At 37.5% G+C, this 144,179-nt stretch overlaps 2 protein-coding genes across 13 annotated transcripts; both read left to right on the top strand.

The window, feature by feature from the left end:
• Positions 1–36,699: 36,699 nt before the first annotated feature.
• HTR2A (5-hydroxytryptamine receptor 2A) lies at positions 36,700–104,119 on the top strand. 2 transcript variants are annotated; one of them, XM_019748071.3, is made up of 4 exons: positions 36,783–37,240; positions 37,681–38,422; positions 41,426–41,626; positions 100,380–104,119. In XM_019748071.3, the coding sequence occupies exons 2-4, from the start codon at positions 38,011–38,013 to the stop codon at positions 101,177–101,179; spliced, it is 1,413 nt and encodes a 470-aa protein (XP_019603630.2). In that variant the 5' UTR covers positions 36,783–37,240; positions 37,681–38,010; the 3' UTR covers positions 101,180–104,119. The 2 variants fall into 2 exon arrangements, with proteins under 2 accessions (XP_074186059.1, XP_019603630.2); XM_074329958.2 differs by lacking the exon at positions 37,681–38,422 and having other exon boundaries at positions 36,700–37,240.
• A 14,961-nt stretch (positions 104,120–119,080) lies between these two features.
• ESD (esterase D) lies at positions 119,081–141,938 on the top strand. 11 transcript variants are annotated; one of them, XR_016019155.1, is made up of 12 exons: positions 119,239–119,256; positions 122,591–122,635; positions 124,194–124,256; positions 124,689–124,807; positions 125,368–125,456; positions 128,052–128,150; positions 129,626–129,750; positions 130,814–130,933; positions 132,419–132,517; positions 134,482–134,649; positions 137,733–137,901; positions 141,698–141,938. XR_016019155.1 is itself a non-coding variant. In XM_019753561.3 (11 exons), the coding sequence occupies exons 3-11, from the start codon at positions 124,209–124,211 to the stop codon at positions 141,776–141,778; spliced, it is 948 nt and encodes a 315-aa protein (XP_019609120.2). In that variant the 5' UTR covers positions 119,238–119,256; positions 122,591–122,635; positions 124,194–124,208; the 3' UTR covers positions 141,779–141,938. The 11 variants fall into 11 exon arrangements, 10 of the variants coding, with proteins under 10 accessions (XP_074186062.1, XP_074186063.1, XP_074186061.1 ...); XM_019753561.3 differs by lacking the exon at positions 137,733–137,901 and having other exon boundaries at positions 119,238–119,256; XM_088792776.1 differs by having other exon boundaries at positions 137,733–141,938.
• The last annotated feature ends 2,241 nt before the right edge of the window (positions 141,939–144,179 follow it).

The raw sequence follows: 144,179 nt of genomic DNA, 5'->3' as shown, positions 1-144,179 counted from the left end.
AATACCATTGACTATATTACCTATGCTGTAATTTACATCCCATGACTATATATTTTTTTAATTATAGTTGACATTTAATATTATTTTACATTAGTTTCAGGTATATAGCATAGTGGTTAGGTATTTTTCTGAAGTGATGCCACCAATAAGTCTAGTACCCATCTGACACTACACATAGTTTTACAACATTATTAACTATATCCCCATACTGTATTTCACATCCTCGTGACTATTTTGTAACTACCAATTTGTACTTTCTAATCCCTTCACCATTCTCACTCATTCCTCCATCCCCTTCCTATCTAGCAACTATCAGTTTGTTCTCTGTATCTATAAGTGTTTCTGTTTCATTTGTTCATTTATTCTGTTCTTTAGATTACACATATAAGTGAGATCATGTGGCATTTGTCTTTCTCAGTCTGACTTATTTCACTTAGCATAACACCCTCTAGGTCCATCCATGTTGTCACAAATGGTAAGATTTCATTCTTTTATATGACCGAGTAATAGTCCACTGTATATATGTACCACATCTTCTTTACCTAATTGTCCATTACTGGGCATTTAGGTTGCTTCCATATCTTGGCTACTGTAAATAGTGCTGCAGTGAACATAGGGGTGTACATATTTTTTTTTTAATTAGTGTTTTGGATTTATTCAGGTAAATACCCAGAAGTGCAATTGCTAGGTCATAAGGTAGTTCTATTTTTAATTTTTTGAGGAACCTCCAAACTGTTTTCCATAGTGGCTGCACCAATTTGCAATCACAACAATGCATGAGGGATCCCTTTTCTCCAGCCTCGCCAAAATGTGTTTTTTTGATTTGTTGATGACAGCCATTCTGATAGGTGTGAAGTGATATCTCATTGTGGTTTCAATTTGCACGTATCTGATGATTAGTGACATCAAGCATCTTTCCATATGTCTATTGGCCATCTTTATGTCTGCTTTGGAGAAATGTCTATTCAGGTCCTCTCTCCGTTTTTTTAATTGGATTGTTTATTTTTTTGGTGTTGAGTTGTATGATTTCTTTATAAGCTTTGGATATTAACCCTTTATCAGATGTATCATTGGTGAATATCTTCTCCCATTCAGTTGGTTGTCTTTTGGTTTTGTTGATGGTTTCCTTTGCTGTGAAAAATCTTTTCAGTTTGATGTAGTCACATTTGTTTTGTTTTGTTTTTTCTTTTGCTTCCCTTGCCCAAGGAGACATTTCCCAAAAAACATTACTAAGAGCAATGTCAGAGAGTTTATTGCCTATGTTTTCTTCTAAGAGTTTTATGATTTCAGGTCTTACATTTAAGCCTTTAATCCATTTTGAGTTTATTCTTATATGTGGTATAAGAAAGTGCTCTAGTTTCATTCTTTTGCATGTGTCTGTTCAGTTTCTCAACACCATTTATTGAATAGACTATCTTTATCCCATAGTATATTCTTGCCTCTTTTGTCATAGATGAAATGACCATATAGGTGTGTGTTTATTCCTGGGCTCTCTATTCTGGAGAAACTTTAATTTTTGCTCTGTGGTATATGACACAGTTCTCTCCTTCAATTACACTTCCCCCTCAAAAAATATCTTTAGAAAAACTACCCAAGTATGAGGTATAAGGGGGGAAGAGAGTGGTGTGAGAAAGTGCTGATTCTGGCTGTAAGGTGGGAAGCACTGAAGGGGGAACACATAGAGCCAGCCCTCCCTGGCTGTGTGAGGCCCTCCAGTGGACCAACAGTAAAATATCAGGCAGGTCTCAGACCTAGGGAGAGTACATGCTATATGCCACCAGAAGTTATGGTACGTGTACAGAGATGGCAGGGAGCGCTGGCGGAGGGACTTACTGAAAATCTGATTGTATTCAAAACCAAAGGGTTGCAGGAGAAAGAATGTATCCTGAGAGAAGTCAGAAGCCATTGCAGTTATCTTCCTATTGCTGCATAAAAAACTATGCTCAAAACTCAGTGGCTTAAAACACCCATCTTACAGCTTTGTGGGTCAAGAATTTGGACAAGTTTTGCCTGGGCGATTGCTTTGTGCCACAATGGTATCACCTCAGTGGTGATCAGCTGGTGCCTGGTCTGGATAAAGGTACAAAATGTCTGAATTCACATGCCTAGAGCCTTCACGTGAGGGCAACTGGAAGGCTCGACTCCGCTGGGTGCCTTGACTTCTCCATGTAGTCTCAGAGCTTCTCAATAGTCCCTCTGGTAGAACAGTTTGACTGTGTACCTGTAGCCCAGGACCTCAAAAGTGAGTATTCCAAGAGGCAATAAGCAGGCACTGCTATCCCGTTAGTGATCAGGCCCGGAACCCTCATAATGTCACTTCTCTACACTATTGATAAAACCATTGCAGGACAGAACAGATTCAACAAAAGTAGACCCACCTCCCAACTGGTTCGTCTTTAATCTGCCACCAAAGCAAACAAGTGTATATCAAAGACAATTAGGTCTTTTCAAAAGAAGGATGACTCTGAGTACATATACCCTGTTTCCCCGAAAATGAGACCTAGCCAGACAATCAGCTCTAATATATCTTTTGGAGTAAAAATTAATACAAGACCTGGTCTTATTTTACTGTAATATAAGACTGGGTCTTTAATATAATATTATGATATGATATGATATGATATGATATGATATGATATGATATGATATGATTCCAGGTCTTATATTAATTTTTGCTCCAAAAGATGCATTAGAGTTGATTGCCCAGCTAGGTCTTATTTTCAGGGAAACAGGGTAGTGCATGCTACTCAGACTTCCTTACCACCTAGCCATACACGCTGATTTTTATGGAGGGGAACTGAGTGCAGATGGGGCCTAAAAGAAGATCATCAGAGTGGAGAAAACTGAGAAGAGTGATAGCTCTGCTTCAAGGTAAAACATAGCACAAGCTGGGGTAGACCATCTTGTCCATGTGAAATGTGTACAACACCATGAGCCACCTGGGCCCTGAACCTCCCTTAGCATCACAGCCTCAGAGAAGCTCCCCACAGCAGCCTGGGGAAAGGCAGGGTATGCTCACCTCACATGGCCACCATACTCCCTCATGCACAAAGAGGTCACCACCCCAGAGCCTCAGACAGAAGGGGCTGGAGCCCCATGATTTTGTAGGTAGGGAACGAGTTAGAGAACACACTTCCATTCCTACTCTTGTGATCGATCCCCTTTTCCTCCTGGGGAAATACCGGGACCCTGCTTAGATCCTAGTTACCTTGGTGATCTCTTGCTGAGAAGGCAGAGGAGAGTTGACCTTTATGTTGACTTTCACCCATTGTATGAACAGAAATAAGCATTCCTAGTTAATAATGACTTTTGCATATTTTGGCATTGTTGCCAAATCCATTTAGATTCTGAAGTAAATCGTTAGAAATGCTCTAGGGTGTTTTGCTCCAGTCAGCAGGAGATTTTCCTTTATTTTCATGAGAATGTGCCATGGTGGGCTCCTGAGAGGAATGCGGGCACATTTGCTAAGCAGACACAGCCTGCTTCAGTCGTTCCACAGACTCAATTACTCGATATACATCTCAGCAATGTGAACAAAATCTGGGCACATGCTGGCAGCCAGCATGACAATATAGTTTCCTTGTTAGGGGTGGGCAGAAATAACCATCTGAGGGAAGAAGTTCGAGAATAAAATGTAGCCAACATATTTCTCCTCTAATTTCCTTTCTGAGTACATCCATCCACCCCTAATTCCATGCAGAAATGGAATTCCTATTCAACAACCAAAACATTTTTTCTCTTGATTAATATTCTTATCATCCAATAACCTTGGTATGCCTTTAAGTATGTAATTTTGTTAATCGTGTGATGTAATATGAGTATTGCTACGAGTCTTTCAGGTTCAACATGTAAAAACAAATCATATTACCTTTAGCAAAAAGAGGAAATTATTTCCAGACGAATGGGAATTTTAAGGGAGGATGCACTTCAAGCACAGAGAGATTAAGAGTCTTGTCATTCACACCTTCTTTCTGTCTCTCCACCTCTGGGCTCTGCTTCCCTTTGTGTATTTACCTTATTCTTTCCTACTTGAAGCTTACAGGTTATTCTCCAAAAGCAAGAGATATTCTGTCTCCTAGAATCTATATTTAAAAATCTCACAAGACTCTAATTCGGTCTTCTTAGATCCCATATCCACTCCTACACCAACCACAGTGATGAGATGGGGTCCCATGCTCACCCTAGAGGTCAGCAGGTCGTAAAAGGAGGTCCGTCAGAACTCATGGGCTTAAGAGAGAGCAGTTTCCCCGTTAAAAGAGGGATGCTAGGCAGACAAAAGCAACACATGTCCATCTCACACGATTAATCCTGTGTTTGGTTAAACTGGAAAGCACATGCTGAAAGTGATGGTGAAAAAAAAACCAAAAAACACTTTAATATAATCTAACAGTTTAAATGCAAATATTCTATTCTATGCCACCCTAATCTATTTTTATTTTGTTATATTTTATTTTTATTCTACACTATGCTATTTTAATCCCCATCTTATTCTACTTTATATTTAATGCAGCTAGTTATCTCTTTTAGCACTTCCAGCTCCCTTGCTATGGAATCTTTCCCATCAGCATACAAACATAATGCAATATTTTCCATCAAAAACAGGCGTCCCTAAACCCCACATTTTCCCCCAGCTACCACAGAATTTCTCTGCTCCTCTTTACAGCAAAACTCAAGAACTGCCTCTATTTCTCTTTTCTTTCTTTTTATTTCTCATTCTGTTCTCAGTCTATTCCAATCAGACTTTCATCCCACTCACATCCCCCAAACCCCTCATCAGCAAGGTCGTAAAATGATGTCTATTTTGTAATTATTAAATTATAAATCTTGTCTTTGTTCCTTGTTCAGCAACATTTGACACACTATGGTCATCTTGTCAGACTGTCTTCTCTTGGGTTTCACAACGCTTTTCTTTTCCTGAGTTTTCTCCTGCCTCAGTGGCTGTTCACCCTGGGTTTCCTTTGCCGACTGGCCCTCCTCCTCTTCCTGTTACTCTGGAGCAATTCAGAGGTCAGTCCTCAGTCATCTCTTCTTCATCTTCATCACCTTCATTTGCTCCTTAGGCAATTTTTTTCAATCCCATAACTTCAAAGACCATGTAAACACTGAGGACTCTCAAATCTATACTCCAGTCTTAATCTCAATTCCAGGCTCACATATTCAACTGCTTGTTTAATATTTCCATTTGAACATCTAAGGAACACTTGACATTTAAAAAACAACAACAACAACAACAGCAAAAACATTTGCCATGAACCCCCAAATATGTTTCTTTTGTAATCTTTCACAGCTCAGTAAATTGGCAACTCCATTCTAATTGCTCAGGTCAAAAACTTCGGATTTGTCTTTAACTCCTTTTTTCCTCTCACACCCCACGTTCAAGTCATAGCAAGTCCTATTGGGTCTACCTTCATGATATATCCCCAGTTCAATGACATCACTTTCACTAATATTAGATAGTCCAATCCTAGATTATTGCAACAACTTCCATCTGGACTTCCTTCTGTGATTCCTGCGTCCTACAGTTAATTTTCTACCCAACTGCAGAGCATTCTTGTGTCCTAAAGCCCCTTGCTTCTTACTGCACACAGCCCTACATAATGTGATAGTTGCCTATTTCTCCAACCTCATTACCCAACCAGTCTGCCCCTCACTGCCTGCACTGTATCTACACTGGTTTTTTTGTTGTTCCTCAAAATTTCCTTCTGCCTGGAAAGCTGTTGTCCCAGCCCTCCTCAGAGCTGACTTCTTCTTGTTATTCAGTACTTAGCTCTGTCAAAAAAATGACAATAAATACAACCACTTTAAAACAGAGCTGGAGCTGCCATGCTAGAGGAGCTAGCTACCTTACACATCTTATGCCTCAAATCTTTGGAATGATAAAACGGCAAAATAACCTCTGGACTGGGCCTAAAGCAACCTTGTGCCCCAAAGAAGTATTTGCAAAGGTAACAAGAAAGCAGATATTATGACTACTGGACTGAAAATTAAAAATATTATTTAAAATTAACATCACTATGTTATCTGCACCAATAGAAATGCCACCCTTCTATTGATGTCATTGTTCCCCTTCTCTTTTGCATAAATACCCTTTGCCTTTGTCTCCTAATCAGAACACTATTTGGGCTTCTGCCTGAATTAGTGCATCTGAAATAGCCATTCTTTCATCTGAAATAAATGTTTGTTGCCTCTCATTTTGAAAGGCCTTTTATTTTTAGGTTATCCACTTTATATAATCTTCCCAGAAAGATCTTTCCTAACAGCCCTATCTAATATACTCCCCCACCCCAGCTCTCTATCCTTTCCACTGAGCCACTGTCCTTCTAGACACTTACCATCACCTGGGCAAATCCTATATATTACTTTATATATTGTGATCTATCTTCCCAAATAGAATGGATGCTCTATAAGGAAGAAACATGATTCCACTCTATTTACATCTGTATACCCAGTATCTAGAACACTGCCAGAAAAATGGCTTGTGTGTAATTAGTTAATGAATGAAGAAAATGACAGAGGCTGTTTAAGAGAAACTGTGGGGGATGGGGGAATGAGAAACTGTCAGGGGAACTGGAAAGAGGTTACAGAAAACATCTCTCTGTTCAATTAGAGAGTTTTTATTAGAGACAGAACATCTCTAACCTAATTACATTTGCAGGAATCTAACTGATTTTTAAATACTGTTTAAAAGGCACAGCAAACACTGTAGAGGATGTCAAACTTCTGTCAGGGAAATGACATTTGAAATTTGTCAAGAATATGTAATGAACATCTTCTGACTGAGAAGGTTACAATTAATAGACTGTACACCTGAAATCTATGTAACTTTACTAACAATTGTCACCCCGATAAACTTTAATTAAAACAAAATAGAGTGCATCTTAGAACTAATATGTTTAAGCAATGCATATGGAATCTAATAGCTTCCAGTTAGTTATCTTTGTAAATTCATGTTATATGGTATTTCTTCCTCATTTATTATTAAAGAATATTAATATCGTGATTTATTTATAATTTAAATTTTATCTCTCATATTCTAAACTATTCAGTCTATTTTCTCATATCCCTTTATATTGAATTTCATTTATACACAGTTTTCAGACTACCTAAGTATTACTAAACTAAATAACTGGCATCTTTTCTCCCAAATGAAACATAATTAAAAAACAAAGTAAGAGCTCTTAAAAATCTTTAACCATCTCCCAGAATATCAGTCTATTCAAGCTCCTTTTTCAAAGGCTCTGCTTCTAGCATCCCACCTGAGTAGGTAATAAGCCATGGTGCTGCTACTCCCCTTATAGATAAATAGAAGAAAAGTAGACAACTGACCCCAAATGGTCCATTCAGTTGGTCTTTGCTATAATTTTGAGATGGTTTTCAAAAATTCCAACTAGAGAACTTCTGCTTCCAGGAATAAAGAGACATACTTTTCCTTATTCCTTACACTAAGTACAACTAAAAATCCTAGATGTTATCATATATATATGAAATGAACATAAGAAAATTCTAGAAGTTGGAAAGAAGGAAGCAGATGAGATAATGTCGTTGGGGCTCAAGGAACACCACAATGATGAGTTCACTGGATTTTCTTTGGGTCTCATATATCCCACACTAGGTGCTGGAGAAGACAGCATCCTGGAAACATAAACAGAATTAGATAAGAAAAGCCTCTCTCTAGCCAAAAGATCAGGAAAGGGGCAGCCTAGGAAGACAGATGATTGTTAAATAATAACTACTCTATTTCATCCAAATACCACAAAATAAACTGTGGTTCCCATCCAGCAAAGGCTGCATGTAAAGCCTAGACTTCCACCCTTGCCAGGCTGTACTAAGGCAACCAAAGGCCCCCCCACCCAGGTGAGTTACAGAAACTGATATTACAGATAAGCCAGGACACTTATCTCTGCTGGGTGATAATAAGCCACCCTACCTCAGTGTCAGTGAAAATCACATAGGAAGTCTGGACTGCTACTCACACCTGGCAGAAACAAGGTGCCCTTTTTCTCTCCAAATGGGCGGTATCATAAGAGACTTAGTGGAGGTTCAGGATGCTTACTACTGCCACGAAGAGGCCCTCTCTCTCCATGTTGTCAGTGGAGGCCATGTGAGAAGCAGTAATGAGGTACTGCTGTTTCTTCCAGTCAAGGAGAAATCAGTGAAGGCCTAGAGGAGAGCCAGAAATCCCACCCCTACCCAGCAGTAACAAGAAGTTATCCCCCTCAGATGTCAATGACGGCTGAGTGTGGAACATGGACTTCTATGCCTGCATGGCCATAACAAAGAGGCACACCCCCTTCCCGGCAAAAGCAGTGTCAGAGGAAGCCAACTAAAACAGAAGTTTTAAGTAAGACCCAAAATCTCATAACAAAATATCCAATGTCAGATTCAATTAAAAATCTTATGAAGAAACTAGAAGATCTCAAACTGAATGAAAAGAGACAATCAATAGATACCAATACTTAGATAACAGATATATTAGAACTTTCTATCAATTATATTATAGCAGCCATCATAAAAAGGCTCAAGAAACAAATAAAAACACAGTTGAAACAAATGAAAAGTAGAAAGTGTCAGCAAAGTAGGAGATATGAAAAAAACACAAAATGAGAATTTTAGAACTGAAAACTACAATAATCAAAATTTAAAACTCAGTGAATGGGCACAACAACAGAAAGGCAAGGAGAGGGGGAAAATCAGTGAACTGGAAGATAGAACAACAGAAATTGTTCAATCTGAAAAGAGAGAATATATACTGAGAAAATATTAATGGGACCTTAGGGATGTAGAATTATAATAAAAGATCTAATATCCATGTTATTGATATATGGGAGAGGAGAAGAGAAAGAGAGTACAGTTGAAAAAGTAGTCAAAAAAATTAATAATGGCTGAAAACTTCCAAAATTTGACCAAAAACATAAACCTACAGGTTCAAGAAGCTTAGTGAACCATAAACAGGAAAAATCCGAAGATATCTATACCAAGACAGACTATAGTCAAAGCTCTAAAACAAAGCAGGCAGAGAGAAAGAGCAATTTATCTACAGGAAAAAGGCAATTCAAATGATGATTTCCCATCAGATATCAGGGATTCCAGAAGGAAACGGCACATTTTTTGAGTGTTAAAAGAAAAGAACCATCAATCCAGAATTTTATATATAGTAAAAACATCCTTCAGATATAAAAAGGAAATAAGACAGTGTCAGATAAATTAAAACTAAGAGAATTTGTTGCCAGAAGACCGCCACTAAAAGAATAGCTAAAGGAAACTCTCTTTTAAAAATGGAAATAATAATGGAAGGATCCCTGGAACATCAAGAAGGAATAAAGAGCACAGGAAGTAAAAATATGGATAAATACAATAGACTTTTCTCTTGAGTTTTGTCAATTATGTTTGACTATAGCAGCAATAATCACTACAGTGTATGATGTGGTTCTAAACATATATAGAAAACATATTTTAAAAATTTGTTTTATAAATTGGGAGACTAGAGACACAAAGGGAAGTAATGTTTCCATGCTTCACTCGAACTGATACAGTGACGGCAACAGTAGACTACAGTAAGATATATATATATATATATATATATATATATATATATATATATATATGTATATAAATATAATATAATTCCTACAAAAACTACTAAAAGAGTTATTCAAAGAGGTACACTAAAAAACACAACAAACAAATCAAAATGGAATTATAAAAAAATATTCAAATAACCCACAGGAATGCAGAAGAAAATTGTCTAAATAATCAATTAAGATAAAGATAGTGACAGAGTGAATTTGAAAACCTGACCCAACTATATGCTATCTATAAGAAATTCACTTCAAATATAAAGATATAAGCAGGTTAAAAGTAAAAGGATGCAAAAATATATGTTACACAAGAATAAATCAAAGGAAAGCATCAGTGGCTATATTATTACCACATTAAATAGACTTCAGAGGAAAGAAATTTTCTAGGTAGAGGGAGGGAAAGACATTATATAATGATAGAAAGGTCAACCAAGAAGATATAGCAATCCTACATGCATTTGCACCAAACAACAGAAATGCAAAATATGTAAATTAAAACTGATAGAACTTAAAGAAGAAAAATCCAAACCCACAATTGTAAGTGGAGACTTCAACACCCTTTTCTCAACAATTGATAGAAAAATTAGAGAGGAAATCAACAAGGATATGGAAGAATTTAACACCATTGACCAAGATGATCTAATACACACAACCAAACAACAGAACACACATTATTCTCAAGCACCCATAGAATAAATACCAAGATAGGGCATATTCTGGCTCATAAAACAAAATTCAACAAATTTAAAAGAATTGAAATCATACAAAATATGTTCTCTGGAATCAAACTATAAGTAAATAACAGAAAGATAACATGGCTATCTCCAAATACTTAGAAATTAAACTACATACTTCTAAATAATCCCTGAGTCAAAGAGGAAGTTTCATGGGATATGAAAAGATACATTGAACTGAATTAAAATGAAAATACATTAAAAACTGTTGCAGTGAAAGCAGTACTGAGAGGGAAATTTATATCATTAAAGAAGAGAAAATGAGAAAAAATCTCAAGTCAATAATCAAAGCTCCCATACCAAGGACCTAGAAAATGAACAAAATAAATCCCAAGAAAGAAATAAAGAAGGAAAGAAATAATAAAGGGCATAAATCAAGGAAAACGAGCAGAAAAAATTATAGAATAAAATAAATGAAACGAGGAGCTGGCTCTTTGAAAAGATCAAATATTGGCAAACTCCTAGTAAGTTAAAAAAAAAAAAAAGAGAGAGAGAGAAAAAAGACACATATTACCAACATCAGAAATAAAACCCAGGATATCGCTAAAACCTTGTAGACATCAAAAGAATTATGTGATCACTGTGAACAATTCTGCACACATAAATTTGATAATTTAAATAAAATGGATGAATTCTTTGAAAAACACCAACTATTAAAACTCACCCAATATAAAAATAAATAATGTTATAGCCTTGTAACTATTAAGTTGACTTCTTAATTTTAAAACTTCAAAAAAAGAAATCTTAGCCCCAAATGGTATCAAAGTAGAACTCTACCAAACATTTAAAAAATTAAAATTAACATGATACAATCTCTTCCAGAATACAGAAAAGGAGGAAAACACTTCCCAATATTTTATAATATTACCCCTATATCAAAACTAGACAAAAATAGTACAAAAATGAAAACTACATCCCTCTTGAATACTGACACACAAGTTCTTAACCAAACATTAGCAAATAGAATTCAGCAATAGATAATACATCATGACCAAGTGGGGATTATTCAGGGATGCAAAGCTCGTTTAAAATTGGAAAGAAAAAAAAAAAAAATCAAAGCAATCCGCCTTATTAAGAGGCTAAAGAAGGAAAATCACAAGATCATATCAATTGATGTAGAAAAGGCTTTTGACACACTTCAGCATCCATTCACGATAAAACCCCTCAATAAACAGGAATGGAGAACTTCCTCAGCTTGATAAAGGGCAACTATAAGACACTTACAGTTAACATTATTTCTCATGGGGAAAGACATGAATAAGGCAAAGGTGTCTACCTCCATCATTCTAATTTAACATAGTGCTCGAAGTTCTAAACAGTATTATAAGACAAGAAATGGAAATAAAAGGCATATGCATTGGAAAAGAAGAAATAAAACTGTCCCTATCAGTAAATGAGATGTTTGTCTATGCAGAAATTCCCTATAAATCTCAAAAAAAATCCACACCCAACAACAACATTTCTAGATGTAAGAAGTGAGCTTAGCAAGATCACAGGACATAAGGTAAAGATGCAAAAATAAATTGTATTTCTATAAACTATCAATAAATTCAAGGACACCAAAATTTTAAATGCAATATCATTTACAATTGCACAAAAAAAGCCATAGAATATTTAGCTATAAATCTAACAAAACATGCTGAAAACTACAAAACACTGATGAAAGAAATCAAGATCTAAATAATTGGAGTGATATACTATGCTCATGGATTGGAAGACTCTACATATTAAAGACATCAATTTTTTCCAAATTGATACACAAACTTAATTGTTTAATGCGATTCCTATCAAAATTTCAGCAAGAATTTCATAAAGGCAAAATCAAAGATTGTATATGGAAAGGTAAAGCATCTAGAATACCTGTACATTTTTGAAAAAAATTAAAATAGGAGGAATTGGTTCACTGAATTTCAAGAATTATTATATATCTACAGTAATCATGACTGTGTGGTATTCACAGAGGGAAGAATAAAGAACTCAGAAGTAGTCCCACAAAAATATACCCAACTTATTTTTGACAAAGGTGCAGAAATAATTCAGTGGAGAAAAGATAGCCTTTTCAACAAACAGTACTAAAGCAAATGGGCATCTATCTATAGGCAAAAAATGAATTTCTACCTGAGTCTCACACCTTATACAAAAATTAGTCAAAATGAATCATAGACAAATGTAATACAATAAACTTTTAGAAAAAAACAGGCGAAAACCTTTGGGGTCTAGGGCTAGGTAAAGAGTTTTTAAACTTGACACCAAAATCATGATCCATGAAAGCAAAGTTATAAATTGGATTAAAATTTTTGCTCTGTGAAAGATTCTATTAAGAAGATGAAAAGACAGTCTATGAAATAAGAGAAAATACAGTTGACCCTGAACAACAAGGTGATTGGAGTCACCAACTACCTGCATAGTCAAAAATCCGCATATAACTTAAGTGGGTCCCCACAGATGCAGATTCCCAGCTGCCAGTTGACTCCTGAACAACATAGGTTTTAACTGTGTGGGTCCACTTATAAGCATTTTGTTTTGTTTTGTTTTTTTCAATTTGACCTGTACAGTCCAAAGCCAAGTTGTTTAGGGTCAACTGTGTTTGCAAGCCACTATCTGACAAAGCATCTAGAATATATAAATAACTCTCAAAACTCAACAGTGAAAGAATAAACAATTCAATCTGAATGTGGGCAAAAGATATGAACAGAAATTACACTATTATACAGTTGACAAATAAGCACTGGAGAAGATGTTCAATGTCATGAACAATTACAGAGCTAAATATGAAAACCACAATGAGATGCCACTATATACCTGTGAGAACAGCTAATTCAAAAATAGTGACTGCACCAAATGCTGACAGAGATTTGAAGAAACCAAATCCCTCACACTTTCTAATGTGAATGTAAAATGTTATAAGTACTCTGGATAACAATGTGGCAGTTTCCTAAAAACCAAACATGCAATCGCCTTACAAACCAGCAACTGTGTTACTGGACATTTATCCCAGAGAAATGAAAATGTATGTTCACACAAATGTTTATAAAAGATTTATTTGTAATATCAAAAAAGTGGAAACAACCCAGATGTTTTTCAACAGATGAACTTTGGTACATCCATACTGTTGCGTCCCGTGCAACGAGGGTTATGGGGAGCGAGGAGGGCAGCGCAGGGTTAAGAAAAGACAGTAGCCATGAATAGAGTCCAAGCGGGGGGCCAAGAGACTCCAGCCTCAAGGACTGGGCCTGAATTGGGCCTATGCATTAGCTTTTATTAGTTAGGTGGGTAAATAAAGGAGATAAAGCTTGTCAATCTCAAGATCGGTGAATCCTATACATCATAATAGGAAACTGATTCAAGCCAATCACCCTTGCCTGCAGGCAGCTGAACCATAAGTCTCAGGATGTATGTACTTCCCCAAGGGACAAAACCTTCATGCATATGAATAGATGGAGAGCACATCATTGAATCTCTTCCCCTACAGGTTGTGGGAAGGAATGCAGCCACAGAGGCAGAGGCTCTCCTTAGCGGGGGAAGGTGGGGGGCTGTGCCCACCTCTGTGAACTCCGTAGATTCTACCTTTGGTCCCCACGTGACTGTGCCTGGCTTGAATTGTCCCCCCCATGGGGAATCTTACTCGTCATTGGCTGACCAGCCATCTTTCTGGGGCCAAACAGGGAGACAATAAGGTGCAAACACAAAGGTGAAGCAAAGTCCCTGAAAGGATCAGTCTCACAAACTCTCCTTGCTTTAGGGACAGGTATGAGGAGGCAGACGGGTAGGCTGCTGCGTGGCAACACCATACCACAGAATATTATTCCTCAATAAAAAGGAACAAACTTTTGATATATGCAAATTCCTGAACTATCTCCAGAGAATTTTGCTGAGGACGAAAAAGCCAATTCCGGAAGGTTATATTCTGCATGATTCCATCTGTACACCATTCTTGAAATGACAAAGTTTTCTCGGAGAACAGATTCGTGATTGCTAGGGGATGAGGATTTAGTGGAAACAGTAGGAAGTGGGTGTGGCTGTAAAAGGGCAACATGAACTTCCTTGTAGTGATGGAAATATTCTGCATCTTGACTGCGTCAATGCCAGTGCCCTGATGATAATATTGTAGTATCATTTTGCAAGATGTTACTACTGGGGAAACTAAATAAAGGGTACATAGGATCTCTCTGAATTTTGTACAACTGCTCATGAATCTAAATTATCTCAAAATAAAAAGTTTAAATTAAAAAAGAAAAGAAAAGAGCAAGTCTTTGTTGGAAGCTTGAGCTGAGATGATTTAAAATGGAGGCCGGGAGACAATATTGGACCAGGTAAAGCAGAGAACGCAATTTGCAGTAAGTGACTGGAGAGTGAAGCAACTGTGGCAGGTAAGCATGAGCAATAAGAGAAAGGAGTCACCTGGAGAGAGGGGCACTGACTCCTGATGACAGAGTTCGTGGTCCCACATCATTGGAAGACATAGCAGTATTTCCACATTTGAGATCTGTGAGACATGTGCCTCTGTCTTTCCAGGTCAAGTCCCTTTGGGCTTAAGCTAGTGTAGATGAGTCTATTTCTCGCTGCCAACAATTCTTAAACAAGAGCCATCTTCACAAGTACCTCAACTCTCAAAACAAAATGAAATGTAAAAATAAAAAAAATGTGTAGGGTACATCACAGGTAGATTTCCTTTCATTTTGGTTCCACAAGGGCAGTACTGTTTTAAGGCTAGTGTGAGATAGGAAGTTTAAGGAACTATTCATATTACTAGTATTGATTATAATTGTAAATATACACCTGCCCAGATTGATTAAACTGTATATAAGTATATAGTAATGACATTGAGATGTCCCATTTCAGTGGGAAAATCTCTTGGTTTTTCTAGTAGTTGAACCAAGTTGTTTTGATCCCATTTCACTTTTTCTCCTTAAATTAGCTTATGTTCAGTAATTAGACAAACAAAAGGAGAAAGTTTAAGGGAAACATGACTGTTTGGAGGACATCTCTTTTTCAAGCTGAACAATGGTAATCAATTTATATTACTGGGCTGTGTGGACCATGGGTGAAACCTAATTCTTACACTCTTATTCCTATGCTCCTAAGGGGGCCCACAATTAAATGCAAAATGGTGATTCTGGTCCCTTCTTATAAAGCAGAGGAATGATTCAATTTAAAAAACAATCCTCTCAGAAGCATTTGTCTCAGGTTTGTTTAAAATATCAATTACCCTTTCCATCTTGTAAAATTCAGATTCCCAAAAATTAGCTACGACTGTTTCAGAAAACATTTGTTATATATAGTGAGGAACACTCACTCACTTATTTATCCATTTACTCATCTATTGAACACACTTGTACTCACACTGTGTTCCACACTGAGCTAGATCTATAAAGTACAGACACATTCTTTAAGGCCCTCACCAACAGTGGGGAATCACACCTATGTGGGCCTATGAACTGTATTTAGAATGATTGTACGTGACTAAGTATATTCTGGGATGTACAAAGTCAATCAGCAGAAATTAGTCCATTTAGAGTGATTGGACTAATGTTTTTTGTGTAAATCTAATCACATTATGAAACTGAACGTGGAGCCTCAGGGGATCTATCTCAGTTTCTTGTGTGACAATTAAAGGTAAGCTGAAGCCTTCAGGAAAGTATCAGGAACTAGTCCTATGGAGAATGAAAAACTCAAACCAAAAAGCAACATGATATTTTAGAAATTAGAGAGACCTTGTACTATGACACTGAAAAGTGCTTTTGAATAAGGACACAAATGCAGTATGCCCACACAAACTATGAATATAAGGATGGAACTTTGTTATATCTCTGACAGTAAGAAATTTCCAGACCCAGAAAATTTACCGTCATGCAGTTTGGCATATTTTTAACTCAGCAAATTATAAAAACATTATTCCTGACATTTTCTGTGAATGGGACAAGCTTCCAACTTGCTTCTATTATATGGAAATTAGATTAAAATGGAGCAAACATTTTAATAAGGTGGTCAAAGCTGCCTGATAGTATCATATGAAACACCTTTGACTATTCCATTTATTTAGTGTCTATCACATGCAAGGTACTACACTTGGTATTCTCCACGTGTCACTGCATTTAATCCTCACAAAAATCCTATGAAATATCACAACCCCATTTTATAGAAGTGCAAATTGAGGCTCAGAATGATTTGGGTACCCTAAGTTCACAAACCAGACTATCATATTGCCTACAACAAAAGTCAAACACTTTGTGTATGTTTAGAAAAAGGGAAGAGAAAGATGGTGGTTTGTTCTGAGAACTGAGCCTGAGAGGTGGTGGGTGAACACACAAAACTTTCATGTTTATTTTATACATCTACTGCTTTTTTTTTTAACAAGGACAATGGATTCCTTTTACAATAAAAACGACTGAATTCCTTGATCTGCTAAAACACCTGCAGTATGAAAATATCAAATCCCTTAAGTGCTGAAAACACAGCAGGCACAAAGGAAATATTAAATAGAACTGAATTGGATTAAAATATTTTATTCTACCTTAAAAAAATGAAAGATAAAAACAAAAAATAATTAGCAAAAATAAGTATAAATAATGCGTTTGTATTATATGCATAAAATCTTATTTGATTATATATATATATATATGCCCTTATATAAAATATAGAAAAGGTATCTAAAGAATATCTAACATTGTTCTATTATTTAAAAAAATATCAGTGATTCTCAACTTCTACTGCACAAGTATATTTCTGTGAAGTTTTTGTGTTAATGAAGAAAACTCGACCCCACTCCAGATGATATGAATCTAATTCTCTAAGATAGAATTCAGACACACATTTTTAAAAACCTCCACAGATATTTGTTGAGTGGCCCAGTGACTTAGAATACCTCAGCAATCCTCCTCCTAGGCAAATGCCCAATGGAAAAAAGAATACTTATGTTTACCAAAAGTTATGTATTAGACCAATAACAGTACAATTCATAATAACCCCAAACTGGAAACTAGCCAAAAGCCTAGTAACAGTAGAATTAATAAAGAGTTATGGTCTATTCCCACAATGGAATGCTATAAAGCAATCAACAGCTTTATGTAACAATAACAAAATGTTGAACAAAATAGTCAGACATAGAATTAATGTGTGATTCCATTAACATAAAACTTAAGAACTGACAAAACTCATTTTTGCTAGTAGAAGACTAGATAGTGATTACAACTGGAGTGGGGAAAGAGTGACAAAGTGAGAATAGAGGATTTCTTGTATGCGTGTATTTTTCTGTTTCTCAATCTGAGTGTTGGTCACATGGATACATTCAGTTTAGGAAAATTAATCAAGCTGTACACTTAGAATATGTGCACTTTGATATAGTATATTATACAGCAATATAATAAAAGTAAAATAAATCTAAACTGCCCATAACAAAACAAATAGCAGCTATTAGGCAATTTAAAATTTAAAAACCAAGACACAATACAATTTAAAATATATAGTCAAAGACAATGTGATGTAACAGAAAGAGAAAGAGCAAGAGAGGCAGGGGTTGAGATCTCAACACCATCGCTGGCCTGTGAGATTAGATCCGAGCACATTTGTTTACTTCCGAGAGGCATTTATGTCACAGATTCTTATTTCACCTCTCTTGCAGAGTTGTTGCCAGGATTATATGACATATGTACATAAAACATAATACTTGGCACGTGGTTCAATAAGCATTCCCTTCCTTGGTTTTAGAACAACATACTGCATGAATATAAATTTCATTCAAAAGCAATTGCTATTATTCTTGAATGGAGTAAGGGTGCATAACCAGTAGTACAACTCAGTATCAATGCAGGCAAGCATACTATACAGGAATGTTTATGTCAGCTTAGAATTAGATAATTCCAGAGAATGTTTACATGTTTCAGATTATGCATACTTTTCTGAAGTGAAAAAACAAATGGTAGGTGGTAAACTACCAGACGGACAGACATCTTCTCTAGCAATCGTATCCATGGGGAGTGTAATGTGATGTCTGAAGGAACATTGCTGTGACACACTGTTTTCAACAACCAAGATCTGTGATCCTGACTCAGTGGGGTGTCACTAAAATAAGTGTCATTGAAGGAAGAAGTAATGATCAAACTCTGCAGCCAAATTTGAATGCAGAAAAAAAAAATCTGTATTGAAGGATTTGGATCTGAATGATAGTCAGGACTAGCATGTTTCCATTCAGAGCTTCATGAGATGTGGAGGGAACTGGCATATTGTTAGTTGTAGAACACTGACTGAACATCTACTATGTATGGACCCTCTGGCTTCACTGCCCAGTTCTCATCTGGGCTCCAGAACAGATGGCATTTACAGAAGATTGAGAGGAACAAAAGTTGAAAACTAAGACAAATACGCAAAACTTAAAATCAGCCAGCATTAGTTACACAAAGAAGAGAAAAATGGGGACAATTTTTAAATTGTGTTTGAATCAAAATATCAAGGATTTAAGGGGGAAATAATAGAAGTACACTGTCAATAAATTCAAACCCAATAATCGACCTTATTGCCTGCTTATTTGCTTTATAACTGCTTTCTGAGGTAAAAATGATGTCTCCTTCACTGGCTTTATTTTGTTTTTAGAACAGGAGTACAGTCAGGAAATAATCACTGTAACTTCTGATTACAATAATGAAAAATATGCCTGGAAATGAAAGCAAAAAGGTAGAATGGAAGAGGAAGGAGTGGTTGGGTGAATAAAGTTGTTTTATTCTAATCTTCCATTATGTTCCTTGGCCACTAGGGTCAATTGCAAATGGCTCTGAAAGTTATGAATCACGACTACCCCCAAAATAGATACTAACAAAATTTGAGGGCAGTTATACAACCATGAAAGATCAATATATTACATGACAGACTTCTGAATACCAAAATGGATGACTAAAGACAACAGTAAAATATAACTTTGCTCTTCACCTTTAAATCTTTAAAAATTTAATTTTCTGGCATCTTCCAAAAAGTGAACTGATGGCTTACAAAGATGGGATCAGGTCTGTGGCTAAGATATAATTTAAAAAGTCTGTTTACATGCCAAACGTTTATATGCTATCAACTGGGGTAACAGAATTGGGAAATGAAAGTTTCTGATTTATTCTTAGAATTACTATAATGAAAACAATAGAAATAGAGGATTGTAAATGGCAGAAAAATTAGTTCTTCTAATGCAGGGCTGAGCAGATTTTTTTTTTTTCTGTGAAGAGCCAGATAAATACTTTAGAATATGTAGGCCAAATGATTTTTAGTCACAACTACTCAACTCTACCATTGTAGCATAAAAGAAGCCATGAACAATACATACCGTGTTTCCCTGAAAATAAGACCTAGCCAGACAATCAGGTCTAATGTGTCTTTTGGAGCAAAAATTAATATAAAACCTGGTATTATATTATATTATTATATTATATTGCATTGCATTGCATTGCATTGCATTGCATTGCATTGCATTACATTACATTACATTATATTATATTATATTATATTATACCAGGTCTTATATTAAGTTTTGCTCCAAAAGACACATTAGAGCTGATTGTCCGGTTAGGTCTTGTTTTCAGGGGAAACACAGTAAGTGAATGAGCATGGCTGTGTTCTAATAAAACTTTACTGAAAAAACAGGCAGCAAGCAGCATGTAGCTTAAGGGCCATGGTTTGATGACCCCAGCTCTAGAGAGTACCACTAAGACCAGATTCCTTTTGAGTGGAATACATCCAAACAACATTTTTGCTGAATTGGTCCATGAGAAAACATCAGTTCTCAATGCCCTGCCAAAAGCTTGAGCACTCATACCTCAGAAGAGACTGAGTTCTTTAAGTTTCCTTACACTTAGAAAAGACAGAAACCTTTTCTTCTTGATGTTTAAACATACACCTCTCTTGTTTGTGTAAGCTTGAAAGCATACTATCAAAACCTTAAAATAAATGAAAGATAAAGCAAATAGAACTGGTAGGGGAAGAAAATTCCATCTATGTGACTGATACGCAACAAAAAGATGTCCAATTCTAAAACTTGTAGTTAAGACAGTTTTGCCCCTTTGTCCTTTCAATGGCACAATAAAAATCTGTAAGAGTTAGAAACAAATGCAGGCTCCATCTTCAACAAAACTAATAGCCAACGGCAACCTTGAACTACCATATATGAGAAGGGACTGCCAAATTCAGGGGAGGTCAAAAAGTGGTATGGAAAAATGCAAAGAAAGGATGCATGTGGCGACAGATCTCAGACTAAGCTAGCAGCATCCATTTTTCCAAGGGATGGAAAACTATGAGAAGAAAGACCAACAATCCCTTTTTTGTAACAAACAGAATGAAGTAGGCATACTGATGGCAGGAGCTTCCCTAATCCCATTTGGCATAGGGAAGGCAGGGATATGAGAAATCAGAAGCAGCCTATCAGTGAGGCAGGAGAATATTTGCATCAATCGCTGTCAGGCAGTATCAACCTCTGCTGTCTAGGGAGAAGTAAAGATCAAAATTACACACACACACACACACACACACACACACACGCACACACACACACATGCACACAATGTGTGGTCAGGAACTTGACCAAACCAGATGTAAATCACACTAGACCTATGGAGAAATTCTCTAAGAAAAAAAAGTAAGAAAAGAACAGAAAAAAGGACAAGTAGCAGACCAAAAATATTTCCCCCTGCCAAAAAATTTCCATGGAGAATATTAAAATTTTAACCAAACATATGGCATAAATGTAAAAGGTCTTAATAAAGCAAGCTCCTATATAAACAAAAGTTTGAAGCAGTGATTCTAAATCTCCAGTAGGATTAGCAGGGAAATCAGAAGGAAAAATAGCAGAAACAACTCGTGGGGGGAAAAAAAAGTAGTCAGAAATGTAGACCATATTGGGAAAAGAATAGACACTGCTAAAAAAACAGTAAGAGACAAGACAGACATTGAAAAAAGTGAATGAAATACAAACAAACCAGCATTAGAAAGCAAATGATAGCCATGTAGAGAAATTTAGGCAATGACATTCATTGCGACACCAATTATGAGTAAGACAATCAAAATAATACAAAGAAAAATGTAAAAGGATTCTTCCCAAGAACCTTTGAAGAGAGCATAGCCCTGTTGACACCATGGTTTTGGATATCTGGCCCCCAGAACTGTGAGAGAATAAATTTGCTGCTTTAAATCACACGCACATACACATATACACCCAAATGCACATGCACACAATTTAAAGATACAATTCAAGAAAATTTTAAAGACAAGATGAATTTAATTACACCTTAAATGGGTACACCATATTCCAGGGAAACTGACTGGACAACCAACAGTAATATATATCCTGGTAAACTTACTAGACATCAAAAGCTTATAACTAATGAATTAAAAAAAGAGTCTTCTGAGTATCCATATGCTTAAAAAGGGGAGGAAATCTCACTGAACTCAGACTTCATCTACAAAGCCATATTCAACCCCAAAAGATGGTAAGACAACATGTACAGTGTCCTCTTATTCACAACAGCCAAGACTTAGACATGGAAGCAACCTAAATGTCCACTGGTAAATGAGTGGATAAAGAAAATGTGATATATACATACAGTGTTATGTTATTCAGCCTTAAAAACTAAGGAAATCCTGGCATTTGCAACAATATGAATAGACCTAGAGGACATTGTGCTCAATGAAATAAGCCAGATACAGAAGGACAAATACAAGATGATATCATTTATACGAGGAACCTAAAATAGTCAAACATAGAATCAGAGAGTAGAATGGTGGTATTCAGGAGCTGAGGGAGGGTAAAATGGGAGATATTTGTCAGATGGTACAAAGTTTCATTTATGCAAAATGAGTAAGTCCTAGAGATTGACTATATAGCATAGAGCCTATAGTTAAAAATACTGCATTGTATACTTTAAAATTTGTAGATCTTACGTTTACTGTTCTTATCACACACAAAAAGAAATAATAAAGAATGTAGGAGGCAACTTTTGAAGGTGATAAATGTGTTTATAACATAGACTGTCCTGATGGTTTCACAGATGTGTACTTATCTCCAAACTCATACATTAAATATGTACAGCTTTTTGTGTGTCAGTCATACCTGAATAAAGTGGTTAAAAACATATATGTACAGTATTCTCAGGAAAGAAAATGTGACACAAGAATTTTAAACTAAATGTTGTTCAAGTATAAAGATAGAGAAATGTTTATGAACTTTTAAGTATTTGGGGAATGCAGTTCCGTGAGACGTTTTTAAAGAAAGCATTCATCCCAGAAACGTGTAGGACTAAACCTAGAATAGATGTGGGGATTATGATCACAAAATAGGATTTAATGTTCTAAGACCGAGAAATGTTTAGAAATGATATAATGAACAAAACTGGAAGGAAAAATAGGAAAGAAGTAAGGTGAGCATGCTGATTTTCTCTTTCTTTATAGATATTATTTAAAGCTGATAAATTAAGCAGTAAATGTGTACATATACTTAAGTCAGAAAAGCTGTAAAGACCTCGGTCACAGACACAGCTATGCACAAGTTATGTGTGTGAAATTTTCACAGTGCATTAGTAGGTGAAGTCTTTTCTCCCAACACATTATAGCCTTTGACTTTTCTTTATGGCAAATGATCTAGGAAAGGCACTTGATCTTTGTAGAGAAATTATATGAAAACAAGTTACTAAAACACAGTTAAAATCAATACTGATGGAAATAGGAAAAGCAAAGAATCTCAAACTAAGGGATGAAAATATTCAAAGTGGAAGTCCAGGTTTTTAGTAACTACTAAGATTATGGCTTCCAAAAATTGCTATATTTTTAGGCCTCGAAAGGTTATAAAAAATGAATAGAAAAATTTTATGAGCATCATAAATATTTATGTCCACATTATTTTCATTAGTGAAAATAAGAATTTTATTTGTTTTATAGTGAGACAAGTTTTTTTTTAGAGTAACCAACTGGTGGTTTGTAAGATATAAAAGTGTTAGAGCTGCCAATTTAAAGAACTCTGGGCTGGGTGTGAGGAAAATATTAACAACTTGTTGGTGGGAGTATAAATTAGCATAGTATTTTGGATAAATATTTGGTGATATCTTTGAAATTTAACACTCTCAATCCTAATACCATTTATCCTGTTTGTTAAGAGAAGACTTGTTAAATGAATTATGGATATCCATCAGTAGAATTCTATTGCCTATATATTTTTAAATTATTTATATATACTTACTGTTTTAAAATATATACATTATATAAAATACTGTCATCTAAATATCATATGTATGCATATAAATATATGCAAACACATTTGCATATGCGAAGAACATATCCAGGAGGATATGGGAAGCATGACTGGAAGGGACATCCTTTTCTATGCGATTTGATTTTTTCTGTGCGATTTGATTTTTTTTTTTTTTTTACAATATGCTTTTATCTTATGGCTAAAAATGAAATAAAACCTAACTTAAGACATAGTGTCAACTTTTTATTTTATTTTATTAGACTCACAGAATCAAGCAATATCAGAATTGGAAGGGACCTAAAAGAACATCAAAACTAACTCATTGTATGAATGTGTCCCCTTTAAAAATCCCTGAAATGCAGTTTTCCAGCTTTTCCTTTGATTCCTCTATTCTGAGAATTCACAACCTCCTGGAGCCTAAGTGCTTGTGGTTCTGGCAGAAAGATCCCTGGAACCAAGTCATCTAACATAGTCAGAGGAATGACTTCAAGGGCACTGGCCACCACATGAGTAAGAAGGAAGTACGAATGGAGAACTGTACCAACTACTGCAGAACACCAACGAACAAGGGTACTTCCATGACAGATGGGAAACTTCTTGAGAAGGGCACGAGCAGGCTTCAAACCAGAAACTGTGTGGCAACAAGAAGCAACAGCAGTATTGGCTTTATCAGCTTCAATTCTCTCTCCACATTAGGTTAAAAACAGGACTGATCTGTGTGGTCTAAGACTCCAGAGTCCTTTGTACATTTGAAGGGATGTGGGGATAGTAATGGGCTTCAAAGGGGAGATATTGGACTTCATGGTTTGAGGGCATAGAGGAGCTCAAACAATTTTTACAAATAAAATGTGGCCATCTTTTTTATTCCAAAAATGTGGCGGTCTTAATGGGCATAATGACATACAATATATCATGTTATCCAGGGCAATATGGTTGAGCATAATTTGAGACGGAATTTGAAACATAAAGATAATTTTATCTCAAAGCATAGTGTGGCCCAAGGAGAAACTAAATTGAATTAACATTCTTATTCATTTCAGCAGTTTCTGGGACTCCACCTGAGATATTTATAAAAGGCCCTGAGGGGCTTAACTGCATGAATCATCAATATTAGGTGGACAAACGGGACAATAATTTGGATTTTAAAAGTGGCCGCATGAAGGTGAAAACTGGACTTTTTTGATATACTGTTATACTCCTAAGGAAGTCAGTACTCCATATTCGTATTGACTGATCTATAGCTATTGAACGCATTGGAATACAGAGAAGCCAAGTATTCTATCCTGTCAAAATTCAAGACTTCCTTTCTGTCTCAAAGCCCACTCCACAAAGGAGGGAGAGTTTCAATATGGGTCAAGACCAAAGACACAATTAGGCCACAGTGTTAAAAGACACAGCTTTCACTGAAAGGATCAAAGAGGTTACATAATAGTCTGTCATCTGAGTAGTGAGCTCTCTCATGTTTTGCTTTTTAGATGTGTGTATTTCCTCCTGTATGCTGCTTTGCTCATAGTGCTAGTTTGGTAAAATTGGCCCAAAGGGTTTCTCTTTCTTAGAAAGTAACTCGACTGTCAGTCTCCCCAGTTCCCACTGCCCCCACAGTGTTAAGTAGAACCAGAGTGTGGCACAGAGGAGAGGTCCAGTTGGCTGTTAGGCATAGATCTGATCAGACTAACAGAACCCTCACAGCCAACATAATCCAGTCTGGTTCACTACATGTACTACTTAGGAATAAGAAGTAAATTTGCCTGGAATATTCCTTCAGTACATACCACTGACACCTAATAAGGTGACTGTGCCCACAGTTGGTGCTAGAACAAAATTTGGGATCCTGCCCCAATATCTTTCAGATCCAACCAACAAGCATCTGCAAAATTTTATCAGGGTAATTATGTGGGACTAGCAAAAGTATTTTGCCTCAAACAGTTCTGTGTTTTTCTTATAAGAATAAGGTTATCATCTTTCTTTATAATGAGGATCTAAGTGATAACATATTCATTTCTCCCAAACCTAGGTCATGCCTGGTAGTAAATTAGGTATGTCAGGAAACACACTTACACTTTTAGGTCACTGAACGACTGGAGTGCTATTTACCTCCAGAGTAAGAATGTACCAAGTGGCCTCCTCATGACACGAAATAGATGCCATGTTTGTTGAAGTACCTAAGTATGACTCAGGTGCCAGAACCAATCTGACTGAAAGAAAAAACATGAAAAATAGATAAGCTAAGTACTATCTTTCGTGGATAGTCATCATTTTACTAGTTTGGGCTAAAATCTTTATTAAGGAAAAGGGTTCCTTCCATATAGTCCTAATGAAGCGATCAATCATGTTGCCCTAACCTCTCCCCACAGGGTTGGGAAGGTGGCAGGAAGCAGATTGGCCAATTCAAGTACTTTCTTCTAGCCACCATGATTGGTTCATGAATGGTCATGTGACGCACCTAGGTCCAACCAGGGTTTTACATGCATGTGATAAAGGAACATCACAAAGTTAAATCTTGTTTCACAAACTGTAAGTATGGGAAATTGAAACTGCCAACAGCCATCTTTCCCAGCTACATGAAGGAAGCTCTCTGCAGTAGAGAATCAGGTCAACCAAGAAGAAAGTTTTCAGAGATAGAATTAAAGTCTGCATCTTTTTAGCCACTCGATCCAGCCATGCCTGAAATATCAGGTCCATTCCTGGATTTGTCAATTACATGAGAATTTCCTTTGCTGCTTCTTTGACTTGGATTTCTGCCATTTGCCAATAATAATCCTGAACAATACAACTGCTATTCCTAAAGAAAACAAGGTATTTTTAAAATCTCACCTTGAAGTCAGTATATCCTGATCATGGTTAGAACATCAGATCATCCCCGCTCTCTGCCTATGACCTTTAATTATTTTAAATATTTTTAGACGGTAATATTTTATATTTCTAAACATAATGCATACATGCTTCAGAAAACTTATAAAATCCAAAACAAACATAAGGAAAAAATCACCACAGTCTCCTTGCTCCAGATGATTGCTTTGAATGTTTTAATGCATTTCCTTTTAGTTTAGGAACATACATATGTGCTTTTAAAATTTGAGTCATACTCTATTAGTGATCTTTTTATCCTGCTCTTCGTAACAACTTGAGTAATTTTCCACATAATGAAACAGTCTTCAAGTGTATGATTCATAAAAGCTTCACGGTATTTCATTTGCTCTCTCTCTTCCTTGAAATACTTTCCTCCTTTGACTTCCAGGACACCACACTCTCTGCTTTTTCTTCTTCCTCACCACCCCTACCTGTGTCTCCTTTGCTGGTTCTTTCGCATCTACCTCGCCTCTAAATGTTAAGTACTTCCTGGATCCAGTCATTGGACTGCTTCTTGCTCTTCTCAGATACTTGGGAAATCTCATCCTATCTCATGGCTTTCAATACCATCTACACACTGACAATATCCTAATTTGTACCTGTAGCCTGGACCTCTCCATTCTACTCCAGACCCTTATACTCAGCTGCCTTATAGACACAGTTATTCGTTTGTCACAAGAAAACTCAAGTTCAACAGCCCAAAATTGATATGATATTCATCCAAAACTTGCTCCTTCTGAAGCCCTCCCCTCTTGAGTTAAGGGCAACTCCATCTTTCCAGTTGCTCAGATCTAAAATCTCAGAGTCATCCATGTCACCTCTCTCACAAGGCACATCCTGTTCTTGTCCATCAGCAAGTTCTATTGGTTCTACTTTCAAAAAGCACACAGAGTCTGACCACTTCTCACAAACCCATTGCCACTACCCTCGTCCAAGTCACCGTCATCTATCACCTGAAACTTATGCTCTGCTTCCATACTACCCCCTACCCACTCCTTGTCCCATCTGTTCTCAATAAAGCAGCCAGCGTGAGCTATTTAATACACGTCAGAGCATGACATATTAATACTTCTAATCAAATCATCAAATGGCTTCTCATGTGACTTAGAGTAAATGCCATATCTTTCCTCTGGTCTGTGTGACACCATCCACAGTCTGGATTCCCCCACCCCCACTCATGCTGCTCCAGCTACACTGACTTCCTTATTGTTTCTCAAACACCCCAGTTACGCCCACACCTCAAGGCCTTTGCATATGGAGAGAAACTTGCTGTCTTCTCTATCTAGAACAGTCTTTCCCCATCCCACTATATCTACATGGATCATTATACCTCTCCTACCTCAAGTCATTGATCAAACACTACCTTTCCATGCAGCCTTCCCTGACCACCTAATCTTACAAATCCTCTCCCCACGCTTTATTTTTCTCCACAACCTGTATCACTTGTATACCCCATAATTTATTCCTTCCACCTCACACTTTCGTAACTCTTCCCCTCATCACCATCATGTTACTCTTATACATTTTAACACTTTCAGTGAAACTGCCTATTTTCAAAGTCAACAGCAAACGCATGTTGCCAAATCCAAAGGACTTTTCTGTACCTTCATCTTAATAGACATTTCATTATTAGTAGACTTTTTCAGTTAGCCTCTTTCTTGAAACGCTTTCTTCTGTTGGATTCTGTGACATTAGACTCTTCTAGTTGTCTTACTACTTCTCAAAGGGATTTTTTTTTTTTATTGAGTGCTCCACCTCTTTCAAACCTTTTAAATTTAGAGTATAAGTGTTGGCATATTTGGCCCAGGTCCTCTGTTCTTGTCTATTATATCCTTTGCTTTTTAAAGTACCATGAATTGGTAGAATAATGTCTCCCAAAAAACGCCCAAGCCTTAATCCTCCAAAACTGCTTACAGTTTTAGAGGATTAAGTATGACTTTGCAGATGTGACTGATGTGAAGGGTCTGACATGGAGATTGGCCTGGATTTTCTAGGTAGGCCCAATCTATTCTCATGAGTTCTTAAAAGTGGAGAAATTTTCCCACAGAGAGATGACAGCAGAAGAAGGACTCAACTTGTACTTTCTGGATTTGAAAATAGAGAAAGGGCCCACAAGCCAAGGAATACAGATGGCCTCTAGGAGCTGGGAAGTAAAATTAGGTCTAAGCCCCCCTAGACCCTCCAAGAACACAGTTCTGCCAACACTTTGGTCTTAGCCTAGTGTGAGCCATGTTAGATTTCTAACACACAAATCTGTAGGATAATAAATTTGTGTTGTTCTAAGCCACTAAATTTATGGTAACTTGTTATGGCTGGAATAGAAAACTAACACATACATCTTTAAACACTACCTACGTACGAGGTCTGTCACTAACTTTTTGCAATGATGTTGCTAAACTTTTTTGATATCAGAGGGATTATTCATTATGAATTTGTACCAAATGGACAGTTAACCAAGTTTACTATTTGGAAGTGCTGAAAAGGCTGTGTGAAAAAGTTAGATGACCTGAACTTTTTGCCAAAAATTCATGGATCTTGCATCACAACAATGCACCAGCTTACATGGTACTGTCCGTGAAGGAGATTTTAGCTAGTCAATAAATAACTATATTGGAACACTCTCCCTACTCACCTGATCTGGCCCCAATGACTTCTTTCTTTACCCGAAGATAAAGGAAATACTGAAAGGAAGACATTTTGATGACATTCAGGACATTCCAGAGAAAAAGTTCCAAAATTGCTTTGAAGGGTTGACTAGGTGCTGGCATTAGTGCATAACTTCCCAATGGGGAGTACTTAGAAGGTGATTGCAGTGATATTCAGCAATGAGGTATGTAACACTTTTTCTAGGGTGAGTTCATGAACTTAATTGTCAGATCTTGTAGGCTTATGACTGCAAAATATGTATGTGTTGCATTTAGAATAAAATCCAGACTATTTATTGTGGCCCAGAAAACCTTACATGATGTGTGAGCACCTCTCAGGCCTCATTATCCATCTCACTCCCACCAACCCCACCCATGTCAGGTAGTCCTCAGAACCTAGCCCTTCACCCTTGGTCCAGCCTCAGGACCTCCCCACATGCTACTGCTGCTATGAGAGATGTCCCTCTAATCTCATCCTTCTGAGCTCAGCTCTAATGCTACCTCCACAAAAGACCCTCCCTAACTACACTGTATAAAGCTGTCTTCAACCTCAGTCCTCTCTATCACAATAAAACTGCTTTCATAGAACTTAAATGATATGTAAAAATATTTATTTTCTCTCCAAACTAAAATGCAAACCTCACAAAGGATTCTGAACATCATCTGACAGCAACACATCTACCAGCTGCCTGCATCTGAACCCAATGCAGAGGGTGCCAAAAAATGTACGCACATTTTAAGAAAGGAAAATTGTATTAAAATTGTCAATACTCAATATATACCAATAACAAAAGATGAATACAAGTCACGTTTGACTTCTGCAATTACAAGAGGTGCTCAAAGTGGTTACCATCAGCGTCCAGACACTTCTGATTACGGTGAACTACTGCTTGAGCAACATTGACCAAAGTGTCCACCTGTATACACCGTGTTTCCCCGAAAATGAGACCTACCCCGTAAGTAAGCCCCAGTGAAGATCGCCAACCAGATGGACGCATTTAGTATGTTATGACAATGTTCCAGAAGAAGATGACATGACTGTATGTGAATAAATGTAGATTGTTGTACATGAAAAAATAGGACATCCCTTGAAAATATGCCTTAATGTGTCTTTTGGAGCAAAAATTAATATAAAACCCAGTCTTATTTTTGGAGAAATACGGGATAAGTCCCAGTCTTATTTTTGAGGAAACGTGGCATTACTTGGCACCCCCAGTATATTCTGTCTTGTCTCTTGATATAATGGAGGAACACCTCTACTTGTACCCTTGATCACTGCCTTCTCACCAAATCAATGACATCATGCCAACAATTATCTCCTGCTTCTATTGCAGTGTCAATTTCCCCCTTTCTACTGGATCATTCCTAGCAGGAAAAAACATGTTATAGTTTATCTTATCTTGAAAAAACAGAACAAAACACTCTTTGCCTCTTATCATCCTTCAATTACCACTCCATTTCTCTCCTGTGTTATCCTCTCCCAAAATCTTCAAAGTAGTTCTCTGTACTCATTGTCACTTCTTTCTCTCATCCCATTTTTTCTTGTACCTGCTTACTTGGGTTTCTACTTCGACAACTCCACTGGAACAGTTCCAATCAAGACTACTAAAGACTTTCATTCTGACAAATTTGATGGTCATTTGTTAGTTCTCATTATACTCAGCCGATCAGGAGTATTTGACCCAATTGAGCACTCTCTCTCTTCCTTTCACAGTCTTTCTTCACCAAACTTCCATTGTCTGTACTCTTCCTTACTCCCTGGGTGTTCCTTCTCAATCTGGTTGACTGATTCCTCCACACCGTCCTGACCTCAGAATACTGGAGTAACCCAGGGCTCAGACCTCTTCCCTTCTCTGTCTCTAAATACCATCAACATGCCATTGACCACTAAGTTTATACCTCTTTCCTAAACCCTACACACATGCTTCCTACCTCCAACTATTTCTTAAGTAAGATAATGAAGCCAGGAACCTTGTCTATCTTCACGGTTATACCCAGCAACTAAAAAGAGTGCTTGGCATAGCACTCAATACTTATCTTTTAAATTTATGAATACTGTTAAACTAAACACCACTGTGAGATAACTGAAAAGATAGATGACAGTCATTAGCTCATTTCAAGTAGTTGCTTCTTTTGACACAAACCAATGGCATAACAAAAGGCACATCAAGACTTGTTTTCCAAGCATGCAGTGGTCAGGTGGTCTGGGTTATTTCAGATCTGAGAATTGGAATATCCAAAGACAGTGATGGATTACATATCATTCAGGAAATCTTCTGTGAAAATTTGTTCTCATAAGATTTAGACAGCAGAAATCTCAGGGACACAGTCTTAAGAAAAAACTTGGTGTAAAAGAATTATATCTTGCCAATTCAGAGCAAAACTAGATACAATTAATTGAGTGGAGGTTATGTTGGCACTGTCCTGAAAAGTTAAGAAGTCTAAAAGAAAAGACAAAATAAGAATCTAGTCTATATTTCTTTGAACAAGAAATCAGTCAATCAATCAACAACTGATACCCCAAAAGTCCAGGCCATTTCATAGTTTCTCAGACTGTAATCCATATAAAAACAGTTTACTCACAGCAACATGAATGAATCTCACAGAGAGCAAAAGCAGCCAGACAAAAAATGAGTATATACTAGTATTTCCATTTAAGTGAAAGTCAACTTTCAGAAGTGATGGAAATGATGCCTATCTTTTGCATAGCTTGGATTCAGATCTTTTTTTTTTTTTTTTTTTTTTTTTTTAGTTTCAGGTGTACAAAACAATGTAATAATTAGATGTTTATCATTTATATATCCCCCACAAAGTGCTAACCCCTCCCCCAATCTACTACCCCTCTGACATCACATACAGCCATTACATTTCCACTGTCTCTATTCTTAATGCTGTACTCCACTTCTTGTAATGATATATATATATATATATATATATATATATATATATATATATCATTATCTATCTCTATATCTATATCTATATCTATATCTATATATAGTGCAGTGATGAGGCATCTACATCATCCCTGAGGTGGTCTCTCTAATAAGACAAGTGTCCATCAGATACCCTACAAAATCTTTACAACATTATTGATTACATTCCCCAAATTGACTTCTGTATTCCCATGGCAATCCTGTGGTTACCGATAGTGCTTTCTAATCACTTCACCTTCCCCTTTATCCCCACTCCCCCCATCTAGCAACCCTCAGTTTTTCCTCTATGTCTCTGAGACTGTTTCTGATTAGTTTGCTCATTTATTCTTTTCTTTAGATTCCACATATTAGTGAGATCATATGGTATTTGTCTTTTCTCTGTCTGACTTATTTCACTTAGCGTAATGTTCTCTAGGTCCATTCATATTGTTGAAAATGGTAATATTTCATTCTTTATGGCTGTGTAATACTCCACTGTATAAATGTACCACAGTTTCTTAATCCAGTCATCTACCGATGGGCATTTCAGTTGTTTCCATGTCTTGGCTATTGTGTATAGTGCTGCAATAAGCATAGGGGTGCATAAGTTTTTTTGAATTAGGGTTTTGGATTTCTCTGGATAGATACCTAAGAGTGGAATTGCTGGGTCATAAGGTCGTTCCATTTTCAGATTTTTGAGATACCTCCATACTGTTTTCCATAGTGGCTGCACCAATCTGCAATCCCACCAACAGTGCACAAGGGTTCCCTTTTCTCCACATCCTCGCCAGTACTTGATGTTTGTTAATTTATTGATGATAGCTATTTTGACTGGGGTGAGGTGGTATCTCATTGTGGTTTTTATTTGCATTTCTCTAATGATTAGTGAAGTTGAGCATTAATGGTGGCTATCTTGATTTTGGTGATGGTTATACAGGTGTATATTTTTCAAAACTTGAACTATACACTAACAATCTTTATATTTTTCAATTGAGTTATATTTTATTAAACAAATAAGTGTCTTGCAATGAGTATTCTGGGGGAGGCAGGAGAGTGGGAAAGATAAATATAAACAAATTTCTTCACTGCAGGATCTCTCCCAGCCTTTAATATGCTAACGTGCACTATAGATAGCTCTAAGAGGAGGCTGTAGGATGCAGTATGTTCCAGTTTCAGTTGTTCAAGAAACTTTTTTTCCGTCACAGATAGTAACATCCATAAGGTACCAATTGTGCAGAAACCAATAACTTTAGCCTGGAAAAAATTCAAGCAAAAGCTATGAATACCATTGAAGCCATTAAAAAAAAAAAAGTCAATATCTAATTTTAAGCAATTGTTTTCTAGTTAATCACTCAGAATAAACTGGTTGCAGAATATACCCCTATAGAAGATCCATTAAATACTAGAGCAATTCTGCCCAAAATAATACATTTCATTTTGGAGTTGCTGACTTAAAATTCCTCTGGCAGTAATTAGATACTAAAGCCAGTTGTCTTCTGAAGAACTACGAGTTTAGGACAGGCAGCATTCATCAACATGGACATTACCTATCTTTCTGTTCTTTGTAAGATATGCAACTCATCCAGAGGTGGCATCAAGGCATTAAAACATAAGTTTAAAAATATAGGTCTTAGGATGTGTTCCACAGGAAGCTGACTCAGGGTCATGTTTGGGAGATTTATTGGGGAGATCTCCAGATCAGTATCTGTAGAAAACTAGGGAAGCAGGACTAGGCAGAACAAGCAGTTTAACTGGGATGCTGTCACAACAAAGGCCTCAGAAGATCCCATGGGGAGTTCTGGAACCTCGGGTGGCCCTCCAGCCCTAAGGCAAGGAGGCCAGGCTCTTATATCCTCACAACAGACCAACTGTTGTATGCTGGCTGGCCTAGGGAAGAGGCGTGACTATGGGCAAGGTGACCTCCTTAGCTGAAGATAATTTTCACAGGGAGAATCAGCTGAGAGCCATCAGCCACCAACACTTGCAGCTAAGGCAAGAATGGGCGCCTCGGTTCTGATGGAGATGCTGAGCTGCACACCACCACGTCCACTGCCACAGCCAACATGTACTCCTTTCACCAATCTCAAAAGGGGTGCCTGACTTGCAAGAAACTATTCTTACCAAATCTAAATCACATGCTATTGATAGACAAGCTCTGGTTCAGTATCGGTAGCCAAGAGCCTAGATTTTGCCCATATTGCTTTGACCATAACAAATATTCATAAAACTGTAATAAAAATGGAAAATAATATTAGATGTTTACTGACAAAGTTATTTCACGATATAAACCATATACTAAGCAACTCATTAACTAGCTTTGTCGTGACTAGAAACCTCGCTGTTCCTCATGGAGAATAATGACCTGAGAATATCAGATTTCTCTAAGGAGAACTATAACACAGCAATCTGTAAAAAAACATAACATCAAAAAGCTCTGGAGTAACTTTCCAAGACTGGAGTTTTCTTTTTTTTTTTTTTTTAATCACATTTCCCTTTGCTTTCTTTAATAAAATTAAATTAGTATCCCACTGGACAAAGTAACGAAAGAGGAGGTTGAGGTTCAAGATTTCTCACTGATTCTCCTTTTTAAAACTATGCTAACAATCAATGCATTTATTCCTTTAAAACACGTCTACTGAGGACTTCTCATTAGGAGATGCCATGCTTGGTTTTGAAGGTATAGAGATGCATAAGAAGTTCACCATCTAATAAAGACAGATATGTATATAGGTAATTATAAATCATCCATCCATTCATTCATTCAACAAATATATCAAAACACCAATTATGTGCCCAACTATGAACAAGATAAACATAGTCTTTGTCTTTATGGGGTTTACATGCAATGTGAGGAGTGTTAAAATAGAAGACTGCAGAAGGTGCTATAGTGTTTGTCCACACAGCGAAGGAGAGCTGCAGAAAGCTTAGTAACAATAAGCTTGGCAACAATAATGATAATAACAATTCATCTTTACCGAGTGCTTAAACTGTGCCAGTCACATGTGTACATTTATTTAACTCTCAAATCAATCCTGAGGTAGGTATTATTGTTGTTTCCTATTTGCAAATGAGGAAACTAAAGCACAGAGAGATTAGCTTCATCAAGGTCACACAGGTGGTTAGGTGGCAGGAGTGGGACTCACAGAGGACATAACTTTGGAACTGAGCCTTGAAAACTGAGTAGGCGTTTGCCAGATGGACAGAAAATGGGAGGTGGTGAGAGCATTCCATACACAGGGAACTGCAAGTACAGATCCTTAAAAATCATTAGAAACCTGCAAGTTTATCTATATGTAGGCTGCTTGTGGGACTATAACAAGTGTCCAGGCCTAAGAAGTGGGAGCAGTGGGGGATGGGCAAAGATAGGCATCATGTGCCCCACAAGGGAGAGCCTCAGCAATGTAGGCACAAACTGATGGGAGTGACTTTTGGTCTCTAATAATGTCAGCTAGAATATTAATAAGACTGAAAATGGCTAAGAGTAAGAGCATCCTACAAGCCAGACATTGGCTAATATTTACACGCATTGTCTCATTTTAGCTTCACCACAGTCTTATGAGGGAGGTACTACGATTATCCCATTTTACAAGAAAGAATACTTGAGCCTTCAAGGAGGCAACTAGATTGTCCAGGATTCTACTGCATATGAGTTTACAGAGCTGGGATTCAAGACTAAGGAATTATGACCCTGAAATCTGTGCTTCCAGCTTCCTCCTCTAAGGTACATGGTGATCACCACCACCCTTCTCCTAGGAGGGGGGATGCAGAGGGGCGGGAGGATGGCAGAATGGCAGTGAAGGGGACGCTCATGCTCCAACCAGGCAACACATGATGTAGCCTTTAACCAAAGAAGGGTGAGCTGTGGGCTGGAGGAGAGGCTACTTGAGAAACATGTATGCAGAGGTGACACTGGAGACTAAGTAAGATCTGGCACTGAGAATGAAGGAAGAGACGGAGGTAGGCCACTTGTCTGAAGAGATGGTGATCCCGTTAACTGAGATTGGTTGGAGGGAAGCACTGAGAGGTGGGCAGGGCAATGGGTACATGAAAGAAGATGCTGAGGTCAAGATTGCCTGAGCTGCTGAAGGAAGCTGGATATCTCGGTCTGAAGCTGAGGGAAATAATCTGCTAAGAAGGTACAGATTTGGCCCCAAACATGTTGAAGGCATGAGAATAGCTGATTTTGTCTAGGGAGTATGTAAAGGGTAAGAAGAGAAGATAATGATGGACAGAAATTTAGAAAAACCCAACTATTCAGGAAAAAATCTATTTTCTCATCTATAAAAATAAGGAGCTATGGATGTGTGTGTACACATCCATCCACACACATATCTGCCTTGTTTAGAAACTGAGAAGGGGCTTTCTTACAAGGAAAGCAGGCTCTCCAATGTTATCTCTAAACAACCAACTTACTCTCTTCTACATGTGAGGTTTTGAATTACTTCTACATGGTGTATTTCTGTTGAAGAAAATAAGCTATTTGAACAGTATATGTATGTAATAATAAATTGAAATAGTACTAATAGTTTCATAGTTATTGGCCAAGATCTGCTTGACCACTGAGTGCTCAAGCTGCCAACGTCAGTAATCCCACTTCAGGCATAAGAATGTGGGCTTTGAATGGAAGCGCCTCGTTTACAGAGGGCACTCTCCCAGGATATACCATTCTCTAGCCTTATTTTCATGCTCTCTCTTCACCCTAATAAATATCCCAGTGCAGCTTACCTGCCTTAGGAATCTGTACAAAATGTGAATTCTCCAGTTTCTCTCTTTTAAAAACAAAGAGAAACTTCCCAGCGTTAACGTGTAGCAAAAAGAAAAAACACACCAGCCTATTCGATCCACCCTGCTGGCTGTTGCTACCTTGCAGTTTATGACACACAGATAGAGGGAGGTCTGACGATGTGAATGAGACAGCCTGAGAGCTAGCTAGTCCATTCCCGTGGAAACCACGCGACCCTCGGTGCAGGCTGCTCTTCCTACTTGGCTGTGCGATTTCTTTTGTGTGACTTTGAGAGGGGCTTGTGAATGATTCTAAATGTGTGCCTCGCTGAGGCAAGCCGCCCAGGGAGGGAGTGACCCAGCTGAGCGGGGGCAGAGAACGCCAAGGCGGGCTTCGCAGCACTGGAACTGGCTTGACCCTTACATGCAGTTTTTGAAGTCAGCAAAACAGAAATCAAATTACTATCATATTATGCTGGTGGAAGCTCAAGGAGAAGGGACTCTATACCAGCTTATTTATTATGAGAGATGCAACGAGTTGCAGAACAGCAGTGTGTCTGATGTGAGGACCCTGAAGACAAATGTAAGTTCTCATCTTCTCATGCTATATTTTATTGCTGTGTAATTTTCTTTCTGGCTTGAAATCATGCTTGGCCAAAATGTAATCATTTCACAAGGAGAATTTCTAGTGTGGAAAGTTGTTAATCTTTGCTTAAGACTTTTTTTTGTCCCCTTTTATTAACTAAGCAACATAATACAAGCTGAAATTCCCGGCAGCAGCTGTGGCAGTTCAGCCTAAGACTGAGAATTATAACCCAAAGTACATCCAATTACTCTGGGATTAACACTGAATGTATTTTTAATTGACTTTCTTAATGTAGAAGGCATACAGCCCTGCTGTTTTGGATTGCATGTCGTTTTAATACAGCTGTGGCTAAGCTAGTGTGATCAGCGTAACCAACAGAATGAGACAGAGCTAAACGAGATTCCTGGTAGTTACAAAACTTTTCTGTTTTTGGCCAGGATCACATTTTTCTCCCCAAATGCTCAAAACTCTGAAACCTCTATGCTAAAAGTTCATTCTGCCTTTTTGACCTTGCTTTGGAACAAAAAAAAAAAAATGAAACCAAGCAGAAGACTCTACTAAAATTGTGAAGGAAGGAAATATAAAGAGCCACTGCAGTTCTTCAACTACTGTTGTAATAATGGGAGGAAAACAGCCAACCAAAGGAACCCAGCAGGTACACCAGCTTCAGTGTGACGGAGTGTGGGGACATAAAGATGGATGGTGAGCAGAGCCTATTAACTTGTTAGTTTTTCTACACTTCATCTGTTACAAGTTCTGGCTGAGAAATGGATATTCTGTGTGAAGAAAATACTTCTTTGAGCTCAAGTACGAACTCCTTAATGCAACTAAATGATAACACAAGGCTCTACAATAACGACTTTAACTCTGGAGAAGATAACACTTCGGATGCATTTAACTGGACAGTCGACTCAGAAAATCGAACCAACCTTTCCTGTGAGGGCTGCCTCTCACCACCATGCTTCTCCTTACTTCATCTCCAGGAAAAGAACTGGTCTGCTTTGTTGACAGCTGTAGTGATTATCCTAACCATTGCTGGGAACATACTCGTCATCATGGCAGTGTCCCTAGAGAAAAAGCTGCAGAACGCCACCAACTATTTCCTGATGTCACTTGCCATAGCCGATATGCTGCTGGGTTTCCTTGTCATGCCTGTGTCCATGTTAACCATCCTATATGGTGAGTGGCATTAGTTTCCCAACTATACCCACTGATGATAAAGAGCATGTGCATGTCATTAGCAGATGAGCCGGGGCTCACGAGACCAAGTAAACACAAGGCTTTGCTGATAGACAAGGGTCTACCATGTAACTCTAGTTACTTAAACTTTACTCTTAAAATGAGGTTTCACATATATAAAAACAGGCAACCTATTATCTGTGGTCACTGGTGCGTTTTGTGCTTTGAAACAGGTACCTTTTATGTAGCAATGATTATAAATGTCCCAATACAGTCATAAAGCAATAACTTAACTGTCATTCTGAATCCAGTTTATTTTCACTCCTTTATATTCACAAATATTACAGCCTTCAGGACAGAACACTTTTATCTCTGTCACACAGTTTTCAGCACTTCTAATGGAGTAGTAAAACCTTCCCAATTATCTTGGAGCATTTGCAGAGAGACCATTAATGGTGCAAGTGGGTTTAATGTTAAAATATGCAGAGTCCCCATTAGAATAAATGAATTACTCCAGTTTTAATTGTTCCCTGCCCAGAGAAGCAAATTTGGAAGTGGGCCTTTGAATTATACCCTCTACTCTTTAAAAATTCATATGCATAAAATCCTCCAGACTGGTATGGAGGAGGGTGGAAAACAAATGGGAAGAAATTAATCTTGCTTTCTTCTCAACAGAGTTTGAAAGAGTCAATCCTCTCAGCAAGTCAGCAAACACTGGGGCGGTTTTAGCTGGGAGCAGAATGTGATATTCTTTCCAAATTATGAGTAATACGGCCAGATTTCTCCAGAGAGAGACAGAGAGAGAAAGACAGAGAAAGAGAGAGAGAGAGAGAGAGAGAGAGAGAGAGAGAGAGAGAGAGAGAGAGAGAAGAGAGAAGAGAAAAGAGAGAGAATATGACTATTGAGACTGCTGACACAGACACATCAGCAATAACCCAGAGCTAGAAACAGGTTAGGAGCACGGTCATTAAAAGAGGATTTTCTGGCCAAGACATAGAGGCTAAAACAATAATCAATCCCGCCCTGAGGAGTGGGAAGGAGGGAGGTGAGCAATGAAGAACAGGTGCCAGTTTGCACAGAGTCCATAATGCTCATTGCAAAACCAGCCCGTCCCCACACCCCCACACTTGACCACTCAAATGTCACACCCAGATGATTTCATTAAATTGGCCTGTCATTTCCCAGACATTCTGGAGAGGTCCTCGCTTCCTAAATCCCTACCCTGCTCAAATGCAAACTCCAGAGGTGGGGGATGACTTTCACAGTGCAGGTCTGGAAACTAAAACCGCGTAGAGAGGCTAGGGAAGACTCCGAGCGGCAGGTGTCGGGGCAGGCATCCGCCGCTGGGTTAGGAAGCTCGGACTGCCCGGGCGCCTCAGGCGCCGGGTACAAACGCACCCCCTGGCGGCGGCTGGCCGCTTGCGCGAAGCCGGTTCCTGACCTGAGTGAGCCCCTCCCTGGACTGGTCCTCCCAGACTCCGCAGGGTGAGGAAATGCCCCCTCCTTATCCCCACTGCGGAAACCCAGACTAAGGTCTGCGGCTGCCTCCTTCCAAAAAAAACGCCTCTAAGAGCCAACATCAGTTCCGACCAGGCAGAGCATGGCTTCCGCCCAGGCGCTGCTAAGGAAAAGGCTCTAGTTTTAGCACAAGCTCTTTGCAAACGGTAAGAGTGAAAGGCACTAAGTTAGGCTTGTATCCTGCAACCTTTTTACTTTCTTAAATATTAATGGTAGCATTTTGGTAGAGTATATTTGCAAATGGAGAGTTTGTTCAGCTTTATGGGTCTGGAATATTGTGAAGAAAGGTGGTCTTTATAATTTTCCTTCTCACATGCACACAGGTCTAACACCATTGCTTATACTGCTATCAAAACTAATTCAAGTTTATATAACCATTTGATCCCCTCAAAAGAAAAACAAAAACAGGACACTTTGCTTATGTCCATAAGGCATGTCCCACCTTCCTAATATAGCAAGTGACCTCTTTCAGGGGTTCTCCCAGTGGAATCGCCTGGAGAGCTTCAAAACATTCACTGTGGGAGACCCACTTCCGCCCACCCTCCTGGCCATCAGGACTTCTACAAAGCTCTCCAGATGATTCTAATGTGGAAGCCAGGAAGTGAGAACCACTACCCTAAACAGCAGTTGCCAAAGTGGGGTCCCAGCAGCATTAGCACCGCCTGGGAACTTGTTTGAAATGCAAATTCTCCTGCCCCACTGCAGATTGACAGAATCAGAACCCCATAGGCGCAGTCCACCAGCCCCATTTTAAGAAGCATCCAGGAAGATTCTGCTGCTCACTAAATATGACAACCCCCGCACCGAAACAATTCTCAGAACAAGAACACCATGCTTTTCCTCACCATTGTCTTCACTTTTCCCCACACAAACCCCAAATTTGAGTTTAACCCCCAAAGCATTATTAGGTAATTATTTTTCACTTTTACAGGTAAAGACATATTCCCAATCTGGATTTTTAATCATTTATACATTCACACCAATAGCATTAATTGAGAGACTACTAAATACCATCACAGGGTAAGACTGAGCAGTTACGGTAATGACTAAGGGATGGGCCTAATAACTCAGGGAACCTACAATGTGTGAGTTATGTGAATAAGTAATAACAGTACACTGTGAGGTGCTTCAGTAGAGGAGCCCAAAATACATCATACCTTATGATCTAAGTAATTAAAAAAAAAAAAGTAGGTTTTATTAGGCAGAACAGAGTGAGAGAAACCCTAAAGAGAACCTGAGTTTAGGCCAACACACTGACATAATCCCAGCCAAAAGAAAATTTCAAACCTGTGTTCATCAGCCAGTGAAATCTTATTGTACTTAACCACAGTTGCTATCAGACTTTTGAATTATTGAAAAATATCTTATATTGCCCTGTGACACCACTGCACCTTTCCCCAGGGTGGAAACTGTTGCATCAGGGTATAATCCACACGCCAGAGGCAGCACAAGGCCACGTACTGACACTAAACTTCTGCGTCGTAGGTTACCGGTGGCCTCTGCCTAGCAAGCTCTGCGCAGTCTGGATTTACTTGGACGTGCTCTTCTCCACGGCCTCCATCATGCACCTCTGTGCCATCTCACTGGACCGCTATGTTGCCATCCAGAACCCCATCCATCACAGCCGTTTCAACTCCAGAACGAAGGCATTTCTGAAAATAATTGCTGTTTGGACCATATCAGTAGGTAAGTGGGAACAATATTTCAGGGTCCCATTTGAAATGACAGTTCATGCCTTCCAAGGAGAGTTGCTCTCTTTTGTTGCACTGAAACCTGAAATCCTGAATCTATTGTTTAGCTTATTGCAAGATATGTTACAATATAGTAATTATCAGATTTGCTTTAGGGAAAAAAAAATACATTCATGTCACTGGCTGACAACATAAATTTGTAGTGCTTTGCACAGGCAAGAATGCATACACCAATAGAGTCAAAATCAGCAATAACTGTGCCATAGGCACCTCCAAAAACATTTCCCCCATTTACACTTTCAAATTCACTACTCTGAATCTTGAGTTTCCCAGAGACTTCAATGTTTACAGTCACTGGACTTGTGGTCAGTATAAGAATACAGAGCCCTGTACTGGAGAATGCAAAACTTCTGGGAGCTAGAGAAGGTACCAGGCCCTATCACTCAGAGGGAGAAGGTGAGGACAGAGGAAAGTGTCAGGACTTGCTCATGGAGCAAGGCATTGTAGGCCACCCAGCGCCTCTGCAGCTCTTGCTCCGTTCATGACACCACACACCAGAGGATTTTAACCTGCTTTGCTTAAGTTGATTACATTCATTCACCTGTAGCCTGTATTGATCTTCTGTCACATACCTAAGAGTCAGGAAAGCCCAGGTAATGGAAGCAAAAGGGGCAGCTTCCAGGCAGCTAAGTCAATTGCGCTTGTCACCTCAGAAGGTTTAGTCTGTAACCAAAAATTCCCTGGGATTTGTTTTAAAGTTGCACAGCTTTGTAGGCAGAAACACTGCACCTGCTTATCGCCACATGGGTGTCAGTATCTCCTACCCTGAGAGACTACGGGATTTGATGAAAGGCTTGACATTGAGTGAGTCTACCCACAGCTTTGTAATAAAAATGCAAATTAGTAATAGCAAATACAATATAATATTTTGGGTTTCAGTTCCTATTGTTTGCCTTGCTGCTTAAGATGTAATCTGCAGAATCGGTAGCTCCGTTCTATAGGTGAGGAAATTGGGGTTTAGAAAGGGAAGTGACCTGTGCAAGACCCACCTTAGTACAGCAAAAGACTTTGATTATGATGGGAACACTCACAAATTACATTTGTGTAATTTTCAACATTTTGAAAAATCTTATCTGTTTTCCATTTTAAACTTCACATTACAGTCTGAGAGAGACAAAAGATCTTGTTGTACTTATCTGATGGGTGAAGGAAGCAGACAGAGGATTTGTGCCTTGTTGGGTCGCCTCCAATTAGCAGAGCTAGTACTCTAAGCTTCCAGCACCAAGCCCTGCTCTTACTTACTTCTGAATGTACCTCCTGTTTTAGGAAACAGTTTTTGCTCCCCCAAATGCTTGTGGTTTCTGGGCCTGTGCAATCTTGGACTCATTCTACCAGGAGCAAGAGAATAAAGGAATAGTGATTCTCAGTCCCGGTTGCATATAAGAACCCCTGCGGAGCGTAACAGGTCCATAGTAGGGCTGGGTGAGCCTAAGGTACAGCGAGGGTTGAGGACCACACGGAGACAGACTGGCAAAGAGAGAGCTGCAATTGGTTTTAGAATTCCCGTTTGATTCTTTTTATAGATTCCAGTTCTCTGAAATAATTTTCCATGTTTTCATCTATTATGTATATGGATATATGAGTTACCCGGGGATTGCTATTTTCTGGAGTCTTTTTCCTCTTGGTTCTGTCAGTTAGTATGCCTGGTCATTTTGTCTTTTTTCAATTGAATACTGAACACTGTAAAAAAAATTGTGGGTACTGTGTTGGTGTTCTCTTTCTTCAGAGAAGAGTCCTTTCGCTTTAGCAGGTAGTTAGAATAGGTCTCCTTAATCTGGTCAGGGACTGAGTTTATTTTAGACTGATTTTGTGAACACTGATCTGTTTTTCAGGTTATCCTTAAGCCCAGGGTATATTCCCTTCACGACCTAAGGTGAAAGCCTGGGGTACGCCCCATTTTGAAGAGCTCAGAACTCCAGTTTTTGTCTCCTCAGCACTGTAAGACTGCTGCTGCTAACTCTTTACTCAGCCTCTCAGTCTGTCCATCTAAAAAAAATGGTGAATGCCTTGAAGTGAAAGGCAGCTCACACTATCACCATACTTACTTGTTCTTCCCTTCACTCCAGAAACTTAACTCCTGGAATCCTGACTGCTTTGTTAGCCCTACTCCCCTGAGACAAAGTTTTGGGACTTGAATCTGCTTTATTTGATACTGCTATTACTATAGCTCCTCCTCTTGGTTTGAATCACTCCAGTGGATCTTTCCTAGTCTCTTCATTTTTAAATATCTTTGTTCCTTTGTTTTTATGTATACTTTCACCAGTAATTTACAGATGGATTTTTTTAAAGCAAAATCTGGCAGTCTTTGCCTTTGATCATGAAATTCAGCCTGTCTGCTTTACTGTGACAATGGACATAAACTGTTTTATTCCTCTCATCTTATTTTAGGTTCACCGTATATTTCTCTTTGTAATAGTTCATCTTTTTTTCCTCCATTTTATATGTGCTGATTTATACAATGTCTTCTTCACTGCCTTCACCACATTCTGGTTAGTTTGACTTTTTACTTGGCTTTTCCATTCCTTTCATGATTATAGTCCTATCCTGAATAGCCATCATTACATTGATTTCTATTAATATATCTAAAATAAATAATAATTCCACTAAGTTGTTTGATTTCCTCCTTCACCATGAGTCCCAATTCATAGGTTTTAGGTTTTTCCATAATTTGAAAATAATCTGGTGGTGCAATTAGTCTTTTTAAATTAAAAAAAAAAAATGCAGAACTCATAAAGAAACATATAGACAGAGCTGACTATCTGAGAAATTGTAAGTTTTATATGGATAAAATCAATATAAGCAAAGTCAAAAGAAATATATTTCAGTGTATATGAATAACAGGGTGATGATTGATCTCCTTAACATACAGAGAACACCTACATTTTGATAAAAAAATGAAAAGACAACAATGCAATAGGGAAATAAAAAAACTATATGAACTGGCAATTCACAGAAACATAACTTGAAAACAGATAATAAAGATTATGAAAAAACATTCAGCCTCTTTAAGTCATGGAAATATAATTTAAAACAATAATGCAATACCATTTTTTACCCATCTGATTGGCAAAATTAAAATGAGTGAAAACACCCAGTGTGGTTTGGGATGTGAGTTGTTTGTTCTTGGACAATCTGGCAAAACTTATTAAAATTTAATCTACCAGTCCCACTTGAGAGAACCTGTTCTACAGAAAAATAAAATTACATGTAAGAATCTTTAATACAGCAATTTTGGGGACTATCAGAAAAGTGGAAAGGTTGAGTTATGGCTGGATATATTGTTTTTATCTAAATTACTGAATGTTTTGCAGCTCTTAAAAATATTGCCTTGAGGGTATTTGATATTCAACTGGAAGAATGTACATGATGCTAAGTGCAAAAATCAAGTTTTGGGGTGGTATGCATGGTCTGAGCCCATTCTGGTAAAATAATAATACTAATAATATATGGAGATAAATATGCATTAGCACTGAGAAACTGTTGAAAGACTTCACAGTTGTCAAGAAAGTGAAATTCGCAAGAATGGCAGGATTTTTTTATTTCCCCTTACATACTTCTGTAGTTGTGTCACAAACATCATGATGATGATGATGATAAAGTATATTGGATGATCAAGAATGAAACAGTTACACCTATATGGTGGGAAAGAAGGCTTCGTGGAGGAGGTGGCTGACCTTCAAAGTTTGCTAGAACACAACAAGTGGCCTACCTTGGTAACCACATCATAGATTACCCAAGTTTCCTTGCACTAGTTATTTCTGAAATTTGCTCCTACTAATACTGCTACTAGCTTGGTCACTTTACTTTTGTCAAGGCTCCCATTTAATTCTGAGGAAAATCAATATAATTACAAATCAGTTGTGTTTTCTATTTGTGAGCTTTTCTGAGTAAAGCGGTAATGACAGAAAAGACTGAAACATTAAATTAAGAATGATCCCAAGATTCTCTGTGGATTTCATTTTCCCTTCATCAACCCAATTCCTATGATCAGAAGTAACCGTGACTTTACTACAATATATAAAGTGAGCAAACACTTCCTCACGATGATTGCCTTGTTAATGCCATATGAGAAAAGAACATAGAAGCTACTGATTCCCCAACCATCTTTAGCAGGTAAAGCTATAGATCAGATGAAAAAAGTGAAGATGACTATTTTCACATTGTCATATTTTGACAGGCAAGCAAAGACACCAATTTAAATTTTCTTGCACTTATTTCATATCAGAAATATATTTGCAGCTCATGGGGTAATTTTGAAGTATCATGGGTCTAAATAGAAAGATTTTTTTTTTTCCCCTCAAGGATAAGCATGACCACATATTTTCATATAATACCGTGTTTCCCCGAAAATAAGATCTAGCCGGACCATCAGCTCTAATGCTGATGGTCCGGCTAGGTAAGATCCAGTATTTATTATATTATATTATATTATATTATATTATATTATATTATATTATATTATATTATATTATATTATATTATATTATATTATACCTGGTCTTATATTATATTAAAATAAGACCCAGTCTTATATTAATTTTTGCTCCAAAAAAACTCATTAGAGCTGATGGTCCGGCTAGGTCTTATTTTGGGGGAAACACGGTAAAAGAAAAGAAAGGCAAGCTGTGTCACATTTATTTGGGGTCTTTGCCTTCCCACACTGTGACAACAGAGCATAAATCCTAAACTAAATGCTTAAGTCACTGGGTCCAACCTCTGGCCTTCAGTGAAGTCAAAACTCACCTTCTTACTTAGACAAGGTAGATATATAAAGCTTTGGGGGACAGTGAAAATGATGTATCTCACTGTCGTTTTAGTTTGTAGTTTTTTATATAGAATTTTGAGTATCTTTTCATGCTTATAGGCAAATTTATATTCTGTTTTCTGTTGCTGTTGCTCAGAGTTTTTGCTGTAGAACTTAATGGTTATAAGCAAAATGTCTGGCATTACTAGTCCTTTCCCTTACAAACTGTGTGACCTTGGGCAAGTTACTTACCTCTCTGCACCTTAGGATCCTGATGAATAAATGATGATAGTAATAGTACCTACTACATGAGGTTGTTTTAGTGATTAATTGAATAAATATAGTGTTAGTGTCATAAGTGTTATAAGTTTACATTATTCAACTCTTTTTCTGTAAAGTTTTTGTTTTTTTCCTAACATAAATTAAGGGAATTAGCTTTTTTTCTGTGTTTTCACACCTTGTCTATGCATTCCCAATGTGTTACTTGTCACTTGACGTTGCTCATGGTGGCTTTTTCCACATAGAGTTTCATTTTTATAATATCTTTATAAATATCCTTTCTCCTATACTGCTTCTGAATTTTGAATCATTACTAAAATTGCCTTTCCCACTGCAAAGTTATAAAGGAATTCTACCACATTTTCTTCCATGACTTTTATGGTTTTGTTTTATATGTTTAAGTCTTTAAACCAGTTATAATTTAATCTGTGATTTAATTTAATTTTTTCTACACAACTCTTTATACCAATACCACTTATTTCTCCATTTTGTTTGATATGCCACCTTTATTATATACTGAGTTCCCATATATACCCAGGCTTATTTTTGCACTTTTTCTATTCTGTTGATCAGTCTAGTCATTCACCTATAGCATATTTTCAATTGAAGATATATAATTATGGCTTTATTATCTCTTACATCTATGTCTTAGTATTCCCTCATTGTTCTTTATTTTCACAATTTGACCATTTTCAGTTGCTTCTTTTTGAGTTTTAGAAACTCAGCTTCTATCATCTTTTATCTAGTTCCAGGAAAAAAAAATAATTGCTTTTTTTAATTGGAATTGCATGTAACTTTTTTAATCAACTTTTTAGACTTTTTGGCTGGAATACCCATGTACTTTTTTTGACCCGTTTTTCCCCTTTTGTAAGTAGCCTCAAATTCAATATGGAGTGAAGTGAACATATATAAACAAATATAACTACTGAAAATTTTAACACTTAGGGTTAAAAAAATCGCATGCACATTTAGGTCCATGAGGAATGATAGTTAAATATATATGCTTAATTTTTCTATCCTCCCGTATCGTCTGAAAAAAAAAATTGCTTTGAAAAATACAAAATAAATGAGCTGAATAAAATGGGCTCAGAACCAGATGATATTGAAATGGCCCTTCTGCTGAGCCACAGTCCCAGTTCCACTGCCTGAAACAAAGATCCACGGAGGCTACTTGGGACTCTCTCCTCTGGAACCGTACAGGTTTATGTCCACCTCCCTTACAGCCTAAAAGTAGGTTTCAGAGACTCATTAAGCAACCAGGAGAGGAAGGAACTGGGTTATCCATTCTCTGTCCCACTGCCTGGAGATCACATTGTAGTTAAACACCTAGAGGACACAGAAGGAACCTTATGGAGATTGAGTTCAACTCTCCATTCCCTCAGTTTCTCTATCTTCGTGTTTTCTATCCTGGGTGAAATGAAATATTCTCCGCTCTCTTATCTTTCTTTTTGCCCTGCCACACTGTGTTGTCATACCCAGAGGTCCAGGAGGCAGTGTCCCAGCCTGCAGGGAAGTAGACCGTTGTTCAAGAGCAGGGAAGCTCACAGCCACATGGAGAGAGTCTTCTGTCCTTTTCGAGGGTATTGCGGCACCAGAGAGCTGCCAGGTGGCCAGCCATGCTGTCACTGCCCTGAAACAAAGGCTCTGCAGGGCCACTACTCACTCCGCCCACTGCCTTCTCTCATCCTTTGAGTGGAGCAATCTTTTTCCTTTCTGCTCACAGGTGCAGGAGAATAATTTAGGGACATCTCCCCTGCCTGACGAGCTTTTCTTATACTTTGGAACATAACATCACAGAAAGGCTGTGCTCTGGGAGGACATGTCCTTGGTTGTCCTTCAGGATGCTCGCCAATGGGTATGAGGCTGTTTAATGGCCCCAGAAGCTCAGAGCCTGCCAGAGTGACAGCTGACTTCTCTCTGCATGGCAGACTCTAGCCATAGCTATGGGACAACATGCTCAATAAAACAGCAGTTAGGAACATACACTCTCCATGGCCACTGGACACTGGTTGGGAAAAATTAAGAAATGATCCAGTCATAAAGAAGAAATGCTCTATCCTTTGTCAGTCTGTTGATCTGGCCTGCCTCATGGACTATGAGTTTCTTTGCTCTTTGGCTCATCGTTCTTTTAAGCAGGAGGAGGAAGTGGAAGAGGGATAGGACTCGGACACTTGTTTGCTTCTGGCCATTTAAAGCAGAGGACTAGCATCCATATACTTCCCCCTCCTGCCCACCTCCTGCCCTTGGGCTGTGCCAGGAAACTGCACGCTGTGGAGGCTTCCCTTTTCTCCGAATCTATCCATCCATTCCTGGCCAGAAGATAGGAAATTTCACTAAGTCAGGAGCTGTGGCAGACCATCTGATCAATTTGTTATCGCAAGCACCCCTAATGTCTTTGTACCTGCTCCTTCCTTGGCTTACCAAAAGCCCAACCCTGGATCATTCTGACAACGAGCCTTTACTATCGTTGCAGTCATGTCACCAAGAGCTGCTAGAGGAAGTCGCACACAGTGTGTATTGGACGGCACCGCATATCTGGTTTCTAACCTCGCCTGGACTGTCCTCTGTGCTGTCAATCCTTTGGTTTCTCATTAGTGGATTTTTTCAAATCTTTTTCCTCTGTGAGTCCCCTTTTCAACCTCAGATTGTCATTCTCTGAGCAGATGACCTCATCCCCGTCTCTAACAAAAGGGCATCAAGCGCAATCCCCCTTTTTTTTTTCTACTTCTACTTTCCATTTCCACTTTCAATGTCCAATTTCCAAATGGGATTCCGAGAATACCCAAGTTCTTCTCTACTTCCCAATTTTTTCCTAAACAATCTTCCTTGACTCATCCCCATCCATCTCTTTCCAGTTTATGTTAATTCCCCCTAAATTGTCTAAGTTTGTTTGCTCCATTTTATCACCTCTCATTCAGGCCTCAGAGCACCATCTGGCTCTGACCTCCCTCTGTTTTACTGTTCTTCTCAAGGTCACCAAAACCTCCCTGATTTCCAGTCAAATCCAAAAGACTTAATTTCTATTTTAATAATATATTCAGGTAATACATGAATACATTCTCCATGTGAGAGAGTCAAACAGCTCAGCTAATAGAGAATACAAAGTGAAGTTGCCCTTCATCCCTTTCTCCCTCTCCAGACCAGCACCACATCACTGTGCTGACCTTGAACCTCCCTGTTACTGGTCAACGTGGAGCATAAGCACGAGAGGAAGGAGCATTGCCAAGCAAAGCTCCCTCAGATTTCGTCCCTTTGAGAATGCCCCTCAATCCTCTTCTGTTTGTATATCCTTTGACTCTGTGTTTGCATTTCAAGCTGTTCTCTCCAAACCCTACTGACGTATGCTGCAGTTTCTTTCTTATATTTGTTTTGGCCCTTTCTTCAAGTTCTGTTTCTCTCTAAACCAGGTCCCATCTCTTATCTGTCTTCCAAAGATTCCTCCATCATTTGTGATATACTACTGAGATGAGACCCTTTTCCTTTTCATGGATTGTTAATTTATTCTGACCAATGTGTTTTATCTTTTTTAATCATTAAATAGAATTTTAGGAGTAAGGTAGTAGAGACACATGTGCTTGGATACTATCTTGAGCCACAAAAAAAATTTATATGTATATATGTGTGTGTATATATATTTCTCACTCCTTATTATCCTTTTATACATTTATGTTTAATTCTGTAGATTGATCTCTGCTCTTGAAACTTGTCACCCACGCTTGGCTCCTTCCCTCCCTCTCTGTTGCTTTTGCAGACTCCTTTTCCTTAAAATGGTAGTATTTTATTCTTTAAATGGTGGTATTCATTGGAGATCTATTCTCCATCTTCTCACTTTTTGTTCTCCCTGCTTTGGCTGAGTTACTTCCGTTTCCATGGATTCAGCTATTAGAAGAACATGGTGAACTGACCAGTCTATAGTCTGGCCCACAGTGTTTCCCCAGCGCTTCAGACGCCTACATCGTACTACCTGACGGACACTTCTAGCCAGAAGTCCCACAGGAAACTCAGTCTTATCAGATCAAAAACTGTACTATTGTCTGCCATTTCTCCTCCTGAAATCTCTAGCTTAGAGTATGGTGTTAATATCTACTCAGTCACTAGACACCCAGTATTGATTCCTCCCTTTCCTCACCTCCACATCAAAGCACTTGACTAGTCCTTTGGTTTTTACTTGCTAGCTATTTCATAAATCACTCTTTCCTTTCCATCCAACCCTCACCGTCTCTCTCCTGTGCTACTGTAAACATTTTCCTGTCTGCAGGCCGTTTGCTGTCATTCTCCACCTTGTCACTGAAGTCAACCATATCACATACAGGTTTAACTAAATCACTGTTCTTTTGGAAACCCTTGAATCACTTCGCTGCCAGTACATTACAGATCCCTAAATGAGAGATTAGGCCCCTATAAATATGATCCCTGCCCACACCTCTATTTCATCTCCTAACATACTTTGCCTCACATTTTATTCTTCAGCTACAATAAGTTGCCTATAATTCTTGTCATTTCACCTTTGTTTTTGCATCTTCTGCTTCAGATGCCTTCTCATCTCTTTACCTGGCTAATTTCTACTTTTTAAAATGATTTTCTTTTAATTTTCAGTTATAGTTGACATTCAATATTATCTTAAGTTCAGGTGTACAACATAGTGATTATACATTTATACAACTTACGACGTGATCACTCCTATAAAACTAGTCCCATCTGACACCATATACAGTTATTACAATATTATTGACTATATTCCTTATGGTATACCCTACATCCCTGTGACTATTTTGTAACTACCAATTTATACTTCTTAATCCCTTCCACTTTTTCACCCTGCTCCCAAGCCCCCTCCCATCTGACAACTATCAAAATGTTCTCTGTATCTATGAGTTTGTTTTTGTTTTGTTCATGCGTTTATTTTGTTCTTTAGATTCTACATATAAGTGAAATCATATGGCATTTGCCTTTCTCTGTCCGACTCACTTCACTCAGCACAATACCCTTTAGGTCCATCTATGCTGTTGCAAATGACAAGATTTCATTCTTTTTATATAGCTGAGTAATATTTTTTTGTATATGTCTACTACCTCTGCTTTATCCATTCATCCATTCTGGGACACCCAGGTTGCCTTCATACCTTGATCATTGTAAATAATGCTGCAATGAACATATGGATGCATACATCCTCCCGAAATAACATTTTAGGTTTCTTTGGATAAATATCTGATGTGGGATTAGTAGGTCCTTCTTTGTCTCTTGTTATAGTTTTTGTTTTAAAGTTTATTTTGTCTTATATAAGTATTGCTACCCCAGCTTTTTTTATTTTCCATTTCCATTTTCATGAAATATCTTTTTCCATCCCTTTACTTTCACTCTGTATGTATCTTTTGATCTGAAGTAAGTCTCTTGTAAGCAGCATATGTAAGGGTATCTTTTTCTTATCCATTCAGCCAAACTATGTTTTTTGATTGGAGTATTTAATTCATTTACACTTAAAGTAATTGGTGATAAATATGTAGAAATTGCCATTTTATTATTCATATGTATATCTTTTTTCTTTTTTCTTTTTTTTCATCTTAAAGAAGTCCCTCTAGTATTCTTTGGAATATTGGTTTGGTGATGATAAACTGCTCTACCTTTTTCTGGTCTGGGAAGCTCTTTATCATTTAGAATCAAAGGTTAGATAATTTCTACTTTTCTTTTGGCATCACCTCCTCCAGGTAGCCTTCTTTACTTCTCCCTTCTCTCCAAGAATTAGGTACTTGCCCTCCTTTGGTTCTTCCATAACCCTTCCATGTATTATCTTTTCACATATTGTATCATCTGTTTATTCCTCCACTAGATCATGAGTTCCCAGAGAACAAGAAATGAAAAGCAAAATGAAAAAGTTACAGTTCATCTTGAGCCCAAATTATTTAATAGATAATGCCTATCCAGGAATGCATGCATACAAAAATTAATTCTAGAGTTTGACACTGAAAGCACCTTTAAGAAATTTTTATTTTCTTGTGTACTTGGTTTCAAAAACCTACTTTTAGATAGACTTTCATATAAATTATGGGGAAAACAAACATTTATATAAAAATAAACTAGTTTTATTTTTCTACTTTAGACCAAAATGTTATAGCTATGATAAATGCCTAATTCATAGGGTCTATAAGAAGGAGACGTTGGTGCATTTTCCCCCCACCAGCTGGTGAGCTTTGGATTGGAATTTTAAGACTTATTTGTAAAATATATGAGAACTGTCTTCCTCTAAGACAGGTTCTTTCGTGTCAGAATCTACATAGCATCTCAGGGTAGTTTCCAACTAAATTGGCTTTTTAAAAATAGTTATAAGAAGGGGTGTAATGTATCTCCTGGATGGTTCATGGGTCACATGGGCAGGATCGTACCATTGCAGCTAGTTATCAATGGGGTCGCCACATTCTACAGTCCAGGCATCAACTTTGTAAGTTCAGATTTCTATTTTTCCCCCTTATCCAGGGATGATCATACTGCGAGAAGTTGACTTACATGAGTCAAATTCCAATAAACTGACTTATTTAATATGTAGGTGATATATACCCATTTCCCTGGATCCATTCACCTACAAGAGACATTCCTCCCTGATAGAGCAATCCTCTCAGGAGGCCATAGAAATAGCAACATGAAGCTAGTGAGGGTCCACAGTGAACCAAGAGCAAGTTCTGTGAGAGACAGAGTGAGGCACACAGTGAGGATTGAATAAAGGTACAAGCAATTTAGCAGAGGATTTGATGCATACATTTTCAAACTTTTCTTAACATAAATTAAAATATAAGTATACAGCAAAAAGCTTCCAGTCTAATGGAGAAAGACTAGCTATAACAGAAAACAGTATTTGCCATTATAATAAAAATGCAAAGAACTTAGCAGAGTTGGGGATGAGGAATGGTTGTATGAAGAGGGAGATGTTTGAGTTGAGCTTTGAAAGATGAGCAGAAGTTGGGAAAATAGAGATTGGGAGAGAATTTTCCAAGATGAGAGAATAATGTGCGAGAAAGACATTATGATATAGCTTGATAAACAAAGGATTTATCAAGTACTTTAAAGGATATTTTCATAACTGTAACACTGATGAATGACCCTTTTCCACTCTAAGGATTTTTGTCTCTCAATAAGCAAGACCAGTTGTCTAGAATAAGAACATCTTTCCCTGGACAGTACTGAAATGATGCTGAAGATTTCTCCGTTCTCAGACTCTTTTTCAACATTTCGTCTCAGTCATCAAAATAGCCTCTTACACATAATATTGCAGTTCTAAGATTAGTACTCACTTACATTGGTCATGTTATAGATGCTGCTGACTTAGAGAGGCACCCTGGAATCTTGAATGAACAGAGATACGTTTTTATCAGAAATGTTTTCAAACCTTTCTTCTAGAGAGTTACTGCTATACGATTACTGCAGATGAACAGTTTCATCCATTTTATGATAATCCTTCTTGGTTTTAACTCCAGAAGGTGGTATTTTCTGACCTTGCCCTGAATTCTGGACTCTTGCTTGGTTGAGGGTGACAGCGTTTTGTTTTAGCAACAAGGAGTCAAGAAACATGAAGTAAAAAGAAAAAAGAAAAAAAGAAACATGAAGTATACCAGCACTTTAAAATATCTTCCTAAATTTAGTTTTTAAACTGTCTTCCTAGTTCTCATTTTTTAAATTGAGACTTGATTTCTGGTGTTGGGATTGTTGGAGTGTGAAGGTAGATAGAACCTTCTTGCTCAATTCCTATTAGAATGTGTCCATAAGAAGCTTATGTTAACAATTATTAATGCTTGCCATTATCTAAGTTTTTGAAACATCTTAAAAAATGTGAATTAGTTTGTCTCCTACATTTCCAACTTTCCACAGAATAGATTGATCATGACTCTTTTTCTTGTTCTTATTCAACTCCCAAAAGAACCATTGTAAAGATTTATATAAGTGACCACATAACATTTACAGGCTACACTCAAAGGGTTAAACATGACTGAGTTAATTCCCACTGTTCATTTTATTCAAGGAAAACACCCAGTTTATATATTTGCTATCAGAACTTCAGAAGCCACCCAGTTGATATAGAAACCAAAGGCCTGTCCAATCAGGGGTGCTCTTTACTTCTCTAATGTAGCAGTTAACCCATCTGTTAGGTAAGGGTTGTTACTTATTAAAATTTTGTTTCACAAAAGATATTCAAGCCTGTCTGGAAGAAAGTTGATCCTCATTTATTGTGTTTGGCATGCTGGTTATTGTTTCTATTTCCATTTTAGTCACTGGCTCCTGATGTACTACAAACCACATACCTGTGGTTTCTCTACTTAAAGGGCAAGAATAGTTTCCTTTTAAGTTTCCCAGCTACCCTAACTCCCCAACACCTTCCTGTACACATCCACCAGCATTCTATTTTGGCTCCAACCATTCTATTCAGGCATAATAATTCTTCTTAGATGTATATTGAGCCATTATGTGCTGGATGCTCATGATGTGAAGACACCAACCTTTCTATCATTCTATCTGTTTTAATAGACATGCTCCCTAGATATACTTGAAGACAGTATCCCTGTTGATTAGCTTGTCTCCTTTGACCATCTATTGAAAAGTCTGACCCATGTTGGAGAAAAAACTGTATGTGTGTTTAACCGTATATGGGAGCTCAATTATGTTAGTTGATTGATTGAATGAATAAAATGAATGGACGAGAAAAGAAAGGGGAAAGAAAGAAAAAGAGGGATAAAGAAATAAAGGGAAGGAGAGAAACAGAGTTTTCTGAGAGGCTCTAGTAGTTTCCTCATCCCCTCTACCCCATGGCAAGTCATCTTTAAAGTAATACATCTACCTGTGCTCACTTTTTTGCATATGGGACCTCACTTGGCAAAGTACAGCAAATGAAAGTTTGGATAAACATCTCTATAGTAGCTTTTCCAGTATTTTCACAGATTTAATGTCTGTTTCCATAGAAACATGTATGATAAGTTAGTCATAGACAGAAGCTAAGAATGAGAGACATATACCATGAGAAATTCACATTCTAACTTCAGGCAAAAGCTAAAAGTCACACTTCTGCCTTTTTCATAACTTGGTGCTTTCAACTCACCAGGAGAGAGCCTTATTAATTCAGGCAAGAAATATTTTCATTATATTAATGAGGTTTCATTTTTGACTGTTTACATTTCTCATAAAAGTGAAAGCAATTACAGGAACGGTGTTATCAGAATGTTCCTCAGGGGATGGAGAACTTAGTTCTGGCTGTGGCCTCCAGAACTCCCACGACCAGCCCTTCCTTCAGGGAACTGTCTTAGCCAGCCCTGGCTCAGCTGCCTGCTTTAAGGTATTTTCTTCATGTTTGGCTAAACCATTTGTAGTAGTGTTAAAGACAAGTAAATGAAAGACTCAGAGAATGAGACTGAACTGTGAAAGTGAAACATTTCTCTAATCACCCGTAATAACAACTATGCTCAGACCAGTTTCTGAAACAATGTGAAACAGACGTAAAAATAATGACCTATAACTGAAGACCATTTCACCATTGGACAAGAACCTACTTTGTTTCTGTAAAGGATGACTTTTCTATAAGGAAACAGTGGAAGTGCATTAGAATTACTGGGAAATGTATATTCCTAGGGACCAATCCCAGATAATCTGGTTGAGTAGGAATTGGGAATCCCAGGAAATGGTATGCTCCAAGAATCACTGCCTGAACAATCGGTTTAGAATTTGGATAGATTTTTAATGTATATTCTCATGGATGCTTTTTTAAAATTTCAGATTTGTACATTGCACACACACTTACCGTGTTTCTCCGAAAATAAGACCTAGCCAGACCATCAGGTCTAATGTGTCTTTTGGAGCAAAAATTAATATAAGACCTGGTCTTATTTTACTATAATATAAGACCAGGTCTTATATAATATGATATGATATGATATGATATGATATGATATGATATGATATAGGATATGATATGATATAATGTAATATAATATAATATAACATAACATAACATAACATAACATAACATAACATAACATAACATAACATAACATAACATAACACTGGGTATAATAAAATAAAATATTATAATATAATGTAATATACCAGGTGTTATATTAATTTTTGCTCCTAAAGACGCATTAGAGCTGATGATCCGACTAGGTCTTATTTTCGGGGAAACATGGTATTTGCAAGGAACCACATAAACACTTCCACTGACAGTACACAGATCTGTCAAACCATGCAATAGGGCATACCAGGTTTTTCACCTCCGGAGGGCAGGGTGGGACCTTGTCTTATTTGTCTTTCAGTTCCTCACCACTAGCACAGAAGGCACCCAATAAATACTTGCAAAATTGACCATTAATGAGCCCAAACTGATTTTTTCAAGCAGGTGCAATGGTCTTGATTCTTCATAATCTCTTCTCACATTCTCTTTGATGTAAAATCAAAATTTGAGTAATTTGCATTCCAAATTTGTCAAGGTACTAACTCACCTTCTCACATCTCAAAGAGCACCATGATATTTTAAAGATAATCATTAACACATTACCAAATTTACAAGGAAAAATAAAACATACCACTAAAGTAATTTCCCTGGACTCTTTTGAAGTAGTTTAGAAAAATCATAAGTCTTATGTGAGATTTATCTAGAATCAAATTACATTTTAATAATCCTTTACAGCTCTCTATGATTCCATTTTCTACTGTTAGGTTTCAATACCCAAAATTTTCAGCAAACCTCTGAACAAAGACGCTTTTGTTCTGGTAGCAAGGGATTCCGTTTCTATGTCTCCGCTTGACCTTCAAAATTAGCCTCAAAACAAGTTGGGTGTCAAAATACAAAGAAGGGTACTGAAACCTCTTACTGACCTGACCAAAACACGTGGTGTAACCTGCAACTGCGGTCTGTTTGCCTACCTGGAGGGTTTCCTAACACTTTGCAATTATTTTGAAATCGGGTTAGGCCTTGTGTGAAGAAAGTAAATCACAGACCCTATAGAAAAAGCAATGCTAAGTAGTCTATTTTCAGAATGATTTGCTTGTTTCTGTTTCTATAATGATTGAATGCAGGGCAGACAACTGATTATTTAGCAACCCAATCAATGACTCAGCAGCCTGAAATTACACAGCAATAGAATTAAACCTGTGAGACCCAATGGACCAATGGACCAGGAGTCCTCTTTTAATCCATATCCGCTCCAAGAAAAATTGAGTAGATAGAAATCAAAAAGAAGGCAGGCATTTTTTGATTGATTTCTTCTGTTGTTGTTTTCGTTTGTTTGTTTGAGGTCAAAATTGACCTGTTTAGTTTATGGGCTCGTCACAGATTTTTCACTAAAGCAAGAATAAGAAATCTGAGTCAGGTTGCGTTCATAGTTCTTTTGGAAGCTTTTTCCACATTAAGCTTCTTTCATGTACTAAAGTCCTATTACTGATAAGTTGAAATAATTCTCACAATGTAAAATATCTTAAAAGTTGAGAGAGAGGAGAGAAGGGATGATGGGTTTAGTTCATTTAGTATAAATTAACAGCAATACATTTACAACATTTTGAATTATGTCTTTGCCCTGGAAGATGAGCAGAATATTAAGACCTAGGCAACGTGGGCTGTCTGGCTTTTATCAGCATGTGAGCTGTGTAGTCAATTTCTTCACTAGTAAAACGAGACGATTGGACTACCAAATTCCTAAGCTAATTGCCAACTGCATACTCCTATAGGTATTTAACTTGAACTCTGATGTCTTGGTATTAAATGAGGATATTTAGTGAGGTGCCAAGCAAAACACAACTGGAATTTAATTTATCTTTAAACAACTGCTTTAGTTCTACCGTTGTTAATTTTAGCCTAATTTAGACATAAGTCTCCAAAATAAAGTTGAATTGATACAGCTCCAGGATAAAGGGACTCTACCTTAAATCTCCAAAGTTACTTTGCACAATAGGTCATTTCTAATAGAAATGCAAGGTATTGAGCCAACCAATATTTTTCATTTTTCATTTTTTTTAAAAATTGAATAAAACAATAGCATTAGAAATATTTTGATCCTAAAACTGTTTCCGTTTTTATGTTTTGTCCACCACATACAATGTATTTCAGCAAAGATAATATCATTCCTGCTCTTGTATATTTTGATACTTTCATATAACCTTGTATTAACATGAGGAGCTTGGACTACCTAATTCCTAAACTAATTGTCAGTTTCCATTTTTCCATATGGGCTTCATAATTATGATTTAATGGCTGCAAGTTATTCCCTTGTGTTGGTATAATGCAATAATCTATTAGTCATTCTCCCAATTCCGTTTCTAGTTTTGATTAATAAAGTAGTATATTCAAAACAGTAATTTGGAATTTGATATGATTTATTCTATTCTATCCCTACAGCAGTCTATTTTTGTCCTTTTAATTTCTTTTGCCTATATGTCAGGTATGTTTACTTTGGTCCCAATAATATCTTCACTTTTCTCTGTTTAAAAATACTTTTATTTGACCAATTTAGAAGTTGCATTTTTTAAAAAATCACAAACAAAGACATATGTTTTTTAAAATTTTTTGTTGTGGTAAAACAACACATTTTCCATTTTAACTATTTTTAAGTATATAATTCAGTGGTATCACATTTACAAGTCTTGTGCAACCATCACCATTATCTATTTCTAAACTTATCACTCCAAACAGAAATTCTGACCATTAAGGAATGACTCTGTTTCCTCGTACCCCAGCCCTTGTTAACCTCTAATCTACTCTGTCTGTGAATTTGTCCATTCTAGATGTTTTATGTAAATGGAATTATATTTGTCCTTTTGTGTCTGGCTTCCTTCACTTAGCATGTTTTCAAAGTTCATCTATATTATAGCATGTATCAAAACTGCATTTCTTTTTATAACTAAATAATAGTCTGTTGTATGTACATTTTGTTTATTGATTGGTCTGCTGATTGACACATCGGTTGTTTCCATCTTTTGACTGTTGTGACTAAGGCTTCAATGAACATTGGCTTACAAAGATTTGTTCTAGTCCCACTTTCAGTTATTTTATTTACCTAGGAGTGGAATTGCTGGGTCAGATGGCAATTCTATGTTTAGCTTTTTGAGGAACTGCCAAACTGTTTTTCACAGGAACTGTACCACTTTACGTTCCCATCAGCAATGCATAAGGGTTCCATTTCTCATCAGCAAAGCTTGTTATTTTCTGTCTTTTATTACAGCCATCCTAGTAGGTGTGAAGTAGTATCTCACTGTGGCTTTGATTTGCATTTCCCTAATGAGTAAAGATGTTTCTTGTGTTAATTGGCCTTCATATATCTTTTTTGAAAAAATATCTATTCAAATCCTTTGCCCATTATTTAATTGGGATTTTTGCTGTTGTTGTTGTTGCATTTTAGGAGTTCTTTATATATTCTGGATATTAAAACTTTCAGATATGAAAAAAATTTGCAAATATTTTCTCCCATTGTACAGGTTGCCATTTTACTTTTCTTGAAAATGTCCTTTGATGCACAAAAGTTTAATTTTGGTAAAGTCCAATTTATCTGTTTTTTTGTTGTTGTTGTCATTGCTTGTGCTTTTGGTATCATATCTACTGCAATCCCTTTTTATTCCTTTAATCCAGTTTTCTTTTTTACTTCCTTTGGATTCCTTAAAATTACTTTATCATGACGACATATTATTGAACAATCTGGGAATAAAAAGTAAAGATTTGCAAAAAGTTGTTTTCCTAAATTTCTTACTTAAAAATATTTAATAAGTATGGATTTCTTTTCCATGTGGCAATGTTAACATAGCCATGAATGACTTTTTTCCATCTTTATAAATGGTACTATTTTACTAGCTAGTGAATGTAGGTATAGTTTAAAAATCACTTTGGATGATGTAAGGATGAGTAGCCACTCTAGACTTGCTTGGGGAAGTGCCTGAAAATAATGAAATGTTGTATAATGGATAAGATAGGAACTCAGTTAAATAAAGGGAATTTAAGATCTCCCTATGAGTAGGTTCTCTCAAATAATTAGGTATAATAATTATACATCTTTGAGGATGCTAATTCCCTCATTGAGGTAGCCGGTTGAGTTGGGGTTTGCTTTTGGTCATATGATTGATTCCTCCAAATACATGAATAGTTTTTTGTTCCCGGCAATGTCTTCACCCTCAAAAAGACCTGGTACAAATGTTAAATCTCAACACCAAGGTGTCAAAGCTTTGTCTCCATTTCCTCCACCAGCCTTCAGTAATTTCATTCAGCTTGATTCTCTGACCCAGCTCTGACAGCTTCACACATATAAGAGTGCTAAACTTCCAGATTATTCAAATGTTCTGTGCTTCCTGAAGTCTGATCTCTCTAGGGAAAAGACATCCCCATAGCTTGAGAGAGATGAAAAGAAACAGTGTTTGAAAACAGAAACAGAATTTCCATTGATAGTCTGTTAAATTCACAAATTTGTGATCTAGATTTCCAATTGCCTAAGGAGACCAGCTACTTATGGACTGACCGTCCCTTTGCAGCAGTGCCGGGACAATTGATGAACTATCCTTTTCATTTTCTACTTTATAATCTATGTATTTTGTATTTCAATCATGACAAAAAAATAAGTTAAAGTTTAGAATTCAGAAAAATCTTCAATAACTTGTTCATAAGGTTTATCACCATTTAAAAAATTTATTTATTCTCCTGTTCTAACAAAATCTGTAATTCATTCAAATACCAGATGCAAAGACTGAAGGGTGGGTCTTAGATTTGACTTTACTTGCAAAGCTTACAAGTGAGCCGGCCCCCATTTCATGGATGCTGGCAGACGACATGGGCATCTCGAGTCAGACACTCCCTGCAATAACGATAGTCAGAACATCATCATTTTCTTGCATTGGTTGCCTGAGCCCTAATTCCCACACAGTGATGCCACAGGGCCCTGTAACAACCACACACACGGTGGACTGCATTACAGGAAAGGAATCTGAGTTCAACAAACCTGAATCCTTTAGGATGAGCAGTAAGCAACCTGCCCTCTGCCCCTGATGGAGGCACTCTGTCTATCATCCAAGGTTGTTCAATCTTCAAGCATCCTTGAAAACATACTCCGGAGGAACAACAACTCAGAGTTCCATGGAGAATGGTCTCCTCCCAGTTTTATATTATACTACACTGCACACTCACATATGTACAATGCTCTGTTATGATGTTGATATAAATTCATAAATGGTAAGTCATGGGACAAGGCAGGTTCAAATGAAAATAGCCCCTTCCCTGAGACTAAGCATTTCTCAGGTTGTTGGGGTTAGCCTTCACTTTCCAGGATAAAGGTCTGTTGGCACCAGCTTGGAGATATGAAGTAGGAAGAAAGTATTTTAGATACAACAAATGTAATACGTGCCAGAGACTTTATGCCGACTCTATGCCTGGCATTGAGTAAACATTTTAAGAGTAGCTGTTGCTATTGTTCTCAGTCCGGGCCTGGGTCAGCTAGTTTTCATGTTCCTGTTTCTGGACTCCAACCTATGCTACTTAGAAAACTTTTCTCCAGACGGTACATGCCCTATTGCTTCGTTTCCTTCAAGCCTTTGCTCAAATGTTTCTTTCTTAGTGAGACCTCCCCCCCACCCCCCAGAAGTTATCACTTGCTCTCCCATCTACTCCCCATCCATTTCACCCAGCTTTTTCTCCTTAGCTTATTTTACTTACTACCTTTTATTATGTAAAGTATTCACTTATGTTTGATCTTCAGCTTCCCCCACTGAAATGTAAGTTCCATGAGGATAGTGGTTTGTAGTCTAGTGCACTGATGAATCTCCAGCCCCAAACATAATGCCGAGCCCATAGTTGGTGCTCAGTAAATTTGTTAAATGAGAGAACTAAGACTCAAAGAGACTAAGTGCCTAATCAGGATTCCATAACTAACAAGGCAGGATTGGGATTCTAACTTGGGTCTGCTGGCTTCAAGTCCATTACTGACGGTGGGCAACATTTCCTTTTCTCCACCTTTCCCTATCCTAAGGTCTCAAAGCAGGTCTAGGCTAGCTCTGCCTAGGAGTTGAGATGCCTCGGGAAGAGGAAGGAGGCAGGAAAGGGAGGAACTGTGAGGCCAAGATGAGGCCGAAGGATGGGTCAGCTTTTTAGGTAAGCAGGTCAGGGAGCATGTCACCTGATCCAACAATATCTGTTTGAGCCAGACTCGCACAGATGCATTTCTCTGAACCCTATAAATGTGAATTATCAGAAGTCTAATCTCTCCAAGTCAGGGCTGCCCATAATAATAAATACTTTATAGAGAATATTAATCTATAAAACAATTTAGAAAACTCTCACAAATAAATCCTCTTAGGATTCCTAGGATGTGGGCAAGATAAAGTTAGCAGAACTTGAAAATAATGAAGTATGTGAGAGACAGACAGGAAAAAGGCCTCATGAGATGGCTGAAGAGAGCCCAAAAAAGCTCACTTGGTTCTGAACATCCAAATGTTACTGCTAATAACTTTTCGGAGCACTTCAAGTCCCGTGTCTGTATGTCTTCCATTCAGTGATAAATGCTGGTTAGCATCCCACACATCAGGTGTGTGTGTGTGTGTGTGTGTGTGTGTGTGTACATATAGACACTCTAAGTAAATGATCCTAAAATCTTTCCTCCTTGAATCAAATAGTCCTGAGCCATCCATAAAGTAACCACTAGACATGTACATTGCTATTTAAAGTTTAAACTGATTAAAATAAAATTAAATGCAATGCCTCAGTCACACTACCATATTTTCAGTGTTCACTAGATGCATATGACTGGCGGCTACCACAGAGGACAGCACAAACACAGGACACGTCCATCATCAAAGAAAGTTCCATTGGACAGCACCACTCTAGGTGTGCCCCATGTGAAACAGGACTGGTTTCAGTCTGCATCTCAGCCTGGTGGAGCCAGAATTATTTTGTATGGCAGTCGATCGGCAGTCCTGGTGCTAAAACCTAAGCCTAATATTTCTTCTCCACTTCTTTTCTCTTAGTAAATTGTGTGCCATTGCTTCATCTTGTCCTATCTTTTAAGGTCATGCGGTGTTTTATTTTCTTTCATGTCATACACTCACTGACCTTGCGTCCCCAACAGCTGAGCCTTTCCTTTCCCTATCTCCCCACTTGCAGTCCTTTTACTCAGCTAGCTGACAGCTCCTGGCCACATGAAGTTTAGGACAAGCCGTCTTTCTGTTATCTCACTCTTTGAGCTATCGTAAAATTAATCATCTATATCTAATTAAAGTTACAAATCATTATTAGCTATAATTAGAAAAGGATGAGGAAGGGTGACAAAATATGTTCTAAAAGAAACTGGCCGTATTTGGAGGTAGGAGAACTAGGGTTTGACACTGACGGCTTACCCACAGGCCAGTCGCCTAATTCTCAAAATGTCTCCTTTATTGTGTTTGTAAAAGTATTCACATCTGCTGGAGTTTTGGGGGAATATTTTAAGAGCATGAAATGTACCTATATAATCAATTTTGCATCTTGTTGGAAAATTAGTCCGAAAGAAATTCTCCCAACCCAGAAAAGCTTCCCACAAAGGTAGTAGAGAAAGAAAAGTTTTATTACTGAATAAGCCCCAAGTCAGAATGTGATGCACATCACAGACAATTTGCTAAGAGACTACAAAGACAGAAAGAAACCCCACCCTTTTATGTAACCAGGCAGATAGAACTGTTGCCTACATGGTCTCAAGATAAATAAGAACTGATCTTTATGTCACAGGGTTTAACAGCACCGTGTGTCACATACTTCATCCTAGATTCACCTGGTAATTGGGATGACCATCTGTGTTAGCTAATTGGGTTTACACACACACAAAAATAAACTTCTCACATCTCTATCACAGGAGGTAGTTTTGCAACATGGAGACACCCACCAAAGTTAGGCTCCTGCCCTCCCAGAGAACCTGGGAAATGAGGGTGCTATCTCCCTTGATGATTACATTTCAAAGACATTCCTAATTGTAAGACTAGCAAGACTCTTAAAAATCTTTGCTTACCTTTTGTGTTACTGAAAATGGTGCATGTAACAATGATATTCACTTACCAATCTCTATCATAATTTAAGAAAAGTAAGCTCCCCATACCATTTCATTAAAAATTTGATTCTGCTACTTGATAAAATTCACATTCAAGAAATAGTCATACAAGAAGCAGTCAGCTGTGGTCCACGTAATCTGTATATTTCATTCTCATAAAATGCCTTAATGTTAATCAAGTGGTCCAAACAGGGCCAAGGTTTTTAATACTCATTAAATATAGATAGCTATTAACCCAGTTAATTTGCAGTCAAATACCTGAATGTTTAAACCACCACAGGCTTCACTTTAGATATTCAGTAGAATTCAGAGACATGAGATCTGTAAGTAAAGATCTTTTAAAAACATTTCAATGGCCTCTGATTGCCCTTGAGATGACTTTAGAAAGCTACCCTTATTCCACTTGCTCCTTAGCTCCCTTAAGTCCTGTCTAGACTTTCCCCAGTTACCAGGTTTTCATTTGCTTCATGGTTTAAATACTGTATCACTTCCTACTCCATTCACCCTTCACTTCACTTCCTACTATTCCTTCGGGCTTTGGCTCCAAGTTTTGTAAGGTGGTGTATTTTACCACTGGAGCTATTACCAATTAGAGGACACTCTTAGAGTTAAATGACCCAACATATGTTGTAAGTTGTCTTAGGAAGAGTTCATTTAATAGAAGTCACTAACAAACTGTATCTCCTAATCAAGGGTCAGCCAATTTATATTTTCCCATTTCTCGGGTTTCTCATTTTGGAGCCCTATGTTTCTGAAAGCCACCTTTGATCTATCCCAGAAGTATTGTGAATTCTACAATACTTCTTTCCCAGCTAATTTTCCTTATTCAGTTTATATTTTATTAAACTTGATGGTAAAATAGTTTATCTTCCCTAATAGTACATAAATTTACATAGAACGTATCTGACACAGTACTTATCTCTGCACTCTTGGATTATGGTACCTACCAGAGAAGAGGCACTTAATGTTGAACTAAATAAAGCTCTTCAACACAGGAAAAAAAGCAAAATTAAAGGAACTACTTGCTGTGAGTTTATGTCCTCTAATGTATGATATGCTTAAAGTAATTGGTTCAAAACTACATATGCATTGCCTATATGCTATTGTTTTAAGCACACTTACAGAAGACACAGTCATTTGTTTCATTGTAATTGAGTCAAATCTGGTAAGGGACTTACTTACTCATGATCTGGTTTTCTATTTTATATGCTTGGACAGAGGTCATTTTGGAGTCCACAGCTAATTTCCTGTGTAAGAAACTAGCAGGATCCTGGACCACTGACCCAGAAATGAAACTAAAAACAGGAAACAGCAAGACTGAATCTATTTTTTTTTTTAAATAAAGGATGTTGTCCCCATATCTATCCAATATTCATCATTATTTTGGGCTCTTTGGAAGTATGTAAAGGACTAAAAACTGAAATTGACGTCAGTTAGGGAATTAGTGATCTGGGAAGTTTTGGCAATAGAGATCATGTACACCAGAAAAGGAACCACCTCTTCAAAACTTTAGAACAGGCAAAAATGGGCTCTTCAACCTCTTATAAGTGCCATTTTTCCCTCTTCCAAGTGCTGATTTCTCCAAAATCATCAATTCCACCTACTTTAGTCTCCAAAGGACTTTTACTGGGGGTAGGTTTTAGCTGATAAGAGCTAACGGGTTCTAAGTTATTATATCTCCAGAAATGTGTATATTTTAAGCAGAGAGTGACAGAAAGATCAAGATGCTTGACAGATACAAAGAAATGAATCTGTGATGGAAAAATTTCAGGAGTGGGAGGGAATTGGAGAAAAGGACTTTCCAAAGTCTCCCAAACTATATCATAAAAGCAAATGTACTGCTTTTCCCACAGCTGATTCTGTTAGAGTGTGGTAGGGAGGAGCTATGTTGTATTTTTTGTTGCTGGGTCATGTGTCTAGAGGTACTGGAAATTTAATAATGGTTTTGGGGATAAGGAAAGGAAAAATTTTATAAGCTAAAAGTATGTCAGTGAGAAGGAAGCTGCTTAGGAGAAAAAAAAAATTACTACCTTTGTATATCAGCCAAAATTTCAGAAATGCCAGCACTCAATAGGATTTCATCTTATCCTCCCTTTCTTGCTTCTAAGCTTTTCTCCTCCATTTCATTCTGAACCTGATTGCTTTCTTCATTTTATTATTTCAGTTTACTTTTCTACCAGCTATTATAAAACAACTTGGAGTTACATGAGTAACAAAATATGAAAAATTTATATTTTCCCATTTAGTCAGCTTCCCATTCTTACCTACAATAAAAATATCTGGTGAGTCTAATTTTAAGTAATCAACCTTATCATTACAATAACTGAAAGATATATATCTGAATACAAGATAGCAGAGTAGATAAATGCTCTGCTTGCCTCCTCCTGTGACCACATTAAAATTATAACTAAATTATAGAACAATCAACCTGGAGAACCATCTGAAGTCTAGCTGAACAGAAATTTTATAACCAAGGATATAAAGAAGCCATATCGAGACTGGAAGGAGGGGCCAGCCCGACACTTGGTGTGGCGGTTGAGAATCTGGAGGGATATCTTGGCCATGGAGGTTTCCCTGGGAGAAGTGATGGACCCCAGCCTCACACTGGGCTCCCCAACCCACAGTACCAGTGCCAGGAAGAGGAGCCTGCACAACATCTGGCTGTGAAAAACAGTGGGGATACCATTGTTTGGGTGAGACAGAAGGCTGCAGGAAACCCAGATGTCCTTCTAAGGGCCCGCACATGGATGCACTCATTCTCAGCCTGGACTCCACAGGAGGGACAGTGACTTGGGAGGCATCAGAGCTATAAAGGGAGAGACTGAGTTGTGTGGTTTCAGGATGAGGACTGGAGGGACAGTTGTCATTTTACTTATGTAGAATCCTCTTCCCATGCAGCTGGCAGGTGGGTTCCATCTTTCCTGTGTTAAGCCCTCCCCCACATGACCAAATCTGAAACTGCATTGGCCTGGTGAACTCCTGTCACTTCACCCTGGTGACACACTGGAGCCCAGCTCCACCCAACTCATGCATTTTCCCAGCAATCAGCCAGCCACACCTGCATGTACTTTTTCTTGGATAACTCTCAAGGGTTGGAGGGCCCCAGACAGCTTACAGCTGGCCTCAGTGTGCTCTGAGACTTTTGCTGCATACCTCCAGGCTCAGCACTGGAACCAAACGAAAATCTACAGTAACCTGGTAAAAACCACAAGTCTCACCCTTGTGACTCCCTGTGACCCCGCCTCACACAATTCACTCACCGCAAGAGACTCTGTCATTGGCTAAGCCTTATGGGAGCAAGCAGGTTGCAGCAGGTCTCAGAGAGCCCTGGGCTTTTTATGGAACTACCTCAGGCCCAGTATTGCTAGGATACATTCTCAGTTCTCAGCGTGGCTTCTTCCACACACATCCAGGTAGAGCACAGGCAGCGACCAACTGTAGATACTACCTGATAGTCCCCAGCCAGTCACAGGCAGTGGGTGACCTGAGCCTGCACTGGAGCCTCTCCCAAGAGTAACCAGAACCAACATACCTGAAGGTCAGCTTCAGACCACAGCAGAACACCACCCAATTAACCCAAGTGGCAAACACAAAGAGTAGTCTCAACGGACACCAGAACCCATTGGGGCAAATCCCATTCTGTGGGGTAGGTTCCTTGCACAGCAGCCCATAAACTGTGGACATGGGCAAACCCCAGAGCCAGTCAGCCTGAGGGTAAATCACACCCACTGACATGTCAATATCAATCAAGGCTCAACTATAATAGGAGGGCACACACACCCACACAAGGGACACTCCTGGAGCACCTGGCAAGGTGACTGTGCCACAGGGCCCCACAAGGCACCTACTACATAAGGCTACCTGGCCAAGACTGAGAGACATAGCAGATCTACCTAATACATAGAAACAAACACAGGGAGGTAGGCAAAATGAGGAAACAAAGAAATATGACCCAAATGAAAGAATAGGAGAAAATTAATACTTTAAGAGATCTCTGGGACAACATCAAGTGTAACAATATTCATATAATAGGGGTACCAGAAGGAGATGAGTGAAAACAAGAGACTAAGAATCTATTTGAATAAATAATGACTGAAAACTTACTAACCTCATGAAGGAAATAGACATACAAGGCCAAAAAGTGTAGAGAGTCCCAAGTCCAGAGAGGCAAACAACAAGACACATCGTAAGTAAAATACCAAAGGTTAAAGACAAAGAGAAAATCCTAAAAGAAGCAAGAGAAAGAGAACTAGTTACTTGCAGGGGAGCTCCCATATATTGTCAGCTGATTTTTCAACAGAAACTTTGCAAACCAGAAGGGATTAGCATAAAATAATCAGTGATGGAAAGCAAGGGCCTACAACCAAGACTACTCTACCCAGCAAGGCTATCATTTAGAATTGAAAGAGGGTTAAAGAGTATCCCATACACGAAAATCAACTAAAGGAGTTCATCACCACAAAGCCAGTATTACATGAAATGTTTAAGAAGAAGAAGGAGGAAAAAAAGAACACAAATAGGGATAATAAAATGGCAATAACTATGTATCTATCAATAATCACTTTAAATGTAAATGGATTAAATGCTCCAATAAGAACACATGGGATAGCTAAATGGATAAGAAAACAAAATCCACACAAGAGACCAACTTAACTTGAAAGACACACACTAACTGAAAGTAAAGGGATGGAAAAAGACATTTCATATGAATTGAAATGAAAAAAACCTGGGGGAGCTATATTGATATCAGACAAAATAGGTTTGAAAATAAAAGTTATAATAAGAGAAAAAAAGGAACATTACATTCTAATGGGATCAATCCAACAAGAGGATATAACCCTTGAAAACATTTATGCACCCAACTTAGGAGCACCTAATTATATATAGCAAATATTGACTGGCAAAAAAGGAGAGATCAACAGTAATACAATCATAGTAGGGACTTTAACACCCCATTGACACCAATGGACAGATCTTCCAGACAGAAAATCAACACAGAAACAGCAGCCTTAAATGATACAGAAGACCAGATGAATTTAATTGATATTTTTATAGCACTTCACCCTAAAGCAGCAGAACATACATTCTTTTTAAGTGCACATGGAATGTTTTTCCAAGATAGACTTTATGTTAGGCTACAAAACAAGTCTCAATAAGTTCAAGAGTCTGAAATCATATCAAGCATCTTCTCTGAAAGCAAGGTATGAAACTAGAAATCAATTACAAGAAAAAAAGTGAAAAGCACATAAAGGCTAAATAACATGCTACAAAATAATGAATGGGTCACCATGACATCAAGGAAGAAATAAAAATATACCTTGAGGAAAATGAAAATAAAAACACAACAAGCCCAAATCTATGGGACATAGTTAAAGTAGTCCTAAGAGGGAAAGTCATAGCATTACAGATCTACCTCAAAAAATATGAAAAATCTCAAATAAACAATCTAACCTTACACCTGAAGGGACTAGAAAAAGAACAGCAGACAAAGTCCAAAGTGAGTAGAAATAATAAAGATCAGAGTGGAAATAAATGAAAGAGATTCTAAAAAATTAACATGAAACATCAATGGAACCAAGAGCTAGTTCTTTCAAAAGATAAACAAAATTGATAAAACTTTATCCAGACTTATCAAGAAAAAAAGAGAGAGGACCCAAATAAATAAAATCAAAACTAAAAGAGGAGAAGTGACAACCAACACTACAGAAACACAAAGGATTATAAAATATATATTACAAACAATTATATGCCAACAAATTGGACAATCTTGAAGAAATGGATAAATTCTTAGAAACATACAATCTTCCAAGACTTAAATCAAGAGGAAACAGAAAATCTGACCAGACCAAATTGAATCAGTATTCAGAAAACTCCCAACCAACAAAATTCCTGGACCAGATGGCTTCACCAGTGAATTTTACCAAACATTCAAAGAAGAATTAACACTGATCCTTCTCAAACTATTCCAAAATTTAAAGAGTAGGGAAAGCTCCCATCCTCATTTTATGAGGTCACCATTACTGATTACAAAAGCAAACAAAGACATTACAAAGGAAAGAAAAGTATAGGCTGATATGCCTGATGAATATAGATGTAAAAATCCTCAACAAAATATTAGCAAACCAAATTCGATTACAAGAAAAAGATCATACACCATGATCAAGTGGGATTTATTCCGGGGATACAAGGTTGGTTCAATATCCATAAGTGAATTAACATGATACATCACTTAAACAAAATGAAAGATAAATATCATATGATCAGATCAACAAATGTAGAAAAAGCATTTGATGAAATCCAGCATACATTTATGATAAAAACTCTTAGCAAAGTGGGAATAGAGGGAACATACCTCAACATAATAAAGGCCGTATACAACAAACCCACAGCTAACATACTCAATGGGGAAAAGCTGAAAGTGTTCTTATGATCAGGAACAGGATGGGGATGCCCACTTTCACTGCCTTTATTCAAAATAGTATCGGAAGTTCTAGCTACAGCAATGAGACAAAGAAATGAAATAAAAGGCATCCAAATTGGAAATGAAGAAGTAAAACTATCATTATTTGTAGAGGACATGATATCATAGAGAACCCCAAATATTCCACCAAAAAAAAAAAATAGAAGTGATAAATGAATTCAGTAAAGTAGCAGGGTAAAAAATTAATATTCAGAAATCAGTTGCATTTTTTTTAACTTTTTTTTTTTTAAAGATTTTATTGGTGAAGGGGAACACGACTTTATTGGGAACAGTGTGTACTTCAAGGAATTTTTTTTTTCCCAAGTCAAGTTGTTGGCCTTTCAATCTTAGTTGTGGAGGGTGCCGTTCAGCTTCAAGTTGTTGTCTTTTCAATCTTAGTTACAGAGGGCACAGCTCAGCTCCAGGTCCAGTTGCTGTTGCTAGTTGCAGGGGGTGCAGCCCACCATCCCTTGCAGGACTCAAGGAATCAAACTGGCAACCTTGTGGTTGAGAGGATGTGCTCCAACCAACTGAGCCATTCGGGAGCTCAGCGGCAGCCTAGCTCAAGGTGCCGTGTTCAATCTTAGTTGCAGGGGGCACTGCCCACCATCCTTGTGGGACTCAAGGAATAAAACTGGCAACTTTGTGGTTGAGAGCCTGCGCTCCAACCAACTGAACCATCTGGGAGGCAGCTCAGCTCAAGGTGCAGTGTTCAATCTTAGTTGCAGGGGGCAGAGCCCACCATCCCTTGAGGGACTTGAGGAGTTGAACCGGCAACCTTGTGGTTGAGAGCCCACTGGTCCATGTGGGAATCAAACCGGCAGCCTTTGTAGTTAGGAGCATGGAGCTCTAACCGCCTGAGCCACTGGGCTGGCCCAGTTGCATTTTTATACACCATAACAAACTATCAGAAAGAGAAATTAAGAAAACAATCCCATTTAGAATGCATAAAAAAAAATACCTAGGAATAAATTTAACCAAGGAAGTAAAAGACCTGTACTCAGAAAACTGTAAGACAGTGAAAAAAGAAATTAAAGAAGGTACAAATAAATGGAAGCATGTACTGTGCTCATGGATAGGAAGAATTAACAATGTTAAAATGTCTATACTACCCAAAGCACTCTATAGATTAAATGCAACCTCTATCAAAATAACAATGGCATTTTTCACAGAAGTAGAACAAATAGTCTTAAAATTTATGTGGAACCACCAAAGACCCCAAATAACCACAGCTATCTTGAGAACAAACAACAAAATTGGCGGTATTATGCTACCTGTTATCAAAAGATACTATAAGTCTATAGTAATCAAAACAGCATAGTATTGGCATAAAAACAGACACATACATCAGTGGAACAGAATACAGAGGCCCAGAGATAAATCCATGCCTGTATGGTCATTTAATCTATGACAAAGAAGGCAAGAACATACAGTAGGGTAGAGGCAGTCTATTCAATAAATGGTGTGGGGAAAACTGGACAGATATATGCAAAAAAAGAAAAAAGAAAATGGACCACCTTCTTAATCCATATACAAGAATAAACCCAAAATGGAATAAAGACTTAAATGTAAGAGCCAAAACCATAAAACTCCTAGAAGAAAACATAGTCAGTAAACTCTCAGACATACCCTTAATATTTTTACTGATGTATCTCCTCAGGCAAGCGAAACAAAAGAAAAAATAAACAAATGGGACTATATCAAACTAAACAGTTTTTGCACAACAAAGGAAGCCAACAACAAAACAAAAAGACAGCCTACTGAATGGGAGAATATTTTCGCCAATGATACATCTGATAAGGGGTTAATATCCAAAATTTATGAAGAACTCATACATCTCAATACTGTATAACTCAAAAACATAAACAATCCAATTAAAAAAAAAATGGTCAGAGGATCTGAATAGACATTTCTCCAAAGAGGACTTACACTTGGCTAAGAGACCCGTGAACAGATGCTCAACATCACTAATCATCAGAGAAATGCAAATTAGAACCACAATGAGATATCACCTCACACCTTTCAGGATGGCTATCATCAAGAAATCAACAAGTGTTATCAAGGATGGGGTAGAAAAGTGACCCCTCATACACTGTTGGTGGGATTGCAAATTGGTGCAGCCACTATGGAAAATGGTTTGGAGATTCCTCAAAAAATTAAAAACAGAACTACCTTATGACCCAGCTATTCCACTTCTGAGTATTTATTCAAAGATCCAAAACACTAATTTGAAAAGACATATGCACCCCTATGTTCATTGCAGCACTATTTACAGTAGCCAAGATATGGAAGCAACTCAAGTGCCCATAAATAGATAATTGAATAATGAAGAGGATATATATATATATATGAATATTATTTGGCCATAAAAAAGAATGCAATCTTACCATTTGTGACAACATGGATGGACCTGGAGAGTATTATGCTAAGTGAAATTTGTCAGACTGAGAAAGACAAATACCACACGTTCTCACTTATATGTGGATCTAAAGAACAAAATAAATGAACAAACAAAACAGAAACAGACTCAGATACAGAGAACAAACTGATGGTTGCCAGTGGGAAGGGGGTTGGGGAGCTGGGTGAACAATATGAAGGGATTAGTAAGTAGAAATTGGTAGTTACAAAATAGTCATGGGGATGTAAAGTACAGCATAGAGAGTATAGCCAATAATGTTGCAACTACTATGTGTAGTGAGTGCCAAGTGGTTACTAGACTCATCAGAGGGATCACTGCATAAATTATATAAATGTCTAACCACTGTGCTGTATACCTGAAATTGATATGAAATAATATTGAACGTCAACTGTAACTGAAAAAAAATTTAATAAGATGTATATCTAAATTTGCATTCATTTAGAAATTACTCCTGGGAGCTATTCATTTTTCATCAAGCTCTCTAGCTTTTCATTACCTCCTTGCTCACCTTCTCCCTGTGGTCAAACTGCCTGAGTAAGCAACTCTATTTCACTCCAGTCTCCTGCTCTGCAAATGGAAAGTCACTGGCAAATATTAATGGTAACCCATCAGACTTCATTATTTCCGTAATGGAACCTGTCAAGGTCAGCCACTGATGGTTGTTAATGACCACTTTGTTGATAAATAAACAAAGAGGGTAAGTACAACAATATTTATTTTAAGCAAATAAAATGTTTGGTAAGAATTCATTCTGTCCAATTGGAATCCAATTAAGCGAACTTCTGGAGGAAGGCTCATTCAGGATTTCTCCGCTTAAGAACATGGTCACAGAATCAACATAGTTTATGTCTGACTTCTTTCAGTAAACCTCTCCTCTCTCTTTGGAAGAAATCAAACTGTCTTTCATCCAAAAGAAAACAACGGTGATTGTTCTACAATCCTTCTTTGCCACAGACCTCCCTGTTTCAGACCCCAACACAAACCCATACACACAGACCCACCCATTTACCATATCTGATACTATGGTTTTGCTTTAACTTATTTATGTTACCATTGGGGATCTCTTCTTAGATTAATCTCATTATTAGGGAGGTTTTCATGTATTATACAACAACATAAAGTAGATTCTGGCCTCAGATTAGAAGTCTAGCCAGGGGTGACAGTCAATTCACAAACCTGTACAACACAGACACCAACCAAGGACCTTATACTATAGTGAGCAAGAAAAACAAATATGTAAACAAACAAAAATATCATTTGAAGCTGATGGAAGTACTATGAATGAACAGGACATGTGCCAGGATAGTGATAGTGGGAACTATTTAGAGAAGGTTTTCAGGGAAAGCTATTCTGACCATTTTATTTCCGCTGAAATTTGAAAAATGAGAAGACATCAGCCCTCTAGTAACATTTCAGGCCTTGGACAAATTATTAAAAAGCTTAATATGCAGAGATCTGTGTCTGATTTTGGAAAAAAGAAAAATGCCCAGCAAACAATAAGTTATATTAGTTTTGTCTTTTCCCCCTACATGTTGAGTGTTGCTGTCCCTTTAGAAAATAGAAAGTCATTTTGCAGAGTGCAATAATTCCTGAGCCTTAATATTGATAGAAATGTATAAAGTGACATCACCACAAATTCTTTACTCCTGATGAAAATAATTAAAATTGCCGTTTCTTGTAGTAAAAACAAATTCCCATCTTTTAGTAACTCATTACTGCTTTAGTAAAATGAAAAACCAAGGTTTATTACCCATCTGTCCTGTGTTTTACTTCTAGCCAGCACCCACCTGGTGTTGCCCGTTTTATCAGGTGGCCTGCCGTCAGTCAGGACAGAACCCTGAGCACCAGTCTTGCCATCTTCCTTGTCTCTCTGAGTCTATAGTTTTGTCTATCTTTTCTGCCACAATATTGCTTCACTTCATTCCTTCATCTCTATTTCCTCTGCCTCAGCCTTAACTTGTGACTGTCTTTTGACAGGAATATTCTCTTAACTGGTCTGACTTAATCCCATTTCCAGTTCACACTCATGCTAGTGCCCAGTCTTATTTCTAAAGCATGAATATAATCAGGTCTGTCCCCTGCCTAGAATCTTATCAGCTTCTTCCTAGGTCCTTATGCATAAAACATGCGATACAAGGCCCATTAAGAATTATCCCCTGCCCTCTTACTCCATCTCAAGTCCTCTCCACTACCGTGTGTCCCTGAAAATCAGACCAAGTCTTATATTAAGGTTTGCTCCAAAAGGCATATTAGGGTTCATGTTCAGGGGATATCATCCTGAAAAAACGTACTAGGACTTATTTTCTGGTTAGGTCTTATTTTTGGGGAACATAGTACCTACAGTTCCTCACTGCTTTCTAGTCTCTTTCACCAACATGCTCCCTCTTTCTGAAGCATCGTCCTCCTTTTCCTCACGTGACCACTACTCGTCATCCTTCAAGACTCAGCTCAGTACTCACTTCCTCCTGGAGTCCTCCCCCCACAGTTGTCTGAGGGGCTCATCCTGGAGGACTCCCTAGCTCCTTTCTTGTCCAGACTCACGTATCTGTTTACAAGGACCTCCATTTGGATATGCTCCAAGTATCTCCAAATGAATATGTCCCAAATGGACTCATTACCTTCTCCTTAAAAACTTGTTCCTCATTCCCTGAGTTATCAATTTCCATAAAGGGTATAACTCTACAAAGCTAAAAGGCTTCAGCCTTCATTTTTTTCCCTTGAACCCACACCCAATCTCTAAGTTCTGCCAGTTCCCCCCCTTTCCTCCATCCCCCCTGCCACTCATGTCTGTCACTTCTCACTTTGTTTACCGCATCAGCCTCTTTACTGGTTTAGTTCCCTTTTAATCCATTTTCCATACTGCCTGGCCGCTCATCTGGTCATTTTCGTTCTCTGCCCAAAATTATTTAATGGCTGCCCGTTGCCCTCAGGATAAAATAAGAACTTCTCCAAATGGCTCAGAAGGCCATTCAAGATGTGGCCCTTGCATATCCTCTCCAGGCTCATCTCTCCTGAGGATCCTTACCTGATATCGAATTACTTTCAGTTCTACTATGTGCTAGGCTTTCTAGCCTCTAGGTAATGTATCCAACTTGTCTGGATAAACCCTTCTTACTTTTGAGGTCTTAGCTTAGGATCACTTTCTACAGAAAGCTTTCTTGATCTGTCCCCAAATCCAAGTCACGTGTCCTGCATAATACTCCTCATAGGACCCTGAAACTGCCGCCATCCTAGAATTTATTTCCATGACTATTAGTGCCTCCTACTGAACTGTTAATTCCATGACACCAGGGACTGTAGTTGACGTGGCCAATGTTGTATCGTCGGTGCTTAGCATCATGCCTGACACCTAGCAGACATTCAAAAATTATTTGCTGAATGAATGAAAAAATAATTACATGTCTTTAGATAATGATACCCGTTTAACCTCAGTTACAAGTATTTAATAAGAAACTGTGATCCCACGATGAAAATACGTTGAGAGTATATATATATATATATATATATATATAAGAATCGCCATATTAGATTATGCTAGGGCGCCCTTCTCTTTAGTATTTTGTCACTAAGAGTTGAAGAAGCCTCTTGGGGGAGGACAAACTGATCTCCCCTTTCACAAACTTGGATACATGGGTATATCCATGACCCATATCCATTTAAAAGACCCATAGTCCATAAAGTAGAGGGATAGTCAAGCTGCACACCCATTTAGAAGACTCATGGTCCTATTCAAAACCCTGCTGCATTTTTACCTCTTGAGTTTTGTAAGCTGATATCATAGGGAATGAAGTAACATTTCCTTACATCTCTACTTCCTACCTGTCTTGGTTGGGAAGAAGAGGTTAAGTAATGAGGTTTATTGAAAATTCACTGGAAAGATAGAAAGTTGTACCTAGGTATTTACATTTATTTCAAGTCTTTTCTAAATTGCATATTAGTTTGATTATAAAGCCATGAGGGATTAATGTGTTGTTTTATTTTAATGAAGAAAGTTTATAGAGAAAAGCTATTCAAATTAATTGGGCACTCTTACAACAGGGATAAAATAGTATTGGCAGGGACTCAAATGCCTAAATCCTGTTCTTAACCCACTGTCTAAAGCACTGTCAGTTCTCCAAGAGAAACGTGTAACCAGAGATGAATCAGCAGGTCAAAGGATATTCTACCCCTTTTGTCCTAAATATACATCACATCTCTAATCTTATATTCTTGGATGCCAAGAAATACACCAGCAAGGAAGAAGGTCTAAGTACAAGACCCTAGGTTGCCAAAGGAAAAACCATTTGCTCAGGGCTGTTTAAGACTTTGGGTAACTCTCACTTTTGTAGACCACACCCACATTATATCTTACATATTTAGTGTGGCATATTAATATATAACAATCAGAGCTGATCTAGCTAGTTGATATAATGTTGCATTTTATAGATATTTAAGTTAAATGTTTATATTGAGGTTGCATGTTTGTATTTTGGATCATTTTTCCCCAGATCTTTAAATTTCTGTAGGCTTTGCAGAACTCCACTTGCCCACTCCATCTCAGTCCTTCATAGGCAGAGAAAGCTTTGGGGTTCTGGCCCCAATTACATTTTACCTACCTACGTGGAACAGAGCATAACAATCCCAAAAGCATAAAGGAAAGCCAAAGAGAAAGGTGGCTAGATGTCTCCTACTTGAGAGCATCTTCCTACTCCAGACAAAGGAGAAGTAGAAATTGAGACACAACTTCACACTCACCATAATGAGATTTATTTTTATAACTCTCACACAAGGCCCCACCCACTAGAAAAATGTTAGGCTGGATCACTAGGGTGAAACTGCCCTTTCTGAAGGTCAAAATGGTTGCCGATCAGTCTTTCACGTGTTTCAACCATTAATTCGGTGAGTGTCCTTGAATTTGACCAATCCATAGCCATCACTTCTCCTGGGAGGCAGAGTAAGGGTATGGGGGTGTGTTAGTTTCCTAGGGCTGCCATAACCAAATACCACAAACTGGGTGACTCAAACAACAAAAATTTAGCGTCTCGATTCTGGAGGGTAGAAGTCCAAATAAAGGCATTAGCATGGTTGCTTCCTTCTGAGGGCTGTGAGGGAGAATGTCTCCCAGGCGTCTCCTAGCTTCTGGTGGTTTGCTAACAACTTTTGCATGCCTTGCTTTATCAATGTATCACCTGATCTATACATTCACAAAGCATTATCCCTGTGTGCTTATCTGTCTCTGTGTCCTAATTTCCCCCTTTTATAAGATCACCAGTGCTACTGGATTAGAGCTGACCCTAATACCTTATTTTAACTTGATCGTCTACAAAGACCATATTTCCATAAAGGTCACATTCACAGGTACTGGCAATCCAAACTTCAACTTGTTTGGTGGAACACTCTTCAGCCCATATGGCCTGGGGGTAGGGAGGACTCTATGATCTCCTGGCCGGGGGTACTAACCTGTTGCTGCCTTAAGTGTTGTCAACTGTTAATTATATTATCACACCACTGTGCCTAGGCATCTCTGCTGACTTCTGTTATCAGTCATTGTAGATCTTAAAATCCCAGGGCAACATTTCAGCCTGGAAAAAGTTGAAGTCAGAGCCAGACCTGGAAGAGTGATATTTTATTCCAATATAAGCTCAAAAATAACTATTTAGACATCCTGACACTAAAAGTCAGTTCCAGAAGCTTCCACCTCGAGCCACTCCAAAACTGAAATAAACTAAATTGCGTAAGCCCTATTATATACTCTCCTGTAGCAGAAGAGAGAAGAAATCTAATATACTACAAACTAAATTCTAACCAAGTCTCATAAGCAATCCTAACAGAGAAGGGAGCACTGAAGTATGGCTCACTGAGGAATATCTAAGCCGGGGGGATTTGTAACACCGCTGGCTAGATGAGGCTTTTATCCTTATATAGCTAATCCTCCTGTCAGGTAATGCTGCTGTCCTATTCATCAAGGACTTCAGCCTTTATCATTTTCCTGAATTTCCTTAAAACTAGCTAACTCATTAGGTGTTTGACTGTGAATTTTGTTTCCTAACGTCTTTTAAAAGTATAAATTGCTTCCATATTCTCAGAAAATTAACATCCAGGAGAAATGAAACTATGAAGCTATGATTCTACTAGGACACACACACACACACACACACACACACACACCATGACATAGCCTTTGTACATGCGGGTTCCGTGGCCCCAAATTGTTTTTGTGTTACAGAGTATTGGGGGAGTCCCTCTCCTAAAAAATATTTACATAGTCTTACATAGAACATAAAGTTTTGCTTTTATTTTCAGAGCATTTCTGCCCCACACCCTACCTCCCAAATCATCTAATGGTGGAAGAAAAATGTTCCATATTAGCACAAGGGGCACTAATCAGCTGGAACCCATGAAAAAGAATAAGCCTTGTAAGAAACAGTGGAGGAAATTGTAGTTTTTTAAAAAATGTTACTGGAATGTTGTTAATGTAAAAATGTTAAGTTAAAAAAACAAAAAAAAAACTGGGAGATGCCCATTAAAGATTTACAATAGATAAGTACTCAACTTTAAGCTCCTGAATAGCAGGTCCCATACACATCTCATTTATTTTTGTGTCTCTTCTTTGGGAAGCCACGACTGGCTTTCCCACGGTTAGCATTGAAATGACCCTAAATGTGAAATTTATACGCAAACATAGAAAGAAGGAGGCTTGCAGTCATATTTCACAGATAGAGCACAGCATGGATCTGAGGAGCCACACTGGTGATGCAGGATCAGAAACATGCCTGAGGGAGGGGACCTGTTAAGCAGCAGGTTTTCTGAAGTGAGATAGTTTAGCCCCTTGAGCCTGACAGCTCAACCTCTGAGGCCACAGAACAGAGAAGCATACAGCCTGTGCAGCCAGACTGACTGCATCTCAAAATCCTCGTTCCATATTTACTGTGTGACCTTAGGCAAGTTGTTGAACTTCTCTATGTTTCAAGTTTTTCATTAGCAAATAGAAATAGTAATAGTACCTACTTCACAGGGTACTATTGCCATGAGGATTAAGTGAGCTAATTTGTATAAAGCACTTAGGACAGTGCTTGGAACCTAAGAAACATCACATAACATTTGCTACTATTATTATTTCACTACTATTATTATCACCACTACCATCACTACCTCGTGTCCTTGAGGAAGTATGAGGTTGTAAAGATAAAGGATCATGATTAACTGTAAGATATTAGAGAAAAGGTAGTATCTATAGAAAGCCCTCATATTTAATAGTTTTACCTTCCTCATCTACAAAGCCCTAATTTGTCATAACTTTTAGTCTCCCAAATTGCCTATATTTGGGAAACTCTTGCCTTTACCCCTATAACCAAGGTAATGAGGAAGTCTATTATTTAGTTATAATTGTTTTCTTCTTTTTCTGTCCCAAAGCCCTCTGATTTTGCCTGTTCATTTATTCCACAAATCTTTATTTAGCGTTTAATATTTAAATACTATGTGCCAGGCACTATCTTAGGAAAAGACCCTTTTTTTATGGAGCTCACATTCCTGGAAAGAAACAGACAACAAAAAAAGCAAATAAATAGAACAACAAAAAATGTTCATGTAGTGACAAATGCTATGGAGAAAGCAAATCAGAGAAATGTGCTATGAAATGACTCAGGCAGTGTGCTGAAGGAGTTATTAGAAGAAGTTGTCAGGAAGGGCCTCACTGAGGAAAGGGCATTAAAATTGATGCTGAGTAATAAGAAGGTGTCAGGCACAGGTGCATCAGTGGGAAGAGCTAGACCTAAGGCCCTAAGGTAGAAACCAATTTATGGGGTTGAGGGTCAGAAAGAAGCCAATGCACCTCATACAATTCATTAAGAAGGAATGAGTGACAGGAGACCAGGTAGGCGGGGCCGGATCATGGAGGGCCTTGTAACCAAGGTAAGGGGTTTGGACATTATTCTAAGTGCACTGGGGGATCTCTGAGGGGCTTGGGGTGAGGGTACATAGGTAAGAGTGGAAACAATGAGATCAGCGAGGAAGATCTTTTGCTGTAAGGCGGGCAGGCATCTTAATGGCTTGGAGTATAGAGATGGCAGTGACCAAAGGAAGAGGTAGACAGATTTGGACATGAAATGTATTTGGGAGGTAGAATTAATGGAACATTTCTCAGTTTTTTGCAAGGGGAAGATGATGGAAAGAATGACTCCTCCGTTTTGGAGTTGTGCACCTGAGTAGATTGTAGTGACATTCACTAGGATGGTGGATGTGGACAAAAGGGGGAGGGGGTGCAACCCAGAGTTCTGCTGTGGCCCTGTAAGGTTAGGGATGCCTATTACAGACACAGCCTAGTTGAGAGGCCAAGTAGGCAGCTAGATATTGTGGATTTCTTATTAAAGAGTGCTTTGTGACCTTCAATAGGATTCTTTCATTGAAGAGCTCTGTGGGTAAATGCGAATTCTATGGATGGCAATGCACAGCTTAGGCTGGAAGTTGTGTTTGGTTTCCATTTCCTGTCTCCTTTTTCCTTTCCTTCTCCAATGTATAAGAGTTCACATTATAATGTTCATGTGCATCCACAGGCTCTTCACAAGTAAACACTCTTCCTCCTTAAAACCCCAAAAAAATATCAGTTATAAAATGAAAGCAAAGAAAAAGCTAACTAAACACTCTGATGTAAAGGACCAGGGATCATGAGGCCAAGGCCCTAACAAAAGTAAGGTACAGAAGCCAACAAATCAGTCCTGGGGGGATACTAGCTTATTCCTTTTCTATTTGTAAGGAGCAAATTACGGAATCTTAGTTTTCTTCACCTGTACAACGGGGATAATAATTCCTGCCTTACGGGTGCCACGTGAAGATGAAATTTTCTGACGTCTGTGAAGACCAACACAGTGTCTGACACATGGTGGACACCTGTAAATACAGCTTTTCCCCCCCACTCATTTACCTATCATTGTAAATGGGCACAAAACATTTAATATCTCTCTACTTTGGTTCATCAACTGTAAAAGGAATACACTTTACTAGATGAAAATTAAGCTCTATTTTAGCTCTTTCAAAAATAATAAATTAGGGGCCGGCCTGGTGGCTCAGGCAGTTGGAGCTCCGTGCTCCTAACTCCAAAGGCTTTCGGTTCGATTCCCTCATGGGCTAGTGGGTTCTCAACAACAAGGTTGCCAGTTCAACTCCTGCAAGGGATAGTGGGCTGTGCCCCCTGCAACTAAGATTGAACATGGCGCCTTGAACTGAGCTGCCTCCCAGATGGCTTAGTTGGTTGGGGCGCAGGCTCTCAGCCACAAGGTTGTCAGTTCAATTCCTCGAGTCCTGCAAGGGATGGTGGGCAGTGCCCCCTGCAACTAGAAATGGCAACTGGACCTGGAGCTGAGCTGCGCCCTCCACAACTAATATTGAAAGGACAACAACTTGACTTGGAGAAAAGTCCTGGAAGTATACACTGTTCCCCAAAAAAGTCCTGTTCCCCTTCCCCAATAAAAAGATATGTCAGTAGATTAGATATTAAAAGAATAGGCTTTTTAAAAAATAATAAATTATTCTCTTGAGAACAACCAGATGAACTTGCTTAAAGCAAGAGCTCTTTAACCTGATTTCAGTGCATCTTTCTGTAAACTAAGGTCATACATAGACTGGGGAAGACAGGGCATTCTGAAGCAGAAAATAGACCAGAGGATATCTCTTTAATATTGTGATGTCTCTCCAGTGTTGTATCCCCAAATCACTAAAATTTCAGGATATGAACAACTTTGTAGAAGATGGAGTAAATGAAGTCTCACTGAGTAGCAACTTTAGTTTCACTCACTGCAAATACAGTCTGAAAGACATCAAGCCCCAAAGCTCTTTATTTCAGGCTTCCTTAAACTGGATGGGAAGTTTGGAGGTCTGCTCCAACCAGATTGACGGGCGATGAGAAAGATAGACGATGAACTGTAAAGAAGTTTCTAGAATCCTAGCAACTCAAGAGGGAGTGGCTAATACAAGAGGGAAATACAGATGTTCAGTTGAGTTTAGAAAAAGGAATGGCTATTTAGGGACTTCCTGTGTCCTCCAGAGACACTGTCAGAACAAGAGATTATCAATCTATGTGACAATAGCATTGATCTGAGTCCACGTGAAGTACATCTGAAACCAAGCTGAGAAAGACCATTCTTGATCATAGGACTTATGAATCAAACCAAAAATGCATTTGAGCTTTGTGGTAGAAATAGTATCAGTGGCCCCAAGAGCAAGGCCAAGATGAGAAGCCCATAAGAGATACGAATAAAGAACCCCAAAGAAAATTTATTTAAGTTTCAAACCTGTGCCAAGCTAATTGAATAATGAAAAATTAGTCTAGCCCACAGATATGTTTTGTTTGGCTTGCACAATGTGTACATTTTCTGAAACTTACTGTCCTTAAACACTGTCCAGTTTCCCAAGCACCACTCTCTCTATCTTTTACCCCACCACATAACTCAGTTACTATTATTACTACACTGGCCTCATAAGCATTTGCGTTCACAGCTATTGATATGTAATTTCCAGATTGACTCATTTTTAAGTATTAAATACTTGAACATATGCTGACTGCAGGGATGACAGAAAAAGAGGACAATTACAGGAAAAAGAGGAAAATAGAGCCAGAAATTCTGGCTTTGCCATCTTTGGAAGAGGCATCTCCCCAGCCCAACACGATTACAACAGCTTCAAATAATGTCATACACAGGTCAAGTGAAATGCGTGCCTGCCATATTCGTGGCTGCCTGTCTCTTTCACTTAGCCTTTCTATATTTGGGGAAATTCCCAAGAGGCAGAGTTCAAATTCCCAGCCTTCCTTATAGCTAGAACATTGGCTCATAGCCTAGGTTCCACCAAAGAGCAGCACCCTGGCGAATTGTGATGTGGAAAAGAATAAAGTGAACAAAGAAGAAGTGCCAGCACCTCTGTTTTTGCCAGCATGGAGGTGGCTGAGACATCAGACTTCTGGTGATTGCATAATCGAGTCCCTGGTGTAGCAGTGGTATTGGTGTAGCAAGAGCTCCTATTGTTGTTCCCTCTGATGCTGAGTGGACAAGAAAAACAGTAAAAGTTTCCTCATCTGACCAAGTCTGCAATGCAATTTTACTCCAGGAAATTTAGCCTAGAGCCCAACCCCCTCAAAAATTCTTTAAACTACTCAGTGTCATTTTATTAAATTCATTTTCTGCTAAATCAACCTGAATCAGCTTCTACTACTTACAACCAAAGAATTCTGACTGATAAACAAGCAATGGCAGATCCATGTTTAAGAACCTCTCAGTGGGGCTGCCTTGGGAGAAAGCCATTCACACTAAGTTCCATGAACCCCAACACCTGTGAAAGAAGCCCCAGATTTCATAAGGCAATTCTTGTTCCCACAGAAGAAGTGCGCCATAGAAATCTCTCTTTTATGCTTGCTCTGTGAATCCTAAAGCGTACTTTCTAAAGCAATATCACATTGCACACCCATTATTCGTACTCCCGGCAGTAGGCTTAAGGGTTACCATCCACAGAAGAGTTCATTAAATTTTCAACATTTTCTACTTAGTTATGGGAAATAACAGAGCTGAGGAGTTCATTATCGTCCATTTTGGGAGACGGTTTTGCTCTGCAAGGCCCCTGTGTTGACTGATAAACTGATTCCATATTAACAGACATCTGCACAAAAGAGGCCAGCAAGGCACTGATTTTTAAGCTAAGCTATAAGGATGACAGCATGCTGGTTTTCATTTCTATTAGAACCAAACAAGGCATGTAGGAGGTTTCAGCTACAGCAAGGATTTTTAGACAAAATGAAAAACTCAGCACTTTAAGGAAGGCTGTCGAACATTCTTCTCTATGATTTCTGTCTGCTAGACAATACTACAGTTAACCCTTGAACAACGCAGGTTTGAACTAGAAGAGTCCACTTGTATGCAGATTTTTTTCAATTGACCTGCTCAATTCAACTGCCCCACGCAGTTCAAGCCCACATTGTTCAAGGGTCAACTGGTGGTTGGGAACCCACGTATGTGGAGATCCCACTTAAGTTATACATGAATTTTCAACTGCAGAGGGGCTGTTCATGGGTCAACTGTGTATTTCCTATCAACAATATAGCAATTCTCATTTATATTTCTCAAGATAATCTTTTAAAGGGGATTCTATTAAATAAGCCCCATTTTATAAGAAAAGAAGTTCAGAGGGATTGAGTGCCTTGCTTAAAGTCATAGGAGGTTTTCTGACTCCACGCTGATGGCTTTTTCTCCTATGTCAGTAGTTTTCAAAGTGTGTTCTGAGATCTCTAGGATGCTTTCAAAATCTCCAGGAGGTCAATACAAGTTTCATAATAATAATAATATCCAAAGGAAATTAAATTATTGTCTTAGATATTTGCATGCTCATGATCACTGCAGCATTATTCACAGTAGCTAAGACATGGAAACAACCTAAGTGTCCATTGATGAATGAATAAAAAATATATGATATATATATATATATATATATATATATATATATATATATATATCATAAAAAAAGAAGGAAAACCTGCCATTTGTGACAACAAGGATAGACCTCATGGAGGGCATTATGCTGGGTGAAATAAGTCAGACAGAGAAAGACAATGTTTATTGTATGATCTCACTTATATGTGGACTCTATAAACATTAAACTCATACAAACAGAGTAGAAAGATGGTTACCAGGGGCTGAAGGTTGGGGGAAAGGGGGAAATGTTGGCCACAGGGTACAAACTTTCAGTTATAAGATGAATAAGTTCCAGGGATCTAAAGTGACTTATAGTTGACGATACTGTATTATATTCTTGAAAGTTACCGTGAGTGTAGAGCTATTAACGTTCTCACCATAACAGCAACAACAAAATGGTAATGATGTGAGGTGAAAGAGATGTTAACTAACCTCATTGTACTAAATATTTTGCAATGTATGTGGGTATCAATATCACCTTGTATACCCTAAACTCACACAATGTCATATGTCAGTCTTATCTCAATAAAGCTAGGGGAAAAAGATGTTTCCCCTTTTCCCTTTCATCCTTTAATGAGGGTAAAGTAGAGTTTTCTGGAGGATACGTGGTGTGTGACATAACAGACTGAAGCAGAAACATAAATGAGAACCTAGCTGTCGTCTATTAAGACAGACATAAAAGAGATTTTCAAAACTATAAAACAGTGCCACTCTTCTCACTATATATATTAATATGTAATGGGCTTATTAGTTTTATTTTTAAATGAACTGATAAATTATTACGTTTGTGTTCAGTTTTTATTTCCAATACAACAAATATTTATAGATATAACCCACAAAAACAAAAACTCTTTAGAGTCCTCTATGATTTTTAAATGTGTCTTGAGACCAAAATCTTTGAGATATCTGAAAAAAAACAAAAAATCCAGGGTGAATACAGATTTACCTTGATTGTATTAGTCTTCACTAATACAAAAGTTTGATGCCAGTGCTGAACTTAGTTTTTTTGCTTTCATCTCTGTACTCTCTTCCTCCCTAGTCTTATTTTGGATTGATGAGTTCATGAATGGCATCAAAAAGTCTTGAATTTTAAAGTAGTGACTATAGACTAAGCACCTGTTTCCTCTTGAATTCCTAAAGTACCTAGTTCACTGTATGTTCAGTTAATATTTGATTAATGGATGAATGACTAAAACTGATCGCTATCGCAGAGAGAGGACCCGCTTGTGCCTCTGAGAAGCAGCCTGCGTGCTTGCGCCTGTGTTCCCAGCTGCATGCCAAACACAGCAGAACTCAATTCCAGCAAGGCCAGGTGCACTATGACCCCAGATGTACCTGACTCCTTGCCCTTGGCCCTGACCCCTGTTCATATTCTATTCACTCACAAGGCCCAGTGCAGCAACCTCGTCTCTTGCACAACTCTTTCCCAGAGACACTAACTCACAATAAGCATCACATTCTGACAGCAGGTAGGAGTGTTTATCCATGGTAACCTATTTTGCCTCCTGATCTCATTCTATCCTGCACTGCTGTCTTACTAGATCACGTGTGTATATTTTGTTTTCCCTACAAAATCTTAGGCTTCATGAAGTTTCTCAAAGGTCTTTTGCAGGACCCACAGAGTCTAGTATTGTGCTTAGTAATTTAGAATCACTTTCATCTTAAATATTTAACAAAATAATTCTGACGCATTGCCTCACTGTTTTCTCATCAAAACCCTATATGTAGACTAGGGAAGGCCTCTTTTAATTATCTCCACCTTACAGTGGGAGGCTTTAAAATAAAGCAGGATAAGGGTTGACAGACTTACGACACAAGCCCTATTCTGGGCTTTCCCCACTGAATCATGCTCTAGTTTCCTAATCCATACTTGATTCATTTACTTGAAAATGAACTTTAAGAAAAATAACAGCCTAAGATCCAGGTTATGAGTCAGAACAGACAGGAATAAACCCAGGTCTCCTGATTCTCGCGCAGGCACCGCACGTTGCAGTGATCTTTACCCTTGTGATTTCAGCTGTTAAGGTGGTCAGCTCACGTCCTGGTTAATCCTGTATCTAGTTCTCTCAGAAGAATATAAAATGAGGCATCACATAAATCTCCGCTTTCCCTCTTCTGCCCGTGTGGCTGATTGGCAGCCTCATTTACTGTGTTTTCCCGGCAAAAATGAAGGGAAACATTATGAAATAATTCCGTAAATCCATCCTGTATCTATAAAATTCATTGTAATTCACATTTATTATAACTTCCTATCATTTTTTTCTCCTTCACATTCATTTACTCAGCAATCCCACAAGCCTTTGCTAAGCCCCTAGTCTGAGCAGAGCTGCATTAGATGCTGGAGTAGCTGACAATAAGTAAAGGAAAAGAGATCACTGCCTTTGATGAGGTTATGACCTCATGGGTGAAATGACAATTCTAGAAAATAATTTACGGTATTAGAAGTGTGAATTAGCACAGCAGAAAGTATTTGTGGAGGTGATGAAGGAATATAAAGTAAGGAAAAGAGTTATTACAGAGAGAGAAATAATTTGGGTAAGGCTACAAACAGGGGATGTCTTGAAAGAAAGAGGTTATGGATAAGTCCTAAAAGAAATGTAGGATACGGGTTGGGAACATAATCACCATCTGCAACCCACAAACCACTCTCCAACAATCATAGAGTCAAAGGAAAGCAGTGTGCTTCCTATGCAAATGTTGCCACAAGACAGGTTGCCTTGCTCCCCCCAAGGTCCCTGCTACGGAGAAATTCTGGAGCTGCCACTGATTGGTAAAGCCATTTGCGGCAGGAGATGGCATCAGAACAAGTCTGGGGCAAAACGGAGACATGAGTCCACACCTCTCAGTTACTATTTCTAGTGCACCTTCCCCCACGGTGCTCAGAGCTTTCAGGAACAACCCTACATGCCAGAGACACTATATCTCTCTCTGATATGCATCCCTGAGATATTCTCTGTATCTTCTCTCCTTTGACAACCTTCCTTTCTAAGGCCTACGCTCTCAGGGGTCTCCCCCGCTTACATTTCTGTGCTGCTGCAAGTTGAGCTAGGATTAATAGTTAATCCTCTGAGGTGTTATAGGTGCACAAACTGGGACCTCTCACTCTGCCAGTGGGATACTGCTGTGTACCCAGCAAGACACTGGGAAAAGACACATGCCCGAGCATGCAGATCTTGGGAGTTTCTCAGATCACACTATGTGATTAGCTAAAAAATCAAGCTACATGTATACATTCTGAATAGTTCAAGGCATAACAAAGAAGAGAGAGAACACTGCATGACTATGTCAAAAATTGAGAAAGTTGAATAATTACACGAAGACCAGATCACAAAGACTCTGTAGGGAGGGCTCAGTAGTTGGTAATGCTTCAAGCATTAGGGACACTGTAGTGCTTCATGATGTAACATGATTTATATGACACATTAGGAAACTGTGTATAAGAGAGGCTGGAGGAAGGAGAACTGACTATCTGGAGGCCTGGATTATGTGGGCACCTGCTGCAAGCTTATTTTCCAGACACCATAACTGTTTCTATCTGCACACACCTTCTAGGCCAGTCTCTGAAATGAGATGTCACATGTAAGTTTCATTCTTTAACCTTTCAGAAAGAATGACTCTAAAATCTGCTCCCTTTGAAACAAATGGGAGAAATTATATAATATTTTAAAGATGAGGTTCAATAATGTGAAGCAGAGATTAATTATTTTGTAAATAAACCTTTGCTCATGAGCATGTTGCTAAATATACAGTCTAGGAAAGAACACTTTTCCATTGTTGGTGGATAGTGTAATTCCTATTTAAAAAGAAAGGGGCAATGAATGACAAGTTGAATTGAAGAATTTGAAAAGTTGCTGTATTACTTATGACTCCAACAGCAAAATGAGGCACTGATAACTTTTTCAAATTCCATCATATCATTCATATTCTATTTGGTTTTGTAATGTATTGTCAGGGGAAGAGGTGGTAGATAGAAGTCAATCTGCCCTGGGATGAGAGACATGGATGGGCTTCCAGATGTGGTAGTGATGGCTGACAATCCACATCCAACAAGCCAGAATTCTCTTTATCTTTTAGTTGAAGATTATCATATAAAAAAACACAACTTCTGGGCTACAAAACAGAAAGGAAAGGGAGTACTGAGGGTCAGAAGAGCAAGAGACCACCGTTCTAGGAAGCAATGGAGGGGGCAATTAGGCCACCAGCTCAGGCAGTGCACAACTGCTTACACTTCAGGGAGACTAAGCATTTATTTGCTTTCAAAAAATAATTTTATGTTTTTCAATTACAGCTGACATATAATATTAGTTTCCAGTTTACAACATGGTGATTAGACATTTATATAACTTACAAAGTGATCACCCCAATAAATCTAGTACCCATCTGACACCATACATAGTTATTACAATATTATTGCTATATTTCTTAATGCTATACTTTCTATCCCCATGACTTTTTTTTTTTCTATTTATAACCATATATTTTTAAACTTTCTTCTAAGTATCATATATTGCCTGGGACAGCACAGAAGGTTTAAAACATTTTTTTGGAAATTTAGCCATAACAATCAAAGAACTGAAACAAGAATTTGTGGTTTAACACAATAATCCCACTCATTTTTTTGTTTTTTTCAGATAATTCATGCCCAAATTGGGGGAGGAATGGAGGGCAAGTTTTTTTTTTTTCCCTTTCCATCAATTCTCTACTTTGCTTTGCTGTGGGAAGTTATCCAGAGCCTGTGGGAACATTAATAGATTTATTTAATTAAAGCAAAAGGCAGAGCTGTAAAACTTTACTTGATTTAGTTTTATTTCAACATAAACACACTTTTACTACACTTTTAGCCCTATACATCCCAGGCTCTCAACACCGACTGTATGTTAGGATCACAGTGTGTTCTTTTGTTTTAATAATAATGTCCATGTGGGGACTAGGCATTGGTGTTGTTAAAGTACTAATATCAGGGAGATCCAAGATGGCAGAGGAGATAAACACTGTGCCTGCGTCCTTCCATGAACACATAATAATTACAATTAAATTATAGAACAATCAACCTGGAGAACCATCTGACGTCTAGCCAAACAGAAGTCCTATGACTAAAAATATAAAAAAGCCATGTCGAGACTGATAGGAGGGACGGAGACACAGAACAGGCCCCAAACTTCCAAGTGGTGGTTGAGATTCAGGAGTGACATCTCGGTTGCTGAGGTTCCCCTGGAGGAGCGAGGGACCGCAGGCCCCCACACCTAGCTCCCATCCCAGAGTACTGGTGCCAGAAAGAAGAGCTCCCACAACATCTGGCTGTGAAAAAAAATGGGGATTTTGACCAGCCGGGTGGGAGGGAAGGCTTCGCGAAACCCAAACATCCTCTTAAACAGCCCGCGCACAGACTCACTAGCTCTATGTACTCACCTTGGGCTCCAGCAGAGGGATTATGACTCGGGAGGCCTCAGAGACACAGGGGGAATGTGATTGAGGTGTGTGGCTCCAGGGGGAGGACTGGAGGACAGTCAGCATTTTCCCTGCGTGAGGTCCTTCTCCTATGCAGCTGGCAGGCAGGCACCAGCTTTCCTGTGTTGAGCCTGGCCAAATCTGAATCTGATTGGCCTGATGAGCTCCAGATGCTCCATCCTGCTGACTCACGGGACCCCGCCCAACCCAAATTGCCCAATGCTGGTGCCACTTTCTCCACAAGCAGCCAGCCTCACCTGCATTGCATTTCATCTTGGAAAATGATTGGAGTGTAGCAGACCCCTGGCAGGTGGTGCCTGACCTTGGTGTGCTCTGAGACCTTTGATGAGCACTAGGCTCAGCACTGGCACCAAACCAGAATTTACATTAACCTGGTGACCACAACTCTCCCCACTCTAGTGACTCCCTGAAATCCTGTCTCACCCAACTTGCATACCGCAGGTTTTATCAGTGGCTGAACTTTAAGAGAGCCAACAGGTGGCTGAACTTTAAGGGAGCCAACAGGTGGCAGAAGGCCTTGGGGTGTCCTGGTTTTTTGTGGAAATACCCCAGGCCTGGTACTGGTGGCAGACATACTCTATTCATACTGTTGCCTATCCCATGTGCCTCCAGGTTTAGCACAGGCACCGAACAACCATGAATCTCTTTGTAGCTCCTACCAGGTATTCCCTGAAAGTCATAGGCAGTAGGTGACCTGGGTCTGCACTGGAGCCCCTCCCAATAGGTCCCACAACCAACATACCAATTAGCCCCACAAGTGGCATACACAAAGGGTGGTTTCAACAGGCACCAGAGCCCACTGGACCAAATCCCAAGCCGTGGGGTAAGCACCCCCTGCACAGCAGCCCATAAGCTGTGGGCACGGCCAAACCCCACAGCCAGTCAGCATAAAGGACAATCCCATTCACTGATGTGCTAATAGCAATCCAGGCTCAACTATAACAGGCGGACACACACAACCCACACAAGGGACACTCCTGCAGCAATGGCTCAGATGTCAAGGGAGACTGTGCTGCTGGGCCCCACAGGACATCTACTACATAAAGCCAGCCAGCTGAGAATGACAGACATAGCAGATCAATCTAACACACAGAAACAAACACAGAGATGCAGCCAAAATTAGGAAACAAAGAAATGCATCCTAAATGAAAGAATGGGTGAAAAATCCTGAAAAAAAACCTAAACAAAATGGAGCTAAGCAACCTACCAGATACAGGGTTCAAAACAATGGTTATAAGGATGCTCAAGGAAATTAGTGAGAACTTCAACGAAGAGGTAGCAAATATAAAAAAGGACATAGATAAAGCAGAGGATTGAATTAGCAATTTGGAAGACAAGATAGCAGAAAACACTCAATCAGAACAAAAAAAGGAAAAAAGAATCCAAAAAAAAATGAAGATAGTTTAAGAGATCTCTGGGACAACATCAAGCATAACAACTTTCTCATTATAGGTGTACCAAAAGGAGAAGAGCGAAAGCAAGGGATTGAGAACCTATTTGAAGAAATAATGACTGAAAACTTTCCTAACCTCATGAAGGAAATAGATATACAAGCCCAGGGAGTGCAGAGAGTCCCAAGCAAGATGAACCCAAAGAGACCCATACCAAGATACATCATCATTAAAAAGCCAGCATTTAAAGATAAAGAGAGAATCTTAAAAGCAACAAGAGAAAAGCACTTAATTACCTATAAGGGAGTTTCCATAAGGCTGTCAGCTGATTTCTCAACAGAAACTTTGCTGGTCAGAAGGGATTGGCACAAAATATTCAATGTGATGAACAATTAGAACCTACAACCAAGATTACTCTACCTAGCAAAGCAATCATTTAGAATGAAAGGACAAATAAAGAGCTTCTCAGACAAGAAAAAGCTAAAGGAGTTCATCACCACCAAACCAGTATTACAAAGAATCTTAGAAGGTCTACTTGAAGATGGAAAATAAATAAATAAATAAATACATAAATAAATAAATACATAAATAAATAAAGAAAGAAAGAAAGAAAGAATAATAAAATGGCAATAGCTACATATCTATCTATAAGCAATAACTTTCAATGTAAATGGATTAAATGTTCCAAATAAAAGTCATAGGGTGGCTGAATGGTTAAGAAAACAAAAACCTTACATGTGCTGCCTATAAGAGACTCACTTCAGATTGAAAGACACACACAGACAGAAAATAAAGGGATAGAAAAAGGTATTTCACGAAAAATGGAAACAAACAAACAAAAAGCTGGAATAGCAATACTTATACCAGACAAAATAGACTTTAAAACAAAGGTTATAAGAAGAGAATGAAGGACCCATAATCCCACGTCAGGGTACTTATCTGAAGAAACCCAAAATGCTACTTTGAGGAGACATATGCATCCATATGTTCATTGCAGCATTGTTTACAATAGCCAAGATGTGGAGGTAGCCTTGGTGTCCGACAATGGATGAATGGATAAAGAAGAGGTGGTACATATATGCAATGGAATATTGCTCAGTCATGGACAAAATGGGTTTTACCATCTGTTGCAGCATGGATGGACTTGCAGGGTGTTGTGCTATGGGGAGTATATCAGACACAGAAAGACAGATGCAATGTGATTTCGCTTATATGTGGAATCTAATAATGAAATTAATGAAAAAAACAGAAACAAACTCATAGATACAGAGATCATTTTGATGGTTGCCTGACTGGAGGGGGCGGTTAGGGGTGTGGGTGAAAAAAGGGGAAGGGATTAAGATGTACAAATTGGTTGTTTAAAAGTAATTATGGGGATATAGGGTATAGCATAAGGAATATTGTCAATAATATTGTAATAACTATGTATGGTGTCAGATGGGTACTGGATTTGTTGGGGTAATAGATGGGAAGGGTTGAGTGGCAGGGTAAAAAAGGTGAAGGGATTAAGAAGTATAAATTGGTACTTACAAAATACTTATGGGGATGTAATGTAAAGCATAGGGAATATACTCAATGATATGGTAATAACTATATATAGTACTAGATGGGTACTAGACTAGTCAGGGGGGATACTTCTTTTACTATATAAATGTCTAACCACCATGGTTTACACCTGAAATTAATGTAAAATAATGTTGAATGTCAACTGTAATTAAACATTTTTCTTAAAGGGGAAAAGGTGAGGAGGAATAAGAGGTCCAAATTTCCAGGTGTAAAACAAATAAGTCATGGGGATGTAATATACAGCATAGGGAATATAGTCAATAATATTGTGATAGTGTGATATGGTGTCAGATGGTTGCTGGACTTATCATGGTGGTCACTTCTTTAGATATATAAATGTTGAATAACTATGGTGTACCCCTGAAACTAATATAATATTGTATGTTAGCTATATTTTTAATAAAAGTCTTTTAAAAAGGAAATAAAGTACTAATATCAAAACCTCTGGGAATGGAGCCCAAGCAATATAATTTTTCAAAACTCCCTAGACAATTCTAATATGCAGCCAAAGTTGAGAATAACTGCTATATAAAAAAGAAAAGAGGTGTTGAGTGTAAGGATTTTAGTTTTTAAATATCTGTCTGCCCTCAAAAAACAATGTCTCACTAGAGGAAACTTAGACTTTGAGATTAAATAATGAAAAAAGAAAGAAAATATCAAGGTGTAGGGAATCACCAGAAAATGTGTGTGTGTGTATGTTCTGTGCCTAGGGCATTGATAAAATTCAGTGGTTATTACCCACCCTGAGAGCAGAAACTTTTCTGATGATCTGATGAAAGCTCTAGCTCTCTCCAAAACAATGTACAGATATGCAAATTTTGCAGATTTTAGGATTATCTCATTCTGCCTATGGCTAGTGTTAGGATATCTGATATAGTCATAGACTTTTATAACTACCCTAAAATGAACAAATAAGCACGTAAAAAAATCAGCCATAAGAATCAAGACTGAGTCTTGATTTTGCCTCTAAATTTCTATGCGATTCTAAACAAATCATTTAAGGTTGCTAGGCCTCAATTTTTCTATAAAGTGAAATTTTTATCTGCCCATAGGGCAGTGTGGGTAATATTTTTACAATTCTGTAAAAAAATAAATAAATAAATTGAGAGGAAATGAATATATGTAAAAGTACTTTGAAAATGTATGATTTATTATTTAGAGATATTCAGAATTAATCTAAGAAGAAACATACAATCCCTTAGGTAACTGACATGCTTATGTAGCTCTCATTTTTATATACATCTGCCTTGTCAGCAAACCATAGATTATAAGGAATTTAGCAACACTTGAGTTTTACAGTCTATACTAGAAGGATGGTGAGTCCCAGCTCCAGTTGCCCTATATATTCAATCGCTCTCTCCCCGTAGAATGATGATTCTCCTGCACTTTTCACTCATGGCACTTTCTGTCAAACTGCTAGTAAACCTATTCTTATAACTTGAAAAAAAATCAGCATGCGTTAAAATGCAAAGGAAAGGTAGTAGTTCCAGAGGAAATAAAACCTATGAACCAAAATTCACTCTTTTTCACAAGAGCACTGAAATATTTGTTTCTTTTCCCCTGCACCTTTTATAAGACCCAAGGCCCTGGGGACTCCCGTAGTCGTGTTCCCTACCAGAGGATCACTACCTAGTAAAGCAACCTTCTTCTTTCCCAAGGAAACAGTCTCAGAAGGACCTGCAGTCCCAAGATATTAAAGTGTAAAAACCTAAGATTAAGAATAAAGTTAATCTTTCACAGCAAGTGCTTCAGAATTACCCAGACTGCAGGCAGATGTTAACCAGGGGTATAAACTTTATGTGCAAATAAGCAGGGCTACCCTAAAAGAAAGACAGCAGCCAAAGCCTGTGTACTCCTGGTGTCAGTTTCCCATTCATTTCATTGTCTGACTTATAATGAAAAGAAATAAAAATGTGCGTGGAAGGCCCAATAGGGACATTGAATTTTGATTGCTGTTTACCACTCCCCAGAAAAATACATTAAACAAAATGCAGAGTCACATAATTCAAGCTACTTTCTGTCTGTTCATAAAGAAAAATGCTTTATGTGCAGAAATTTCAAGTGAGAGAAGATGTCAGGTCTCCAAAAGCAGCTATTATCAAACAAAACAGCCAGAAAATTAATGCACTGGAGATGGCTGTGCCTGCAACCTTGGATGTCAGCCAGCAGCAGCATCTCTCTTGGTAGGAGCGTTTTTGAACTGCTTATTTTACCCACAAACCCTGTCTAAGTGTTCTAGTTTTTTGACGTAAAATCTTTCCCCCGTTTTTATAGAGTATTGCTTTAACTGTTAAGTTATTCTTTCCATAAGACCTTGCTGACCCCTACGAGTGAGGCACTGAAAAAAAAAAATGATGTATGAGAGTATCTGGGATATTTTTGTTATATGTAAAGAGGAACGGACCATTTAAAGACCTAATCAGTCGATTCTCCCGACGCCAAATCAAGGTCCCCCTTCTAGACAACCTGCCTGTGTCCTCTTGCCACATCCACTTGGAAGTGGTTTTCATCCAAGGCAGCTAAGACGGGGACATCTCTACTTCAGTGGCATGACTCCATCAGCTCTTTCTGTCCCTGACCACAGAAGCTGAGCCTTTCTGGAAGGGTGTGTGTGAGGGTGTGTGTGTGTGTGTGTGTGTGTGTGTGTGTGTGTGTGTTCATTCTCCCCAAACAAGAACACTCATCTGAATTCCAAATGATTGAAGAATTTGGTGTTTTAGGTAATCCCATATTCTCATTAATTGAGAATTTCCACTTATATAAATCATCAGGTCACAAGCAAATAGGGCAAAAGGCTCTCAAGGTGGTGACTCCCTTTGTATGAATCAGGAATGTGCACACCCAAGATTTTAATGACAAAATAATACACCTTTTGTGGAGAGTTGATATTTTGTTTATGTGTATCATGACTAATAGTAATGGCTGTAATTCATCACATTAGAAAAGCCATCAACAGTTCCAGCTGTACAAAATTAAAATTAATTGCGTCCCTTTGTCACCCTGGCAGAAGCTAATAATTACGTCATTATTAACTATATAGTCAATTACCAAAATGCTTTTTAACTTCTTTTGGTTTAAGAAGACCTATTACGTATTAAAGTCTAGCACATATAGTGAACAAAATAGAACAAAATTAGGGAAAGAAATCCTAATGTACTCAATCTGAATAATTCTGCAGATTAAGCTATTCTTATGTTTATTTACTATTGGGAGAACATCGACTCTGGACTAAGCACCATACTAGGTGCTCTGCATATTTGATTCATTTTATCCTCACCACATCCATGGAGGCACGTTGGTGCAAGCCTCAGATGATAGATGAGGCCCTGAGGCCCACAGGAATGAAGTAGGCAGCCCAGGAGCACAGACTCAGGACCAAGATGCAAATCCAGGTCTGTCTTACTCCAAAGCATCTGTTCTGGTCAATGAGCAACTACAATGTCGAACAAAGACTTTGTAGATGAGTACAGGAAACACCTTTCACAGATATGTGTTCCAACACTTGGAGAACAAAACACTCTTCTTAGAAACCATGTCTTCACTATCAAGAGTTTTGTGAAGGCTAAACAAAACTGGTGTCTATCAAGAGTCTCAGAGGATATTCCTCTTGGAGCCATAGTTATCCTCTCTCTTCTTGGCCCATAAAATGTTTAGGCCAGGGACGGAGTGGAATGAAGAAAATGAAGAATCATTAACCACACTAAGTGCCCTTAAGAACAGTTCTGATGTCATTTATCTCCACCTTCCAAGAATACTGGGATGGCCTTACACAGACGAGTAACAAATACTGTCAATTAAATCTGTGAAGATAATGGAAAAGGTTACTAAGAAAAATCTGTGTTAAGCTTTACTTTAACTCAAGTTAATGTCCCCTCCTGGCAAGCACAGCCACTGTGAGGTGATGTGAGGTTAGAACAGTCAGGTCTACGGTTGGATAGAGCTGAGCTCTGAATATGCACGTTAGACATCCTCAAAGAAAGTTTTTCCAAGAGTCAAGCAAGCAGTAGGCCCCAACTCTGGAATGAACCCATGGTTTTGGCTGGATTGTGATCACTTATTAGACTCTAAAGGGTTGTCAGAAGCCCTGTTATACAGTTCTAAGGAAGCCGAAAACCTGGGCAGGAATTAAAAAGAAACTTTGTTCTTTCTCCCAGGGTGACCCTGTGGTATCTACCCTTTCACAAAGAAAGCAACCTTATACTAAGTTACACAGAGTATTTGATTCATCTTTCCTCTTCTTCCTCATCACCCGCATTCTTCTTCTGTGGCAATCACACGGTTGCTTTGGCCTTCCCCAGGCCTCTCCCACTCCCTGCAAACTGCACAATGGTGGTGATGGCCAGTTGACTCTCCCTTATGTAAGGTCCCTTAGCATGATTATTTACTCTGCTCCCTCTTCTGCCTAAGTCCTGTGACTGTAGGAGCTTTACCGGTTCCCCAAATTTGAGTGACAGAGCAATATACCATGAGCTTATGTTGCTATGTATTGCCTCATCCTGTACCTAATGCTTGCATTTGTTAATAAAAGTCTGTGGCTGCTTAATATTCTGTAATCTACCCTTATGAATGTTCTACTACTAAAAATAGACAATGACCTTTATGGGACAATTGGAAATTTGAAGACTGACTCTATATTTAATTACATTAAGGAAATATTAAATTTCTGTTCAGGAGTAAGAATGGTATCATGACAGTATTTGTTTTTTTAAAGAGCATATAGCATATACAATGATATATTTAATATATAACGTAATTATAGGTAATATGTAATAATACCTATAATTTACAATAAAATTTTTAGAGATTGAATTATATAATGTCTGGGAGGGCTGCCGCAGGTAAGGCTGTGAGTAAAACAGAATTGTCATTGAGTTGACCATTGTTGAAGTTGGGTAATGGGTTCATTGTGCTATGTTTTGTTTCTCCACATATTAGAATTTTTCCATAATAAAAAGCTTTTTAAAAGGAATCAAAATTGGTTAAAGTCACTTTTAATCCGCATTAGAAAATCATATTTTTCAAAAATACTTTAAAATATGTGCAATTTTTATGATTTAATGTTACATGGAATAGGAAGATCTAAAATGGCACATAAAATACTGCATATTCATATATATGCACATAAATGGAAGAAGAAACTACACAAAATGTAAATTATAGTTGCCCCTGGCTAGCAAGAATACATATTATTTTTCTTTATTCATTGTTATCTTTTTTAATTTTTCAAATTTTCTATAAGGAAAGTATATTATGTTTATAATTTTACAAACTGTGTAGTGTGTGTGTGTGTGTGTGTATCTAAAATAAACAGCATCATATTGTTAATAGTGATTATGTCTGGGTAGTGGCATTATTGATCCTTTTTATTCCTGTTTCTTTGTCTCTGTATTTTCAATTCATAAGTATAATTTATAATCAGAAAAAATATAGCATGAAAAATTAAAGCTAGATTTATTGTACTTTTTAAGTAAAGGATTATTTTGGGCAGTATAACATACATGTATAAGGAACTATATATTTTATTACATATAATTAATATATATTATATATTAGTATATATTATAATTAATATATAACAATATATTACAACTAAATATTATATCTTCCTATTATAGTATATATATATATAATGTGTTATAAGTACATAATAACTATTTAATATTTGTAAGTAAATCCAAGAGAATTTGAAATTCTCTTTGAAAGTATATGGTAAGCTTTTAAACAGTGTTGATATAACGTAAGTTCAAGACAATTTTAAGTCCAAAGGAATTTTAAATTGTCATTGAAAGTATATGTTAAGCTTTTAAACAGTGTTGATATAAAATCCTTTGCATGGCCACGACTATGGAACAATGTTCTTGCCTTCATGTACTCAATTCCTTAGTAATCATGTTTCATTTTCTATCCAACTCCAGGTATATCCATGCCAATACCAGTCTTTGGACTACAGGATGATACCAAGGTCTTCAAGGCAGGGAGTTGCTTAATCGCCGATGATAACTTTGTCCTGATTGGCTCTTTCGTGTCATTTTTCATTCCCTTAACCATCATGGTGATCACCTACTTTCTAACTATCAAGTCACTCCAGAAAGAAGCTACTTTGTGTGTGAATGATCTTGGCACACGGGCTAAATTGGCTTCTTTCAGCTTCCTCCCTCAGAGTTCCCTGTCTTCAGAAAAGCTCTTCCAGCGGTCGATCCACAGGGAGCCAGGGTCCTACGGCAGGAGGACTATGCAGTCCATCAGCAACGAGCAAAAAGCTTGCAAGGTGCTGGGCATCGTCTTCTTTCTGTTTGTGGTGATGTGGTGCCCCTTCTTCATCACGAACATAATGGCCGTCATCTGCAAGGAGTCCTGCAACGAGGAGGTCATCGGAGCCCTGCTCAACGTGTTTGTTTGGATCGGTTACCTCTCCTCAGCAGTCAACCCACTAGTGTACACACTGTTCAACAAGACCTATAGATCAGCCTTTTCACGGTATATTCAGTGTCAGTACAAGGAAAATAAAAAACCATTACAGTTAATTTTAGTGAACACTATCCCAGCCTTGGCTTACAAGTCTAGTCAACTCCAAAAGGGACAAAAAAAGAATTCACAGAAAGATGCCAAGACGACAGATAACGACTGCACTATGGTTGCTCTAGGAAAACGAAATTCAAAAGACGCTCCTACAGACAGTATCAACACAGAGAATGAAAAGGTTAGCTGTGTGTGATAGACTAGTTGCCATGGCAACCACGGAGGGCGCACTGAGCAAGTTTTCACCTATCTGGAGAAAAAAGAAAAGATAATAGAGAGACTGGCAAAAACTAGGCCAGTCTAGTGCAACCAACAATAATATCTAGATGCCTCCTTTTATTCCATCAGTGAAAAGCAGGGTTAAATGCCACAACATGTGCACTTCAAAAATGTTCTGACAGCATTTCAGCTGTGAGCTTTATGATACTCATTTTTAACATTGTAAATGATGTCTTTAAAATAATTAGCTTTTATTGTATAATTATAATGAGGCCATAAATAAATCTAAATTAAACTCTATTTTCAAGTGGAAACCTTGCTGCTATGTTGCTAATTGATGGCATGACATGGTTACCTACTGCTGTAAATAAAAATAGCTATAAATGGTGAAAAATTGGTTGAATATAGTGGCCTCTTAAAGAAAAATTATCTTTAAAACTTATGTATTTGAACAACAGAAAAAGACACTAAGGACAGTGTTATGAAGTCAGTATTGCTAAGATAATTAATGAATTACTTGACAATTTTTTCATTCCTGCTTTTTCATTGATGCCATTTAAAAATAGTCACAAAGTTGCTGGCATTTGCTGCAGTTCAAGTTAATTCTTCTCAGAAGTGAAAAAGATTTTAAATGTTATTTCCTAACTATTGCTGCGTTCTCTTCTACTACCTGTGCTTTAGTTTGAATTTCCAATGTGGTCTTGTTTAGTATTTGTTCTACTAGCTACACTTTCAAAAGGATAATTTAACATCACCAAATACATTTCTAGAAATTGCTTCTCCTAAACAGCACCACGGAGGCGTTTGGTAACTTGCTCTTCTTACGACTGCATCGTGCATGCGCTCCTTTCAGCAGTAAGCAGTATTAATGTAATTGTGTCAGGATTGAGGAATAAACTCAGGTGTTTGGCTACTGATAGCAATAGAGTCTTAGGACTTCTCTGTAAAACGCAGGTGATTTTCCTGTGGGCACCCATCAGGTAAATTGATGCTTTCAGAGCAATCAATGTATATTATTTACTAAAATTGTTCTTCTCTGGTTACAACCATCTACTGAGTATATACTATCTGTGAGGAAATGTCCTAGGTACTAAGGATATAAAAATAATTAAAATAAGATCCCCACCTTTAAAGAAAAATGACCTAATTGGGATGGTCCTTGTCAAAAATATTGACAGACATTTTTTGACAATCAATTCAACTTACTCCTTTCTTACCTAAGGTTTGGTAACTGGTTTGTTTCAACTCTGAGAGTAAGTTTTCTCAACAAGTTTGGTTGCCAATTAATACCAACCAAACCCAGAAAGGAGAAAATATCATTTGAGGTCAAAATTTGCAATTAGTTTAGAAACATGCATTTCAACCTTGACCCCAACCTATGATTACCAAAATTTTTAGCAAAATTTTTGTTCCACTTCCCTAAAAACTAATTCATTTATTACCCTCTGACACTGCACTCCCTAATTTTGAAAAAAAAAGGCAGTAATATAATACTTTGTAGAAAAGTTTGCCAAAGAAAGAGATTAACAGCAGTAAATTCACCTTGATAAATGATATTACTCTAGGTTAAACTGCACATTCTTATTGGAATAGATGTTAGATATGTGATTACGATACTAAAGCATTTCTATTGAATGAGAAATCGTTTTTTTGCTCTAAGCCATTTGAAAAAAATACAGACTTGAAAACTGAAGAATGTGAGAGGCGCCACTGTGTAATTTGGAAATGCATCAGGGCTATCCTAATTACATCCCTATAGATATATTTAAAAGTGTTTATTTCAAAGCTAGAATTTATAGTGAGTCGCTAGTATCAAGGCTGAATTTGATCTGAACTACTTTAATGATTATGCCATATTAACTGATAAAAATACAAACATTAAAAAGTCTCTGCTCTGATGTATTTTGCCTTAGTTTATAACTCTACACATCTCATTATATATTAGAGAAAAGATTGCAGATTCCACCCATGTACTCTCAATCTGGATCAGAATGAACATAAATGCTGCCTGACAGATATCTTTTGACTACATATGTATTACAAATGTGTATGTTTTTTTCTCCATAAGTATCTATTCAAGTGTATATTATAAACATGCATCTGTATATATGTACAGACATGTTCCCATGCACTTTATTCGATATTTATATATTTATATGGAGGAAAAGCAAGAGTCATTTATGAAAACACTCAGTATACACACGTATGCATGTTGCATCGATTTAAATGTGAATTCATGTTTTAATGTTTCTATGACCTTCCATTGCTGTCAAAGCAGATTAAAATGTAACAGAAGTATCAGTTCTTTAAATAAACTGGAAGTTGACCAAATTTTATGGGAAGACTTTAACACAATTCCATGAGGGTTGTGAAAACAATGGTCCTTATATATAGCTGATTGATCTTAAATAAAATGGTACCTTCAGGCCCCTTGTTTATCTGGGAACTTTCTGACTACTAAGCCTTTCTAAATATACCCCTTACCCCAGTGAAACCTTGAATGTTTATGGATCTGTACTTAAAGAACTCAGTCCTAGTAAGTACTATTAAGATAGAATGACCAACCTTACTCTACTTTAAGTTGGGTAATAGATTCTTCTATATTTAAAGAAAGGAATTAAATGCTATAATTAGTGAAAACTCTCAATTTAAAACGTACTTAATCTCTTGGCCACAGCGCCATCTCATGGTCATTTTTTTAAGTGGCCAAATGGAACTAAGTTACTGTACTGCTTTTGGCAAAGGGTGCTTCTCCCATTTGTGCATCAATGAAACATATTTATAAAGTGTTAAATTATTCTGTGCCATATGTAACAAAAAAGTAAAGACTATTTTATGTAATGGTTTTAATCAAGGCTATTCTAAAATATTTCAAGAGAAGATGAATAATTGTAAATAAAGTATAGTAAAAAATAAATGCAAAGTCCTTAGCTGTGTCTATTACAGAGAGTTGCCCCAAACTTTCCAGGACGTGAACTCCAGGTGTCATCAAGCTTCTCTGAGAGCAAAAGCCTGTGCTTCTGGAGCTCATTCACGGAGCTAGGACCCACTTGGTTGAGTTAGATTTATGGTCATGATCCAGTTTCCAGATATCTGCAGCAGACAGAAGCTCCATGTTTGATCGCTATCTCTGGTTCCACATAGCCTAGGAACACAGACAACCAGCTGCTGCTGTACCCCCAACACATGCACCCACAACACACAGGTACCTGTGGATACATTTATACAGGTATACCCCAAGACGTGCATGGTGCATTCACACACACACACACACACACACACACACACACACACACTTTCACAGGAGTCAGTTGCAGGAATTAAACTAAATCAAGGAGACACTGTATCATTGAATAAACTGGAAAATTGCCCTTATTCATCATTTCACCTTTAAATGTAAGAAAATTCTATGAAATAGGGAAGGTATCTTTTCCAGGTGTTCACAGCTCCATGTCCTGAGTACCTACCATGAGCTGACTGCTTTGCTTGCACCTGATAGAATCCTCATAACAAACCTATAAGATAGGTATTATTATTTCCTCTTTTTCAGAGATGAACAAACTGAGTTTCAGAGCAGTCAGTAACACGCCCAAGGTCACACAGTTGGCAAGGAAAATGGCGTATTTAAGCCTGGGTCATCTGACTCGGGAACATAAACAATTTCCTCTCCACAATCCAGGACAAAAGAAAGAACACTGGGTTCAGAACCAAAAGATGTAAGTTCCCATCTTAGCCTCCCTGTTCATTGGTTATATAAACTTGGACAAGTCACTGAATAACTCTGTGCTTCAATTTCATTGTCTCTAAGATGTAAGTGCCAGTACCTGTCCTGGCCAACTGACAAAGTCGCTTAAATAAGTTCATGGTTATGGCTGTGCTTGATAACCTATAAAACATTCTGTAGTGTTATAAATGTGTTGTTATTAAAACAAGCAAACAAACACACACACACACACACACACACAACTCAAAGCACCTACATGTTATTAACCATCAGAGCAAATTCTAGACAAAATTATGAGATAGGCAATATTATTATTCAACAGCTTCTACTATTCTCTTTGTGAATGTTTCTCATTTTTAAAAACTTTTCTGCTTTGCTTTGTCCTCACCATGAGGCAGAATTCCCTTTGTTGGTACTTTTTTTTCCTGCTTCCATCAAAACTTACTGATTTTATGTCCCATTCCCTCAGATTTCTCCTCTCTATTGGAACACTAATAAGTAATTCAAGGTGATAAACCATGGTCTATCACTAAGATCCCTGTATCTGTCCACCATGATGAATTCAAATGGCAGAAACCAAAAACAAACATTTTAGGCATGAAGGAGACAAATGAGAAAAAAATTGGGGCACAAGAAATGTTCTCCGGGTATTGTTCAAATGACCCACAGAAAAACAGTCAGTACCTTCAGACATTATATAATTTATAAAAGTTTTAAAACTTAACATGGAATTGTAATCTACAAATATAATGATGGTTTTTGAAAGAAGCATCTGTGGCTTTTAACATTTCATTCTAAACTGAGAACAATAATATTACTAAGCCATTTCTCAAGTTTTAGAGTCAATGGATATTTGCCCTAGTAAATATGCAGTAAGAAAAAACTTCTTTGTTAATTTATTGTTGTTATTTTTGCAGGTGGTTTGCAAAAACAAATGGTTTCCTTATTTTCTCTTAATGGTGTACACACCAATCTTAGCTCTGTTCTTTCTTTTTGCTATTTAACACCAGTATGTCCACCTGAGCCAACACATTATGGGAAGTTTTCATGCTCAGTTGGAGCTTCAGGATTTGCTGTGATCTCATTGCAGAAGAAGACTGAGACAGAAACCCAAGTCTCATCTGCTGCTACTGTCTTACCTTGGACAAGTCAAAGGCTCTTCTCCCTCAAGTGTAGAATAAAGGATTTAAAGTCAGTGACCTTTGCATGGAGTCTCTTCTAGGTCTGTGCTTATCTGAGTGCTAGGAAGTCCACTCAAGCCTTTGATGAAGGCAGATTCATGGGGAAAGAATATTCTGGAACTCACACTCTCACATTCTCTTAAATTCTTGAGATTGATTTCAAATAAATGACAGCTTTAACTTTTATATGGAAATCTTATGAAAAAAATTAAATTGTTTATGGCCTAAGGAGTTTCTAAGATAAGAGACCAAGAACAGATATCAACATAAATGGTTCCTACTATGGCATTTTTCTCAGTTAGCCTGTCTTCTGCACAGTTTAGCTGCTACGAGATATGGGGTTGCTCTTTGCACAGCCCCCGGTGCTCTCACTGTTATTTGAGTTCAAGTCCCTTGAAGGATTAGAACTTAAAGGCCCAGATAGATTTAGATAGAACTCATGGTACAGAGAAGATCTCTTTTTAAAAGCCAGATATTTGTTGAAAGTAAGCCAAGGTCATTTAAGTTTTATTTATAATTAAGATTCTGAGATCTTAAAAGAGTGTTTATTCTGGCTTCTAGAGAACAGTACAATATGTACTTCCTGTCCTACATTTATTTCAAATACTGAAAGGACATAGTATGGCATTATTCAGACCTTGTCTTAGTTGGGGTGACCCCAAGTGCAGAACCGAAACATAAACCTGGGTGCAAGTTGTTTATGTGGGAAGTGATCCCAGCAAGCAGATAGAATTAGGGAAGAAGTAAAAGTCTATATAAAGGTATGATATCAAGGGTACTGCAGACAATTAGCACTCCGTTCCACTAGTCGTAGTAGTTGGCTTGGAACTCTTCACCACATACGCAGCTAAAATCAAGGTTGAGATCTTGCATGAATGTTTTATCCTATTGGTGATTAATCATGGTCTCAAGAATCAATATGCCTCCTCAATAGAAAGTGGTATTACTATGGTTAGTAACAATTTTTAAATGGACATAGATTCGTATTATACCATCACATCTAAACTTATTCCTGAGACCCTGTGACCGGCACACACATTTCACATAGAATCAAACTCAGAAGCATTTAAGCATTTAAACTCATTTTAAGAACTCAAAAGCAGGTTGCAGGTAATTCTTTTGAACTTGTCTAAGACAGTTATAGCAGTCATTATTGTTCCTACAGGAATTGCAGAAGACCTAAAAAAAGATTCTACAGTCCTAATATGTAAATGATAAATTCTCTGTATGAGTGCTACTTATTGAGCCCAATTCTCTGTATGAACTCTATTTATTTAGCTTAAGTGATAGATCTGAACCAGGGGTGTCCAAACTTTTTTCAACATTTTTTACCAAGGGCCATATGTGGTAAAATACACAAACAGCTGAGCCACTCACTCGAGGTGAAGTACGTATTGCCTCACCTGGTTTATTTAAGTAAACTATATTTTTGGAATTTGCTGCAGGCCAATTAACAATGGATTGTGGACCACCGTTGGCCTGCAGGCTGCAGTTTTTACACCCCTGATCTAAACTATTAAAATTGAATGAACAAAAAGAAACATACTCAGTAAATGTAAGAGCTACAGGAGCTTGACAGCATCTAGTTCAGGCTCCTCATTTAGCAGAAGTGATGAAGAGCTAGAAAAGTTAGAGAAATTATCCAGGGTCACCTGGCCGAGCAGCATCAGAGCCAGCAATGGGATTCAGGTGTCATACTCCCTCATCTTAACTTTTTTCCTTTTATACGAAAAATGGATCTAAAAAGGTGTATGGTCCATATAATTATTTAGTCATATAACCAAAAATATATTTAAATCAGGTTGAGACCAGTGCTGCATACTCATTTATTCTTTCAACAGGGTTGTTAGTGAGAGTCTATTATGTGTATGTGATACGTAAAACATCATTAAGTGTGAGAAGTCTGGTAGTAAAATTCGTTTAAAAAATAATAAAAATAAGATATTTGGCGGGAAATTATCCAGTCCTCGTTATAAAATTCATGTTTATTTTGTTGAGCCCACTGGCTTTGTCACAAGTTATCATAATTAATATGTGGATAATTTAAGGCGCTTACCCAATGATGCCCTGTGAGAGACTACATCTGACAGACACCCCAGAGGCGGCAGTGCTGCTACCCTGATGTTGGTGTTTCAGCCAGTGTAGACCCTAGTGCAAAGCAGATTCATGTAGGTGATTGGAAAAAGTGTTAAGAATATATAATTTGGGAATTAGTTTCAAAGGAAACAAATGAAAATTAGATAGAATGTTCAATATCACTATCTCCACACTCCACTATTAAAGTTTTACATTCTACAACCCAGGGTTCACAATGGGGATATGTGAAAATGAATATCCAATAATGGAAATTAAGTCAACATAGATAAGCAAGTCAAGAAGAATTTTTAAAAAGAAGGAACAAGAAAACTAAAAAGAAATAAATTAATGATTAAAATAAAAACTAATTTGCTCAGCATGCACACATTTAATAATTCATCTATATTTGTAAGTAATTTTTAAAAATGAGATGGTGGGGTTTTTTTCTGAATTATCAGAAAAATTAGAAATGTTAGTTATTCATGAGTGATTGATTATGACAGATTTAAGACAATTTAACATTTTCAAGACAAGAAGAGTGATTTGCATGAAAATTTCATACTATATTCATCCTTGAAATGTAATCACCGGAGACCTTGACTATGATTAATTCACTCTGCACTTGTCTACAGTAGAATGTGGAAGCTATGACTCACATTTGGTCCTCTATTCATCCACCAGTCTAGCAGCCCATCAGGACGCCTCAAAAAACTAAATATTGTCAATCTTAGAATTATAATCATAATCATGATGTAATATCAAGTTATTTCACTTTATATTAAGCATAACACATAAAATATTGAAGCTGTGGGTATATTTGTGTAATCTGCTTTGAGGAATTTGATTTAATAACATTGAAAGACAAATTATTTCCCCCTTGGAGAATAATATTTACTTGAATTCAGTAACAGCTTATGTTGCTAATGGCTTTGAGTGGTCCTACTTTGTTCTAAGAATTCAGTCAAAGTAAACTTAGCCACTTGTAGGTAGATGATAATGTGTTTATAAAGCTAAATTGGCAGTTTGACATTTTTTATTTTTTTGAAACAGTGAAATTACACCCAGAACCATTTAATCTAGTACCTTCCTTATTTTGAGAGAGAAAGCAGAAGGAATGTAACAGGAAGATGCTGATGTCAATATTTGTTTACATTCCAACAACTATTCTGTGCTAAGGGCTTTCGCATGTGTAATCAAGATAATATCTATTTATGTCTCATGGAGAAATAATAGAGAAAACTGAGTCTCAGAGGGAAACTTGCCCAATTTCACCAAACTAAGGAGTAGAATCAGAACGCAGGTGCAGATTTGAATGACTGTTCAACTTTTACTATTTCCTTTTTCTACTATGTCAAAATCCAGGAAATATTTTTTAAATAAATGGCCAAATATTATATATTTTGGGTTTTGTGAACCATACAATCTGTCACAACCATTAACTGTGCTGTTATAGTATGAAAGCAGCCATAGACAATCGCAAATGAGAGGATGTGGCTGCCTTCCAGTAAAGCTGTATTTACAAAAACAGGCTGTAGACCACATTCGGCCCATAGTGCATAATTAACCAATCTCGAGACTACACCATCCAACAAGAACAATAATAATAATTAGAACAAATACACCAACTACAACATATACGACTACTACCATCACAACCATTTAGTTGAGCCCTTATTGAATGCCAAGTATTGTGTTAGGTTCTTTAATACATCATTTCATTTCATTTCTACACTAGCAACACTACATGCTTCCCACTATTATCGTCTCCCCTTTGCATACAAGGAAACCAGAGATTAAGTGACTTGCCCAAGTTCACACATAGTAAGTGATAGAGCTGGGTTTTAAATCAACATCCATATTTTCAGCTATTTGTGCTCTTTCTTCCCTTACCCAGAAATGCACGCGCACAACCCCATCATGTCTGCATCATGTCTGAGACTGCCTTGCCTAAGTTAAACTGAATTACGAAGCTCAACAGAGCTCTAAACTTGTGAAGATACAATTTCTCCTAAAGTCCCTAACTTGTAAATTCGACTTTGCTGAATAAGCAGAATTTCAACCCATATGTATAGCTCACATCAACATGATCAATTCTCTACATAAAGGAATATTTCTGATCTTATAAGATACATTCATGACATATTGATTGCTCTCCCTTCTCTTGGCTCATCTTCTGCCCAATGAATGTATCTAACATCAAGTTCCTTTTAAATGAAGAGGAAAATACATAAACTCTATGTCCTTCATATCAGTAAAATTATGGTCAAAAATAAATTTCTGATATATCCTTTCTACTTCTTACACTAATGAATAAAAGAATAAATTTGGGCTGAGAAAAATATACACTATTGAAAATGAGTGTTAGACATACTGATTAGTTGGAAAATCTCCCTCGAGTTCCTTCGGAGATGATGGAGTTTATTGTCAGGATGCACACAGGAATAAGGAAGCAGAAATCACTGACATCAAATAAGCCCACAGAAGCCCAGAAGGAAAAACACAATCAGCCTCGTACTAAATCTAAGGCTGCCTGAGTTTACACAGACACAAGTTCCTCCAAATTTTTAGAAAGATCATGGGCTTAGGAGTTACATAGACATTACTTGAAATTCTATCTCTACTATTTACTGGCTGTATGAAAAAATTATTTAACCTCTGTGAGCCTCATCTGTTAAACGGTGATAAAAATATCTTATAGAGTTGTAAGCATTAGAGATACATCCTTGAACAGGATTTGGGCTATTATAGGACATGTAATGACTATTAACATTACTAGCTAGAGAGCAAAGAAGTAATTCTGCTTGTTGGGAAGACCCACCTGCCTATCTCCCACAAAAATGAAGGCAAAAGGCCCTCTAGAGCTAACAAGCCATGGGCATAAATGACACATGCGATCTGGCAAGCCTCTCAGACTAATCTATTCCCATCTTGATTTTCCTATTGTCTTTATACAATAAAGTGAGTTATCAAGGGGAAAAAGTCAATTATTGTTTGGGACTCTTTTACCAGTATGGACTTAAAAGGGAGGCATCTCCTTTCCCTACTTCCACCCGACTCTAAAGGTCTGAGGGCTCCTTTTCACGAGGGAGCTGGTAAATCTGGGGTTGTGTCCTATCAGAAGCAGAGAAAATGGGGACTAATGTTTTAAACTGCAGCTGGGGTTGATGGCCTGTGCCAAGGTTTCCCTGAGACTCAGAAAAGTACAAGGGTGAACACTTCTGTAAATGACTAAGATCTGCCCTCTCCCTGACTAGGACCCTGGGAGTTAGTAAAGCCTCTGTCAGGCTGCCAATGAATGGCAGAGAACAAAAAACCAGGTGCTTTAATAAAGGAACTCCAGGCCTGATGCTGGTTGGAGGGGAGTGAGCTTCCCAGCCTCCCTCCACTGCACAGCTGTACACACGAGCATTTCAAAGTTTCTGGACTATAACCTTTGGATTCTTGTAAAGCAAGGAATGGGCCCACTGGTAATAGTGACCTCAATGGACTTTTCACCAAGCTTTGGGGGGGAAAGGGGAAATCAGGCCCAGATTTATTTATACTTAGAAAAATTGGTGATTTTTTTTTAAGTGTCATTGTATAGAGTCATATTAAACAGGAAGAATGTGGGAAAGTTACGTTTTCTTTTCAAATCTGCCCTTTGATGATATAGGAGACTCTCAGTCCCGCCTGCCCACTCAGAAGGTGGCCTCATTCTGTTCCAGGCAAACCATCCCTAAGCAGAATGATCCTTTCCTCACAGAGGAATTCCCATACCACTGGCTGACAGTATTTTGACATCACTTGGCCAGCAACCTCAGCTCTCCGGAGCAGAGCTAAAAAAAGTGTGAAAAGCGCTTCTCAGCAGCCAAAATAATTTTCATCAAGGTCACAGACAAAACTCTGCCCTCTATTCTATAGAAAATGCCCTCAAACCCTGAAGCAGACTCAGTCTATTGGTGTAATAACAAATATTATGTCACCCACAACTTTTATAAACTTGAAGTCCCATGTACCTCGGGCCTATTGTGAAAATAATAGGATCAGGGGATGAGGTGTTGTTAAATACTGTTGTCTGGTTTCTTGTTATAAAATAGACTAGAAACAGAAGATTGAAAAATAGGGAGGAAAATAGGATCTGAAGAACAGATTAGATATGTGACCACCATTGTTAAGGGGTACACAGAAAAACTACAAAGCAGGTAGTGGAAGAAAATCACCTTAGAAACTGTTTAGTTTCATTTCTGGTTACAAATCCCACATGCTTCATAGGCCCCTTAGACAATAGCGCTCAGTCTTCAGAGCACCCAGAATGTTGATTTAAAGTGCAGATTCTAGAGCTCCCTTCTGGAACTCTCTTTGGAGCTGTCTAGAGTTGGTGTCAGGAATATGACGTTTCTTAAAAGATCCTGGGTGTTTCTTCAATAGTTAGTCCTTAGGCCACTTTTCAGGAAATATTGACCTGAAGGTGTGACTGCACCCCAGTTATTCATTCCTTCAACTAACATTTATTTAAAATATACCCAGGTACTGAGTTGGATGCTGGGAATACAAAGATGATGGAGGCATGGTCTCTGCCCTCAGGAAGAGCACAGCTTAGTCGGAAATACAGACAGGTTAATAAAATCTACAGTAGTGTCATCAATAGGCACATACCAGGGGTGCCAAAAAAATGTATATAAGTGGACACTTACGTCAACGTTGCTCAAGCAGTAGTTTGCCATAATCAGAAGTGTCTGGACACAGATGGTAACCACTTTGAGCACCTTCTGTAATTGCAGAACTCAAACGTGACTTGTATTCATCTTTTGTTATCGGTATATATTTAGTATTACAATTTTAATACAGTTTCCTTTCTTACAATGTGTATACAATTTTTTTTGACACCCTCTGTATTTATATATATAGACTAGCCACATTGACAGCACAAAGAAAAGATGATAAACTCTACTTCAGCAGGGCTGAGAAGCTTTCACTGATGAGATGTTTGACTTGCATCCTTAATGAGTATGAATTCACTAAGCTAAATAAGAGAAGGGGCATTTTAATAACAGAGATGAGACCAGGCATGGGAAAAGTAAGGACGTTCAGTGCACTGTTAAGTCTTACATTGAGAATAAAGGAGGAAGAGAGGAACAGCAAAAGATGAGGTGAAACTGCGTAGGTAGGGGCCAAATCAAAGAGAACCCTAAATTGGAAACTTTCATGTTAGGAATCTCTCAGGTGGGCAGTGGGGAGCCATGGATGGATTTAGCAAGATAACATGTTTTAAAATTTGCACCTTTGATCACTGGAGCTCACTATTGAAGGTAAAGTTGTTGAAAATAAAAGTGTCAATGATTGGAACTGTACAGGCCAGAGCCTTATCTAAAGCAATGGTAGCAAGAGAGAAGAAGTATAAAATGTTGAAATTGTTTGCTAATATAAAGGATGAATTGGAAATGGGAGAACTGTAGCATCAAGCCCTCTGAAGACTAATACACAAGAGGCCTGCGATCTTTTAACCTCAATTCCGAAATCCTTTATCCTCAATTCTAAAGCGAAAAAAGCTCTGAACACTGAAAAAATAGTTCTTAATCACTGATTTGCTAGCAAAATCTGACTTACCCTAAAGTCTTCTGTGGCAAAACTTGCCCCAAACTGACATGAGACTATGTATAATTTTTAGTTATCCCACTTAATGTGACTATTTTATGTTTCACTGACAAAATATTAAAGTATATGATTCCTGGAAGCTGTTCTAGATCCTGCTGGCAATGTTACAGAATGTATGGTTTAGGGTCCAGTTTATCTTTATAAAACCAGAATAATCTGAATTCACAGACACATAACAGCAGAGAAAAGAGCAGATCAACAGGATTTAGCAATGAGCACAGAGAAGAGGAAGAAATCTTGTTTCTGGTTTAGATTTAGGACAATAAAAAGACTATCACTATCCAGAATGGGGAAGAAGGAGCCAAAAGATTAAGGAACATTCTATACGAGTTTAGGACTTTTCCAGTTCAAATTATTCATTTCCTTAAAATAGTGTTTAAATGGGTACAGTATACATATGTAGAAATCCATGTGTCTGGAACATCTCAAACCTCTTCAAAAATAGGTAAGTGAAAACAAAAACAATGCTTGATATTACTGTAGTACTTTAGACCTTACAGAGCACTTTCCTAGCATTATTGTGCTTAGTCTCTGAACAACCCCACGGCATTTTTGTTTGCATGTGGTCATATTTAGCTAAATCTTAACTTCAAAAAAAAGTATTTCATTTGTTTTTTACATATGTTATGTTTCAAAATATGTATTCAATACCAGAAAAGTCTCTACATGCAGGGAAAGGCTTGATATTCTGGGGAAAAGTGTCTTAGAGTCACACGTGGTCGAATTAGGTGTATTCCCACACTAATGTGACAATGTTAAGATCTATACTGAATTCATCAAATAATACAGCATTATGGGACTGCTGTATAAAATAAAGAAAACGGCAAATTGCACTTCTTTTCCTTCAAGAATTCTAACAATGTGATCATTATTTTCTTGTCAATCAGTAAATTTTTCTCCCTTCTATAAAATGCACCTCAGTCTATAATTGTACATCTGTTAATCTCAATTGCATTTATATCTCAATCTCCTGAGTCAAAACAAGTTTCATTGTTTCATTCTTGATTGCATTTTTCTTTATAATCTTGTATTGATCAGATGGTTCTATGACACTTTGCAGTGTCCTTGCCAATGGTAGATGCTAAGTATTTGTCTCTAACTTACATCTCTGACAAAGCTCATGTTAAATTGCATACATGTTGACAAAATGAAGACAAAAGTGCTCTTGGCAAAGGTGTCAGTCAACTATAACTTTTTAAAAAGTTATGCAAGTAATATAAGACTGTATTTTTCTTATATAGTCTTATATATAGCCATACTCCAGGACAGAAGGGAAGCCAGTGTAGCTGGACAGAACCACAAGACAAGTTCAGAGAGATAAGAGCTAAGGCAGATTACATAGGAATTTCCAGGCCCCAAAAGGACTGCATGAAACAGGAAATCATTGGACACTGTAGTACTTTAGACCTTACAGAGCACTTTCCTAGAATTCTTGTGCTTAGTTTCCTAGAATTATTGTGTCTTATATAGTCTTATATATAGCCATAGTCTTATATATAGTCTAAAGATTCAAATACACAGCCTCACACAGCAAAATGGAAAGGCTCGTTTTACAGCTGTTTAGGCTTTCCTACTTCACACCACTGACAATAGTTTGGTGCAAGTCATTCCATCCTGTATACTCCAGTTGTTCAAAGGGAGAATTCAATTATGGTTCCTTTTAGGTTCTCTTCTCTTCTCTTCTCTTCTCTTCTCTTCTCTTCTCTTCTCTTCTCTTCTCTTCTCTTCTCTTCTCTTCTCCCCTCCCCTTCCTTCCCCTCCTTTTTCCTCCCCTCCCCTGCCCTCATCTCTCTAGCTCTATCTCTCAATATATTTAATATCTTTTCCATCAGGATATTCTGCTGGCTCAATCTTCAAAATATATCCATCACCCCACACTGCTACCACCTTGGTCCAAACCACCATCATCTCTCACCTGGATGACTGCAGTAACTTCCTTCCTGGTCTACTGGCTTCTGTTCTTACTCCACCCTAAAAATCTATTCACAACCCAACAGTGAGAAGGATCCTTTTGAAAACAGGCATCTGCTCAAAAGTCTCCAATGACTTCCTATTTCATGCAGTCCTTTTGGGGCCTGGAAATTCCTATGTAATCTGCCTCAGTGCTTATCTCTCTGAACTTGTCTTCTTGTTCTGTCCAGCGACACTGGCTTCCCTGTTGTTCTGGAGTATGCCAGATCTGAGTTCACTTAGAGTCTCCAGAATGAAAACAGCCCCACCAACACCTTGAAGACTTATTGTTGGGAATGTTGGATTTCCAGAACAGGAAAATAAATTTGCATTGTTTAAGCCACTAAATCTGTGACAATCTGTTACATAAGTGATAGGAAACTAATACATAATCTACCCTTCATTTCATAGTAGCCACAGGCAAGCACCCCTCTAGACACAAGTGATGAAAGTGCTTCTACCTTTGAAATTTCACTAACTTTCTAGTGAATGTGTGGCTTGTTTGCTTCCTTGCTTATTTGTTTGTTTGTTTGTACTTTAAATATATGGAAACTAGAAAGCTGGCCTATTTGGTATATATAATCAAATCAGCATGGTACTGGCATAAAAACAGACACATAGATCAATGGAACAAAATAGAGAACCCAGAAATAAATACATTCCTATTTGGTCATTTCATCTGTGACAAAGGAGGCAACAATATACAATGGGGTAAAGACAGTCTATTTAATAAATAGTGTTGGGTAAACTGGAGAGACACATGCAAAAAATTAAACTGGACCACTTTCTTACACCATATAGAAGAATAAACTCAAAATGGATTAGACTTAAATGTCAGACCTGAAACCATAAAACTCCTAGAAGAAAATAAAGGCAATAAACTCTTTGACCTCTCTCTCTCTCTCTCTCTCTCTCTCTCTCTCTCTCTCTCTATATATATATATATATATATATATATATATATATATATACACACATATATATGTATATATATATGTATATATATATATGTATATATGTATATATGATATAGCTCTCCTCGGGCAAGGAAAACAAAAGAAAAAACAAACAAATGGGACTACATCAAAATAAAGAGTTTTTACACAGTGAAATAAACTATGACAAAACAAAAAGACAATCTACTGAATGGGAGAAGATATTTACCAATAATACACCCAAGAGGGGTCAATATCCAAAATAAATAAGGAACTCATACAACTTAACACCAAAAAAGCAAACAATTGGCTTTAAAAATGGGCAGAGGATCTGAATAGACAGTTCTCCAAAGAAGACAAATGGATTGCCAATAAATATGTGAAAAGATGCTCAATATCACTAATCATCAGAGAAATGCAAATTAAAACCACAATGAGATAATCACCTCACACCTGTCAGAATGGCTCTCATCAATAAATCAACAAACAAGTGTTGGTGAATATGAGAAAAGGGATCCCCCTGTTGGTGGGATTGCAAATTGGTGCAGCCACTATGGAAAACAGTTTTAGCTTCCACAAAAATTTAAAATAGAATTACCACATGATCCAGCAATTCTACCTCTGGGTAGAATTCGAAGAAATACAAAATACTAATTTGAAAAGATATATGCACCCCTATGTTCATTGCAGCATTATTTACAATAGCCAAGATATGGAAGGTACCCAAGTGACCTGCAATACACAAACAGATAAAGAATACGTGGTACATATATACAATGGAATATTACTTGTCCATAAAAAAAAGAACGAAATCTTGCCTTTTGGGACAACATGGATGGACCTAGAGGGTATTATGCTAAGTAAAATCAAATCAGGCAGAGACAGACTATTACCGTATGATTTCACTTATACGTGGAATCTGAAAAACAAATAAAGAAAACAGAAACGAACTCATAGATGTACGAGAACATTTTAATGGATGCCAGATAGGGGGAGGGGGTTGTAGGGATGGGTAAAAAAAGGGAAGGGATTAAGATGTACAAATTGCCAGTTATAAAAATAGTCATGAGCATGTACATAGGTAATAAAGTTAATAATATTGTGATAACTGTGTATGGTGTCAGATGGGTACTAGACTTACTCTGGTGATCACTTCATAAGTTATATAAATGTCTAATCACTACGTTGTACACCTGAAACTAATATAATATTGTATGTTAACTGTAATTGAAAAAAATTAATTATTAATAAAAAGTGAAAAGGAAAAATATATAGTTCCTATCTGTTCTAAACAATTTGCAAAGTTGGATATTTTGTTCTAGTTGTGAAACTCAGTTTGAAGAAAAGGTTCAGTGATTTATAGTTTTAAAAACTAGAAAGTGAAAAAAACAAAACTTTTTCATTTCAATGCTCAGAATAAAATCATTGTTTTGGTTAGGTAAATATTATCTTCAGTCCGAGTTCCAATTGATCCACAGGTCCACAGGTTCAGTGTACAAGTTAGTTTATTATGGCCAAATGGGCCTGGGCCACAGGACTGATTCTAGCGGATAATCTTCTGTGTAGTGTACATATTTATAATATCAGGTCCCATAGAGGTTATTTCACCAATTAGTATTTCCAGCGGGATGAGTCACAAAATTTGCAGCGTCCAGTGCAAATGAAAATATGGGGCCCCTTGTTCAAAAATTATTAACAAGGTGGCAAAAGAAAGATTAAACTAAGCAGAGAATTAAACCAAACGCAGGTCCTTCTGAGCTAGGAACCCTGTTCTGCTGTGCAGGTTGCACCACCATGAAACTAACCCTGCCTCTCCGATGATATTAAAATCTGCCCGTACAGCCGTTGGTTAAAAACATTTTTTTAAGCTTTTTGTAATCAGATTAATTTTCTCAACAGGCAAAGCACACTCACAATCAGTTTGGTTAAATCAAGCAAAAGGTCAAGGGAATATCTGTTGCAAGTCATGAACTAGCAACTATTATTCAATTCAACTAACTTGCATGGAGAGAAGGGAGAAAAGAGTACATTGGTGAAGCTCCTATGTCTCTGGAGATTTAAAAACGGGACCTTGTTCTAACCCCAGCTACCAAGTGGGTGAACTGGAAAGATTTAGGGGTGGGGAGGAAGCTTGAAATTACTTCCTGGTTTCTAAACAACTTATTTCAAAGAGGTTCGAGGAAATTTTGTCAACGAGTTAAGTTGGTCCTTGGCCTTTTCCTGCTGCCTCAGGAAAGAGGTTACGCCAACGAGGCTGGCGGATCTTTGACGAATGGAATCCAGCAGAGTCAGGAGGAGGAGCCTCCTCCTTGGGGCTGCTGAGAAAAGCTAGCGGGAGGGGGTGGGGACAGTGGGGACAGCGGGGGGCAGAGCCGTCGGGGCGGGGCCGTGGAAGGGCGGGGACGAGGAGAAGGGCCTCAGGGGTTAAGACCTGTAGTGGGCGGACCCGATGGGGGGCGGATTCCAGAGTGGGCGGCACCAGCAGCCATGTTGAGGCCCCGCCTTGCAGTTTCCTGGGCTGCTTCTCTTCTCTCTGCCTCCGCAGCCACACCAGGTAAGACTGGGTCTGCGCAGGGGCCCGATGGCCTGGGCCTGTCTGGGTCTCGGCTGCGTCGGCGACACAGCGGGGCCTGGTCGGGCGGACGCTGAGGCCTGCGGCGAGTCCCTTAGGCGGGAGCGTGGAGACTGTTTCCCCGGGCGCAACACGCCACCGAGCCGTGGCGGGAGGCCGAGGGCTTGGGCGCTGGAGCGAGGACCTTGTCCGGAGGCCCAGCGCCTCGTCCCAAATTCCTTTTCTTTTACTGAGCTTCCAAAAATGTGTAACCCGGGGCGCTCGGGGGTGTCGCATCCTGAGGGGAAGCTGCCGGTTTATCCCGTGGCTTCTACATTTCCATAGATTTTTCCCATTTTCATAAAGACTTCCCGCCCTTACACGCGACCACCAGCGCGTGAAGTAAATGTATACACTGTACCCAGTTTACTGAGTAACAAGCCACAAAGAGTTAGTAGTTAGAGGTGCTTGGTTCAGGAGGCAGAGACCGGCGGGCCACCCCGGGCTGGGTCCGCGTCAGGGCGACGACTCGGGGCTGGTCACCCGAGGGTGCAGGTCAGGAGCACGCACCAGGGGGTGCCGGGGGTCCCGCATCGCCTGACGCACTTGCAGACTCAGGAAGTCTGTTCGTATTGTAAGTGCTCTGTCAGAGTTCTGTAGGGTCCTGGGGTCATTTCTGATGGCGTCATCAGGGAGATGGCATTTGAGCAGACTTTGAAGGAGGTTATTCGAAGATACCGAGAATGATGATAGCTAACATTTGTGTTCATAACATTTGTGTTCACATAGCCAGCAGTGCTCTAAGCAGCACGTGAATTAACTCATTTAGTCCTGGGAACAACCCTATGAAATTGATCGAGGCATACAAAATTACACAGCCTACCCAAAGTCATTAGATATTAGGTTGGTGCAAAAGTAATTGCAGTTGTTGCAATTATTTTTAACCTTTTAAACCACAATTACTTTTGTAACAACCTAATAGTAGGTGGTGAAGCCAGAATTTGAACCTAGAGAGGCTGGCTCCGGAACCTGCTGTAGAACCATTATACCATTGAACAAAGCCACCCCGTAGAAACATCCAGGCTATACTAGGATTATACGTAATTGAGTTTGACTAAAAGTAAAAAAATAGAAAGTGAGGCCATAAAAGTAGTGTGGGACTATTGAAGACAATTTTAAGAGCCGAGTTAAGGTGTTTGTGGAGTTCATGGATGTTACATTTATTCCCCAGGCTAAATAAAAATTCATATATGGGCAAGCCCAGTGAATTTTTATGATGGAAAAGAGAATGTGCTTAGTACACAGTTAAAATGTGATGGACGTATATATGGACGTAGTGAAGCGTTTCTCATCTGGCAGTTAATGTGAACAAGCTAACCATGTTTTTTTAAATTGACAGAATATACTTAATACTACTGAACTATACACTTAAAAATGATTAAGACAGTGAATTTTATGTTGTGTCTTTTTATCACAATTATAAAAAATTAATTAAACTAACAATTTCATGTCGGTCATGTTTGGCCTGAAGACGTGACATGTATGTATCCACTGAGCAGTAAGTTAAATGGATTAAAGCCCCAGGCTTCTATACAAGGTTGATTGTAGTGAGGCATACATGAAGGAAACACAATAAGAGGCTAAGTTTTAATTTCTTGGGTATAATTAGGATGGTGACAGTGGAAATTCAAAGAAAGGGTAACTTTAAGACCACAGATTGGGCAAGACAAGCATGGATAAAAAGAAAGACAAAGAAAAGGAAAGAAAAAAAATGTTTTGAAGCTGGGAGATAAAAGCTTAATTTCAGATGTGTTGAGTTTTACTAGCCAGTGACATATCTTAGAAGGGTCCGGGAAGAAATTTAAATTCTGGCATTAATGCTTGAGAATGATTGGGTCTAGAGATGCAGATTTAGATAGATTCTTTCACCCAGAAAGTGTAGTTGAAACTTAGGGAATGGGAATTAGGGAAATGTGTGTAAAGAGAAAAGGAAAGGGCCATGGGAGGAGAAAGAAGAGAAAAACCCAGACCCTGAGTGTTCTCTGAGGAGAGTATTTGAACAAAGGGTTGGTCAGCAGTACCATAATCCCGTGATGTGGAGAAAACTTGTGTAGGTTATTAAGAGGCAGTGATGTGGGACACACTGAAAATGAAGAAATGGAACAAAGTCCAAGGATTCCAAGAGAACGGGAGCAAAAACACTGGTAGAGAGATATATAGAAAACTTTTGAGACTCATGGGAAGCAGGAAAGAATGGGGGAAAATGCAAAGAACACAGATTTCTGGAAGTGGCTGACATTTAGCTTCAGTAACTAAAGGGAAGAAAAGTAATATTTGACAATATGGCCTTTTGGGAGAATGCATGCTTTGTGAATAAAGACCATTTCCTATAGTTGTTTACCTGATGGTTTGCATGTACAGTGCACTGAGAGAACCTTTCTTTAAAGAATATTGATATTCATTTTATTGACTTTCTAGGAAAATCGTGTAACTCCCACTGGTACTATGAAATTGTTTTTTGTTTTTGTTTTGGGTTTTTCTTGGGAGGGGGGTTGTTTTAGTTTTTAGTATTCTACCTTACCCTATCACTCCATTTCTCCCACACAACCTGTTCTAAAACCTAAATGAAACATCTGTAAGACAAATGACACTTAGTATATACTATGTAAATTTTTACTTATTTGTTTGTTTGTGATGGTCACTTGAGCATCATTCATAAGCCCAATCAGTTTCTCACAAGTTCTTCCTTCCCAGCCAGTCAACCCAGGAATCCTTAAGTTCTTATCTCTTCCTTCTGTTTCCCTCTCTGCATAACAAGTTAGACCCACAACTCTTGGTCAGACAGATCTAGGCTTTTTATCTTTCTCTACTTTTCTAGTCCTCACTCCTATTTTCTTCACTCTCAGGAGTTGACTACATCTCATACTTCCAAAAGACACTTTAAAACTTAAAATATACATATATATATTTATATATATATTTATATATTTATATATACACACACATAAATACATATACATATATATTTTTTTTAAAGTAAAGAAAAAAAGAAAGCTTTCTTTATAGGAATCTTACTTCCAGCAAAAGTTTTTGACCAAACACCAGGCCTTGTGGCAAAATAGATATTAAGGTAATTAGATTAAGGACCAAGGTGAAGTGTTGGTGCTGTTCCAATAGCTACATTTTCCATGCTGCCATATTCAGGGTAGACAATCACCTACCTCAGGAAAAGCAAATACCTCTGTTGAGAGTATGTACTCTACTATACATGTCTCTATAACCTTTGTTGTGAAAAGTATGTCCCATTTATAAACCACTTTGTCTCTTTTTTTTCCAGGATTATCTACCCTTTGGTACAGACAAAAAAGCACCAATTAGACAGGTCAATTTAAGTTTTATTTCTTGTGTGTTACTTTGAAAGTTGGATGAAAAATCTAATAACTTGGTTTGAAACATATTATTTGTCCATAACAAATTTTTTATGAAAAATATAAATCGTGTGGTGTATCCTATCATAAATCATAGTATATCTTATCTAGTTCTTAGCTTATGTCATATTTCTTATTGAGCCTAACTTTTTTTCTTGATTTTATAATTGAAGATAGTTTCTAAAATGGGTGGCCAGGGAAAAAAAGTTAAAAGGCTTTTATTTTTTTAATTCATTCTGCTAGTTTAAAAAATAGTATTTTAACTTTGTTTTGTCTGGCCAAATAGGAAGTATTTGATTTTGAATTTTAATAAAAGAACATTCAAAGAGCAGAGGAAATAGAGTTTACTAAAATAGATGAATAACAAAGTATTGAATAATAGAGATAAAGAACAAGGTAATTTTTAAAACTTTCACATTATTGTTAGTAAGAAGCTAAAAAATTAATTGTTCATTAATTGAACAAATAATTATTGGTACCACTTATGTACTAGATACAGGCTCAGTGTACCATGTTTAGGGAAAGCAGACAGTCCCTACTAGGTTTAAGAAAATAGGATTTCCTTATAGTATAATTAAGCAAATAAATTTTATTCCTTTGTCTCGTGTATATATGTTAAAATTATACATCTATCTCTGTTAGTTCATTATTTAAGATAGGATTATGAACAAGAATAGCTGAAGTTAATATTCAGTAATTAATAACATCTAGTGAGCAGTTTAAGAATTTATCTTTTATGATTAAAAGCATAAACCTGTGGATAGAAGGTGATTTCATTGTCTGTAACTGTAGTACAACTCCTATAAAATTAGTCAATCTTAGAATGTCTCAAAGTAAAAGAGTATTTAAAGACCCTCTAGGGAGGCAGGAGAGCATAGCATCAAAGAATAACGGCTCTGATGTCAGATTTTCTGGTTCAAATCCCAGCTTTCCATAAGTAAATCCCAGCTTTACTTATTGATGAGATGAAAGGTAGGATTGAAACATCTTACTTAGAATTTTGCAGACATTTCCAAAATTAGCTTTTAAGATGATTGTTATATACCTTTGAGGAGTAACCCTAACACTGCATCTGATCAGCATACAGTAGAATATTTTACTGAGCGGACTAGCAGAGTGGTAATACCTATTCTTAGTATCTGAGGGTTTTTTTTATTTAGTGTGTACAGCTTACTGATTTATATTAAGGAGGGGAAGGAAATCCTTCCTTGAGAGATACAGATCGAAATTGGTCTGGTTCCTCTTTGTTCAGTAGGCATTTATGATAAAGATGGTTTTCCAATTCTTTTCGTATTTATTAAAAATTTAAAATATGTGGTATTTTAACAATTAAGTTTTAAATTATTCATGAAAATTTAAAAGATTTGTTGGAGAGAAAAGAATTCCCAAACTTCAAAATTTCCTGATGACAAGCTGCACTTTTAATTGCACTTAGAACAGGCTTATGTTTAACTTGTTGGTTTGTTTTAAAAGGAAAAACATTGATCTAACAGTTGTGCATCACTTTCTCAGAAAAATTCTCATAGGATGAATAATTTGATCTGGTTTAGCATAAAGAAAAGTGCCTATCACACTGTAAGTGTTCAATAAATGTTACCTGTTATTATTATCAAAATCGTTATTGTTATATCACTTGCCTCCTACTTTAAAATCAACCATAATCAGTCATACCAATTTTTTGACTCCCTTGTTACAGTTAACAGGTAAGCTATTAACAATCCTTAATCTTCTAAGCTAATGTAATCAATTAGTAACTTATTTATATTCTGCCTCTTTCTAAAAAGAATTTGAAACAGTCCACACACACACACACACATACACACACACACAAACTTGTTAGTAAATTGGTAATGACATACTAAAGTTTTTTAAAGTGAGTAACAAATGAAAATGTGTGTATGAAAGTTGGTTTCTTTATGTTATTTATCTGAGAAAATTAGCATGTGAAGAAAAATTCTAGGTGAAAAACAGTTTACCCGAAAACAGTTTGTTTTTCAAATTTTTCAGGAACTAATTCTCTACAACTTAAAGAGATTAATCTTCACTAATAGGAAAAAAATGGCGTTGAAACAGATTTCCAGCAACAAGTGCTTTGGGGGATTGCAGAAAGTTTTTGAACATGACAGGTAACTACAGAAAGATGCCATTTTACATATCTCTTGTTTTGCTTCCATCCGTTTGATTCTTTAAATAAACCCATGAAAGATCATTGTTGTATGAATTACTTTTCACATGGAAAAAAATACCTGTTTTTTATCAAAATTAGTTAGCCATGATATTAGTGATTTTAATAAAATATTAGTGATACAGAGCAAATTAAGGATGACCATTGAAATGTACATGAGCAAACATGTTATTTAAAAATCTTTAGAATTCAATTTTTATAAAATTTCATACATCTTTTTAAAAACAGAAAGTTTTCTTTTAATAATATTAGTACCACATTGAGGATATTACATTTATTCTTTTATTCTGCCCAAAATGACTGTTTTGTATACAGCATAGGCTCAAGTTGGTTAATAGATCACTATGCTGAGTTGGCCCCATTCTTTCTTTAAGGTCTAAGGTATATTCCTTCAATGTTGGTGGAATCACTTAATTTGGATATTAAGTCACTTATTTTGTTTCTGTCTTTACTAATGAGAAGCATTGATTTATATTGTTGTTGTGACTGTTAAAATTATAGTGTTGAACTGAAATGCAAAATGAAATTTGCTATCTACTTACCACCAAAGGCAGAAACTGGAAAATGCCCTGCACTATATTGGCTGTCTGGTAAGTGTTATGCATTTGAGTTTTATAAAGGAGTTTATTTTTCTTTTTAACTGGTTTATCTTACTCTTTCATCTTGCCTTATTGGTGTGCTTTCTAACCCATTTATAAAAGACTTTAGGATCCTGTCATAGTCTACTCTTATTTATCCCGAGAATCATTTTAGACCTACTGAATTACATTTATTTCACTTCTTTTTCAATTGCCCAAGTCAGGGCAATCATCAAAACAACCCTTTATTAGCTGTATACTCAAGAGAATTGAAAAGATGTCCACAAGAAAACTTGCACACAAATGTTCATATATCATACATTATTTATAGTAGCAAAAAAAATGGAAACAGACCAAAGGTTCATCAGTTGATGAAATGATAAATAAAATGTGGTATATCCATATAATGGAATGTTATTCAATAATAAAATTAATGAAGTCCTCATAGATGCTACATACAACATACATGAACCTTGAGAACTTTATGCTAAATAAAACAAGCCATTCACAAAAGACTGTTAAATTCCATTTATATAAAATACCCATAATAGGCAAATCTATAAAGACAGAAAGTAGACTAGTGGTTGCCTGGTGCTAAGGGAAGAGGGTGAGGAGAAAATGGAGAGTGACCACTAATGTATGAGTATGGGGTTCCTTTTGGGGGTAATGAAAATGTCCTAAAATTAGATGGTGGTAATGGTTGCATAATTATAAATATACTAACAGTCATTGAGCTATATATACACTTTAAATGGGTGAATTGTATGGCATTTGAATTATAACTCAATAAAGTTGTTCCACAAAAGACAACTCTCCATATAAAATAAGTGGAGTTGGTCAAGTAGCTATTAATTAGTAACCATCTCCATACTCTTGAGAATAATCCTAATGGTAGAATTATCTTCATTTCTGAGTCTAGAATTCAGTCCCTACTACCTTCATCGAGGAATTTATGTAAAAGAAAAAATAATTTTCTCTGGCCTCTGAAACAGATTTGTGCAAGTTACTGGGTACTGTGTCCCAGACACAATTCAAGGCTCTATATATGTTACCACATTTAATCCTCATAGCTACCCTATAAGGTAAAAATAGGCAATATTATGCCCATTTTTCAAGTGGAAGAACTGAGGCTCAGAGTATTTGAGTTACTTGCCCAATTTTGTTTGGCTAGTAAGTGACTGAGGGACATTTAGAAACAGATCCTGTCTGAAATCCAAAATCCTGATTATATGGTAATATGATTTCTACCATATCACCCTGCCTCCTTTGAACACATTTATGTTAAGGTCAGCAAAATTGCTAACGTTTTATTAGTACTTGGGGCAGTTCTCCACTACGATATGGCTCTAGTATCTCTAGAAAATGTATTGGGAAGGAACATGGTGGTAAACGAGGACCTTGTTCTCTTGTCATGACTAGGGAAAGTATGTATGTCCTAACAGTTTACTTAACTGTAAACTCTCATAACATTATCCAATGATACTTATAAGGTTTTATTCTTATAATTATGTATTAATTTAATCTTTATTGGGCAATCATTTCATAAGTTTCTGTGCTAGCTGTTAGGGGATACATAGAAACTATAAAAGTGTTCTGTAGTTAACTCTTTCGCTGCGTTAATTGATTTCAAGTTTATTTTTTTTCAAAATGTGTCAGAAATCCACAAAAAAATCCACAAAAAGTTGATATTTTGAGTATTTTATGCATCTAATAATAACAATTTGAGCTGCTTTGTATATAAATGACATTTTTGTGTATAAAAATTTTGGATATATTCATTTGAATATAAACGAACATCACAGCAAAAGGGTTAATTCATATTGCATCATGTGTGTCTATAAACTTTGACATTGCTAATTATCAGGTGTAGTGGGATATTTATCATTGACCACTGGAAAAGTGCTGTTCAGCTCAGGCATCTAGTGCCAGTTCATTCTTGGCCATTCTCACATCATTATAGTATTAGACTCCTATAATATGAGAATTAAGTCATCTTTCCTATCACATAAGTGAAAAGCATAGAGGTAGGAAAAGTGGCAGAAACAGTTGTAAAAACTAGGGCTAAAACTCAATTTAAGGATGGTGTCTGATGACCTTTACTCTCTTCTTAGTGCATGGAGTAGTACAAAAATGATTAGGGTGAATTTTGTTGCTGTGAACTACTTGTATGTAAAAGTATTAACTTATTTGTATTATGATGACTATGATATTATCTCACTTACTGTGAACATTTATGTTTTGATTCATGAATAGTAACATGTTTAATTAAAACCACTGGAGTTGTTGTAATATTTGTTTTATGTTCCATATTGCTATTCCACAAGCTTGAAAAATTCTGAATTCCCAAACATATCTGGTCCTAAGGATTTTAGTAATTGAATCTTTAATGAGTGACTTTCAAAGGACAGCTATAGGAGCATTTAACCTAAGACAGATCTTAGATTAATACTGTATAAATTTTATGAGAAAGGGAACTTTAGTGTCTTCTTCAGAATTATTTCTAAACTTTTTTTGATAATATCAAGTGAGATGATTTTCCTGTAGTATAAAAATATTATAGTTTATAAACCATTTGCAATATAGAATAACAATATTTTTGATCTTCAGGTTTAACTTGCACAGAACAGAATTTTATATCAAAATCTGGTTATCATCAGGCTGCCTCAGAACACGGCCTTGTTGTCATTGCTCCAGATACCAGTCCTCGTAAGTATTCTTGTTCCAGAAAGCCTTTGTAAAAATATAAATCTTTAAGACTAAGTTATAAGTGGAATAATGTATACATTATAAAATTCATTTCTTATTTTTACTATTATCTCTATTAATCTTTCAAGTGACATCATGACTCTAAAATACTATGTTATATACATTTTCCTGTGAATTTTACTCATGACATCACTCTTATGAGAGGGAATAGTTTTGCTCTTCCCATTTTACGGTTGAGACACTTCACAACAGAGTTTGAACAACTCAATTAATATATCATATTGGCACTAGTGTCAAAATAACATACAATGCATAGGAAATTATTTTTTCTATTCCATAGGTCACATGATAATTATGTATTTTCTCATCTCTGTTAGTCACCAAATAATCATATAGTTAAACAAATATTTGTTTTAATATAAATGATTAGAATGTTTACATTAGAGAAATGAGAATATCAAACATTGGAGAACTTAATCCATCAGATCGTTAAAACTAGTTTTGTGATCCTAGAAGTGTCAGGAAATGGAATTTAAATGGCAGCTAAAGCTATCTGGAAGTTAAATTGCTGGCCTTAAAGTGCATTTCCTTTCACAAGCCATATTACACAAAAGCAAGACATGTCTTGCTAGAGATGTAATAAAAATTTTAATTCAAAATAGCATCAAAAATAAAAAATGTCTAGGAATAAACTTTTAAAATAGATTTATTTTTAAAAATCATAAAATTTGCTAAAGAGCCTAAATGAAGACTTTAATAAATGTAAAAATATCATATTCCTGGATGTATAGACTGAATGTTATGAAGAGGTTGTTTCCGTCAAATTACTCTACATATTAGTGTAATTCTGTTTAACATCCCATTGGTTGGCGTTTTAACTACATGCAAGTATATAAAATAAAACCTAATATATTAAAAAAGAATACAAGAAAATCCCTTGAGGGATGGGTAAATAGGGGAAACATGATGGAATAATTCCAAAGTACACAAGGAGACACTTCCAGTTCATGGTAGTGAATTGAGCACAAGAATTTGCCTCCCTTCCCTTGTAAGGGATAAGGAGAGATATGGAAGTGTTGGTCATGGGGGCATGGTCATCAGAGAAGGAATCTCAACGCATTTCTGAAAGGTAAAAAGAGAATACAAGCCCTTTGACAGGTAAAACAGAGTGAAGAAGTGTATGTTCAGAATATATATAGGAGGGAACTTCATCAATAGAAGGCCAGTGCGCCTTACTTTGACAGTGAATACCCCAGCCTGGAAGGGCATGCCCTTTCTCATCTCATTGGCTAGAACTAGTCACGTGGGCCCACTTAAGAGGGCCGGGAAGTATGTGCCCCAAAAGGCAGAAGAGAGCCCAAATATTTGGTAAACAGCTTTAAGGCAAGTGAACTTTGAGATTCATTTAAAAATGTGTTATTAAACATGGGCCACTATGATAGAGTAGATGAAACCACAGAATTTTTTATTGATAGGTGGCTGCAACATTAAAGGAGAAGATGAGAGCTGGGACTTCGGCACTGGTGCTGGGTTTTATGTGAATGCCACTGAAGAACCTTGGAAAACTAACTACAGAATGTACTCTTATGTAACGGAGGAGGTAATTTATGTTGTAATTATTAATTGATGACTGCCAAAAGCTTGATTTTTTATAGAAAGTCTTTCTAGTCCTGAGAATTTTAAACCAGGGTATGGTATTGTTGAATCTTCTTGACACATATTTATTAATTATCTTAGTGAAAATTCCAAAATTTACTAGCATTACAATCCTATTTTCTGCCATTTTAATTAACACTTAGTGCAGTTTTAGAGTTTAACAATTATATTGATACCTGTATGCACTGCCTAGGTTATGCAAACAAAATAATTGATGAAAAACTTTTTATTTCTCTGGCAGCTGGTTCATTCAGACATATTTTATAGTGAGTAATCAAGGCTTACAAAATATAAGTGGTAAAGCATTACTTTTATTAATATTTGTGTGCAGTTTATGCATTTTTCTAAATTTCATATGATTTTAATTAATACTATGTACCATATCATAAAAACTCAGAAACAATAATATAAAAGTTTAGTCACCCATAATTCTGTCACCCCCCAACAACTGTGTTTTGGTATATTCCAGGTTTTTTTGTATAACTCATTTTAATATAATTGTAAAACTTTTTTTATCTTGTTCTTTTTTTCATGGTAAAAATAAATACTTTCCAGTATTCTAATCTATTTGTAAAAATTTTAATAGTTACACAACATTCTGTCATATACCATAATTTACTTTTTTCTAATGTAGAATACTTGTGTTTTTACTTTTTTTTTTTTACCATAATAAATATTATTGTGTTGATTTTCTTTGTGTATAATTCTTTCCCCTTAAGGATTTTTCCCTTAGACTAGATTCCAAGAAGTGAAATTACTAGATCAAGAGTTTAGGACATTTAAAGTTCTTTCTGCATCTTCTTAAAGTTGCTTCATGAGGAAGATGTACCATATATTCTCCAGTGATATATAATTACCATTGTTTACCTGAATTTTTTTTTTTAATCTTTACTGGTTCATGCCATTGTAAGACTGATTTGGAAGTTTTGATTGTGTAATTTTGTATAACTCTAAAAAAGTCTAAACTTTCTCTCATATCTTTTGTCACACTATTAAATTTTCTCTAGCTTCCCCAACTCATAAATGCCAATTTTCCAGTGGACCCCCAAAGGATGTCTATTTTTGGCCACTCCATGGGAGGCCATGGAGCTCTGATTTGTGCTTTAAAGAATCCTGGAAAATACAAAGTAAGATTACTTAAGCTTCTAGTGACAAGTATCTCTCTTGGATAATATAATATTAGGAACCTTCAAAGATTAAAATTAGGATATTGTTGTAGTATTGGGGCTACTTTTTTCTAGAAGTCTTGGGAATTTCAAGAGGTGGGGAGGAGTATGAAATTTGATCACACAGTGTATGCTACAGAATCAGAAGGATAAGAATTCAGTCACAGTGGTTTCTTGTTGGTCTATTAGAAGTATTGTAAATTGTGTCTTATATTTCATTGCTTCAATTCAAACTATATGTTCCTAGGAAGTTTTCTTTCCTAACCGTTATTCTTGATTAATGTTATTGTGACAGTATGTATCATTTACTTATATATTTACCAGGAATATCTTTGTAAAGTTGATTTTGATTTTCTGAGGGCGAAGATATTCATGATTTGTAAAAGTTTAAAAATTCTGTTCTTAATGCCTCTGATGACTGGAATGCAGCTTGACTGAAAAATATTACTCTCAGCCTTCCTACTCATTTATTTGAAGCTTTGAAGCTTTACTTTTTTGTTTGTTTAAATGAGCCAAGTTGGAATAACCACTGTATGTTGAGTGTCATACTGTGTAGAGCAGCATACAGGAAAGGAAATGTTGAAAAGGAAATGTTGAAGACAGTGATCATCTTAAGATCACTTCTGTCTTTAAAATAACAAGGCTATCAGAGACCTCAGGATTTGTTTAATCCATTTTCTTCCCTTAGGAAGAACTTAGTTATTTGTGGTGTGCCACTGAGAAATGAAAATATTTCTCATAGCAGTTTCTTGCTATGGCACCAAATATTTTCCTTTTGGTAAGCTTTATTATAAAATTGAATTAATTCATGGCATGATAGTGGGTTTTTTAAATAAGGGTTTTAGTTTCCCCTTTTTTGTATATAAAGGTAATCAATTTATTGTGTTTGAGGGAGAAAACTCAAATTTAGTTGAATTTTTTTGTCCTTTAAAATAGCTAGTAGACATTGATAAAACCTAACATTGATAAACACTCTGAAACTGAGAAATTCCATCTCTGCACCTTATCCAGTGACAACATTGCACAGAACACAATATTATACTGTATTTTTAAAAAGGAGAGAAATAATGTATCTTAGATTTAATAACCTGTTCAAAAAGGTAGGCATGAACTGTTTTATATTACTACACCTTAATTTTACGTGGAAAATAGGAGTAGAAACTGAATATAAACTTCCATTTGTGCCTTACTTATTAAAAATGAAATGTATTGCTTTGCATTATTTTAACACCTGTACTTTATTAGCTCTGTTAATAGAACACACAAAAGATGTGTTTTGGAGACACCTACAATCTAGGCCCATAATATAGCAAAAGGAAAATTATTCATGGGGGTTTTCATGGCAAGTTGCAAATAACTTTTGAGTTTTTAAGGAAGTTGCAAGTATCTGTTCATATTTGATTTAGCAACATGTAACTTGTTTTTAAATTTCTTTTGTTTCTGAAGTCTGTCTCAGCATTTGCTCCAATTTGCAATCCAGTGCTCTGTCCTTGGGGCAAAAAGGCCTTTAGTGGATATTTGGGAACAGATCAAAGTAAATGGAAGGTAGGTGGTAGATGGCTATCTCAATACTCATTCTGAAGTTTTCAAATTTGTTTTAAAAGCTGTGTACTGCAGACTTTATATTCCTGGCCTAGTCATAAATCCAGAGTTAAAAATACTTAACAAAAGTATAAACATATAACAAAAACCCTACTTTCTGATTGTATTGAATTATGCCAGATATTCTGATGCTACATTTTTTCCTGCTAATGATCGATTTATCTTTATTTCTAAATTAATATTCTATATTATCATTTTCAAAAATACCACATATTATTATTAAATTTAGATTTGCCTTTTATTAACTATATGCTCAATTGTACAATAGGAACCATGAGACCTAGCTTTTTAATTATTTTGTATCTCTCTAGCATCTCTCAGATTTGAATTTTAAATTCTAGATTTGTCTTTAAAAATAGATATTTTGTAATGTACATTTATGACAATATTCCCAACAGCAAGATTGCTTTTTCTAGCATAGGAGCAGATGCTTCAAAATGAAAATAAAAATGGCTCTTTCTCCTGAAACTCATTTTACTCTTGTGTAGACATGGGCCATTTGCAAACTCCATTAAGAGTTTCAATATTTTATAAATGAACTCATCACCATGTTCACATTAATAAATAGAAAATACTCGAGGGGGAAAAAGTCTTATAGCTGTGTCTTATAGTTGTGTGTCATTTACACACGGACCCCTGTTTTAAGATTGGTCATTGAAATTCTAACACATTGGAGGGTTAGTTCTTTACTCTCTAGATTAGAATTTTGTTTTGTTTAGGCTTAGATTTTTATTATACTGGAAGAGTGCTGAAAAGATTAATTTAGGTACTTTGAGAACTGACAGTGTACATACATCAGTGTTTTGAGCCCTCGCCACGTGTACAGTCTGTTCAGAGTTTGAGATCTTATGTCACGAAAGTGATGACCCCTTCCTATCTACAGGGTGCTTATGGTCTAATAGAAGATGTGGGGGAAAGACCAGGTGATTGGGAGAAGGAGGGGAGAGGCAGAGGCACAGGAAACCTATAAAGAAATCTAAGTATATAATTTTTCTCCATTGGCAGTAGATTTCATTATCTTAATTATGCTGTGTGTAGACTATTATTTAATTTACTATTGCTATAAGGAGGCCATGCAGAATTATGAGAACAGAGAACTAGTTGGATTTAATAGGTCCCTTTCCACTCTCCTTTTAAGATTAAAGAAAGTAAGTCTTAAAAAGCATGATTCTTTAGAAGGAGAAGTATTTTGGGTTTTTTCTTGATCAATGCATAAAAATTGTGGTTAATAAATAGATACAAATAATCAATATTTAAAGGTGGATGGTAAAATATAAAATTGTAATGTGATAACTGCTCAGATAATAAATATGAGGAGTTGTTAATATGATTCAGATTATCCAAATCAAGTCTTCCTGAAAGCTCATGGAGATAGCAGACATTTTGTGCTATTCAATAGGAAAAGATAGAGCTGAGTGTATTTATGTCTGGGATTAGAGCTAAAAAGAAGAGACAAAAAAAATGACTATTTATTTGAAATAGAGAATATTTGGAAATAGAAAAAGATAATGGAATTAGAAGAAATAGTCAATTTGTGGAGGAATTTACAGAGAAAAGAGTTATGGGTTTTTATTTTTGGACTTGAGAGATGATTAAGAACCTTAAAGGTTTAGGAGAAAAAAGGATATACTATGAAGAATGCTTGAGATACAGGATTCTTACCACTGGTCGTGGACTGCTTGAAAGTAGGGAAGAGGCTACTAGCATTGGGAAATAGAGTTCTGAAAACCTTGTAAATAAAAACCAGGGAAGTCAGATTTTAAACCAACTTAAAAGCTTATTTCCAATTTAGTCAGCCTTAGAGCTTAAGTGACTTTAAGTTTCTGTTTGGTTCTAGTATAGTATATTCTGAAGAATATCCTCTAGACACTTTTAAATTTATTTTTCAATATTCCTCTTTTTTATAGGCTTATGATGCTACTCATCTTGTGAAGTCCTATTCAGGTTCTCAACTGGACATACTAATTGATCAAGGAAAAGATGACCAGTTTCTTTCAGATGGACAGTTACTACCTGATAACTTCATAGCTGCCTGTACAGAAAAGAAAACCCCTGTTGTTTTTAGATTACAAGAGGCAAGTATAAGGAAACCTTAGCTTCTTTTAAATAACTAATAAAAAGCAAAATTCCAAGTATGTTTTCAATCTTATTTTAGAATGTGAAATGCTACCTCAGTAAGATATTTTTTAATTATAATAAGACAAAGTTAAAGCCTTCCTATTAAGTTAGTGATATCCAAGACCAAATTCCACAGAAGTAGGAAAGGTTTTGGCAATGAAAAGTATTTGCAGTTTTCTGTCCCACTGTAAAAACATTAAGTAACAAGAAGTTTAATGCTTGAATAGTACTTAATCTTCAACATTATTGAATATATTTCTTTACACATGCAGTTATTGTTGCAGTAAAATAAAAAGGACAAGCTTCCGCCTTACTCTATGCACACATCTTAGCCTCAGAAGCTATGTGCTGTTTGTGTCACACACATGTGCACTTTATAGTGTTTGAGTTAGCTGCTAATCTATCTGTTGTACTGTTTGGTATTTCTAGTTGTTTAAGAATAATTATTGGTTGGCAAATTTTCCTAGACTGAAATACTTTTGACTGTTGAGTACTCACCTAATAACTATGCTAATACAGTTTTAATTAAAGAAATTCTGCTTTTATTTATTTATTTTTTAATATTTCTTCATAAGCTTTGGAACATAACATAAACAGAATTTTTACTTCAGGATGAAAAGTAAACACTGAAAATTATATGTAGTTCTGATTTTTAAAAACATTTTTATTCAAGTTTAAGGTAATGTGTCAGGCACATTGATCTAAAACACGTGATTATAATGATAAATGTTTGAATAAATCTCGATCAATGTGTATGTCATGTGGTACATTAATGTTTTCACAATTAGCTTATTTGTCCTTAGGAGAGGACATCCCTATTCTGTCCATCTGTTTTACTTTATTTTCAGTTTTTAAAATTACAAATTTTAAGTATTTTTAAGTGTACAGTTAAGTGTTATTAATTATTAAATACATTTATACTCCTAATGTTGTACAGCCATCTCTACCATCCATCTCTATAACTTTTTATCTTCTGAAATTGAAACTCTGTGCCCATTAAACATTAACTACCCATTTCCCTTCCCTCTAGCCCTTGGCAACCACCATTCTACTTTCTGTCTCAGATTTTGACTACTCTGAGTATCTCATACGAGTGGAATCATACAGTATTTGTCTCTGTGTCTGGCTTATTTCACGTAGCATAATGTTCTCAAGATGAATCCAGGTTGTGGGATGTGTCAGAATTTCCTGCCATTTTAAGGCTGAATAAAATTCCATTGTCTGTATATACCACACTGTGTTTATCCATTCATCTGTCAGTGGACACTTAGGTTGCTTCCACATTTAGCTTTTGTGAATAATGCTGCTAATAAACGTGGGTATACAAATATCTCTTCAAGTCTTTCAATTCTTTTGGCTATATACCCAGAAGTGGAATTGCTGGATCATATAATAATTCTATTTTTAATTTTTTGAGGAATCTACATTCTGTTTTCCATAGCAGTTGTACCATTTTATATTTCCACCAACAGTGCCTAAGTCCAATTTTTCCACATCCTTGCTAACACTTATTTTCTTCATTCTTTTCTGTTTCTTTTTTTTCTTTTTCTGTAGTGGCCGTCTTAATGAATGTGAGGTGATATCTCATTGTGATTTTGATTTGTATTTCCGTAATGATTAGTGATGTTGAGCATCTTTTCATATGCTATTGGCCATTTGTATATCTTTGGAGAAATACCTGTTCGAGTCCTTTGCCCATTTTCAAATTGGGTTGCTTTTTGTTGTTGAATACTACAAGTTCTCTGTATATTCTAGATATTAATACTTTATCAGGTATATGATTTGAAACTATTTTTCTCCCATTTTTGTGGGTTGACTTTTTACTCTGTTGCTTTATCTTTGATGCATAAAATTTTTTAATGTTTATGAAGTCTGATTTGACTATTTTTTCCTTTTGTTGCCTGTGCCTTTGGTGTCATATCCAAGAAATCATTACCAGGTCCAATGTCATGGAGCTTTTGTTGTATGTTTTCTTTTAAGAGCTTTATAGCTTTAGGACTTACATTTAGGTCTTTGACCCATTTTGAGTTAATTTTTGTATATGGTGTTAGGTAAGGATCCAACTTGATTCTTTTGCATGTGGATATCTAGTTTTCCACATGCAAAAGATCTAGTTATCTTTTGAAAAGACTGTCCTTTCGCCATTGAATGGTCTAGGCACTCTTGTCAAAAGTCATTTGAGCTTACACGCAAAGCTTTATTCCTGGGCTCTAGTCCATTGGTTTAGATGTTTGTCTTTATACCAGTACCACACTGTTTTTATTATAGTAGTTTTGTAATAAGATTTGAAATCAGGAAACATGAGTTTTCCAGCTTTGTTCTTCTTTTTCAAGATTGTTTTGGCTATTCGGGGTTCCTTGAGATTCCATATGAACTTTAGGATGAGTTTTCCATTCTGGAAAAAAAAATGTTATTGGGATTTTGATAGGGATTGCATTGAATCTGTAGATTGCTTTGGGTAGTATTGACATCTTAACAATATTAAGTCTCCAATCTGTGAACATGGGATGTGTTTCTATTTTTGTGTGTCTTCTTTCATTTCTTTAAGCAATGTTTTGTAGTTTTCACTGTGTAAGTCTTTTACCTCCTTGGTTAAGTTAATTCCTAAGTATTTTATTCTTTTTGATACTATTACGAATGTTTTCATAATTTCCTTTTCAAATTACTCATTGTTGGTGCATAGAAATGCAACTGATTCTGTGTGTGGGTGTGTGTGTGTGTACTTTGTATCCTGCCATTTTGCTGAATTCATTTATTATCTCTAACAGCTTTATTGGAATATTTAGGGTTTTCTACATTTAAGATTGTATCATCTGTAAGCAGATAATTTTACCTTTTCCTTTGTAATTTGGATGCCTTTTATTTCTTTCTCTTGCCTAATTGCTCTGGCTAGAACTTCCAGTACTATAGTGAATGTAAGTAGCAAAAGTGGGCATCCGTGTCTAGTTCCTGGTCTTAGAGGAAAAACTCAGTATTTCACCATTAAGTATGACAGTTGCTGTGAGTTTTCATACATGACTCCTGTACACCTGTTTTACAGATAAGGAGAGGCTCAGAAAAGTAACCTATTTATCAGAGGTCACACAGCTAACTTATGATGGAACTAGAACTGGAAACAAGGTTATTTGACTACAAATGTCATCAGTATAACCATTCCCAAGCAAGGTGAAGCAGTGGTCCTGAGGAGCAAAGGGTGCAATTAGAGAGAGGTACATAACCTGCTATCTGTCTAACTTATGCAGCAGATCTTAGCAATCTCCCTGTTTTTTGAATCTTCTTGATATTTTGAACAGGTAAACTATTATATATATCATGTGGGAAAATATGTCAAAAACTAATACCTTATATATACCTTGTTGTCTCTGAATATCCATCCTTAAGTAATGGAATTTTTCAGATTGATTTAAACATTTATCATCAGAATTACATGTTTTAGATCAATAACCAACCTTGAAATCCAAATACCAATTTGATTGTAAACACAGCAGTGTGTTTAAGTATATTAACTATAGCTATAAGTGACGTAACAAACCATGTTTTTTACCAAGTGACTAACTTTTGGGCACTAGTGATATTGGATGCCTCTTCTGCCCCCAAGACTGCCAGGAAATTCTGTTGTTACTACAGTAAAGTTTCAGCCTGCTAACAAAGACTGAAAAATCTTTGGAGTTTCTTATAAAAACAGCATAGTGTTAGGACACTGATGAAATTCTTGGAGGGAAAAAATAAATTAACATGTTTATTTTTTAAATGTTTATATCCCAGGCAACTACAAAATGTAGTTGGCTATACTTAATAAAGAGTCAAGACAAAGCATTCAGATCTTGTAAAAAAAATGAGAAAGTGTTGAAATCGCCAGTCACAGTGTTTAGCTCAAGCATATTTTCTGTTCACTTTCTTCCCCACAAGGGTAGGTTGAGAGTGAACTACACAACCTGAAGCTGGAATAGGAGGTTTAGATTTGCTGTAATCAAATGCGCAACTGAATGGACGTGCCTTGGCAGTGGCGCCTTTCAGATTTTTCAGGCTGCCTTGCATTGTCTTCATATTACCTCAGATTTAAGAGTCTTAGCATCTGCTTTATCATTTGATTATAAGTATAGTATAACTGTACTTCTTTATGAAATGGGAGCTGTGAAGCGTTAAATTAGCTGAAAATAATAGAGAGTATATATACTCTCTAAGGAAGAAGGAAAGTTCTCTAAGGAGGAAGAAAGAAAATTAGTATAATCGTGTATGGTTTGTCCAATTTCATCCCTTTATCTCTTTTTAATGGTGTGAAATGCTCACAGTCTGTATTATACTCTATCAACTGTCAAAAATTAGGAGGGAAGGGTAGTGCATAGGGATATTTATTTGGTTGTTAACTTATATTGTTTTGCCTTTTCTGTTTTGGCTTCAGCAATTCTAAATTGAAAAAGCACAGGTAGCCGAATTCTGATAGCCAACATACAAAGATCAAACCTTAGTCTGAAGAAGAAAGGTCTAGTATGTCTTATTTTCAGTTACTGAAGTTACATAGTGAGGAAAAAAAATTCATTGACCTAATGAAAACTTGCAGAAACAACATCAAAGCAAGGCTATACTTCCTTCTCAAGCCTCCAGCCCTTTTTTGAAGATTCAGAGATTTTCAGCCTCTGCACCTGCCTGTTAGAGAAGAGTAATAATATGACACAGACTTTCAGAAATGCAGGGATCTCTCACTCATGTCTGTACCCCATGCTTAGCACAGTTGTCTCTCAGGAAGTGCTTATTAAATAAACAAATGAATATCTCTCAACAATCTTCTTCTTTGTACTGTGATGAGACTTACCCAAGGATTCATATCTGAGCTTTTCAAATTGGGTCTGGATAATATGTAAGCAAACACTGCGTCTTAGAATAAATGTTCATTATAGCTGCTGGAGCACTGCTGCTTTTTATACTCTTAAGAGAGTTTTATTACAAGGGTTTTTCCATTCAAAGTGTGAAGTAAAAGAGGAAAGTAAGGCCCTTTCAAGTGTCACTAAATATATTAGTGACAAGCTGCTTGACATACCAACTCAAAGAATATAATGAAAGGAGCCACTTTCATTTTTTATTGATAAATAGAACTTGAAACTAGCCAAGAGTGACATAATTAGCTCTAATTATATAAGCATCTTCTATCTACCAGGACATCAGTAATTCAAATGTGTTCTCTTGCCTTTATGTTGACATTTATTAAAAAAAAAAAATCTTGATCCTTCATGAGAGGCATTTTCCAGTTTCTCATAAAGGTGACTCTTCCATTAAATATCATTTTGGAAGTTAAAGGACATTTGCTTTGTATTTTACATGACATACATTATTATCTTGCAGTACACCCTTGAGAGCTCAAAATTGTCACTGTTTACCCTGAGATTTCTAATAAATAATAACAAAAATGGTGACTACCCACTATGTGCCTGAAACTGCAAGGTGCTGAATACAGTGAAACTATGTATAAAAATGCAGCATACTCAGTCACATTAGGGTTTTGTTACCAAGTGTTTTCAGGTATCTGTTTGCTTGCAACTGTGCCTATTTTCAGTCAGATCCATTTTTTCATCTGTGAAAAATGACAGGTGCTATAAGGTACTGTATTTCACAGGTTTTTTTGGCCTGAAACTCATGGGCCTGTTGAACCTCGTAGTAATTCAAGAATTACATGGGTAGAAAGTGCTTTACTTCAAGTTTCTTTCTTTATATAAGAAGCTGTCCTTTAGCTCTAAATTTAACTTATTAACTGGGACTTGTCTAATCATTGAGAAATGTGAAACCAAATTAATTCCAGGCTCACCCTGAATTTTGACAACACTCTTATCATATTCACTTCCATGGTTTAGCCACAGAAACTAGAAGACAGATTGCTTTTAAGTTACTTTGATGACTTTAAACTAGAACTCTTTATTAGCTGCTGTTCCCAAGATATACATTGCATACTGATTCATCAAAACCTTAGGGATCCACCTTCTTCCCTGAAACCCAGGTGATATTTTTATTAGGTCTATTTTTGTTTCTTAAGGGCTTAGAAAAATTCCCATTTTCTTCCATCAGAGACAATTTACTAAATTAAGTTAAAAAGTTAAAAATCTTTCTTAGACTTTTATCTCTTTCAGTTTATTTCAGTTTGTATTTTGATTGTGTTTTGAGGGTGGGGGGCTGTCCCCAAAATTATCTGGTGTTTAACACCCTTGATCTTTTTTCTTTGAAAGCTACCTCTTATCTTGTACTCAGGTGACAGGGTGAGCAAGGATTGCCTCTCCAGTTACCTGTATCAGGTGGTTTCAATTGGCCAGATAAGTTGGTAACTGTTTCAACTCAGCTGCTTGGCACATTACATTTTCTCTCTGCTTCATGGTAGTTTTCAAGAGTTTACTAACGTTTTACCCAGTTTGGTTTATTGCTAAAGGATGTTTGAGTTTCATGAATTATTCTTTTTTCCTTAAATAGAAACATGATGTGCTTTTACTGTGTAGGAAGTGGAATTCTTAACGTGATTTATGATGGCTCTGTTTGACTTCCCAAACAACGATAGAGCCTTTGGGTATTTTCATGTTCTTTCTCTATATTGTGCATGTATGCTTATTTTGTATTTTAACATTCCCTCACTGATGTTGATGTGCTACGTATGTGAGTTGAAACTTTTGTCCGTGTTTCTAAGCTCTGAATTCTGGTTGTTTTTTTTAAGTCCTTGTTGATAGGATTACATGTTTACTCAGTACATTTAATGTTATTTCCTCTCTGTGCATATAAATGGCAGCATCTAGAAACTAGGCTGTGCAGAATGTTTAATTTTTCTTCATATTTGTATTGCTCTTTTTATTATTCAGTTAAAATGTTTAAGAATAGTATAAGCTTGATGTTGATTATAAATTTTCTTCATGTTGTAATATTTTGACTATTTACAAGTAAATTAAATGACGAGAGATATATTTAATGTCCCTAATATTAATGTTTCTGAATGGTAGACAAATGTCTTATCATCTCTATTTTGTCTTCTAGGGTTATGATCATAGCTACTACTTCATTGCAACCTTTATTACTGATCACATCAGACATCATGCAAAATACCTGAATGCATGAAAAACCTCAGAAAAGAGACTCTTCAGAATTATAAAAATTGTAATAAACAGAAATGCAGGGAAAAAAGATTTCAAAAAAAGATTTCATTACTGTATTTTGTAATGCTAAAAATGCTTCACTCTGTAGTTAAATCACCTTTTGAATAAATATATGAAACCTGCTTCTGATAAGTTATTTTACCAACTGTCGTGCGGGGCGGCCTGTGGGGTCTCTGCTCCCGCTCCCCATACAAGAACGCAGGATATGGTGAGGCCAAAAAGGAACACCCACGGAGCCATAGGCAGGGGAGTCATACCACTACGGTCTCACTGGAGGCTGGGTTCACTGGACGTGCGACCTGCTGTCCCTTTTGTCTGCAACCCACCGGCGACTCTCTTTCACTCTCCTCCACTCTCCTCCGCTCTCCTTCGTAGCCGCAGCAGTTATATTAGTGGCTAATGGCTCAATGGCTACAGCTGGCGGCCAATCAGCCACAGCTGATGGCCATCTACTACCCGAGCCAGCACCCCTCCACGTGAGGCCGAGAGCCTGTAAACTACTTTCTGGGGCTCTGCCCCCACACCCAAATACGTCTGCAGTTGGGAGACCTTGGTCGGCCGGGGAAAGGCTTGTATTTTGTCAATGATTGCCTCAGGTATAACCTTTGTCTTACCCGACCACACAACACCCAAAAACTTGACGGATAAGCCAGGGCCTTGGACCTTTTCCTCATTCACCGCCCAGCTGCGTGACTTCAGGTGGCGGAGAAGAGAGGGAGCTGCTTGCTCTAAATCAGAGAATCTGAGGTTAACAGAATGTCATCAACATAATGGAACAAGGCCACAGAGGATGGGTGATCCCACTGTGCCAAATCCTGGGCCACAAGCCCGTGGCAGATAGTGGGGCTGTGCAAGTATCCTTGCGGAAGGACTTGAAAAGTCCACTGACGCCCATCCCACATAAAAGCAAACTGCTCTTGACACTCGGGTGCAATGTCAATGGAGAAAAAAGCATTGGCCAAGTCCACTACATAGTGATATGTCCCCAGGCGGACAGTCAGACGATCCATTAAATCATGAATTGAAGGCACTGCAGCGTGCAAGGGTGGCGTCACCTTATTTAACTCCCTATAGTCCACAGTCATTCGCCAGGTCCCATCTGGCTTCTTGACAGGCCATACTGGGGAGTTAAAGGGACTGTGCGTTGGCCTCACAATATGTGCCTTCTCCAATTCCAATATTGTACGACCAATCTCCTCCTGCCCTCCTGGCAGGCGGTACTGTCGCACTGTAACCACGCGCCAGGGCTGTGGCAATGCTTGAGGAGGGTGGTGAGCATGCCCGCGTGTCACCGCTTTCACCACCCGGATCCGGAGACGGAACTCTCCTACCGACGTCTGTAAGCTCAGGCCATGTAGCACGTCCACCCCTAGAATATACTCCGGAACGGGGGAGACATAAACCTTGTAGGTACGAGGAGGGAGCCTTCCTATACCCAGTGGTAAGGAAACAGCTTTCACAGTCACAGTTTTTCCCCCGTAGCCATCAATGCAGACTGCTGGTCCGGGGAACAGTTCTGGGTTCCCATAAACGAGACTGCAGTCAGCACCAGTGTCAACTAGAGCCAAAACCCTCTGTACATTCGAAGGGGACCAATGTATGGACAGTTCCACGTGGGGCCTCCGGTCCCTGCTCGTCCCCTCTGACCGGGTACCTTGGCCCCACCCCTAATCAAGCTGCAAGGAGTCGGCCTCAAGCGGCTGCATGAAGTCCTGGAGGGACACGGGTCGCGCTTTGCCAGACTCCTCCTTTATGTTTCTCCGGAATTGTTGTTCCGGACGCAACTGTTTCCAAAGTTCAAGCAGGAGTGCGTTGGGTTGCTGGTCTATTTTTTCCTGATCAACCCCTGCTGCCACGAGATCACGCCACATCTGTGCGCGTGTTACTCTCTGAGGCCCGCGACCTCGCCCCTTTACCTTTGGTGTGGGCTTCCAGGTCTCAACTGTGCGGACCTCCTGTCTTAACTTCCTTCGCCTCCGGCTTTCAACATCCCCTAGGGTGGCCATGGCAGTTGTAACTTCATGGATCCGTCGCCCTACATACGGTGTAAGAATAGCAACCAAGGATCCAAAAGCACTCGCAGGTGCAGTGTCCAAAACCAGGTCTCTCATGCTGGCAGTAAAAAGCTCGTCATCTGGGCCCTGCATGTTGAGGTTAAAAATAGCATGTCTCATACCCATTTCACGGATTATTTGTGTAAGTTCTGTATATGACTGCCATTGACTCACAGTGTCTGGCAGCTCGCCAGCCTGTTCCCATACGGTGCGTACCGCAGCCATGAGCCACGCCATTAGAGAATGGTTGCCTTGGTTGTTGGCCAACCTATGGCAGTTTTGTAACCTTTGTCGCAGGGATGGATGCAC

This window comes from Rhinolophus sinicus, chromosome 16, assembly GCF_057876585.1.
Source record: "Rhinolophus sinicus isolate RSI-liver-muscle chromosome 16, RSI-T2T, whole genome shotgun sequence".
Taxonomy (NCBI): Eukaryota; Metazoa; Chordata; class Mammalia; order Chiroptera; family Rhinolophidae; genus Rhinolophus; species Rhinolophus sinicus.
The sequence above is the reverse complement of the archived record's forward strand: the minus strand, read 5'-3'. Positions and strand labels throughout refer to the sequence as shown.

Bases quoted from the DNA above. Each gene is read 5' to 3' on its own strand.
- HTR2A (XM_019748071.3), top strand. From the start codon at position 38,011: ATGGATATTCTGTGTGAAGAAAATACTTCTTTGAGCTCAAGTACGAAC. The intron at 38,423-41,425 runs GTGAGTGGCATT...TCTGCGTCGTAG, and splicing joins CATGTTAACCATCCTATATG to GTTACCGGTGGCCTCTGCCT. The intron at 41,627-100,379 runs GTAAGTGGGAAC...ATCCAACTCCAG, and splicing joins TGTTTGGACCATATCAGTAG to GTATATCCATGCCAATACCA.
- ESD (XM_019753561.3), top strand. From the start codon at position 124,209: ATGAATAATTTGATCTGGTTTAGCATAAAGAAAAGTGCCTATCACACT. The intron at 125,457-128,051 runs GTAAGTGTTATG...TTTGATCTTCAG, and splicing joins TGCACTATATTGGCTGTCTG to GTTTAACTTGCACAGAACAG. The intron at 128,151-129,625 runs GTAAGTATTCTT...TTTTATTGATAG, and splicing joins TGCTCCAGATACCAGTCCTC to GTGGCTGCAACATTAAAGGA.